Source organism: Poecilia mexicana, unplaced genomic scaffold (assembly GCF_051168715.1).
Source record: "Poecilia mexicana isolate PSO_F unplaced genomic scaffold, ASM5116871v1 scaffold_10, whole genome shotgun sequence".
Classification (NCBI taxonomy): Eukaryota; Metazoa; Chordata; class Actinopteri; order Cyprinodontiformes; family Poeciliidae; genus Poecilia; species Poecilia mexicana.
This window is the reverse complement of record NW_028263379.1, coordinates 22,030,661-22,174,137: the sequence shown is the minus strand read 5'-3', so window position 1 is coordinate 22,174,137 and position 143,477 is coordinate 22,030,661. Positions and strand designations below refer to the sequence as shown.

General features: G+C 39.2%; 8 protein-coding genes across 10 annotated transcripts; 6 read left to right on the top strand and 2 right to left on the bottom strand.

The window, feature by feature from the left end:
* The first annotated feature begins 22,912 nt into the window (after positions 1-22,912).
* Positions 22,913-41,448, top strand: nexmifb (neurite extension and migration factor b). Its single transcript, XM_088009657.1, has 2 exons — positions 22,913-23,598; positions 37,170-41,448. The coding sequence occupies exons 1-2, from the start codon at positions 23,517-23,519 to the stop codon at positions 41,351-41,353; spliced, it is 4,266 nt and encodes a 1,421-aa protein (XP_087865783.1). The 5' UTR covers positions 22,913-23,516; the 3' UTR covers positions 41,354-41,448.
* Positions 41,449-53,978: 12,530 nt separating this feature from the next.
* On the top strand, positions 53,979-63,063 carry rlim (ring finger protein, LIM domain interacting). The gene is made up of 4 exons (XM_015004596.2): positions 53,979-54,102; positions 56,776-57,004; positions 58,525-58,632; positions 58,721-63,063. The coding sequence occupies exons 2-4, from the start codon at positions 56,836-56,838 to the stop codon at positions 60,427-60,429; spliced, it is 1,986 nt and encodes a 661-aa protein (XP_014860082.2). The 5' UTR covers positions 53,979-54,102; positions 56,776-56,835; the 3' UTR covers positions 60,430-63,063.
* A 925-nt stretch (positions 63,064-63,988) lies between these two features.
* glod5 (glyoxalase domain containing 5) lies at positions 63,989-66,513 on the top strand. The gene is made up of 4 exons (XM_015004599.2): positions 63,989-64,142; positions 64,764-64,919; positions 65,366-65,521; positions 65,621-66,513. Exons 1-4 carry the CDS (start codon positions 64,086-64,088, stop codon positions 65,762-65,764), a joined length of 513 nt encoding a protein of 170 aa, XP_014860085.1. The 5' UTR covers positions 63,989-64,085; the 3' UTR covers positions 65,765-66,513.
* An 891-nt stretch (positions 66,514-67,404) lies between these two features.
* slu7 (SLU7 homolog, splicing factor) lies at positions 67,405-72,612 on the top strand. Its single transcript, XM_015004601.2, has 15 exons — positions 67,405-67,546; positions 67,745-67,907; positions 68,484-68,637; positions 68,731-68,811; positions 68,938-69,102; positions 69,710-69,775; positions 69,879-70,010; positions 70,162-70,259; positions 70,338-70,405; positions 70,699-70,838; positions 71,104-71,265; positions 71,378-71,479; positions 71,620-71,700; positions 71,806-71,925; positions 72,018-72,612. Exons 2-15 carry the CDS (start codon positions 67,759-67,761, stop codon positions 72,195-72,197), a joined length of 1,698 nt encoding a protein of 565 aa, XP_014860087.1. The 5' UTR covers positions 67,405-67,546; positions 67,745-67,758; the 3' UTR covers positions 72,198-72,612.
* Positions 72,613-72,753: 141 nt separating this feature from the next.
* Positions 72,754-77,597, top strand: c1qtnf2 (C1q and TNF related 2). 2 transcript variants are annotated; one of them, XM_088009656.1, is made up of 3 exons: positions 72,754-73,159; positions 75,215-75,472; positions 76,602-77,597. In XM_088009656.1, the coding sequence occupies exons 2-3, from the start codon at positions 75,223-75,225 to the stop codon at positions 77,240-77,242; spliced, it is 891 nt and encodes a 296-aa protein (XP_087865782.1). In that variant the 5' UTR covers positions 72,754-73,159; positions 75,215-75,222; the 3' UTR covers positions 77,243-77,597. The 2 variants fall into 2 exon arrangements, with proteins under 2 accessions (XP_087865782.1, XP_014860092.1); XM_015004606.2 differs by lacking the exon at positions 72,754-73,159 and adding an exon at positions 74,725-74,893.
* A 699-nt stretch (positions 77,598-78,296) lies between these two features.
* ccnjl (cyclin J-like) lies at positions 78,297-99,410 on the top strand. Of its 2 annotated transcripts, none has more exons than XM_015004605.2 (6): positions 78,297-78,587; positions 79,214-79,321; positions 84,099-84,309; positions 92,936-93,235; positions 93,344-93,503; positions 95,256-99,410. In XM_015004605.2, the coding sequence occupies exons 2-6, from the start codon at positions 79,244-79,246 to the stop codon at positions 95,779-95,781; spliced, it is 1,275 nt and encodes a 424-aa protein (XP_014860091.1). In that variant the 5' UTR covers positions 78,297-78,587; positions 79,214-79,243; the 3' UTR covers positions 95,782-99,410. The 2 variants fall into 2 exon arrangements, with proteins under 2 accessions (XP_014860091.1, XP_014860090.1); XM_015004604.2 differs by having other exon boundaries at positions 79,211-79,321.
* Positions 99,411-109,422: 10,012 nt separating this feature from the next.
* On the bottom strand, positions 109,423-110,742 carry LOC106928367 (gastrotropin). The gene is made up of 4 exons (XM_015004594.2): positions 110,588-110,742; positions 110,330-110,490; positions 110,161-110,250; positions 109,423-110,046 (listed from the first exon to the last, which is right to left on the bottom strand). The coding sequence occupies exons 1-4, from the start codon at positions 110,652-110,654 to the stop codon at positions 109,987-109,989; spliced, it is 378 nt and encodes a 125-aa protein (XP_014860080.2). The 5' UTR covers positions 110,655-110,742; the 3' UTR covers positions 109,423-109,986.
* Positions 110,743-119,288: 8,546 nt separating this feature from the next.
* LOC106928376 (alpha-1A adrenergic receptor) lies at positions 119,289-136,944 on the bottom strand. The gene is made up of 2 exons (XM_015004608.2): positions 135,433-136,944; positions 119,289-120,396 (listed from the first exon to the last, which is right to left on the bottom strand). Exons 1-2 carry the CDS (start codon positions 136,394-136,396, stop codon positions 119,831-119,833), a joined length of 1,530 nt encoding a protein of 509 aa, XP_014860094.2. The 5' UTR covers positions 136,397-136,944; the 3' UTR covers positions 119,289-119,830.
* Between the last annotated feature and the right edge of the window lie 6,533 nt (positions 136,945-143,477).

Sequence of the window (143,477 nt, the reverse complement as noted above, 5' to 3'; positions counted from 1 at the left end):
GAAGTGGCATGAGAAACACTAAGTGTGAAATTATTATTATTAGGGCAGTGTTTAGTATTCATGATAAGGGGCAGGAAGTGAAGTCAGTCTGGGTCGCTAATCTATTTTGTGAACTTAAATAGAAGTACGTTTCTCATATCTCATTGACCCAATATTTTCACTCTTTCACAGCTGCAATTCATTTATACCTGAGACCTATCCATGTCCACGAGATATGTGAAAAGACATTATTGTATCAACTGGCATAAATTGTGAAAATGATTTATTCAAAACTAATCAGATAAACTCCAAAAACAGTAACCCTTTCATCTAAGACAGGCTCGCATCGTGTCATTTAATGAAAAGGTGTCGGTTCTTGAGATATCTCCAAAACTGCTCGTTATTTGCCAATCGTGTTGCGTAAGTTCTCCAACCAGGTCTTCAGAAAAGTGGACAGATTTGTTTTTTTCTTTTTACTCCCGACGCCACCTGATCGCTGCAGACTGTGCCTCAGCCTGCCATCAGCTAATTAAAATTTGATATTTCTCTTAGCATAAACCTGATGAGTGACTCCCTAGAAGAGATTAGCGTGCCTAAAAATTCAAATGAATTGCACCGAGCACCTTCTCAAGCGTTTTGCCGTTTTGTGTTTAGATGAAGGAGCAGGCAGAAATGTTTCGCCAGTGGGGGAGGCAACTTTACGTGTTGCTTCATATTTCAAGCAGTCAGAGTTGTAGTTTTCTACATTGATTTGCAACGCTGTCATTCCAGATGCGACTGCTGCATTCAGCTGTTGCTTTCAGGCTCACTGTAATTAGGCTTTCCTTTATATCACATTTCATGTTGGATGGATATTTTTTCCTCCTTCCTCCACACAGAAAGCATAGACAAAAATCAGAGTTTCCTGGGCTTCATCTTTAATTGCACTGACATGCTGTAATGCTCAGAAGTATTGCGATTAAAATTTACTGCTACAGTCTCTACACTGAGGCAATTATTTGTTATTTTACAGAGAAACAGGTTGAAAGATCACTTTTACTCAGCAGTAAAACAAATGGCTCCAAGTGGGAAAATGCTAAATTTGGAAAACGTCAAACATTTAGATCAGGACAAAGATAAACTGATCTAATTTTAAACCTTTCTTCCTTCCTTTTTCTCTTCTTTCGTTCTTCCTTGCCTTGTTGCTGATTTTTCTCTATATGTAGAACGTTTTGTCAGGTTTTTCCTGCGCTGTCCTTCAGTTGATTGCCTTGATTGGGAACACCTGCCCTCCTCTGTTTGATGACTTCGTGATTACTTTAAGTTAAACTAATTGATTACATCAGAGTTTTGTTTTCTGGCTCCGAGCATCAATCTTTCACGAGGAGACGTCTTTTACTCGTCATTTTATGTCAGAATTTTCTTCTCGGGAAAACTAATTTTAACAAATATTCTCCTCTAGTTTTAATCTCCATAAGAAAAGCAATAACGTTTTTTATTATTTTGCTATTATTCCTGAATATCATGTTGTTAAAATGCACTTTTGCCTCCCTTTAAATGTCTCTAATTTTTATTTTATTTTATTTTTTTAGTCTACAGATGTTTCAGATCATTAAACAAATGATGATATCTAACGATTAAACCAGAGTAAATACAAAATGCAGTTTTCAAAAATGCCTCAAACCAATCTCGGTTCTCTTGTTAAATCATGAACTAACCACATCGTTTGGTTCAGTTTTACCACATCCATCCTTATTACTGCCACAAATATTCACTTAAATCAAACTCGACTACTTGAAGTGGGCTAAAGAAAACTCAAAAAGCAAAACACTATAGCCTGATACGGCTTTCCTTTTTCTTCTTGCGTCTTCTTTTCTTCTTTTAACTTTGAGCCTTCTTGGAAAACATCAGATTTTTTTTTTTGCTTTCTAACTGGCTGGTGATTTTGACCACAAGCACATCGTTATCAAAGTCTCCTGCTTTAAAATGAGAACATCAGCTTGTTGGATGGGTGTTCAGTGGCTACCCTTCAAAAGTAATATAAATAAGCATGACGTTGATAAAAAAAATATACATATAAACATCAAGGGAAAAGGTGGAATTGCTCTTAAAGGGGTTGCCTGGGAGTAAACATGAGTAATGTCCCAATGATAAAAAAAAAAAAAAGTGTGCCCTCTGGAGGTCCTCTTCTCCGGCTGTTTTTCTAAGGGCTTCATCAACAACAGTGCCTCTCTGTTAGGCGAACTCTGTTGTTTGGGATATAAGAGTCTGCACGGGGCGCGTCTCTGAATGGCTGCCCTGGGCATTGAGCAGAACGAGGCACAGAGTGAGCTGCAGCGGGCGGCTCTGCAGAAGCACCAACCCTCTGTCATTCAGCCGTTGGCCTGTGCGCCATAACATTGTGTATACATCTGTAATCTTACCTACCCCCTGGGCTCACAAAGACCCCCACTGCTGCCATCTTCCACTGTTTCTTTTTTTTTTTCTTTTATACATCCATCTCAGCCTTCCTCTCTCATCATACTCTCTCTTGATCGCGTCACTTGCTCCCCCCGCCCTTTCTTTCTTTATTTTTCACACAAAGATATAGTCAGGCAAGCACACCCACACACTTTCTCACGTCGACTCCCATACACAAACACATGAAGGGCCTTGAAGACAAACCATGTGTGAGATCATGCTGCCTTAATGTGTCAGGAACATTACAGCCTGCTCACTTTCTCTGCTTATTTGAATCATTAAAAGAAAACGCGCAAAAGGGGGAATCTTTCCCGTTGTAGGGGTCAGCTTACGATTCTTTCAGGGATATCTGCTTGCGCGAGGGTTGGAGAAGGTAAAGCCTCTCTTCGGCTGAAGCTGAACTGGAGCTGCGAGTGTTTAAATATACATGAAGCAGAGGGCTACATGAATGCGATCCTGTCCTGGACGGCGAGCAGTTATGAGCTGTGTCATGTGTCGGCGCTTTCAAGCCGACTCCGGCTTTCATCAGCCTTTGCCTCTGTGACGCCGTGACGTTTCGCCGCACCCTCCCCGCTCCCAGCTGCCCCCCGGCGCCGCTGCACACACATGCCGTAAAAGGGCCGTTCGTTTGCACGTTCTCCCGGCCGCCGCAGCAGCCGCGTCTCGGCGCGGCTGCCGCAGCAGCCGCGTCTCGGCGCGGCTGCTGCGTCAGGGACTGCGAGAGGTTCCTTCATGTGAATTGATGGTTTTATGTTAAATAAATAGAAAGATGCTTTTAAAGTGCATTTCGTTATTTTTTACTTCTCCCGGCTTTTATCTTGTCCCTGACAGGCTGATCTGCTCGCGGCTCCAAGATGATATTGTGCATTGACAGTCCAAGTGATGTATTGTCATCATCTCCTGGTTGATATGTACCGCTGCTCCCTTAAGGATAATATGCGGCTGTCATGCTCCGGCTTGAGGATTTCATAAGATCCCGCTGCTGCCCCGCACTTCAATAAATCCTTATTGCTTTCAATACGTTCTCAATCAGTTGCCATTTGCCGCAATCACTGTTGCATGTGTTACTGTACACTCTGCTTCCAGCTTCAAGGTTTCTGTGTATATTTCTAATGGGAGGCATTACAAAACACATCTTTTAAGCCCCCACTGGGTTCAAAACAACGGGAATGTATTTTTCCCTCTCTTTCTTTCTTCAGACGACAGCGGCTTTCACAATTGAATCTGAATGCCATGCTTTTAGCACCAGGGTTGTTTGATTATCCACAGACAGGGAGCTGTGCTGGATTCCATTCCTTTCATCATGCTTTAACCAGTGTGAGCCGGCTCCCCTGTCGTATTTTATGAGAGGTGATTTTTTATTTTTTATTTTTTTAGGGCCTCTCCTTTATGCAGATGATTTTGGCTGCCTCTTCCCGGTCTGGTCTTCAAGAGCTGCATATTGGTTTTGACAAGAGAGCTCACCCTGCTAGATTCGCTCTCACTGAGCTGTCTACCTGACTGGATATTCTTGGCCATATGCTAATGTGAATTACACTTAGCAACGGGGAGGGGAGGGGCGGATGCGTCTACAGGTGTTTTCAGAATGAGGCTCGGTGACAAGAATATTACACCGCACTGGAAACCTCATTGACCCTTCACACTCCCGCAGAGAGTGGCGCTCTGTGCTGTTCCCCAGTCGCGCATGTTCTTTTAATACTCGGCGCTAACGTCCACATCAGTTGACAGGTGTCTTCATGTGCAACGTGTTCATTCAAGGAGAATTTGTTCGCCTATAAGACCGGGAGCTGTCATCTATGGAAATTGTTTTCTTTTTCCACTAGGAAGTGTTGATGTGCGTATGCGCCTGCAGGCGTTTCTTCTGCTAGATAATGAGGAAAGCATTAAACAAAATGACTGTGCAACTTACAAAGAGAACGTGTCTTTATTTCACATTTCCTCAAATCGTACCAACTACTAATTAGTGCAGTTCAATTTCTGGCAAAATTATCTGCAAACTGTTTCTGCGGCCCATAAAATCTGAGTGTTTAATACAGACATAAACATGGTTTTATCATGTTCTTCTCAACACAGCCTAAAATATTCGAGACAATTTGTCCTATCAGGTTTCTGGTTGGGTATATAATATTAGGAAATTGTTGATAATGGATCGGTTATCAAACAGCGGAAAATTTGTTTTCTCACATTTTTAAAGTTTTGAGTTTCATCAAATAAATATTAATATCAAACCAAACCTGAGCAAGTACAAACAGGAGTTTACAAATTATAATTTCATTAATTTTTAAAAGGCAATCCAAATTAAACTGGGTCTTTGACTAAAACATTTTGTTTTTTTGTGTTTTACGTCACCGTGGAGGAATTTTGTAGTGCTGATCCACTTCTGGTCCGTGTCCTGCTTCGTAGCGCTTGCAGCTTGAGGGAATGAACTGATGACCAGACATCCTCCTTCAGGATTTTCTGCTAGAGCGCGCAATTTATAGTTTCATCAGTTACTGCAAGTCACCGAGTTCCTGAAGCGGCAAAGCAGCTCCAGACTAGACTCCAGATAAGCCACAACCAGCATGTTTGACTGTCACTTTTTCCCCCTGAATTGCTGTCTTGAGCGTCAACCAGATGTTTTTCTGAAAGATTTGCGTTCTTTTATGTCAGCAGTGGTTTTTCCCCTGTGATCTCTCCCCTGGATGCCGTTGCAGCCCGGTTTCTTATTGCTGAATAATAAACTCTGACTTCAGCTAAGGCAGCCGTGCTGGTGCTGCGGATGCTGTTCTTGGTTTCTTTTTTTTTTTTTTTTTTTTTATCCTCTGGATGAGTCACAATCTGCTTTTGGAGTAATTTTTGGTAGGCTAGTCACTCCTGGGATGGTTCACGATTCTGATTTCTCCATTTTTTGGGGGGATAATGGCTCTCAGTGTTGTTCACCGAAGTACCAAAACCTTAGAAATAGTTTTGTAAGCCGCATTCCTGACTGGTAGTTGTCAGTGATTATGTTTCTCATCTCTTCTTGAATTTCTTTAGGTCAGGCCACGATATTTTGCTTTTTGAGATGCTGTGCCAGACTTACCAGATGCATTGGTCCTACAGGCTTCCCAGGAACAATGTAAACATATAGTTAATCACAGTAAATCATGACTTTAACAAAGTTTTTTTATTTTACGTTGGACCAGGTTGGGTTAGACTCATTTTTTTCCCTATTAAATGAAATAATCATTTGAAAAGTTCTCATTATATTTATTTGTATATACTGTTTGTTATTTTCGAGTCCTGGTGAAATAATTTTCTTTGCAGCAAAATCATGTTATACGTTTGTGTTTTACACCTTCGTGGTAACACAAGGAAACAATGGTGGCTTTACTCAGGGTTATAGTTAAAGTCTGATCCTCACTGTCCTTGTTGGATGATACCTGCTGGCATCTTCACATCTCCATCATATTATTAGGCATTATTTGCCAACTGTAGGATGTAGACGCTTTACCGGACATAAAGCCAAACAAAAGTACAAGAACTGAGTTTAAATAAATTATATATATGTATCATATAAGTCCAGACTAAACAATTTTTAGAATGCTTCAAGTTTCAATAAATATTCTTGATCTCTTCTCGTGAAATGATTTTCTGTGACTAACTCTTGATGTCCATCAGCTCTTACCAACCTCCCTGACCTTTGATGAAAAGCATCCCCGCAGCATGATGCTTCCCCCACCATGCTTGTGTGTTCAGGGTACTTTTTGTGGGACTGTCTTCTGTAAAACTACATATGAAATAGACATTTTGGCATATTGCTTACAAGTTTGGACATCTGCTGGGAACATTTTCTAAATGTTGAAATTTCTTGTCTTAAAGTAGTTTTTTTGTGGAAATGTGACTGGAATCCCCCCCCCACTGGGTGCACAGGTGATATATTGTAGGTTACGTACTCCTGTGTCCATCACTGTGAGGTGAACGGTGATGTCACTCAGGACATTCCTGATCCAGGTTGAGTTTTCCTCCTGGTGTGCAGCATTAATATGTCGATTTTCCTTCGACTTGCTTCTGCATTCATACTCGTCTAATTGAGAGGGCATCAGTGAGCAACAAACAGCTGAAGCTTAAAACACAAAGTCAGTCATACAGCTTGCGATAATCGTGTCTCCTACCCTCTCTCTGCCCCTCCTGCCTACGTGGAGGGCTTTGCATGAACGCCTGGCGAGTGTTTCTCCTCAATGCCACCTTGCTATTGTCCACTTGTCCCTCCCTCTTCTGTGCAATCACATGCATGAAGTTGTGACTGTAAATCCCAGATGTTGGCAGGTCATCCTCCTCTGCAGCATTCTGGTAAACTGTTGGCTGACAGCTCTTGGTTTTCTCAAGCTGGCAGCCATAATGAAAGATAACACAAAGAGGAGCTAGGTAGGTCGTCTTTTTTTCTTTTTTTTTTTCTCTCCTCCTATCCCTCTCCAGTTGAATGGATTGTAAAACAGAAAAAAAAAGAAAATGTCCTCCTTCTTTGAGCGCAGAAAGAGATAGAGTAGCTGTGTGGAATAAAGGAGATGCCTCTTTCTCTATCGCACTCCATCAGCATTATTTACCAGACCTGCCAGTTGCTTTGTACAGCACCTCTCCCTGCCAAGTAGGCGACTGGCGTCCGACCAGGGGCTAGTGACAACAGGCTACAGTGGAAAGCAGGGAGAGCTGTGTGGATGAGCCAAGTCTGCTCATTCCAATAGGCTCCAGCGTGAAGCACAGACGTCTATCTGCGCTCAGAAAGCAGAACGTGCCACTATAAGGGCTTCTCGCAGATTAGAAACCGAACCCGCTTATTGAATTAGATGTAAAACAACAAGAGTGGTGTGGTAGTGTCCACAGGTCATTTGTTAGACCTCGGCTGCTGTTTTAATGGCTTACAGTGATTCCCGGGCTTTTGATTGTGTGGAGCGCTATTTGTACTGCGGTGTGGAGGTGAATCGTACTTGTCAGAGAAGCTGTAATGAATGTATTCCCCGTCAGCCGACCTTACAGAACCTATGGAAGACATCAGCATTTGGTCTTTGGGTACTGAAAAGTGAGGGTTTTTTTTTCTTATCCACGTCGTGTCACAGATGGTGGGAAAGCCTTTGTAATGCTAATATAATATCACACTGTGTCGGCCCAGCTCCGTGGTTCTCTCTGTGTACCAAGCAGCCTGGCTGTGGAGTGATTTACCAGTACGGAGAAAAAAAAGACCTCCCTCGGTTTGCACTGAAAAGGCTACGTGGTTGGCGGGTCCCGCCGTTCGGCCTGCTGCGACTTTGCCCGCCTTGACTTTATTGATTCGCTGGTCCATCCAGTGCTGTGTGCCATTAATTAACTCTGTCTCCGAATGTTTGTCACATTGTGCATGCTTATTAGGAAGGATATTACCAAGGGGTGCGAGGCGTTAAAAGCAGCTGGAAGGACGAAGTGGAGGAAAAGGACTTGCTCGCTACAGGCCATGCTGCAGATTAAAAAAAATGCACGTTTCAGTCTAAAAATGTGTTGGTTTTTTTTGTTTTTTTTTTCATTTAAAGCAGAAAATTGCACCTCCTGCTACTAATGGCCACCTCCCTGGATGCGACCCAATGGCGGGCCACTTCCTCCTGTTTTAACCAATGGCTTTGTTCCTTCTTCCACGGCAGCGACTCAGCCGCTCAAGAGGAGGAGATAAGAGCATTGATGTCTTTCTCTAGACGCGCCACGTCACGGTGTTGTGTATTCCTTTCCCAGCCCTCATCCCTGATATTTGAATCACAAGGGGGGAGCGTTTCATATCCGTGCTGAGAGAAGAAGGGGGATCTTGTCTGTCTGAAAGAGCATGCTGGATTAAGGGGGTTATTTCCCCAGAGGGGGGGATATGAGAGTGAGTGTCACTCAAGACGGCTCTCACGCTGCCGCTGCATGTTGCCAGGGAGCCCCCCGTCTTTGACTTCTACCACTCTCCTCTCCCTCTGCCACATCCTCATCATGGCTACCATCTCTCCTCCCTTTTTTTTTTTTTTCCCCCTGCTAGTCCTTTGGTGCCCTACAGGGAGAGGAGAATTGCGTGGTTCTGTGGGGTGGTTGTTATTCCAATCACACCTCCGATGCAGCGAGGGTCCAGTAAAGTACAGAATAATTGGCAGGTTCCAGACAGCCATTCTGTTCTCATATGTGTGTGCGTGTTCGCGTGTGTGTGGCTGTGAGGAGAAGTGGGGGCTGCTGTAGGTGCAGCATTCAGGGGTCATTTCATTAATTACTTGCTATTGTGTTTTACGCATGTTCTCACATTCTGTTTGTCAGCTCAGGTTGATTAGATGCACATGCTGACAAAAGATCCTGGTTCTGAATGTGGAGGGAAACATCAAATAGGGAGGAAATCACCCCACATTAAAAACAGAGCTCTTAATAAGCCAAACTGTGAGATGCAGCAATCCTGAATTTTGTGAACGACCTCCGATCTTTGTTGAATATCGCTTTTAGCCAACAACCATTATTTTGAGAAGCTAATATGAGAGAAGTGAATTTAAATAAATGTGCTTTTTTTTCTTTCCTCCCTTTCGCAACCGCTTATCAATTATTTAGATTAGGAAAAGTGGAAATGTTACAATGTGTGTTAGAGAGTAGCCCCTGTAAAACTGGGTTTCACAAATATTTTAAAACAATAACAAAAGGATTACAGAGCTGACATTTTAAACTATGTGTAGCATCTTATATTAGCACAAATGTAGTTAGCATTACCAAAACAACTATCTCTATTTTGAATGTTGACTCCTGAATTAACTTTGCCATATTCTAGAGGGTCATCAGTTTTTCTGAATGCAGCGCGTTTAAAATAAAAAAGAACATCTTTGCTACTCAGCTTAGCCTTCCTGTTATCTGCTGAAAGCCTCAATTTCTTACAGTCTTAATGAGCCACAATAATAGCATGTTGATGTCAGCTAAACTCAGTGATACTTAGTTTTCTACATTCATTATTAGAAAAAAAATCAGATTGTTTAGTGTTTGAGTTTGGGTATGATGGAGAGTACAAAGATACACAGATTGTGAAGAACTTTTTAAAGACAAGCTGCAAAACTTGGACATCTTTGGATTGGCACACGCTTAGCAGTCAAACAGTACAATCTTGCTGAGATATATCAATTTATTTTGTTCATTTTTCATTTCAGAAGCTGGTTTAGTAGAGCTAAAAGTCACTGGTTTTAATGACATGTTAGTTTCACAGTTGTAAAACGAACATTTATAAATGTAACATTTATCATGCGTCACAGCGTCGGTTGTAAAATGGGCAGAACGCAGTGAAGGTAAATCTGTCATTCTTGACACAAGTTGGCAAAATTGCCCAAGCTCATTCTTTCGCAAGTTTTCTTTCCTCTAACAAATTGTGAGATGATATTGTAAATGTAATTAATGTATTTGTCTAGTGTCTTATGTTGCCAATTAGCACGGTTAGCACCACTAGCCTTATACTTAAACACTGGTCTGAGTGAGGTTGCAAATTGTCTATTAAAACATGGAATCGTCCTATGTTTGGCACGTCTGTTTCATATTAAATCCATATAGAAGACCCTATATTTTGTATTTTTAACAGTCGGGGGGGAAATCTGGTTTTAGCTGAAGCTGCTTTCTGAAGGAGATTCTGGTTCTCCCTCAAACTGCATGTTACATTTCTCATCAATCTTCTTACATTGGGTTATATATGCTTGTCTTCTAAAAGTCATTAGGGTTTTTTGCATTTTCCTTTATGATGTTATGATGCTGTTCAGACAGAGGCTGGATGTTTGAAATGATAAAACAGAGCAACTTTGCTGTACTCCATCAAGCCTTTCTGCCATCTGCTGAACTCTCTACTTCCTGCAGCATGAATGTATTTTATCAAGTCATAGAAAATTCAGCTTCTTTTTAAATAGCTTCTTGCATGTCTTTAAGATTAAACACCTCTGTAATTCTGAATCTTACAACTACCATTGAAATTTCTGCACCCAGCAACAAGTTCCACACTGAAGAGTGTTGTCAGGAGGGTCTGGTTGCATTTTAAGTGGAGTTGCTAGGGTTCATGCAAAATCCGTTTTTATTTATTTATTTTTTCACCTTTCAAGCATTTAAGTCATTTTCCAAGTCTTTGTCTTCTTTTTTCAATACTGTGCTTCCCTTGATGAGATCGTTCTGGAGTGCAGAAAAGTTGAATTTAGTGTCTCCCGGTGCAGCATAGATATCTTTATGTTCTGTTTGCTTGGGTCATGTTTTTCAATACATTTTCTCTGTTCCCTATTCCTTTTTTTTAAACTATTATGTCACAGTATTTGCTGCAGAACTGCTAAAGAAGGTCATCAACCTTTGGCTAACCAGTTTCACAAATCCTTTTCATTTCTATTTTCCTCACAGTGGTTTTCTTTTTGAAGTTCAAGGATGTTGAAACTACAAGTGGATAACTCAAATGTTTTGTTGTTGGCTGTATTAACCCACACAATTCAGTCCAGGCTCTGGGTCAGTCCTTTTCTTTATCAATTAATAGCTCCATGTTACATTCATGTTTTGCCTTTTGTTTCCTCCCTCACATTTAACATTAGCCAACCATTTCATACCCATGTATCCAAAGTATAGGGTATTATTTTACTTTTTTTTTTTTTTTTCTTTTACATTAAGTTTTGCCATTGATTGTAGAGGTAAAACTATAAACTGCTTAAATCTAATCTACAACTCAAGGACACATTACTGTCTAAAAAACTTCTTTCTGTTCATTTTGAACAGATTTTCTTTGGGTCATTTGAAAGTGTTATGAAATATTACAGATTATAACCACTCAACTATGATCTCCTGATGGTAGGAGTTATTAAGGGACATAATTTCCTTACAGTAAACTATGAAGCTTACTTCATAGTTTACTGTATGAAGTATGGTCAATCAAGAACTGACCATACTTTATATGGTCAGTTCTTGGTTACCAAATTTCAGACAGATCTGTCTCTCAGAATTTGGTCTGAAATAACCAAAGCTGCAAATGTTCAAAATATCAAATGCGAGAAATATCTTGTATCTGATCACATCCTCCTTTGCAAGTATTTCTGATCAGTTTCATAAATTAATATTTTACATAATAAAGCATAATTATCTGAACTGATTTCAGTACTAATGCAACTTAACCTTTTCCGGTTTATGTCCATGTTCATTGGCAAAAAGAAAAAGCACTATTAGATATGAATCGTAATGCTTTGTTGTGACCGTGATGTCAGTAAAGCTAAACCAACAGGAGGTTGGAGCCCAGCCATTGTACATTAAGAGATTTGACTACATCCATCTGTGTCTCAGCTATATGGCCCCGTAGTTAACCTCACTGCATCACGGCCCACTCAAAGTATGCGTCAGTGATCATAAATTTCACTCAGGTAAACAACAGGCTGACTAAAGCAAATACTTGAGGAAACTTCCACCTTATTAACTCAGGCTCATCCTGAATCAGAGGGCAGGGGTCACAGGTTGAATGCGTTCCCTCTTCTGACTGATAGGACTCCGGGGTGATCACTGATAGTCATCATTGGAGCCGGGCCGTGCAGCCAATCAAGCTGGGGGGGCTGGTAATACGGATTGGTACAAACACCAGGGAAAATAACCCAGTTCTATCTGCTGGAAAAAACATTGACCCACAGACCTAATGGAACATGCATCCCATAGGTGCTCTGCTGTATTGATTAGCCATTCTCTGCAGTTGTAGCCAACACTGATATTGAGTGTGATTTTGCTTTTTTTTTTTTCCATCTGTGCTGTAGGCATGCCTGTTCTTGCAGAGGCTAAATTAAAATGGTTACAGTGTTGCTACATGTGCTGTTTTTTTTTCTTTTTCTCAAGTCTCTCTGCTGTGATTTCCTCTCATTGAGCTCAGCACCATAGCGACCATCATCACTTCTTCTGATGCCCTTTCCTTCTGATCCAGCTTCACCTTAAAGGGCTTCTCATTATGAAGGACACTTAGTTCTTACATGAACACATCCACACACACACACACACACACACACACCGGACTCAACACAAGCACACCTCTACCTTAGTAAAAAAAAAATATCTAGAATACCTGGAATCAAGGCGTTTTACCTGTTTATTTATAATAAGAAACACACTCATGCTGACTATTGTGAATAGAAGAAACTGTTCGAGCCTTGAAAACTGCGCAAATGTCCATTATTCAAGAGCTTTTATGTGATTGAGGTAGAACAAAGTGGCAGTAATAAAAAATATTGATCACTTCAACCCATAAAGTGTTTGACAGGAATTGTTGAGGCAGAATCAGGCATTGACTGAGTGCCTTTGCAGGCGTGTAAACCTGCAGGACATTATGTCACCGTATTAGCACCGATCACTGCGGTATAATGGCCCCCAGTCCTCCCAGCCTGATTTAGATTCAGCCCAGCAAATGAAGCGTAGCTCTAATAAATGCACCTGTTGGAAATATGATAATTGCCTCTCTGATGGCTGACCTTTTTTGCCGTAGCAGTAAAGATTATTTGAAGCATGCATGCATGCAAGTGCACGCCTTTGTGTGCCTCAGTCAGGAGTTCAAAGGGCCTTTGCTGCTGCTTTTCGACTCTGTGTTTCTGGGGGGCGGATGCAACTTTTGTATTTACCAGCAGTTAGTCATACATCGGCTTCTTTTTTAACTGTATCGAGTGGGAGCAGCGCGGACGCGGCGCGAGTGCGCACGGCCACGTGCACGTGCGCGCGCACTGCCTCATTAAACACTCGTTTCATAAGACTGACCCTTCAGGAGCAGTGGGCGGACCGAACACGATCCGCTCAAATGAGCAAATTCATGTGCAACGTGAAAGTTTTGGGTGTGCTTGGAAGCATGTTCAGATTCAGAGTCCATTTGCGATATCTGTGATCAAATAATTCCACAGTGCGGGGCCCCACGCAGCTCCCTCTGTACTGTCTGCCGCACTTGTTTCAACCTCCTTTGTACTGCATGCCAAGCTCGTTATAACAACCTTGGGCGAGTCGAGCTGCTTTTTGTTAATGTCATCACATTAACCGTGTGTGCTAGTGTGCGTTCTCGTGGGCCATAAAGAGATGGCTTTATATGGACGCAGGATATATCCATATGTGCGCGAGGATACCATTGCTTCTGTCTCATTAGCGCCTGAGCTGAGGCCCTGAGCCGCTTCTTGCGCTCCATTGGGACAGCTGATGAGGCCTGACTATGTGACCTTTAACAACCTAATCAACTTTTAACACCTCGCCTACCGCCTGCCTTATTGCCATTCTTCTCTCTGCCATTCACTGTCATACCCCCCCTTTTTTCTGTTCTGTTCTGTTATAAGCTGCAGACTCGTTTCCCCCATCATGTGTGCATGTATGGACAGAGCATCGTTGTACACACTTACAGCGGCTGTCTCTGGAGGAAAGTGGGGATGCATTGTAATAGTCTGTCTATCTGCTCACTCTTGACCTTCTCTTTGCTTATTTTTCTCCTTCCCTTATCTCTTGCTGTCCTTTTCTCCCATATTGAAGAGCTCAGACTATGGTAAAGATAAACAGGGAAAGGAGAAAAAATTTTAAACACAGACATCATGCGGTATCTGTCGTTCTGTCCCGGTTAACCTTTTTTTATTTAAAAGTCAAGCTGCCACAGAAAATGCTAATAAAACAGAAGGTTTACACATATGAAATATATTTTAATATACAATCAGACTGACTGAATTTACCAGTTTTTTGTTTTTTTTTTGTATCTCACGTGAGTCAAATTTCTTATTTCTACTCAGTTTTTCTGTCCAAAGACAAGTCATGGGCTCGTATGTAGTTCTCATTATATCATAAAATCTTAATAGAATTAATACAAAAATCTAAAAACTAAATATATTCCATGATCTAATTTAGGAGCAGTCTGACCTGCAACTTGTAGGTAAATTTCTCATGCAAGTTAAATGATTAAATTACCTTTTCTGTTCATCAACAATTTCTACAGAGGTGTTCTAATAAGTAGTTTCTTCGATTCAGGTGAGCTGGAACAGGGATGCATTTAAAAGCACAAGAGATTTGGAACTGAAAACCCCAAATCTAATTGCTTTTGTTTAAAACATGATGAAAACAATCAACCATATTGCTGCTTAGAGAAAAGACTTGGGTTTAGTCACTTTAAAGACTTTTCCAGCATGGTCCATGGTAGACGACTCTCTTACATTTTCACAACTTGAATGAAAATAGAAGTAAAAAATAGTTTTCTTTTGAGCTTGCTCTTACTTTTCTTACTACTGGAAATGGCTAACTTTGAGTTTTTTCCTCTCAGTAATTAACTCCCACCCCAAATAGTATTAATGTCTTAGGTAATGTGCTATATAGTTATTGTTATTTTGGCTTTGATACATAGGTGGTTGTTACTGTTTGATAATAAGATTACTGAATGTAATTTTTTATGGAGCACCCCAGATGGGCCGAATCGTTGGATAGTAGTTAAGAACTGAAACTGTGTCAGCAAATTATATTAATCAAGACAAAATAAAAACAAATATCTGGAAAAAACAAAACACTTTTCATGCTACAACAGTGCTGAAAGGCAAAGACCTACAAGAAATGCCGCAGCTTTTAGGCTCCAGGCAGAAAGGCTGGAATAAAGACGCAAACATAGACTGGAAATCCCTGCAGGGACACATCTAGAAATCATTTTCTGTCAGAAGTCTACGATAAATAAAAAACACGTAAAGCAAGAAGCAAGAATAACCTGCTATAAATTCTGTGTTCAAGATGCTCTGACGATCCATCAATACTGTGCAGCGGTATGAAGAATGACAATTTTAAATTGATTTGGACTTGACTCCCCTCAACCAAAGAGGAAAGAGACAATCTGGCTTGTCGCCAGAATACAAATGAAAAGCCAGCATTTGTGGTGGTTTGAGGGTTGCATGAGTGCATACAGCATGGGTACCTGGCACGTCTTTAAATGCACTATGAATGCAAATCATATTTTATTTATTTATTGTGCTTTGTCTTGTTTTCGGGCAACAAATGTCTGGCAGCGTGGCTCCACAGTAAGATGATACAGGTGCTAAACTGAGCTGCCTGCGGTTCATACCTCACACCCACTGCTGTTAACACATTAGGAGATTAAAAATATAACAGAAAGGGTCCTAGGCTACTTAGCAGCTCGATGTCTACAGTGAGAAGTAATAGAAAGTCTTTTAGTCAACTTTCAAAACTGCAGTTTTTCATTGTTTGATGCAGCACAGTGGTAAATAATCTCCACTTATTAAAGTCAAATATTAAATATATTTAGGCTTTTTTTATCACATTTATTGATACCCCAAGGTAAAGATGAGTAGGAAGCTTTACTATGCTTTTCTTTATTGCAGCCTCACAATCTTGCACTGAACAATTCATTCCAGTTTTCTAACAGTGAGTTTCCTAAAATGTTTAATTTGTGCTCAACTGCTTCCACACTAAATCAGTCATATTAAATTAAAGAATGCATTTTTCCCAATATTTTGCTGTGGGATTATGCTACTGCAATAAAATATGAATGTGTTTTGAAGTCGATCTTTAACTGAGTTGCTATTAAATGTGGAGGACGTTGTATTTGAGTTGTATACAGGAGTTAAATAATACGTTGCTAAAGATTAAAAGACAAAAAAAAAAAACAACTGAAAAAAAAACCAGTCGCTTATTTAGGTGGGTCTTCTCTCAGAAACCACTTCTCATAATCAGGGGTGTCCAAAGGGGCCATTTGTGTCCCTCACAAAAATGGAATAAATTCAGTTTGCCAGGTTCAGGCAACTGATGAAGATACACATTTAAAAAATACAAACATATGTCCGGGTGCAATTTTCACTAATATGAATAGATACAAATTAAAAGTTATATTGCTTTAAAAAAAAAAAGATTGTGCCCATCACAGTTTGAACTGTTCACCTCCAAGAACTACTGACTCGATAAATCACTCTCAGCTAAATGACTCCAGTGTTCATAAGCCACACATTCTTTGTGGACATCCAGCGTCAAATCAGTTTAAAGGCCTATCAGTAAAATTAACTTCATTTATATCTTTTCTTTGAGTTTTTTTACTAATTGCAGCAATAAAGAATTGTACACTTCTTTCAATATAAGAAATGTAAAGATCGTGGAGGAAAAATGACATCTGATATCAGCAATGTCTGAAGCAATGAAATCGGGACGCACATTGCAATGTAAAGGACAAATATTTATTTTCTCAGCTATTAATTGAGTTATTCAGAAATATTTAATTTAAATATAAAATATTTTTAAAAATAAATTTCATCTGATCAGAGATACTAAAAGTATTGGCAGTATGTTCGACTCTTGGATGTCTATTGTAGGATTTTGATGGTCTGATGCCGAGTTTCATGATTTGTTTTTCTAATATAAGTAATGAAGACTAAAACATAAAACACGCCGTAAAAAAGTGAGTCTAATATCACCAACACTTTTCTCACTTTCAAATTATTCTGAACATTTTGCAGTTCATAAAAGTGGTTTCACATTCAAATTTCAATGAGCAACAATTAGTCTTATTGAACCATAAATTAAACGTTAGAGGTGCCTAATTGAATGTTATCTGTTTTACTTAGTTGAAGATGGTTTTCGTAACAATGGTAAAAATTCAACAGCTTAAAAGGTCCAAAGCTCGTGTTCTGGTCTGAGATACAATTGATTATTTGCAGGAAGATGCCTTAGAAAATCATAACATCCCACACGCTATCTGAAGTGGGCAGGAAAGCAAAAGTCAAAGGTCCAAACCATTCAAAGGTTGGTTCCCACAAAAACAAGATCAAACCCTAATTTTCCTACTTCAAAACCAACAAAAAAAAACTATTGAATGGCATAAATTAGGAGTTTTTAACTTTTAAAAAAAAATTATTTCCTAATTTTTTTTCTGTTGTACAGAAAGACATCCACAATGTTTGCAGTTATCAAAATATTAGCCTGACTTCCACAACTTAATTAAGATTAAAGTAATGATGGTCTTCTGAGGAAAAGTCATGACTTCCTTTGGGAGTCCTGCTCTTTCTTTCCGCCAGCAGGCTGTAATCTGCGAGGCTGCAGTTGCTACAATTGTCCAGATCTGTTTCTGCAGATTCCGCGGCGCCGATAAACGTCCTAATCCCGATTCCAAGTCAATCTTTACTCATCGGATGCCTCCCTGGCTCTTCAGCAAGGCTGTGATTGACGATGATTATCTCAAGCGGATGCCGTATCTGTTCCATCGCTGTGGCTGCGTGAGGGATCGGAGGTGAGGAAGCCGGATCAAATGGAGCCTCCGAGCTGCTGACGGAGACGGTGCACAGGAGCAAGGACCCGTGTAGGAGACACCAATGAATTAAGATGTATAGATAAGAGAGATTCTCTTTCCTCTCATGTCTCAGAGACGTGTCTATGAGTTTTGTCATCAGCTGCTGCACCGAATTTACCTGACGTGCAATCTTTGCGGGTTAGCAAGCTTGAGCTTTCTATTAGGAGGCAGCAGAAGCACAAGCTGTTGCTGTTTTAGTTATTTTCTTTTTGGCTGTTTAGTTGTACTTTATTGCATATATCTTTTTTTATATATACTTTTACATCAACTCAGAATGAAACGCCTCGCAGGAGCAGTAGAGAGTAACTCCTCACCCTTCAGCTTGATGAAGACAGACATGACATATTCACAGAGGATCATTTAGCACCTAAACAGCCAGATGTTTCCCCCAGGAGCAGCTTGACAGAAAATCTGAACAAAGCGAAGCTGAATATTAATGTTGATCTTGTTCCATCAAATTCATAAAACATCATTTGTGCTCACAGCGCTGGCTTTTTGTAAGGCATGCAGATCTGTAGCTTGTTGTACAGCAGCAAAGAGGACAAATGTTAGTAGTAATAAAATTAATGTTTTCTTTCCTCCACTTTAGGGAATAAATTGCATAGAAAGGTGCTGTTCGAAGTACACAACCTTAACACGAAGAGAAGAAAGGAATCTTATTTAATGGGTAATTAACAACCAGCAAAACAAAAGAGCTGAGAAGGAATAATACAAATGTCATTTTAATGAACTCATAATCACTTTCAACTTTTAAATGCGCCCATTAGAACCTGCTATATTTATTGATGCACATTCACGGGAAACCCTGACAAACCTCCTAAATCGCAGAATTATTAGTTTACCTCTCCGTCTCGAATTTATGTGGGTTTTTGTCCGAGCTCCAGCTGAGGCAGTCTGCGACGCTGGCTTCGTTTATGAAAGCTCACATCTGCTCTGGACTTGGCCGACTCGATTGGTGATCAGTTTCTTTATTCAACGTCAGTGTTTATGATTAAACAATAAGACAGAGACTGGGCATAAATGGCAGCTATGGCAGAGTTCCAAGGTAAAAACCACTGCAAACCACAAAGACTCGTCTCATTTTCTTAAAAAAAAAAAAAAAAGGACATGACACTGAGAGATAAACATATTGGTGGTAAAGTGGTGATCTGCAGATGCTTTTCTGCTCCAGGATCTGGATATCATTGATTGTGATGTCTGACCGTCAGTTTGCACTGGATGATAAAGCAGGATAAGGGCTGAAAGCAGACCAGAAAGTGTTCTTCAATGAAGCAAAATGAATGGTTTCGAGTGGCCTAATCAAAGTCCAGACTTAAAACTGATTCAGATGATGTTGCTTAGCCCATGCCTTATCCTTCTTGATGCTTTTTCACACAGAAACACGTTGGGCAGCATCTTTTCCCCCTTAACAAATGAAATCATCATTTGAAAACTGCAGGTTGTATTTAGCTGCATTATATGTGTCCCTTAATAAATTGTGGTTGATCATCTGAAACATTTAGAACATTTAAAAAGCACAGACAGAAGAAATCTGTAAGAGGGAAAATCATTTTTATGGCACGGCTTGGCTTCTGGGACCAATGAAAGAAAAATCTAGTAATTTCTCTATTGAAAATAAAAAATAATGTCTGTTTTTTGAACTTTTTAAAGGTTCCTATTCGCAGACTTTAACTTTGCAAGTCAGTCATCTTGTTTTCGTCCAGCTCAAACGTCCTTCTGGAAACATGTAAATTCCTGTTTTGCAGTTCAAACAGAATGCACAAATGTTCGCCGACTGGAGGCAAAATTCCTTCTGCTCCTGATAGATTCAGTCCACGATGAGCAGAAATGAGCAACGTGAAGTAGCTGTTTGTCCACGTTCAGCCAAGTAACCCAGGCGGCGCCTCTGTGAGACGAAGAACATGGAAGACGTTCTGTTTTTCTGGCTCAGTGGTTATATCTTCAATTAATGCCTGGAACGAGCAAAACGTTAACAAAAAGTCTGTTTTATGATGTGATCATTCCAGATTTACTTCCAGATTGAAACTGTAAATGCAAGATGTGTGTGTTCTATATCTAAACTGTATGCTTGCATTGCATTGCATTGCATTGCTTTGCGGCTTTTCTGCAGTCTAACCTCTTGTGTCCAGCTCTGGATCATTGCTGTCCTGCATGTGAAATGGGTTACTCGGCAGTGAGCCTGCTCTGAAACTGTACACCTGTGCTGAAAAGAGGAGTCGCCATTTCAGCGCTGTCTGTTTGGATCAGCGTTCCCCGTGGCGCTGTGCCCTCTTTCAGAGCTCCTCTCTCGGTCACCTGTTCCTTGGCCCCTGACTCTCCCCCTGTTTTGACACAATGGGCCCTTTGTACCTGTGTGTACCACTGCTGTGAGACATTCCTTGCTTTTTTTTTTTTTTTTTTTTTTTGGACAGCAACACACAACCCAACTCCGACTGTCCCCGTCGATGCGGCCTCATTCAGGAGAAATTCAATCGTAAGGAGGAGAAGTGCAGCAAATTGTGGGACTGGGAAGAGGCTTGCAGGAATTAGATTGTGGCGCTGATAAGTTCTATATAGAGCGGGTAAACACGTTCTTATCTTGTTATCCAGCTTGCACATTAACACATGATCTGTGGAGGAGGGTTTAAAAGGATAAATCAAATTCTAATCATTGTGTTTGGCTTGCACCCACTCTCTGCTCTTTGTCTCTATTTCTGTTCCTCCCGATGCAAAAGGACCCCCGGGCCCAGGAGCGAAGAACAATGGAGGGGTCAGAAGTACCAGCAATTTTCCCTGCACCTGCTGAACGCTTCAGAAATGAGTGCTCCGGTGATTACGTGGCCTAATGTGCGATGTTTAAAGAGCAGTTTCCTGCAGCAGAGTTAAATGCTAGTGCCCTCTGAAGTATTAATGATGTGGATGGATGAATCAGGTCGGAGCAAACCTGTTGACGGCGGCCACGGCGCTCTCCCAAGCTGTGCCCAGACATCAGGCTTAACCGCTTGGCAAATTGGACATGCTTGTTGGCTGTAGCTCCAATTTATGTGCACTCTCTATTGCAGTTAGTCCATCTTCATTATTGAAATAGCCTCTCGTCAGGTCTTGACAGAGTGCTGGATATGCTAAAGGAGGGAGGGAGAGAGGAGAGAGCTTGCAGGGGGTGAAGAAAAATCATGAATAATGTGGAAAATAAACATTTGAGGCAGTGGAGCTGGAGCCGGCTGGCAAGAGGGGGTGTTGGGAGTGCTGGTAAATGCCCAGCTTTGATTTTTTTCCCCCCTTCTACCTTCCTCCTTGTGATTGTATGCGCAGGCTTGTGCCGGGGGATGTTGACACTGTGGATCCTCAGCCATGGGGCTTTATCTCACACACATGCAGTCAAACATACAAACCTTTGAGCAGCTCTCAGCGCCGAACTCCTAACAGCACCTCTGTGGCTTGAACAGCATCCCAGCTGCGAGCTGTGTCACACTTCTCACTGGATCCAGCCTGTTTTTTTTTTTTTTTTTTTTGCAAACTGCTGCCATGCTTGCTTCATTTTTTATTTTGATCAGGCTGATAAGGCCGAACTCGGCTCATCTCAGCCAGCCAGTTCCAGTTCTTGTCATTTTGAAGGAGATGTGTTTATCGCCAGAGGTAGAAGTTAAATACTTCAATGATTAATAGAACTTGACCTCAAAACCGTTTTGTAGCTCTGTAGCTGAGCACTTAATCTCAGGCTGGAGGTGCAGTAATGTGTCTCTTTGAAGAGAAGACCAAATACTGGATGGGTCTACACGGTTTTGGACTATAAATACATTATACGTCTTTACCACTCATGTTGATGGGAAATTTATGCTGAAACTTATGCCTTGGTATATACCTATAACGACATGTTGAGCTATTTCCTCTTCAGGAACTCAACTGATTACATGTGGGTTTCATTTAGGGTCCGAGCTTTAAAAGGTTTAGTTTATAAACGCATGTTCACATTCGAAAGCGCAGACACGATTGCGAAGAGATAGCAAAAAGAGGAGAATGTCATCAAATTTAGGATGGGTGCCTTCATAAATATGAAAAAAACATGCCGATCATCAGAGAAATACAAATATGCAAATATGATGACTTACTGTTCCACTCGCAATGAATGCATTTTTTAAACCAGAAACGATTTGTGGTGCTGTTTTTGCGTTTATTTTTAGAAAAATTGAAAAACAGGCTGAAATTGCCACAAGATCTTCATCAAACTGCTTAACTAATCAGGATAAATAAATTACTCATAATAAATGTGCTGCTTACGACTTAACAGACTCTAACCTGAAACATCCTGAATTATCAATTTAATTTGCCCTTTTGTTTAATCCAGCAAAAAAAACTAAATCCAAATCAAAACCAAGACCAAACCAATAATTTAAGATGATAGGTGGAGTATTATCGATCGTACTGTGTGCAATATGGTTGCTGTGGTTTACTACTATTGCAATTTTTTATGTTTTTATCTCCAATTGTTATTTTTTTGTCCAGTTTATCTAATCTAATCAGAGAAAGTGCTGTAAAATAATTATTAAAAACTACTTAAAGTGTGTGTGTGTGTGTGTGTGTGTGTGTGTGTGTGTGTGTGTGTGTGTGTGTGTGTGTGTGTGTGTGTGGCACTGTTTGGTTCTCTTTGCTGCAGTTTATATTAAAATGCCCCACCTTTTCTGTACCTGCTACAAAAGTAGATGTAATGCCTCATAAGGTAATTACCCCCCTGAGCTGGTGTGTTTGCAGCTGCAGGCTGCAGCAGGGCTTCCCTTCAGGTAGCTCTCCCACTCAGGTCAGTAAACACCTAATGACATTTAGAGGAAAGAGGATGAAAGAGGTGGCACTTGGTGGTAGTCAGCTGCGCACTACCTTTGTCTTATTGTGTACCGTCTGTCTTAATCTCCCAGCCACCCCTTTCACACCACAAGGAGATCATGTTATTAGATCCCCTCCCTCTGCTCATTTGTCATCCGGCAGCCCCGCTCCTCCAGAAAGGGATGGCAAGGGAAGGAAAAAAAAAAAAAAAAGAAAGAAAACGGTGCAAAAAGAGGAAGAAACCACAACATCAAATGTTCATCATTTGCTGGCTCGGAGTGTGCGTCTTCTTTTTTTTTTTCTTCCACGTTCACAAATTTAAGCTTCTCTACTGATTTTCTTTTTTGTTTGTTTCTTTCTTTTTTTGTCATGTCAACTATACCCTGCATGCACACCCAACACACATGTGCTGTACCTGCACACAATACCTCCCACCTACTCTTTCACTATCAGGAACTGCTACAAATAAAAAGTATTGCAGGTGTTCAAAGTGTACCGTCACCTCCTCAGCCACACTGCTTTAATCTTTCTGTGAGCCGACTTGTTCCCTTGCTGCTCAGGGAGGCAGTCAGCTAATTATAATAAACAAATATGCTCAGAGATGCCTATGTGAGACTCACATAGGTTAACAACTCAGCTATAAATGTTAAATGAAGCCTAAAATAGGATAGTATGGCTTACAGTTGCCATAGCGATCCCAGCAGTGACTCTTTGTGTACTTTGTAGGTTGGAAAAGTTTGAATTAATCTTAGATCCTGTCATGCACAAAAGAAACGAGTGACTGCTTTGTGTCTCAGAGGTCTTTTTGACGACTCGGTCCGGGAATTTTTTTTCCCCACTTCCAAGAGATCTGTGTTTGTCTGTGTTTACGGTCACCCTGCATGTTGAACTCTGCACTTCTGCATTAGTCACATGCGAGTTTTTCTGCCAAAAATACTCATCATACTCATGTTTCTTGCTGTCTTTGTGTCTTTTTTTTTTTTTTTCTAACAGGTGGGACCGTCAGAATGATGTGTAGGTGGAGCAGCGTTGAGCCGTATTGATGGATGTGCTAGCAGACGGCAGTCTCACATTGATTGTGAAGACTTCAGAACCGGAAAATGCAAATATTGTGGAAAATACAGGTAACTAAAGTTGAATGTTTTACTCAAAGTATGTTGTATGGATTTATGTGAAGGTGAATATTTTCTTCAGTGGAATTAAATATGTTTTTTTTTTTTTCATTTTTAATCTGAAAAAACTTTTCCAAAAAAAAAAAAAAAGATCTGAAAAGTGTAGGACCCAGCTTTTATTCATCACTCTTTACCCCATGAAATACAAACCAATACCTATTGTAGTCATGTGTCCATGTGTGATTTAATAAATCCAGCTGTTATGTGAAGACTTTAGACATTTATTTGAGAACATCAGAGGACAAATGGCATCACAAGGGCCAAGAAACACGGCAGACAGGCCAGGGAGAAAGCAGAGTTAGTTTATAAATTAGCCCGTGCTTTAGATATCTCACAGAGCACCGTTCATCCATCATCTGAAAATGGAAAGAGTTTGTCAAGACTGCAAACCTGTCCAGCCAAACTGACAGGCCAGGCCAGGAGAGTATTGTTAGAGAAGCATCCAGGAACCCTGTGGGAACTCGGCAGGATCTGCAGATATCCACGGTTCAGGTGGAAGAATCTGTCCGCAGCAGAATGATTATTCGTCTATTTCACAAGTCTTTACATAAGAGGGAAATTAAAAAAAAAAAAAAAGCAATTGTGGCAAGAAAGCTGTGAGAAGTCCCATTTGCAGTTTGCTACATAAGAGAAAGTGCTCTGACTTGATGAGACCAAAATGTTACTTTTTAGTTTGTGTGGGAAACGATATGAGCAGCACCGTAAACACGCCATCTTCACCAATAAGAATGGTGGCTGCTGTTTATGGCAGAAACTGGGAAGATGATTAGATTTGGTTGCAATAAAAACTGAGGTCAGGAATACTGTAAATCCCAAAGAAAAATCAAACAGTAAAAAGATAAAGTTAAAGATAGAACAATGTTGGGAGATGATTTGTTGGAAGCTGTGAAAGACTGACAATCATTTCCCCGTCATTTTTGCTGTAGACGCCACTCATTGTACAATCTTAACAACATACTTTAAGGGTTTGTGGTGGTAATTTTGCCAAAATGTGAAAAGTGAATGATGCATTAATTTTTCTCACACGCATGTTTTAGGAATATATTTTGGGTGAACCTGGATGTGAACCCAATGCCATCTTCCCTTGAGGCAACTGCGTGCTAACAACCAATCCAGTAATGTCTTATTTGTTTCCTTTGTTTCAGTTGTTGATCTTAAAATGGGAAATTTTCCTTTTCCTCAGAATAAGTGAGCTTGAATTAATGAAAGCTTTAAAGGGGGCAATTAGTCGTACCATGCTCAAGAAGTAGCTTTTTCTTAAATTAGTTTTTTTTCTTTAACCCTCAGTTTTAAGCTCTTTGACAAGAAATGGGGACGGAGCAACACCTGCTTTTTTCAAAGAAGAGAAGAAACATTAAATGAGGGTTTTTATGCTATTGTTAATCCTCTCTCCTCATGCGCCTTCAATTCAAAAATATCACATCGGCGTATTTTTTATAAAATGGTGCAAATGTGAAAGAAGGGATGACAACTTACGCTCCAATAAGTGGTTAATTTTGTTGCCATGGAAAAAAAAATATAGAACATCTAAATTATATAGATTATTTTGTTAATTATTCTAAAACCTCCTCTTAGGTTAAGACTTTTTTATTCCGTCATTCTCATTATGTTTCATGATTTCACAGTAGTGGTTTCTGGGGGGGGAACCCCTAAATATTTTATTCTTTTTAATCAGTTCTTAAGGTTGAAATATTCTGTTATGCTTTTTATATCCAAGATCATGTATGTCCCAGGTAATCCAACTAATTTTACTACAAAGAGGACCTGGGTAAATGCAAAAAGCTGTTTTGAAATTAGCATTTAATTTAAAAGCTTTCCAGACCAACCATGAGAAAATGTAATAACTGCCATTTGAGTTTGGCAAGAAATCACTTACATCAGTGTGGAGAAGCTTTTACCAACTATTTGCAAAAAAATGTTTTAACTCAAACACACTCTGGAGAATTTTAGCATGTTTAAGGTTATAAAACAAGACCGGATATCAATTACATCTACCTCCAAACTTTGAATTCGCTACTTAATAGCCTTGATTTTGTTTGCCATTCAGAGTTGATCTTGAACTAGATAATTGTCCTGCTTCACAATCCAAGTATACTTGAGTTTAAGCTCAGACTGATGGCTAAATATTCTCCTTCAGGTTTTGAGCAAAAGCCTCATAATTACATAATTACAACAAGTTTTCCAGGGTCAGACACAGTGCGGCAGTTTTAATAAAGACGTTGCAATGAAGTCCTGGGAAGAAGCTTCACTGCTCTTTTATATTTATTGATAATGGAAAACAAAATAAACCTTTTCAGGCTGTAACATGTAATTTTTGAATTGCTTAAATAAAGGCATCATGTGTTGCTTTTTAAGATGTTTAGCCTACTTCATGTTGTCAGGTAGGTTGTGTTTAAGTGATTTCTTGAGTCTACAGATCCAACAGTAATTAGACTTTGTGGTTGATTGTGATAGATTACAATTAATTAATGATTTTTTTTTTTAAATTTAAAAAACAGGTCAGTATTTGTCATGATATAGCCAGGTTGGTCTGGATAGCTCTCCACCCCCACCCTCCCCAATACAAGGAAATGATTTGAAAATTGCATTATGTATTTACACAAGTTATAAAATGTTTTTGATAATATAATAAAATCTGCAAGTGAACAAATATTTTTTCACGACACCTTACAATATAAAAATTAATTATCAGCATTAATTTCTGACAATGGATCCTATTAAACTGTCAGAAAGAACCAACAGATAGATGCTTTGGGATCTTGCTTGTACAGATTTCCTCATCATATCCCTGAAAATACAGTGAGATTTAAAAGCAGCAAGAACTTTGTCCATACAGAGATGAATGCTCCTTATATAATAACGTAATATTGGATTGTTTTTCCTTCAGTGTTTTTAATGTATGTAATAAAAAATAAGCAAAACAAGCAGAAACTGCATAGTGGAATCTGTCCTACAGTGTTTATTCACCTCATCAATGATGAAGGAGATGACTGCAGAGAGGGTCATTTATTTGTAGTTTAAATACTTTGAAGTAATAACTGTGTTTGTGGTGCATGCACAGAAGGTTCAGACAAGTTGAATATGCAAGTACAGCTTGAAAAAATTAGTTCTGTCTCTCCATCCAGAGTAACTTGTCATTTAGCACTTCCATAAGGGACACACTTTGGAGATCTTTTGCAGGATTAGAGGCTTGCCAGAGAATAATTGTGCATTCACTAATGGAAAATCTTTCTCCGTGCAATAAAGGATATAATCTGTTTGTGTGTTCAGATTTATTTTGTTATATTTAAAGGCACTGGACTTTCACAGCATTTTTATGGTAAAAAAAAAAAAGGTAATGAAAACGATAGAGGGGAAATAAATATTTTCATGCTCCAACAAACTTTATTGACGTAATTTTTTATCCTGATTGCTATTTTCACTGTGATATAAGCTCTTAATTTTAAAACTGTTTTGGAAATGAATTCGTGTTTGCCTGCAGCTCAGACCGTTCAGCTTACTGAACATTTGACCCACTAGAGTAGATAATTATTCTAAAATTTATTTAGCATCTTTTCTGAGACAGTTTAAGAAAACCAGATCAAACTTCATGACATTTTTGTCAGCAGTGACTGCAGTGGGTTAATTCTTCATGATATCAAACAGCATTTTTTTATTGCTATTGTTCGTGTTTCTGTAGAACTGTTAAAATCACCTTAGTTGGCTCAGAGCAGATTGAACCTGAGGGCTTTGCTCATACAAGGCGCAACAAGGTCTACCTCCAAATTCTTCAATCACTTTAAATGGGTGCTCCAAACACACATTTAGACTGATGTATAGCAAAAAATCAGATGTTCAAATATGATATAAAAAGACATTTTTTTTCCACTTTATTGCTTATATACCAGAATAAGGGAGAGATTTTCCACATGCATTTTGAGTAATAATTTCTTTAAATTCAGAGTTTAATTTAAACCAAACTCACTATGCCCAATAACAATTTAAGGAAATCTAGATGATGTCTTAATGGCTTTCTAAGCTTCAGACAGACTATTTGACAACAACTTAGTTAATTGGAAGCACACCTTTTAATTAATTTCAAGGCAACTTGCCTAAAAAATATTTAAGTCTTCTTGTGTGGCATCATGGAACATCTCAGGAAATCAGCCAAAACTTCAGGAGGAAGTCTGTTTAATTTTTAGTACAATTTACTTATTCTTGAAGGTTCCATAAAATAAAAAAAATCATATGCAAACAAAATGAGAATGTTCAGCAATTATACTGGTGAGCAATAGAGACAAATAGAACAGCTTAACCCCAGAAAAGAGCAAAAGGCTTCATAAAAATACTGTGAGAGAGAGAGAGGGAGAGAAACAAGTCCTTTACTGAAAGACGTCTTAGAGGGGAAGAAGCCATTACTCCAAAAGCAACATAAAAAGTGAGACTTTAGTAGTGGGAGATATCTTATGTGATTTGGATAAAGTTAAATTGAAGTGTTTGGGAATAATAGCTCTAGTTAGATTTGGAAGGAAAAGGAGAAAACTTGACAGCAGAGGAATACCACTCAAACTGTGACATGGGTAAAGGGTTGGCAATGTTATTACGTTTTTAACAAGAGGAAGAGCTAGCACGCTTTAGAAATAATTACTTGTTAGTAATATTGACATATCATCTTAAGACATCAGGCCTGGAAATTAAAGCTTGGGCTCAAATAGGTTTTCCAAATAATCGTCTATTCTTTGGAGTGACCATCCCAAATATTGATCTCAGTCCTGTAGAAAATGTATGTGTGAACAAGGATGCAAGGTTTTTTGTGTGCGTTCAAGCTTCATTGATTCACCAGTTTGGTCAGGAGGAACATGAAAAAAATCCCACAAACTATTATGTAAAGCTTGTGAAGGAATACCCAAATTGTTTGAAATAAGTCACACAATTTGAAACTCTATCAAATATCAAGAATCTGTCTGTAAAATGCTGAATTTGAAGAAGGTAACACAGAAATTTTCTCTAACTTATTCTGGGAAATAGAGATGATTTTGGAAATCTTAGGTAACGTAAACCAGGAAAACATTATTCTGATTGGATAGTCTCTTATCAAAGGAACATTAGTCTCTTTAATGTATAAAAATTATGCCTTTTTATACAGTATGTGTACAGTTTATGGAATGACTTGGAGGCAAACTTATATCACCTAAGAGCTTTAGAGGAAGTATACATTAAATGTAAGCTTGTGCACCCTGTTCTATTTAGGTTGCAAAATCATCCAACTTGGAAGAATAACAGCTGAAATTCATTTCAATGGCCCCAAATTAATATTTTGTTATTCATAGTGAAAGTATTTAAGCTTCTCATCAGCACAGCATTCAAGATTGGTGAACTCCCCAAATGTGTATTTCTTGTATTCCTTTATATCCAACTCCTCTCAGTGCTCCACTCTCCCAAACCTTCCCATTCAAAAAGAGTCGAGCAGTTCTGCATCAAAACCTGCAATATTTAGTTTCCAGCAGTCTATTCTGCTCTGTTGTTGTTTCCTGTCTATTTTAGAAACAGTAACTTTTTTTTCCTGCTTAAACAGCCAAGCACCTCTAGTTCTTAAATGAGATTTATCTTAGTTGTTTCACCTCTGGTCAGGCTCAGTGGGTAAAGTCCTACAAATTATCCTGAGCAACTCGCCTGCTCCTCGAGAGGCACCCAGAGGAAGAGAGAAGCAGTGAAGAAAGAGGGAGAAAAATGTGTAGTATGAGCCCAACAAAGGAGGAGAGAAAAGGTTGAAAACGGGTCTGCTGAGCAGGAATAGGCTACCTCTTTGGAAAAGGACAGCTATGAATCATGCTGCAGTTACTCACCACTTATTATGGACATTCTGTACTATCTGGGCTCATTCTCTCCACCGCCATTCACAAAATGTCATATGTAGTGGAAACATAGCACAAAAAAAAAAAAGGGTTTTCTTAGCTGACCAACCAAGCTGCATGAGTGAGCCTCCTCTCCTCTCCTCGGCTGCAGAGCTGGAGAGCAACTAGCTGTGCATTTTGTTATTGTAAAGCTTCGGTACACAAGTGATAGGAAACAGATAGAGATCTGAAAACAGTGAAATTATTGATACGCAAAGAATGGCAGTAATGGAAAAAATATTTTCCATTTGTTATTACTTTAAATGTTAGATTTAACTCACATCCCTACATTTAGACATTTAATTTTGTTTAAATGGGTTTTGCAAATAGACTTAATTAAAAAGGCATAGTTTTTTATGATTTTTTTTTTTACTTTTGCATTCAATCAGATATATTTATCTCCATGATCCAAAAGGAGAAATATGTAAAAGTCAGATGAAAGTTTCTTAATTATGATTCTGTTTGACATGCTGAGCTTAGGCATAATGTCCACTCAGTCTTCCTCTCAAATTTGAGTCCATGTGGTGATTAAGTCAATGAGGAGGAGGAAATCGAAAAAAACATCTTGTTTCCAATAAACCTAAAACACCAGCACCCAGCCCAGAGATTTAAAAGTGCTCTGTGTGGAGTCTGAAGATGTCTTGTCACAACTCCCAAAGGATGTCTTAAGTTTTCTATGCACTTTTTTTTAATTCTTTGACCCTACAAAGTCACTTCCAAGTAGATGGAAGGGAAGTCAAAATACTGATATAAAAACACAGCCACAGATGAATGATCTCTTATCAATTTGGTTCAGAAATAGATAGTAAGGCATTTGCACCTGAAGTTATGTAATTATTTTTGACTGAAGGATTATTTGATGGGACTGGTCTTTTGATTTACTCTGATCTATGGACATTAGCAGATGCTTTGTATTGACAGAGGATACCTAACTACTAAAAAAACACTGTAAAAGATAAGCTTTATGCTCACAAACAACATTTGTGGTCATTTCAGTGATCTGGCTCCTGACTTGCTGCTTTTTGAGTTTGTCCCTTTGCTTAGTTTTAAGACTGTAATTATTTCATAATCCTGGCGTAGGTGAAAGGGCTTTAGTTTCAAAGGGCTCCACATTTCCTGCACATATGATCTTTGATGAAAAAGTGCTCACTTCATCTGCTTTTTCCTGTCACAACAATGTAGCAATGCTTTCATTCAACATATTCCCAGTAAAAAGGTCAAGAAAATCCATGGTTAAATTGTTTTAAAAGATTTCTAGAAGCTATGCCATTGTCCACACATGCCAGTTCCTTCCAATTGATGAGTGTGTGGCAAAAAAGCTCTATTTGTTCTTGGAAAGAATGTTTTAAAATTACTCATTCACCTTGAAAATGACAGGAATGCTGATTCTGTTTATGTTCTATACTTTCATAATGTTTAATGTACGCGTGGCTCTAAAATAAAAATAAACGAATGAAATATGAGAGAAAAACAACCGTGGAAAAGTCTGTAAATGTGTGGCTTCTGCCACAGTAATAGATGAGGCAGGAGTTGCCAACCTGTCCCTTCTCTTGTGTCCATCACCGTGTCCCACAGCATGGCCTTGTTTGCTCATAGAGCTGGCTGGCACAGGGCAGCTCGATCGGGCTTTACCTCGGGTGGGAGAAGTCCCGAGTGTTGTACGCAGAGTGAGATAGATGCGATCCTAGGAGCCGAGGGTATGCTAACTGGTCTGGTCTGGTCTAGCCCGGGTTTGGCGGCAGTCAAACTGTCTAGCATGGCTGGGCTTGGCAGCAACAGGGATCAGAAGATCACCACCACCTGCCAGCAGTCAGGGTCCTTCCATATGCTCAGTGGTGTATGCCTCTGCCAGATTGCGTGAACTGTGTCAAATCCAGCGTCGCTTTCTATTCAAGGAGCTTCCCTCCTGATAAAACCATTGCAAAACTGCAACTGTGTCAGGATGATCTCAGAGTCTGTTAAAGCTTGTTTTATTGTCAGTGTACGCGCAGTTCACCCCGCTAGCTGGGTATTGAGTCCTGGCAGTGTTGAGCATTTTGGATGCTTATCTAGTGCGCGTTTGCCAGCTCAGATTTAGTAGTAACATTATGCTGTGTCGTATCAGCAAATACGAAGCTGCTGATCCCCTTTTGACCTCTAATGTCAAACTCGAATTTTCAGCCGCAATCATCACTGAAAGACCGTCTGTGTGTGAATATATGTGTGTGAATATATGAGTGTGTTTGTGTACCTGTCTGACTGACTGATCTGTGGCACATTCTGAACAGCTGAAGAGCTAATGGTCCAGCTGGAGACAGATGGCCTCTCGATAACACTATACCCCCAAGCCAATACTCACACTCTATCACTCTCCCGCTCCAACACACACGCACGCACACACACACACACGCTCTTGCATGAATCTATGCATGCACACACACATTGGATAGGGTACATTGTTAATCCATTACAAGCCCAGAGGAAACACATTTCTCAATATGAGTTTAATGTTTCCAAGCAATTTTCAACAATCTTTCGCAACATTAGATGGCAGCTTAGGTTTTGTGTACACAAGGTGATAAAGGAGGCTAATAATCTCTTTCCCTTTATTATTTTAGTGTAATTTCCTCTATTTTTGTGGCTAATTGAAGAGATTGTTGATAAACTTTCTGTTGCTGTTTTTGTAAAAATTCTTCCTATGTAATTTATTGCGAGAATATTTTCTAGCATTTTCATTCATTCTGTAGCTACTAAATTACTGCTACACAAAATACAAAGTGTTTACCGGATAACATTAAGTTGTCTCATGCTGTCCTGTGGAGGCCGATTGTCTGCACTGTTTCAAATTCTCTAACCTTAAATGTTAAGAAAAGAAAAAATCACTTTTAAAAATGTGAGAACATGAAGTCGGTTAAAAGATCTCAAAAAGCAGCATGTCTTGTCCTGATCTGGAGATATTCAAAAAAATTATGAAAAATAAAGTTATTAACACATACCAAACTGGAACTGGTTACAGACTAATACATAGCACTCTAGCAGGTTGAAAAACAAAAACAAACGGCAAGTGTTTGAAGGGCCTAGTCAAAGCCCAGACTTAAATCTTATTGAAATGCCGCAACGTGATCTTAAGCAAGTTGAAAACCATGTCAGTGAAGAAAAGGACCTCCACGGTGTTACCACAAACACCTGATGTCTGTCGGTGCCGCCAACCAGCTTCTCACATAGGACCAGGTGGGTTAGGATAGCTTTTTCTCTTAGTAGGATAAGTAATTTAATCATTTCAATTTGTATTTATTTATTTGAGCTATGCTGGATTAATATAAAATTAGTTTGATGATTTAAACATTGAACTACAGCAAAAAAAAGCAAAAAGAGAAGACATCTAAAACGGTCTGATATGAAGGTTCTTAGTGTGTCTCTATTGACTTTCTTACCATTTGTTTGGTCAAAGTGTGAATGTTGAATATATGTAGCACCAGCTGGTTGATCGCTGTACCTGCTGTCTGTCTTTTCTAGTCTGACATCATCATTGTGGAGCATCATTTTACCATTTCATCTCTTCCTTTGTCCCACGGAAGTAGAGCCTGAGCAGGTCACATTACACGTCAAAATGGTAGCCAGAGTGTTAGATTAAAAACTACCCAACCTCTGTCCCAACAGCATCAAACCAGCATTTGGGTTAGAGAAACAAAACAGTAGTGTTTTATGTGCTGCTGCCAGTATTAAATGTAGGAAATGATGCCTCTCCTGACTCTCCAAAGAGAACATGTGTCAGTCCCAGGCATTTTGCTCTGAGGTCATTCTGGCTCACAGATTGAAAGGAGCTGATGACAAACGCCTCGCTGTGATGCTTCTGCCACCTCTGAGAAGCTGCTGCTGTAACAGTTTTCTTACTCTGTGAGGAAAAGAGATGATGCATATTCCTCTGGAGGTTTTCCTTCATTAAAGATGACAGTAGAGCAGTCGTAAGCTCATAGCAGGAGTTTCATGTTGCACCAGTGTGTCTGCAGGCCGCAGACCCGCAGAGACCAGCTCTCCGAAATTTCATTACCTCATTAAATCACTCTCAAATCCTATCCATATTCAAAGATTTACTCATCACCAATACAGCCGTGCTGAATGCTGTTCACTAAGCAGCCTTCGCCTCGAGCATTTATCACTACCTCAATAGTGATTAGGCGCATCCAATTCTAAAATGGGGGTTGTTGCTAGTTAACCTCTGTCAGCACATTAATTGCTGTGCTGTGTTTTTCAATTTCGGAATTTCTTCCTGGCACTGTTTTAAAGAATATGTGCGAGACAGCAGCTTGGGATGGCGGTGAGGGAGGCAGGTGGAGATGATATTGGTTATACAGTCTCCAACATATGGGCCTGTCGTGTCCCATGTGTACATACCTGCCTCCGCTGCTGTCATCTAATTATGCAGAGCAAACAAAGCTATCTGCCTTCTGCTGCAAGCCTGCTTCTCTGAGTTTTGATTGTTACACGCCGATGGACGTCTCCAAATGATTTGCTTTTGTCATGAAATGCTTGTTGGAAATTCCCAAAAACAGTTTTTTGTTTTTTTTAAGATGTAGTTCTAACTTGTATTTGTGTTATTTTTAGCTGTCAATCTGTGTTATATATATATATATATATATATATATATATATATATATATATATATATATATATATATATATATATATATATATCCACTATGCTGCTGCATAAAAGCTAAGTTGACTTTGTGCCTGAATTAGAGCCGGATACCTGCATGGAGTGAATCTGGAACATGACATGAAATTGCGTAATATGTTGTTGAACTGAACTTTAATAAATTTGGTTTCAGTGTTTTCAGTTTGTGCTTCTTGGTAAAGAGACGACATGGGGTGGTGTTGTTGATGTTTGATTGTATTTTAAAAACTACCACTCATTTAATTTTGCTCTGCTTTAAAACTTGAACTATGGCACACTATTAGCTCATCATTTGGACTTCCACCGCTATTATTATGTGTTGGTAGTTCATAGGTCAATATTCAGTTCGGTGTCTTCCCAAATAAACATACAATAAATTGATATTTAAATAAATAATAAAAATATTGACAGGCAGAAAGAATTGACTGCAGCTTTAATTGAAACAGAGTTTAAATTGGTCTGTTTCATGACACAAATTTAATTGGCGAAATGACTGATGCCTTGAATGTGAAATAAAAAGTAATAGCGGTGCAACAGTACATTAATCTGACGGTATTTTGGAAATATAAAATCCATTCAACTTATTGTTTTACACTAAAATGAAAACGTTTCAGCTAATTCATTGACTCTCATTTAATTAAACAACTAATCAAAAATGACAATCTTCCTCCAAAAATCAAAAGCAATTATTTTGGTAAATAATTTTTTTATACAATAAACTTTGACTTTTTATTGTCCAACTGATTACCACAGAGTAATGTGAACAAAGATGCACAGAAAAAAGTACAACATTTAAATGTCCACCACCAGCATAACAAAATAAATCAAATAAGATTAAAAATGTTTCTTTACTTCTTTACTTAAAATAGAAAAAGCTTAAATATGCAACATGTAATGAATATTGAATAAGCTGCAACAGAAATGAAGTGAAAGGACAATGGCTCAGGTCAGTCATGAGTGCAACTCCAAATGAAAAAAAGTGTTTCTATGATCTCTTTTATCAATATTTGAGACGATACTTCCATGTAAAGTGAATTTAAATTATAGTCATAATATGTGTGTTTTATTTATGAGTTTTGTTTGATTTGTTCATTAACATTAACTACAAAATATATTTCCTCAAAAAGGGAAAAGTATAGTTTATATAGTAAGTCTCCATTTAACTAAAAAAAAAATTCTAAAAGTTTTCTCAAATAGTTACCGACTACAAAATGTTTTAGTCAGACATTTCTAACTTGACATTTAACAGCTTAAAAAAATCACAGACATTGTCTTTTTTATATATATAATTAACATATAACTTTTTCCCTTTTGAAATGCTAAATGCTAATCTACCAGTCAAGGATGCCTATGCACTAGCAGTAGTTTGGAGAAATCAGTTTTTACTTCTGTTGAATAGTATTAGAAATATGAAATGACAAATCACGGAAATGTACGCGTCAACTAAAACTACTGATGCAGCTGAATTATGGTTGATCGGTTATGATGGTATCACTATTTTTGAGAACTCAAACTGTGTTTTAAAGAGTCTGTGGTAAGTGTAGAATTATTCAGTCCTGGTTTTATGGTTTTGCAAGTCTGTGTGCTGCAGTTATTCCTGTCAATCTAAAGCAGTTCCAATCCCAAAAACTATTGAAAGGTTCTCTGATTATGTGTTTTCACATAAAGAAAGTAAGTATTCAGAAGAAGTGTTGTGATAATGAACTCTTTTCAGCTTGGAACAACACTTTCATTCAATTCAGTTCAGATCAATACAAGATTGGATGCTGTGCAGATATCAATGTCTGCTGTGCAGATATTAATGTCTGCAGCATTATAAGTCCGTGGTGTATGAATCTTTATTTTAATCATTAATGTTTATAAAATGCATACAGTGGTGTGAAAAAGAATTTGGCCCCTGACAGGTTTCTTTTGTTTTTTTCTTTTAGTCACAGTTAAATGCATCAGATCATTAAACAATTGTAATAACAGATACACAAAGAACAACTACTTAAGGTTGTCACAAAGTACATGCCCCCCTATAAAGAATTGCATACATACAAAGACGTACAAAAAAAATTAATGTAGTTAAAATTTTAATTGACACACACACAGGTCTGATTATCTTCAGACTTGTAGAAATCATATGAAAAACTCTACCTCAACATTAAGCAGAGAGATCTTAAAAAGCAAGACATCTTAGCCTTATTTAAAGAAATTTAAGGGTGAATAATAAATAACATTAGCATGTAGAAGAGAAAACCCTGAGCTGTGGAGAACCTCCCCTGAACTAGTCTTCCTTCCAAAATTAATATAAGTGCTTTGATGTTTCATCCAGGAGGTCACTAAAAAACCCAGAACAACATACAAAACACTGCAGGCCTCAAAATAACCAATTATTAGGGTTTTGAACTGATGTAGTAAAAGTCTGGACTTGAATCTTATTGATTTTTTTTTCATTTGCTAAGGTTACCTTTTTCTAATTTTAAACATTTATTTACTTGTGTGAAAATTTTGAATTTGACCCTACATGTCTTGTCTGCCACAGTTTATTAGTTTTACCACCAGGTACTCAAAATTCTGCTGAGTTTCTTCCTTCCTTTCTTTCTTTCTTTCTTTCTTGCTTGCTTGCTTTCTTTTTTGCTTTCTTGCTTTCCTTCTTTCTTTGTTTCTTTCTTTCTTCTTCTTTGTTTCTTGCTTTCTTTCTTACTGTTGTTAATGTTTCCTGTAACAGGTAACTTTTTCATATCTTGCCTATTTTTTTTCCCATTTTATTACATCAACATGCAAAGATGTCCAACTTGACATTGTTAATACCCCTTATTGAATGTGGTGCAAAAAGTTAATTAGCAATGTTTAAGAATGGCATCAAAAACTGACATTTAGAGCTCCGGGGGGTTAATTGACACTAATTACATTTGAGCAGCTGAGAAGATTTTGACTACTGCACAAAGACACTGTTCAGAATAACAGTTCAAGGGGCTGATATCCTTTTTTTTTACTTTCTCCCTACAGGGGTATGTGAGCAGAGCGGTGAACTGAGTCTGTGCAGACTCGTCGATGCTGCGCTCCCTCCTGCCTCTTCACCTCCTCCTGCTGCAGAGACACCACAGCAGGTCTTCTCAACCCACCAGAGGACCACTCCTGAATCACCACCACTTCCTCTGGCCCTTCGTGGTGACCTCTCTCTGACTCAAGCAGTGGCACATTGCCCTTCATCCAGTGATGCTCAGACTATAGGCCCCCACCTTCAACGTGCTCCCACATCACTTCCCCACCCAACTGCAGGCTCCTGGGCCCTAACAGGAGAACCACAGAAAACATCCCCTCCACTGACCATCACCCTCCCACTCCCTAATACCATGATGGAGCCCAGCGCTGTGTCTGCACTGACAGAGGAGTGTCTTCTCCAGCCTGCTCGAACCTGTCTTGGCTGCCTAATTGAAACCCGTGACGCTACAGATCGCAGTTCCATCCAGAACCCCCCAACAAACCCCAACCCCGATGTGGATCCGGGGCTCAGCGTACGGATAGGGGATGTGAGCCGAGAGGACTTCTCTGACATCAACAACATCAGCATTCAGTGTCTGAGCCACGCAGGAGAGCCAGCAAGTCACTTTGGGGAACAGCTCCTCTCTGACCAGCTGCTAAACTTTCCTCTTCCCAAAGCCCCAAGTGAAGTCAAGAGAGCGGAGGAGAATAAATCCACTGTGGACTGTGACGACCCTGAAGATGATACCACAGCTAAGAACTTGTACGAGGGCCTGCTGCTAGATAAAGTTAGTGGAGAAGAAGTCCTTCTGGCTAATGCTGGTCAGGACTGGGGCTACTTCGAGTCCTTCATCAGCGAGAGCAAGATGGAACTGCTGGATCTTTGCTCCAAGAACGAACTGTCCGTCAACCTGTTCTCTGAGGAGGATGTCGACAATTTATTTGACGACGAAGACGACGACTCAACCCTAAGCAGTGACGTCTGCTCACTTAAGATTCGCTATGAGTCTTTCCAGGACAACATGAGGGAAAAAACAAATGTGCTCCAGGAGGAGACTCAGTTCAACTTCTTCCCCAGTGTGCTGGCCAACTGTGCCAAGAAAGAGGAAGGAGCGCCAACATTGAAGAGGAGCACTGAGGAGATCCAGTCCAAAACTGATGAGCTCATACTGGAGGCGGCACAGGAAGGGAGAGGTGGGGACAGCAGTGGTCGGAGCCCACTCGATGGCTCTCAAGGCTCCCCCATGTCCGCCTCCAAAGTGAGCTACCTAATAGACTTCAATTCCACAGAGGAGTCCGGAGAGTTCAGCGATGACAGCTCCTGTACTGGCTCCTCCTCAGACACCCTGCAGGAGGGCAAGTTTAAAAAGGGTCACTCAAAGAGATTTCTCAGTCCCTCAAACCCTCTCAACTACGGCCTGCGCTCCAAAAGAAAGGTGCGATACAGTGAAGATTACTTGTACGACGTTGACTCGCTGGAGAGTGAAAAGAACGCAGAGAAAAAGGAGAAAGGTCCCACGGGTCAGAAAGAAGAGGAGGATGTGGATTGGTGCCCTAAGAAACGCCGAAAATCCTGTCGGAAAGAGCCGCCTGTGGTCATCAAGTACATCATCATCAACAGGTTCAAAGGAGAGAGACTCATGTCGGTGAAACTGGGCAAGCTGGACCCTGTGGACGGAACAGTAAGTCTAAATGCCGACACAGTAAGCAAATATGAAATACTGGCTCCTCTCAAAGATTTCTGGCAGGAGAAGCAAAGACAGAGACAGGAACAGCTTAAGCTGGCTGCCAGAGATAAACAGCAACGTGGTTTTCATCTAAACGGACGCCACCACCGGCCTTTCAGTTCCAGTCACCCCAAAAGGAAATACAAGATTGCCAACAGGCTTAAGGTTCACAGAATTCAAACTGTGGAGCAATCAGCAACAACACAGGGTTCCCCTCTCTCTGATCAGAGCCATGCAGGTGTCACTAAAGAGGACCCCACCCCCACGGCAGGAGGAATAATAACAGCCACAGGCCTCCCTGTCACATTAGACTCAAGCTCCATAACGCACACAATCACAACCAAGAGCCGCTCTCAGGAGAGGGAGGAGAGGGAAGCGAGGAGACTGGGAGGAAAAGTCAGGATAAGGAAATTCAAAAGTGAAGCCAGGCTAAGGAGCACGAAAATGAAAAAGGCAGAGGGAGAGAAGGGGAGGAGTGTGACAAATGAAACGGATGCCTGTGTCAGTGCTGCACAGATTGAGGAGCCTGCTGCTGGGTTAGAACAGGCAGCCGTTAGTTCAACTACAATCAAACCCCATTTCTCTGACAATGCCACCAACGCTCATGCATCCGAGGAGAAATTTCCCTTTGTCTCCCCCACCTGCTCTCCTGACAAAGCACCTTCCTCAGAAGAGGTGGAGACAAGTGTCCCTGTCATCCCTGGGGGCTACCTGCAGACCCTGTTAGATGCTACGGATTCTTCTGGTGGAGCAGCTATCTCTTATTTCCCCCAGCAGACCTCCAGGCAGCAGTATCCTCTGGGGCTGTCCCTGGAGGAGAAGCAGTTTTCCTCTCTGCAGCTTGCCCAGAGTTGTGTGCTCTCGCCCCCCTCTGAGTCGGAGCTCCAGCAGTCTCCTCAGAACTGCCCCAGCTTCCCCCAGATGTGGCACCCACAGCTCTGTACAAATCACAGCCAGAGCTTTGGGCCTGAGACCCCCGAGACTCCGATCTTACCCAACAACTTCCCAGCTGCTGCTGTGCCCCTGAATGACAGCTTGCGAGTGTCTGACTACAGCCAGCTGAGCCCCGAGGCTGACAGGCTGCTTTATGAGAAGAGCTACCTGACTGAGGCGGGGCTTCAGCCTGGGGCAAATCTGCAAGCATGTCAGTCTGCCTGCGCGGAGGGCCAGGTGCAATACCAAAGAGGGTCCCTGTGCACAGACAATGGTAGGCTCATCAGCTATGACTCAGTGGGCTCCCTGTCAGCCTCCTCCAGCAATTACAGCTCTCTCAGCCTCAAGTCTTGTGAACGAGAGGGTGAGGAGGAGGGCCGAGACAGCTTCTTAGCTCATTGCAGCCCTAAAGTGGTGATTCAGCAAAGTGTGGATGCCCTTACCCCTCTCAGGGAGTCCTCAGACCTGCTGGATATCTCCAACTTCACTCCTGACAAGTTCAGACACTCATCACTGTCAGAGCTTTCTCCTCCCGAGACCCCCAACCTGTCCCCCCAGGTGGTGGGGCGTGAAATGAAAATGGCAGGGAATGTTGGAGAGTACCAGGATGTTTCCGATATGACTATAGACTGCAATAGGGAGGTGAAGTGGAACTGTGAACCTATACAGCAACAGGAGCACACAACAAATGCATACACAGTGGAGGATGGCCAGTTTCCCCTGCACAACTTCAACAGTCAGGATGTCGGAAGCTTGGATAAAAAGGAGCTGGGAGAGTTTGAGGAACAGACAGGTGCAAAAAGCATAAAGTCCAAGAGGAAAGGCAGCTGCAAGCAGACAGCCACAGGGCAAAGCCCAAAGAAAAGCCGGGCTCCTAGAGCTCCCAAGTCAGAAAAGGTCAAGACTCCCAAACAGAATTCTCGGTCGACCAAAAAGATAAAGGCCATGTTGGAGGGCAAGGCAGCAAAGAATCAGGCAGGTGGCACAGGCCTAAGTGACAGTAACAGCACTGGGGACTGGCCTGGCACTGGCTGGTCAGAGAGTAACAGCCTAGTAGGGGATGACCAGAGAGAATTTGAGGAACCCTCCAATATTCTGTCCAACATTGTTTCTGGCATGGCCGAAGTCCAACGGTTCATGATGGCTTCCATCGAGCCTTTGTGGAATCCCATGTCTGAGGCCTGCATGCCCTCTGAGGCCAACAGCCTCAACCTAAAGACTCTCAAAATTTTGGCAGGAACGGAGGCTGACCTGAAAAAGAAAGGAGCCGTACTAACGGGGGCCGGCAGAGGCAGGAAGGCGGGTGGGAAGGGAGGAAAGAACCAGGCCAAATTCAACCCAGCCCACCCTCTGTTCCCTCAGCTCGCGCTGGGCTGCAACATGTTTGACAAACCCAGCTTTATCAACCCCGGGCCAGCACACAAAAAGCTCTACCGCCACAAGACCAGTGCAAAGTTCCCTCGGATTGAGACACTGAAAGGAAAGCGAGCTGAGAGAGACCCAAATAAGGACATAGCACTGATGACTTCTTTTGAAAAACTGAGGTAATATTTTGTTATCAGCTGCTGTTGTTCCCCTCCTTCTCACTCCTCCCCCCACTACCTGCTCAACCCTCCCTCCCAAACATACCTACACTGATGCTATGCCAGAGCTGCATGAGTACTTCGTTTCCCCTGACTACTCCCACTTCCTTTTAACACCCCTGAAGAGGAAATGATTATCTGCATGAAAAAACTTCTTGTACTTTGCAAACTACCTATTGAGTGATTGTGTCAAGCTTGATTGAGATTTGAAACGACCATGGCTGCAATTTTTTTCTTGCTTTTGTTGTTTCTTGCTTTGTTTGTTCTTATAGTTGTTTTTGTTTTACTTTTGTCTGAAAAAAAAAGAAAATAAGCCTTGAAAACAGTTCTGTCGCCTTTTTGAGGAACTTCGTTTTTGTATTTTCTAAGCAGAACTATCTCCCTTGAATTATAGATTTATTTTGCTTTTCCCCTAAAGATGTAGCTATATACACAAATGCATTGAGTGACATCTACGCACCCCACCCCCCTCCTCATCTGTTTTTGTATGCAGAATATGGATGTCCTGTTGTTGCTGTCCTTCATACACTGCCTGGCTCATTTCAAGAGGGGAACCTACTGTTTATGAGCCCTATTTAAGAGCGAGACATCTTGAACACAAAAGATGGGACCATTTTGTATTGATGACATATCAGACGTCTTTTTGTTTTTTCTTTCTCTCCTCAAAGTTGGAATGACTCCCCATTTCCTGTTATTGAGTGTTTCGTTTACTTCTGGAGTTGAGAAGAACTGGTTATCTAAATTTACATTTTTACGCCTTGCAAATTCATTAAAGCTCCACCCTCAGAGTATTTTTGTCAATGTTGTTGTACAGGAACATGCAATATTTGCAAAAAAAGATGATTATAATCTTAAAATCGATGTGCCAAAAGTAACAATGCTGTGTAAATGACCTCTTATATATGTGTGAATATTGGCTGTTCCTCTTTTCTATCCATTGGAATATTGGCTGCTTGGGTTGGAGACTCCTTACAGAGACTTGCAACTACAGGAATTCTTTATTTGAGACTTTTTCTCTCTTCTCTGATGAAAGGCACCAACAGCTGGCAGTGGTACACCGCCACTCACGAAACCAAATCAGAAAGACTCTGAATTCTCCTCGTTTCCCCCCCCAACTTTGTTTGCCAAATTCAATTTACCTCAACATCGCCTGGCATGGAGAAGCAACAAAAGTGAGGCAAAGGGGAGATCCGCTCTGAAGGCTACAGTAGAGGAAGGACTGGGTGAAAAGAGAGGTTCAACTGACCTCTCTCTGGACCAAGAGGCATGTAGTGGAAATGTTTTGAGGGTAAGCAGGTAAACGACTTGTCGTTTGGGGTTGCGCCTTGCTGAATAGCTGTTTGTACTGGAAATTCAAGTCAGATTATCATTCGTAGAGATTCTGATGCATGCATCAGCCGTGAATGGACATTTTTGCAGTTCGGTTTATTGTGAATGCAGTTTTCAGTACAAATGGTATCAGTAGTCTTGTAAATGAAGGAAAGCATGTCTTTGCATTCACTCCTCATGGAAACGTTTATTTCTTTTTTGCTTGGGAAGGTAATTTAAACAGAAGCTTTTCTTAACATTCCCATACGGTTTATTTCTTAACATTGCCTTACTTTATAAGTTGCACTTCTGGTGTTGCATATCATCTGGTTTATTTTGTCATGTCAAAACTTTTACTTCTTTCTTTGTTTACAGTGACATGTTTTGTTTTTCAAAAAGCTTACCTGTAACTGCAGTCCATGAAAAAAAAATTATTGTGACCAGTAGACATGGGCCGGTATGAGATTCTCAGAGAATGATAATCCTATTTAAAAATACTGCAGCTATACTGTATCACGGGGTATACACAAAAACTTAAAAAGAAAACGTATAACATAATTTCATTTATTTAAAACAAAAGAAAAACGGTCATCATTGCTGCTAAATTTCAGTAGTGTAATATAATATAAAAAGCTATTTTAATTTTGGTTTTGATACTCAGAGGAAATATAAATACTCAATAAATGTATTTGTAGTTTCTATATGGTTATTAGAACAATATTAAACTCTTTTGTCATTTTTACTCTTTATAGAGTAACACAATTATAACAAGCTGATAATAGTTGGTAAAATAAACAGACTATCCACTCATGTAGCTAGCTACAGAGAGGCTGATTGGAGCTTGCCAAATCGAGTTTTTAAGCAGGGTTACCTTAAATGTATAATTAGATTTTTATAAGCTTATAACTCAGTGAAGTTGTTATTAGCAATAATTATCTGTATCAGACAGATGCCACATCACAAAGAGTTTGTAACAAATTGAAGAAATCTACAGAATGATGAAGGGGTAACGGCTAGTAGGAGGAACTCCCACTTTTACTGGACTTTAGAATTAAGAATTTTAATATATTTGGGAAAACCACTGAGTTATTAAGTATTACATGTTAAGTTTATCTCTGTTTCCCACTTGAACAACTTCTTTTCAAAAATAACAATGGTTTAGTCTGATTATTTTGTCGATTAGCCTTGATTGGCTGTAATTGTGCTTTAAGTTCACAGAGAGTGGACTAAACTTCTGGGTTTTGCCAACAGAGTTGTAGATATTACCATATTGTGCTTTTCCAGGTGTTTAGAAAGTACTGCTGTGATGTCAGAAGATCAGGCATACCCAACAGACTCCACAAAATAACTTGGTTGTACTGTTGCCTCGTATGGCATTGCGTCCCACAAATTTCAAACATTTTCAGATTTAGTTGTTTGAAATTGCTAATGACAGAGTCAGGGTCCCCCCTGACTAGCTCTTATTCGACCTCTGGTCTGAGGATTTCTTCACATTTTCTTTCTAACTCTGATACAAACACTGGTAAGGGCGCCATTACTGATAATAACTTTGCAGACCCTCACTTTAAAAAATAATGAATTATTCAGTTCACAACAGTGACAGGTGGCACTCTTTTAGTTTCACACTGTGTTTTGCACAAGACTATTTACTAACTGCCAAATCTGTCTGTCTTGTAAGCTGAGAAAAGGTGTTGTAGCCTTTCTGCGAGCTAACACCAATGTGCAGCAATGGGTGGGGAAGGGGCAGCAGCTCTGTATTACTACATTTGAAAAACACTTCTTTTTCTCTGGCACTTTCTGTGTCACCTCATTAATAAGACTTTTCCTTGTAGTATTAGCATGACAGAAAATGTTTCAGCAGTTTTTAATATCGAAACATTTAAATACCTTACTATCCCACCATATCAGCAGCCGGCCCATGCCTACTTTACTAACCAGTAATGCATGACCATCAATGGGAAGAAATAATTTAATTAACTTATTTCACAGCAGACATTTTGACCTAGATGTGCAGAAAAAATAAAAGTCCGTTAAGAAAGCTGCATTCTATTTAGATAAAGTTCTAGTTTTGCACACATTCTGCCTAAACATCACGCACAGATGCAGAAGAGGAATGCTGCCCTCCGTAACACATCTCTGTGTTCAGCACATACGAAAGTCACAATTTCTGCTGTGTACGCACACCTCATTGCTGTCATCTACTTTGGGCTCATTCACTACCTCGGAGCACCAAAAAAAGTATAGAAATCAACCTTAAAATAGACCTAACAATCATATTTAATAAGTAATAAAATCTCTGGATTTTATTCAATAAATCACCTTCAGGATGAGTTCAGAGCCAATCAAACTGTAGTAGACTATCTTTTACACAGATCTACTGAAGCCTATACGTTTTCTCTGTTTTGAACAATGTTATTTTGAACACAGCAGTAATTACATGAGACTGCATGGAAATGTACGGGCAAACCGATTGATTGATTGATTGATTGATTGATTGATTGATTGATTGATTGATTGATTGATTTGAAAACAGGCTTTGTCACATTGAATATGGCAATTCTGACACAGGTTATAGAAATTGATTGCTTGCATATGGCAAGGATCATAATCAATCTTTTTGTGTCTCTTTTTTTTTTCCTCCTTCCTCCGTCATGATATTTTGTTTATTTTCTATAGTGTATCAGGGTTAGGACCAAGACAAGCTGCTGATGGGAAGCTCCACATGGGTCAAAGGCCCATTTAGTCTGCCTTCTCTCATTTCTGCCTATTGTCAAATTGAATGTACTTCTCTGAGTTCATCTAAATTTTTATTTTAAAAAAATAACTTCTTTTCTTTTAATTTTTTTTAAATTATTATTATTATTTCTAAAATGTGCCACTGTTGAGCTGCCTCATGTTAATGGTGCTAAGAAAGCAGAAAATTAATTTCTTTAATGTTTGGGTTTGACTTTTTTTTTTCCCAGAGTTATCAAAAAAAAAAAAAAAAGAATGCAAAACAGATTAGGTACCTAACCCTGTTTATGAATGTATATTACAATGTTATGTTATGTTTGATGTATTCACTTCATGATTCTTTGACACTGATTGGAATTACTTTTGCTCTTTTCATTAAAAGATTACCGAGCTTTATATATACTGTCTAGAGTTGTTACCAGAAGGAATCTTAATGAACTCTTGACACTACAAAATCTTGTATATTTTTTGTGTGCCAATTTGTAACATATTTTGTAAGTGTATATTTTTCTTAGAAAGTGCTGTGAAGTATTTGTGTGTGTGAGTAACCTTTTATGCGCCTCTGTGGGCAGTGGAAAGGATATACAGCGACACGTTTCTGGTTTTGAAAACCAAAATATGAAAGTATCAACAGAAAAACTAGAAATATCTACATTTTGTTGGGAGTTTTGTAATAAGACCATGATCTTGTTGTGAGAGTGTTGTGTTACTGTGCAAAACACAAATAAGCAAAGAAAAAAAAAACATGAAAACTTGGGGAAAAAAAATATAATTTGTGAACAATTTGCTGTTTTATAGATTTTCATGTAAATTATTTGAGTATTATTTTTGTTTTTTTGTTTTGTTGTAACTGTTGCAAAGGTTTTAAATATTTGTGATCAAGCCTGTATGGTGATAATGTAATATTGGTAACTTGCTGAGTTTTGTAATAATGTTTATGGAGTAAATATACAAATTAAAATAAGATTTTGAATGCTGCTTTCTGAAGAGAGTTGGATTGTGTTTATTCCTGCCCACACTTTGACTACATCTCATGGTTTTACAATTGAGGCAAATACTTTGATAAGTATCAAAAGGTTTATGAAAATATGTAGACTGTGATATATATGTATATTTTTAAAAATTATAACTAGATATATTGACTAAAAATGGAAGAAATAAGGCATTTGTCTGTCTTCCTGCTACATCCCATGTAATCAAAATGCAGGAAGTCATCTGAGATTCTGGGGCGTGATTAAAATGCAGTGCCATTCTGCACAAAGCAAGTAACCGGACATTGACAGGACTTATGTCAGTCATTGACAGGACTGACATAAAACAATAGAACATCTGTTCAGGACACAACTGATGTCATATATTTATATATATTATATATGTTATATATATATATATGTTTATCTGATTCTTCTGTCCTCCCTTCTCCTTCCTGATGCCACCCTGGGCAATTGCCTATTTGACCCAAGTCAAAAACCATCCCTAAGTTGTATTTTTGACACGCATTTATTCCTGCATGTTTTCTGTTACTAAAACAATGATGGTGGCATGGATAAATGTAATCTCCTCTGCTGAGTGTTTATTTGTGCCATCAAGTGTGTACGTGCAAAGCCTGCCTACCTTCATATCTCCAATTAGTCTCTCCGTGTTTGTTATACTGGCGGATTCTCAGACAAAAGCCATTTTAATTTCTTTACAAGTCTTTCGCTCGCTCCCGCTATTTTATGTCACATCTAATTAGCACTCCGGGTCAGGCATTGCCGGAGTGACTGCTCATCCATAACTTTGAGCCGGGGCCGCTGTGGTCCGTGCTGCAACTCATTTTGGCATGCTTAATTGGAGCCTGAGACACAACCTCGCACCATAAACAGATCCTGTGATATATGCCTCCAAAAATTGTCAGTCGGTATTAGCATTGTTTTTGTTCTTTACTCACCCGTAGCAGATAAGGGGGCGAGCAAATTGTAAGATGGAATGTCTAATGCAATACATCAGGTGCACCTGTAGTTATTAAATGAGATCCTGCTTGTTTTTGTCAGTGCGTGCTTACACTGCTTGGACAGAAATAGGCAGTGCTCTTACTGAGACAACTGTTTGTCTCTTGTTTTTTTTTTCATTATTATTATTATTACTTAGAGGACATCAGTGTGCCATTTTCAAAGAATTAGCACGGTTAATTGTGTATTGGAAGGAGTGAGGTGAAATCAAGTAGCTAAAGACAACAAAGTTTTGAAAATGCCGGTTTTGCTCAAGAGACTTGCTTCAAAGGAATTATTTTATAATTACAAAGCTTTACCCACAAATCTGATGTGTTAAGTTGATTGAGATGCCAGTGCAATCCTAAAAGATAATCTAATTTATATTTGCCTGAGACTAACCTAATACAAAAGATGTCAAATATCCAAATGTAGGTGTATCTGAATACGTTATAAATATTATTGACAAGCTAATTTATTTCAGTGGTTCAATTTAAATAATGAAATACAGAGTGATCCATTTGAAGTGTTTCTTTATCTTAACTTGGAAATAATGAAAATCTAAAATACTGTTTCTCACAAAGGTATAACGCACCAAAAAATATTTTCAATACAGACATTTTATATTGTGGCCTATAGAAAATAACATTGAAGACAGCTGACTTGACAGATGACCAGAAGACAATGAAGGCAAGCAACAGAAGGCCACTGGAAAACTATCTGATTGTTCATCAATTACTGCATCCAAGCATTTATATGGAAAGTTGAGTGGAAGGAAAAGACTAGTGGAAACAGTTTTTAAGGAACATGGATAACTTCAACCTTAAGTGGGTTGTAAGGGAATATAGGTCAGATAAAATGAGCTTTATTGTCTTTGCATGCATGACTATTGTATTTATAAAAGTGTATTTCAATGTAATAATCTACCTTTAAATGGGATCCAGCCTGTAACAGAGATTGCAATCAATGACAAGTGGGAATCTGCTCCAAATAAAGTTCAACTCCTTTTGTCTCCCATACCGAGCTTTCCATGGTTTTCTACAAAGAAGAATTTCACATAATGAATACTGTTAAGCCATTAAGATAGTTTTTAATGTCATTTTATCACAAATATCTGCATATTTGTTAGAGTAGGGAACAAAGAGAGAGAAATAAAAAAAAACCTGTAAAGAGTTGATTTCCCATCATTTATCCACCTGAAAGGTGAAAAAAATCCTCTTCCCAGTTTTTTATCTTTTAAGATACAATAGATGTAGCCTTTACCATTTCCCAGATCATCATTACTGGGTTTATTTTCTCTCCTACTCAGACATCTTTGATAAATAAAATACATGTTTAAACCATCTCTGGGAAAACCACACAGCAGTTCACAATTTGTTCATGAAGCGTTCTTAGAGTAATCCTTACTAAAACTATTATGAAGAAATACATAAACATTGTTTAGACATTACAAATCAGGTTAAATTATAGAAAATAAAAACTAACCAAACAGTAACTAACAAACAAAGTGAATTACAACTGAAAACAAAAGTAAGTAAGTTTGGAAAGTACTGGACTGGGAAAGACAATCAGCTTGGATTTCCGGATTGACAGCACTGTCAGCATAGCTCCACTAACAAACCTCTTCAGCCCATAAATATGTTTTTCTTCTGCCTGTTGAAGTTGAAAAGTCATTCCTTTTGTGACAGTTTCAAGACATGCCATGGGAATGATTCCATATGCAGTGATAGATAGATAGATAGATAGATAGATAGATAGATGGATGGATGGATGGATGGATGGATAGATAGATAGATAGATAGCAGCACTTAGGCACACGTAGGATGCAAACACTTGTGAAAGAATGGGTTGCTTTGAGGAGTTCTCATGTGCAATAACAGATGTGCAATAAATCCAGTTATGTCATTTCCTTACTGCTAAGTATTCCACACTGAACTGTTAGTGCCATTATGACAAAGTTGATAGCGACTGGTAATGACTAGGTTTTGCATACATCAGGGAAATGGGACTTGTTCACTTCACTGGGTCGAGGATAAAGATTGATGCAGTGGGGATTATGATGTGGGACTCCATTTCATGTGCTGGACTCTGCACCTTAGTTTTTAGTCAAAGGAACTCTTAATACTTCATCACACAAAGACATTTTGGACAATTTTGGGGCAAACCATTCCCGTTCCAGAACAACCGCGCCTGTGCACAAAACAAGGTTCAAAAATACATAAAAGTCGGAGTTTAATGTGGAAAATTGTGACTAGCCTGTACAGAGTCATGATGTCAAATTGATACAACACATTTGGGAATAATTAAAGTAGAGACTGGGACATTGGGCCTTCTCGTCCAACAGCAGTGCCTGACCTCACAAATGAGCATCCATGAGGACGGTCAAACATTCCCATGAACACACTCTTAAACTATTATGGAAGAAGAATGGGATGTCATTCATAACATGCAAAACTATGTAGCAGCCAGTGTAGGTAAAGCAATATTTTGTAGGGAAAACTTTCTAATAGGAAATACATATAGTTATTGTGTAATCAGACTATGAGGGTTACTGTCTAAAGCAGTGTTTCTCAACCTTTTTTGGGCCAGCGCCCCCCTAGCCTTTATCCAGGTCCCTCACCGCCCCCCACCAAAGAATTTGCAGGCTACTTTGCACTGACCATTATTTCATCATTAATATTACTATCATTATTGTTGATGTTTTGATTTTTATGCTTGTTTCTGTATTTATCATCAAAAATAATTTCCCAGAGAACAAAAAACTCATGGGAATAGAAATTTTCACAGGCGTCTACGAAAAATGCAATGAACATTCAAGTTAAAATCTGTAGGCCTGACAGCAGCCAATCAGAGTGGACAAAATATTCTTGTTCTTTGCCATTTTCTTTTTGTTAAGTATTCCACAAAATGACCAGATAAAAGATGAACAACATGCCAGTTTAAACTTTGAACTATTTGCAAACCGACTGAGCTCTGCAGCATTAAAACATGGATAGAACTGTAACTACATTAATCATAACTCTTCTTCTCTTCAGTGTTTCTGTCGGTTTCTGGTGGTGCAGCTCTGTGCTGCCATCAGGAGAATGAGACATCAGAGCATCATCCATAAAATTTCACCCACATGGCATTTAGTGTGCAATCCAGAGCTTTCAGTGGAAAAACAAAAGTTCCAGGTCCTTTTAATGCCATAGAAATATGAGACAGAAACATGGATTTTATCTTTATATAGACCTGTCTATTGATTTATAGATTACTAGTTTTAATGGACAGACATTACAAAGAACAAATATGGTTCTTAATCAAATCCTAATGAGTCAAACTTAAAGTGTCATGGAGTCGTCAGCCTCATGACAATAACACTGACATGAAAAATAATATAGAAGAAATGATAACACTTTATTTGAAGGGGGTGAATAAGACTGTCATGACACTGTCATAAACATGACATAACGTCTGTCATGAACATGAATAAGCCTTCATGAATATTTATGACTGTTGTCATAAAGCATCATTTGGTAAATTATGACACTTTTAATACAAAGTTGACATTATTCAAAATGTCTTTGTTATGACAACTTGACATTAACTAAGAAACCATTACTGTTTAAACTTTACCTTTAATAACATAAAGATACCTAATTCAGCAAACCCATGGCACTTCAACAATATTATTTTACCTTTTATCTGGAAATAGTGTCTGTTTATTCTTGCCATACACTCCTCTGTATTAATTATTGCTGGAAAGGTTTTGCCATACAGGTTTATTCCTCTGTATTTACTTTAGTTTCTTAGTTTATTCTTGCATTTTGTTCTTCATTCATTTCCATTTAGTTTCCTTTGATTAGTATTATCCTCTCTTGGTTTATTGCTATGTCCACTTTAGTTCCTTTCCTGTTGCTAGATTTATTTTATCGTTTATTGACCACCAGTAATCTTCACTCATCACCTGCTGCGCTGCCTAATCGTCATGTGTTTCACATCATGTGTTAATTTTTTCACTGTCCAGCGTCGGATTCTCTGTTTTTATGCCATAATTCGTCGCTCCCTTTTATGTCCCGCTTCTCCTGTTTCAGAGTTTTGCGCAATGTGCGCGTCGTTTTTTTTGTTTTTTTTTACCACCTAAGGTGCAGGGCGGTCGGGAAACGTATCGATGGGGAAAACGCAGACGGACATAAACCTTTTAAAACAACGGAAACAATTTCTGCAGTCTGATTATTGAAATTTAAAAGTGCTGTGTTGTTCTATCACCCCCGTTTAATACCGGACCACTTACAGCACCGATGTTAACGCTATAAAATGAACGCTCACTATCGTGGTGTCACCATGGAGGGATTTCTTTATTTAAATGGGTTCATTTTTCAGAGGGATACACAGTGAGGGTATCTGATTTTAGCTACCAGTAGCAGGAGAACGGAGCTGCGCCAAGAAGCTAACAAACACTGAATAGAAGAAGAGCTGCCATTGATACAGTTGCAGCCAAGCGTGGTTTAATGTTAAACAATGCAGTTTTACCAAGTTGCTGAAAGTCTAAACTGGCATTGTTGTGCATTTAAGGTGTAAAGTTTACCTTCGACCAAACGCCCCCCAAAGGCATCCCAGCGCCCCCCCACCTTTTTGTAAAAATGTCCGCCAGCGCCCCCTGCCGTCCTCTGAACGCCCCCCGGGGGGCGGTACCGCTCACGTTGAGAACCGCTAGTCTAAAGTGTGTCTTTTGAGTGTGTTCAAGACCCTTAACAGGATGCTGATAACTCTAAATCTGGTAAAGTTTCTCTTTTTCTGAATGGAGCAGGTCCAGAAGGGAGACATAGGAAGCTATCTTCAAAGGCACTCTCTGACTCATCCTGGAGGGGGACCTCAAGTCCTTCACAGGCTAGGAGGAATATACAAGTTCTTGGTCTGGTGCTCTGTTCCAAAAATCTCCAAAGGGTGGTGCCCATAAGGCATCCTCATCAGATGCCTGTGCTCCCACATCTGGCTGCAATTCCTGTAAAAGTCCTAATAAAGGATAAGTATTTCTTTTATTCATCATAAAGTTTGAAGCTCCTCCAAAGCAGACTACCTAATAAAACCCAGACATTTCTGTTCTGGGTTTGGTTTGGCTGTGGAGCTCCAATATTGTTAGAGGATCCCATTAGAACAGCAATAATGATACTTACCCCCTTAGCAAAGCAATACAAAATTTTACGTTTAATGTGAAATATAATTTGTATTATTCAACTGATAAAAAAAGGAAATCTGTTACATTTAAAAGGCAAAAGAAGTTGCAGTAATCTGGTTGCAAGAGAGTGCACACTCCTAGATAAATGTTCCATTTACTTCCAATTTAACATGTGGTCTAATGACACATCTAACATCAGATAAAAATTAAGTAAGTTTGTTCTTTTAATGATTTTTCTATTTCCTTATTTGCACCTTTAGGTAAAATCACTTAGAAGAGTCACAAAAAATTCTACGGATTTTATTGTTGCCAAAAAATGTCACTGCAACAATATCAAGGTATAAAAAGACAGTTATCAATAGATGAGACTGAAACTAATCAGGGAGACCCCTAATAGGCCAAACGTAACAAGCAGCTCAAAGGGATTTCTGGTTCTGCATGTGACACAACTTTCTGTATTCTCCACAGGTCTAGATTAAGAAATGAGTTGAAAACACAATCTGTTCATTCCAAAGAAAATGTCCATGCCTGGCTAAACTCAAATAAAATTTAGTTCTGGACTACTGACACCAAGTTTAAACTTCTGGGCCACAAATTCAAAAGTTTTGGCAAAAAAAAAAGAAAAAAAAAAGAAAAACGAAAATGTCACAATCGTGCTTTCTTCAGATGACATTATTCGTGCCCCCCACTCTCCAAAGTGAATTACAGACAGTTCAAGACATTAGTTTAGGTAAATGTTAGAAAGGCGATCCAAATCAACAAAATAATTTATTTACAATTGCCAGAGCAGTCTAAAACAATATTCAACGGGATAAAACTGAGTTGGGTGTGGACAAGGGACCTCCTCACGAAATTATTAAAAAAAAGAAGCTTTTTTTGTTTGAAATCAAAACTGTGGTTTTATTATTATTACTTTTATTATTATTATTATTATTATTATTATTATTATTATTATTATTTTAAAAGTTCGTTTAGCTCGCCAGTCGCATATAGGTAAATGTGTTTTTTTTTCATTTGTACGTAACAAAGGCCAGATTTTGACCGAGGTATGTAAACCTCTAAGATTTTTTGTATGTTGTTCTGTCAATCTCGCGTTGTCCTCCACTCTTACCACACCGTGACACTACAGCTTCTACCCATGTTCTAAATAAACATATTTTCACTCTTTCTAACCTATGGCGCATGGGAAAATTTTTACCCCTATTAAAATCTGACAGGTAGCGCTTGTCGAAATATTGCCATTAACCAAGCATTATAAAGAGGTTTAACTGACTAAATATGTAATATAAATAACACAAGACACCTATGGTCGTGGGTATTACGGCAAATGTCTGATTTGTCGGGAACAATTTAGTTTTTGCCTTCAGGCCGTACTCCGGGAAAAACTTCCTTTAAATCTATTTCCGGAAAATCATTATAGCCTTCCTACAAGAAAGAAAATGGAATCCTGAGCTCGTACTCTACTAAACCAGTCTTTTTTCTCAGTCTATTCTTTAAATAGGAATCTTGTCGTCCATCTGTATTGATCACAACATCACTAACAAGGTAGAGTGACATTAATTTGTTACTAAAGCAACGCCTTCCGCCTGGTTAACTTGGTTCTTTCGTACTTAGCATTTTTTTAGCTTGTTTGCTTGATGTATGAACGTCACTGGTTGACGTCGTTTGCTAAGTTAGCTCGTGTTGATGCTACAACGGGCTTAATATATTTTTAATGACAACATAAGGAGTCTCCAGCAAAAGGAAATAGAAATTATACATGTAAATATTCTTACGTCTTCTATAATATAACTATTAATAAATAAGTTGTCAAAATGGAAAAGTTAACTACCGTTAACTATGCCGTTTGTAGCGTCCGTAGTTAGCCACTTGGCTACCCCGAGCGCTAACTAGCTTAAATGCTACATAACCGGGTCGTTTGATCGTTTTATTGTCATATTTTAAACCGATATTACTAATAGTATCTGGTTCAGACTTTGAATATTTTATTATTTGGGCAACTTTGAAAACCGTTGTCTCTGCATTTCGTTAAGAAAGTACATTAGCTATCTTACACAAAGCTAATCGGTAGCTAGGAAACGCAAGTCATAAGATGCCATTTTGTTTTTATCTCGACTTTGACCAACATACTGGATGTCGTCTTTGACTTTAAGGCATAGTCTAAAGATTATTTAATGTATTTGTAAATACTAAGTAGATTTAAGTTGCCGTGATTTCTAGATTAAAGAGTACATTGTTTGCGATTAAAAACCAAGAGGCTTCTTAGCCTTGTGGCTGGTCTGTTGTTAGGGTGGCTTGCCAGTATGCTTTGTGAACTACGCTAACACAAGTTACAACTACGTATTCAGAAGAGATGTTTTGTAATTTCACAATTTGAGTTTTGCAGAGCTTTGTCCGTTCTCTTGTGAGACTGAATGTATAAAATAAGGTGTTTTCGTTTAAGTCTGGCTTATATTGGTAAAATCTACAGAAGCCTTTTATGTCAAAACCATTTTTTAAAAGAGTATCAAAAGACTTTTCAAATATTAACTGTCCAAATACAAACTGTCCTGAAAGCCATTTTGTAAGTCTTTCAGGACAGTGAACAGATTTTTAAAATCCATATCTTAGTGGTAATGTCTGTCCCTCAATTTGTAGCATAAATGAAATATTGTAAATTGTAACTGTCATCACAAAATTAACTTTATTTCTTGTGGACCTGTACAAAATATTGAATTGCAATTAACACAAATTCAATATCTGCAGTACTGCAATCTCAAAGAAGTGGCTAGTCATGATATTTAGTTCACAAATAATATATTTGGCTAGTTGGATAAACTCTTAAGTTCCCTTGACAGCTGACAGATTTTTCTGGCCAAGCTGCTTAAGGTCATGGAAAATTTTAGGACAGTCATAATGATGGAAACCAAATTGAGGTGGCAGAAAAGTCATACCTTCTTTCGTCATTGTTATATTAAATAACAAGATTTCAGTTGTATATTTTCCTACTTTAACGTAGACCAAATTTTTAAAGCAAAAACCTCAAGACATTGTTAAAAAATATTCCTAAATTAGTAGTTCAATAAATATCAATCACTAAGTTTAGTTCTAACAGGTATTTTATTAATCAGAAATGTCATGTCTATTACAACTAATTACTTACTATTACCAATAGAAGTACTAGAAGTATTTTGTTGCATAAAGTAAAATACATTCTTTTTCAGGGCGTACCATGTAGTTGGATTCTGGCATTCCAAGTGTTTCATTTTGTTAAACTGAATCTTTTGTTTTGAGAACAACTCGACTCACTACCATTCATAGCTGTTTTGAAATGGACAATGTTCATATTTTCTTTATTTGTTTTTGTATAGAAAATCATGTGTTTGTGTATTAAATCAGTTCCTTTAATTATCCTTTGCTGATTTGGATTTTAACTAATCTTATAATTTCACTAGCATGTTTCTTCTGAATAGAAATAATATTGATATGTTGGAGTTGCTGAACCAGAGTACTGACTTGAATCTGTGTAGGAAGCTAAAGATTAGGGTTATGGCAAGGATATGTTCCAACCTTAAACACCTGAAGCTCATTACAAATGATGAATCATTGAAAATGCTGCTGTAGACACGCCAAAAGCTCGTCAGCAATTATTAGAAAGGGTTTGGTTGCAATTCTGTTAATAAGTAATGCTAATAAAAATATTTTTGTAAATGACTGAGCAGTATGTAAATCATTTTCAACATGTAGCTTTTATTCAAGCCTAAACAAAACATGTTTTGTTTTGTTTTGTTTTTGTTCAACCCGTCTGATGCATTGCCTTAACTTTTGAGAGATGCCTGTGTAGTTACTAACCAGTAATAAAGTTTGTGGTTGAATAAAAATCTCAAATCTGCCGAGGGTATGATTAGTTTTGGCCTTCATTGCAGCTACTCAGAAACATTAACAAATCTTTTTCTCTTTCTTTTTATTCCGGTCATCTTTATCATAGAGTTTTGTTATACTAACATTTGGACATGATGTCCAGGCTATTTTATTTATAAAGGTAAATAATTGAGATTGCAAATCAAATTCTAGGTTTGTTTACTTTGCTACGGTTACCTAAACACTTTATCATAAAATAATAACTTTTTGAGGAGACAAGACGGTCAATTCTTTGAATGGAATACAAATGACTGCTTCATACTCACTGACATTAATTACCTCAAATTTCTAAGAATGTAATGTTCTCATTTCTTGCAGTTACTGGATCTTGCTCAAAGTTGCAGAGTATCCCGTTCATTTTTCTGCCCTTCAGAGTCAATGGAAGGGTCTGACAGCGTAGAGCAAGGTGGCGGTGACCAGCCAGAGTCGCAGCGCCGAAGGCAGTTGGATCGTCTAGACCGGGAAGAGGCCTTTTATCAATTTGTCAACAATCTCAGTGATGAGGACTATCGTCTTATGCGAGACAACAACCTCTTGGGCAATCCAGGTGATGAAATATAAATTAGAATTATTTTCTCCTGCATAAGGATGGTAAAAGAAATTTCGGCTGGATACAACTAATTCAAAAAAGGCTGTTTCGCCCAGGATTATGTTTTTGCCTCTGAGTCAGCTCAAGTCAGAACTTTAAACTAAGCTTGTGGTTATCAAACTATCTAAGATGATATTTTCTTAACACAATCAAAACAGTGACACTCTAATCTTTGTGATTTTTACAAAACTTTAGAATGAAGACCACGGAATTCAAACTGTATTAAAACAAAAAACAAAACACACACTTACTACATGAAAATCCAGTCCAGAAGCCCAAAAAAGTGATGAGTATAATAATAATGAGCACAATGCTGAAGTTGGATTCTTATTCAGCATTGTGCTTATTTATGATTTGTGGACATAAAGATGGTAAAATGACTATCTGTATTCAAAAATGCAGAATGTTACAAAAACAGCTAAAAAACAAATTGATTTCTGGAAAAGTTTGAAATTAGAAACACTTGTAGGATTCCTTTTGATGTCATGTGTCTGTCTCCAATTTTATATGTAGATGTGGAAGTATTTAGAAGAGATATCTATCCATGTTGACAATTTAGACATAAGGGATCTGTTTGAATATTCAGGATCTTTTGCAATGATATTAACATAAATCAGTGTTTATTTAGGATATCAGCAAATAGTAGGATCAGTAATTGCCTGCAAACTGCTAGCCTGGTTTAAGTATAGTTATATTGAGCCGTTTTTTCTTTTATTTTTTACTTAACTGTAATACATACTGTAAAAAGCTGGCGTTCAGTTTGAACTCACCATACCAACTGTGTTCCTGTGGATTGTTGTCACATCAACATCTTTAAGCAAACTTTGGTGTCTGGAACTCGAGCATCACCAAATCCTAAATGTCATGAAGACACAGTTTACAAAACCAAAGTAGTATTATTGAGACATTCTAAAGGACAAATAGTGGACAATGTAGTACCATGTTGATATATATATTTTTAGTATAGTTTGTCAACCTGTTTTTCATATCATGTATTAATTTTTTTCCAACTTTGGCTAGTTTCCGCTTTTTTCACTATACTTGTGTTTGCTCAAAATGCAACCGCCTGTGGACAGTCGAGGATGTGCAGTCCATTTCTGTCCCTGGACAGTGGGTGGGGAAATATAAGTTTGCAGCGTCCTTTAGTGGAGGAGCAAGGAGGGGGAATTAAATGGACAGTGGCATACCTGGTAAGTCTGGAGGTTTTGTAGTATTGTCCTGTTGCTGCGTCCGACCAAATTGCATTCAACTTGAGTTCAAAGTAACAGGTTTTTAGGTTGTTTATGCTTTGACTTACTAAGAAGATTTTCTCTATGTATCTGTATTTTAGCGTATCTCAGTCTTAGTCTTTCTTTGCTGCAATTCCACATTTTGTTTTTATTATAAGAACTTTTTTCCCCAGCAATTTGTTGAGAAGAGAAAGTGGATAATGCCTTGAAAGTAGTACTTAATAAACTATTTGCTGATATCTTTTCCAGGGGAGGTAACTGAGGATGAGCTGTTCAATAGACTTCAGCAAATCAAAGATGGTCCAGAGCAGCCGCAGAATAACAACCCAAGCACAGAAAATACCGAGGATCCCGTCGGTATGTTTACAGGATCTTTCAGATTTTGAATGCATGATGTGCATCTGAATTTAGATGTAATTTGCCTTTGGCTTTTGTCCCCAAATAGAAACTCCAGAGAACTCTGAGGATTCCCAAGGTGGGGATAGCTTGCTTGACTGGCTCAACACAGTGAGACGAACCGGCAACACAACTAGAACTGGACACCGCGGAAACCAGTCGTGGCGAGCTGTGAGCCAGACCAACCCAAACAGTGGTGACTTTCGCTTTAGCTTGGAGATCAGTGTGAACCGCAACCTGGCCGAACAGCAGGCCGCTGCTGAAGGAGAACAGGGGCCTTCAGAGCAGCCCCCAACGGGCCAAGAGGAAGAAGAGGTTGCAGATCCTGAACCACAGGTTCCTATGGAAACAGAGGTTGTGGAAGAACCAGTTGTTGAAGAGTTAGCTGTCATTGTTGAGCCAGAACCTGAAGAAACACCTGAAGAAGAGGTTGCCTCACAAGAAGCTGTTGAGGAACCTCCCAGTCCGCCCCCAGCTCCACCTCCAGCTCCAGTCGTAGAAGAAGCTTCACCTGAGCAACCCCCACCTTGTTCTTCTCCACGAAGGGGACAAAGGAGACCCCGCAGCCGTAGCCCAGAACCACGTAGGACCAGAGCCCGCCTAGCCAGAAGCCGCTCACCTCTCCGTTTGGATCAGCTAGATGACCTACCCGGTCCGCGACACACCTATGGCTCTCAGAGCCCCAGTTCTTCCACTGACACACCTCCAGTGCCTCAAGTGGAGGGCAGTTCTCGGACTCGACAACATATTCTCTCCAGGCAAAGCCCAGCAGACGACAATGTTCAGCCACCCAGTGTTGAAGCAGAATCAGTCCCGGAGGCCCAGAATGTTAGACCTCAGGAAGGAGAACCCAACGGGAATGAAGGAGGTTCGGCGGAACGCCGTCCCCCAACTATAATGCTCGACCTTCAGGTGCGTCGTGTGCGTCCAGGCGAATATCGGCAAAGAGACAGTATCGCCAGCCGTACCCGGTCACGCTCGCAGAACTCCAACAACACTTTTCTCTATGAGAGTGAGCGAGGGGGTTTTCGCAGGACCTTCTCGCGCTCCGAGCGTGCCGGAGTGAGGACCTACGTCAGCACCATTCGAATCCCAATTCGCAGGATCTCCGACGCAGGGTTAGGAGAGGCGACGTCGATGGCTCTCCAGTCTATGATAAGGCAGATCATGACGGGCTTCGGCGAGCTAGGCTACCTCATGGACTCCGACTCAGATTCTTCAGATTCAAACCGCGGTACCGGGACACCCGCCGATACGGAGTCCCTTAATAATCCAGATGCTAGTAACGCTGACGCGTCTGCTGCTGATGAGCAACCATCGGTTGCTGCTGCTGCTGCTGCTGGAGTTAGAGAGAGGACAGTTGAGACAGAAGCGGATGAGGGTCTTACTACTGGCCCACAGGCTTCTGGTGGAAGGGCTCGACCTAGACCCCCCATCAGCCTAGAGGAGCCCAGCTCGCTGCCCTTTCTACGACTTGCTCATTTCTTCCTCCTGAACGACGACGACGATGACCAGCCTCAGGGGCTGACCAAAGAACAGATTGATAACCTCTCCATGCGCAACTTCGGTGAGAGCGACGCCTTGAAAACCTGTAGCGTCTGTATAACGGAGTACGCTGAGGGGAACAAGTTACGCAAGCTTCCCTGCTCTCATGAGTACCATGTGCACTGCATAGACCGCTGGCTCTCTGAGAACTCCACCTGCCCCATCTGTCGCAGGGCTGTCCTGGTATCAGCCAACCGAGAGAGCGTGATCTAACTCTTAACAGACTCCAACCTTTTCAATATTTCAAACTAATTACACATCCAAGTCATGTAAGATGCTTTGAAGAAATGTCTCCACTATTGAAAATTATTTTTTTTCTCATAATTTGTGAGTTTGATCATTATGTTACAGGTTTCATTTGAGGTGCTCAGTCTCTTGACATGCATTCAGACTCCAAGTTGACATTTGCTATTGTTCAGAGCTGAGCAGAAGCAGTGCATGCTGTTGATCAACCTGTTGTGTCCATTCAGTGATGCACCAAGTTATGTACACAAGCAGACCTATAATCTTATATTAAACCCTTTGATTATAAATGCTGCTGCACACCTGCAGGTAGTTCAAGCACTTCAGATATCTTCTTTTGGTATGAATCTTAATTAGCACCTCAAGCACAATTCTTAGTTGCAGCAGTTTGAAAGTATTAGCTGTAAATAGGCTTGTAAAAAATAATTTTGACTCTTTGTATCAGTGAATTGGTTTAGGACTGTAAATTAGAGGATCGGAGTCATTTCGGTTACACTTAAAGTAGTTTCAGGATGGGGAGAGAATGAGCTTGCATAGCAGACATATGTTCACATGAGTTGGTCTGCAGGTAATGGTGAAACCTGTGCTCCTTTTTGATCACATGGCCAAATCAAGACCCTCCTCTGGAGTTCCATTTGCCAATACTCTGCTAGGCTAGGTTGTTTAAAACAAAAAAAACAAAAAAAAAATGTTGCTCTAGCATAGAGGAAAATATTTGGCATCCTGCAGTGTTTTTTTAAACAGAAGAAATATCAGAAATGGGGTTCTGCCTGCATTGGCTTCAGGTAAATTTGGCCCCTTTTGACAATTTGTACCCACATTTTCCACCTACATGTTGCCATTTTGTCCTTTACCATTTACATTTCATACCTGTAAGCAATTCATTTCCCACACTTGTTCTTAGCATTGCATATCATTTCTTTGGTAGATCAAATAAATTATGCAAATTATGGAAATTTCATATTTTTCCATATTTTATGAAAACTTTATTATACCCAGTTTACAATGGTATAGGTTATCAGCCCAGTTTTAGCCAGTTAAACCTCATGAAATATGATGAATTATAAAACTTGATCAGAGTAAAGCAACTCTTAAGCAACAACCTGCTGGTAGATATCAATTATTGGAGTCATAAAACTACATTTCCTTCCAACAGAGGAAGTAGATTATGAAAAATTACTTTTAATTGGAAGTTGGGGACAGAATTTCTAAAAAAAAAAAAAAAAAAAAGAAGAAAAATGTCCACAAGGCTGCTGAAACACCTGGATGCAAATGGGCAAAATGATCATGAAATGTCATTATGGTGAGGAAATTTAATTTTGTAGGCGAGTTCTTATTTCATAATAGGCTTAAAATTGAAGTTTAAAGTTGTCCCTCTTCCACTATTCATTTCTCATGTACAGCGATTCATTCCTCTTCTCTCACCAGCAGCTACGGTCTGATAACGAGCTCATCATATTTCTCTCATACTAAGTTAGTCATATAACCAGAAACTGGCTTTATATGGAAATAACCTTTAACCTTATCTCAAGCCAGAGTTTGTCTCTAAAAGGTAGGTCCATCATATTCTACAAGTTGCTCAATATTTATTAAACAATGACTTAGACTGTCAAACATTGACAGAAAATTCAAATTTCAATAGAAAATCAAGAAGTTACCCAACTGCTTTATGAGCAAATCTTCCCAAGTGGTGTGCAATATTTGCAAAATGTACAAGTATAGTAAAACAAACCATGATTTAAATGTGTACTATTGTTAAAAACTGTTTAAATCCTAAATGAAGACTTATAACCCTTTACAGTATGTGTTGAAGTTGATTTATTTAGAAGCTATGTAGGTTTTAATAATTAAACAGGAACATTGACCAGTAAAGGAGCTGAAGGGCATCACTTATTGCCATCCTGTTTCTTGTTTCACTGTTTGATGTCTTAGCCACGATTATTACCTCCCCTCTGTGGGACACAAATATTTGAATGCAAGATGTTGAATAGCATTAACATGTTAAAAAAAAAAAAAAAGAAAAAAAAAAGAACTGTCTGTTTCCTTTAAAGGGGCCGAGCTTCGGTTTGGCCTTGTTCTGTGACCTACCCAGTGCAGGATGTTAACTGGGTGTTTTAATGAAACTAACCGCTGAATTAAACGAGTTGATATGCTATAAAACAATACATCAGAGGTATGAGTTCTGTGCTCTGCTTGCGGTGACGTTTTTTTTATGATGGTGCATGTATGTGCTCAAGTCATTCATTTGTAATGCTTTAGTAAGACACTGCTGCAATGTTTCCATTTTATTTTTAAAATGAGAACATTTTAAAAATAAAATGTAGAGCTTTGGTGCAAAAGCTCTACCAGTAATATGCCAAAGGGATGCAGCCGTGTTTTATAAAACATCTTCTCTGTCACGCTTTTTAAGGCCATTATGATTTAGATTTCTCACCCAAGTTAAAGTATGTTTGATTTACCTGACAGAGTTCTTACTTCTCCATAGTATTGCGTTGTCTTTAAGCATTTTTCAGGCATGGGTAAGTATGAAAACTTGTTTGTACTTCTTATTCTGTTATATTAATAATTATTCTAAATTTCTAAGCAATAAAATTAACACTACAATGATTTGCACTTAATTTAAATCCTTAATCTTTGACTTGCCACACCTCAAATAGATTTTTTGGAGAAACCTACTAGACTTACAAAGGATAAGTCCTGACTTTACTCACTTTTTAAAATTTCACTTCTCTTTGGCATCTAGACCAGATCACTCTGTGGTTTAAAAACTTAGTCTGGTTCACATGTCAAACCACTGAAACTCTTATTTTGGTTTTAGGAACCAATACAGAATAAAAATATAAAAGGCGTACCAACAGTGTTGTAATGAACCTGTTTAGTGTATAATAAATCAAGATTTTATTATTGTTTGCCCCACATTTTCCCCTTTAGCAGATTTTTTTACTGACCAGCAAGTTCCACTAGTTTTAAGCTCCACGTCTTGTATTAAGGTCCAGACTCTGACTTGGTCATTCCAAGGTTTAATATTATGTCCAGCAAAAAAAAGCTGGCAAAAGATTAAACCACAATTTTAACAGTGACTTTTATGTTTTGAAGAAGAGCTGATTTAACTAGAAAATAGAACAGCTGCAATGTCTTGGATTTTCATTATACTTTTTATTCCCCCAACCATATATTTTTTTCTTTCACTAAACTTTCCATCAATACACATGGATACAGCACTCTGTTAATTAGCTTCCAATTACCTTTTTGTTCCTTATCTTCATAGTGGGACGGTGTCAATGACATTTTCTGGACAAGTCAGCAGGCTTCGTCATGATTGTGTGGGTCTTCTATATCCTGAGAACCCGAGTTTACGGTTTAATTTAGTCGTAAGCATTCAAATGAATACAAACACTGAAATCGATACTGTTTTTGAAGTGGGATATACCAATAATGCGAAAAAATAACGTGGACTACAATTAAATACATAGTTTCTAGAATACTTAATTGTTTCTGTGAAGCGGTCTGGTGTGGCCAGTTTAGTGGGATTGGTCCACATGACTGTTGGACAAGGAAGTGTTTCGGTCGTCAGGTGAACGTTTCTCGGCACACCAGTCGGACCTGTGAACAACACGCCAGTAAGGATGGCACTCCGGGCAGCTAGTAACCGCTTACTGTACTTCCAGAGGACATGTTTTAAGGTAAACTATTATTATCGCTTTGTTTGCAAGCATTCGCTGTTATTCATAGCCAGCTCTGCTGTAAAATGGACCAAGCATTTGATCTGTGCGTATACTTCCGTGTAGAGCTGTACTCTCCACGAAGTTGTTGTTGCTTTTTCGGAAAATGTACTCATGGTAGTAAAATAAAGGACTTCTGTTAATAATCTTGGAGCAGGAGTAGCCGCAAAATCGCTGCTAAAGTACACCAAGATGGTTTCTCATTTACCCCCCAAGAAAATACACTCACTTTAAGTCAAATGCGTGTAGCAAAGAGTCACCACTGAGTGGTGCTGTTGAGTCAAATGTAAGCTGTAAGGCAGGGGTCACCAACTCCAGTCCTCGAGGGCTACCATCCTGTAACTTTTAGATGCGTCTCTGCTCAAACACACCTGGATCAAATAAACTGCTCGTTTCCAGCCTATTGCAGAGAGGAATGAATGCTGGTGAAGGAATTCAGACATTTTGGAGCAGAGGTGAATCTAAAAGTTGCAGGATGGTAGCCCTTGAGAACTGGAGTTGGTGACCCCCTTTTGTTTGACATTCAAGATCCAATGTGCTGCTGTTGATTACCGAAAAATTATTTCTCTCACCCCCTTGTAGGTCAACGCCCTTGAAGCTCACCTGGGTGTCAGATCCAAGGCAACCTGTCCTGTTGAAGTGAGCCACCTAGATCATTTGGTGTTGACGGTAAAAAGTGTGCCGGACACAATCAACTTTTATACATCAGTTCTTGGAATGGAGGTTGTCACTTTTAAGGTATGTGCTAATTCATTAAAACTTATTACATAACTGTCAAAAATAATAATTCTTGCAGAACTGTTCATGTCTCTTGAAGCTTTTGGTATTTTTTCTGCAACCACAAACTTTGATTTTATTCAGAAAAAAATCTGAAAAGTTAGGAAAGTGACAGCCTTGTAGGAGAGGCTCTAACATATTAATATCTTTGGCATATGTAAAAACAAATAAATAAACATTGTGTCAAAAATTGACACTGTACTGGTACCATCCTTATCAAAAAGAAGTATACCTCAAGTACATGTCATTGTCTTTGAAACAAAATTTTTTACAGTAGGATAAATAGTTACGTTTTTTTTAATATAAAAAAATAGCCACTGCATGGAAGTCTTTGATTCTGGATCAGCTGATACCGTCTTTCTCTCCCTAGTCATGTTTTTCTGTATCTCCTATCTTAATTTTTGCAGGGGAACCGTAAAGCTCTGGGTTTTGGGAAACAAAAATTTAACCTTCACCAGTTGGGCAAAGAGTTTGAACCAAAAGCTAAACATCCAACTTCAGGCTCTGCAGACCTGTGTCTCATCACCAAAACCCCTCTGACTGAAGTAGCTGCTCATCTGAAGGTGCTCTCAACACACAGAGAGCTTTTAATATTGGCTTTTGCTACTGATAAGAGAACAAATCAGGTGTTAATGCTCAGTGCCATTTTCTGTCTTTGGCAGGTTTGTGGTGTTGAAATTGAAGAGGGACCAGTGCAGAGGAGTGGAGCTGTGGGACCCATCACCTCTCTTTACTTCAGAGATCCAGACCACAATCTCATTGAAGTGTCAAACTACAGCCAGTCAGCACCAGACGGCTCCTCTTGAACCTCCTAGTGAGCATGTAAAAATGCACTGTCAGCACACGACGGGGTCTATAGCCATTAAAGGTTTAAACCAAAATGACTGGTAATGAAATAGCTGGTTTATTAATGAGAGAGGGTGGACTACACCATCTAGAGAAACTCATCCATGCGTTTATCTTTAGTAGCAATGATTACTGCAACAGTGTCTTCACAGGTCTGCCAAAAAAAAAAAAAAATCAACTAGACCGCTGCAGCTGATCCAGAACGCTGCTGCTTGTGTTTTCACTAAAACTAGGAACATAGAGCACATCACCTCACACTGGCTCAGGGTAGCTCAGAGAATAGACTTTAAAATACTGTTGTTAGTTTAGAAATCAATGAACGGCTTAGCATCACAACACATTAAAGATCTCCTGTTGTTGTATCAACCTTCCAGACCTCTCCAGGTCTTATGGTTCTGGTCTGCGTAGAAGCTTCTCCAGAACCAAACGTGGAGAGGCTTCTATGCACCAACAATGTGGAGCAAACCTGTAAAACAGCCAAAACACTAAGTTCCTTTAAATCTAGACTCAAAACCCACCTGTTCTAGAGTTGCTTTTGAAACATTATAAATTAAACAACATGTTGATATGTAACAACGGCACTTGACAAAATGTAATGCTTCAATTGTTGACTGTGTGTTCTATGACTTTGTATTTTTATGATGTAAAGCATTTTGAACTGCCTTGTTGCTGAAATGTGCTATACAAATAAACTTAATTGATTGATTGATTAGAGTTCTCCTTACTTTTCTAATTTTATTGTTAGTTTCAGTGAACAGTGTTTATAGGAAAATTATGCAAAAAATCACATTTACCAATTTGTGTTCCCTTTCATAAAATGTTTTAAAAAATTCATAAGTAGGAATATAAAATAAAAGATAAGATGGATGGAAAAATATAGAGTGTAATTACACCTACTTTAATATGTCAAGTTCTTTAGATTTGTATTTTCTAGCAAGTTGTTGACTAGGTTTTAGATTTATTTTTCAGCTGGAGAATAATCTAAAACAGGCAACAAAAAAAATCTATCAAAGCATCCCTCAGGGTTAAGGACAAAAAGTGTTTTGAATCAACAGATGATGTGATTCTTAAGTGTTTTAGTGCTATGGATTCAATGCAGCAAGAGACTGCAGAGGCCTCGGTGCTTAAAACTTAAAAATATTAGCTTTTTTTTATAAGGGAAGTCATCCTGTTTGACCTGAATGGGTCTTATATTCATCCAAATTAAAACTGGAAATATGAACCAGTAATGTCATTTGATTACAAAAGGGGCTGAGAAGAACAACATATTGGATAACTTGAAGGAAAAGTTAAAGGAAAAACAGTATAGTAAATATACAAAAAATAACCCAAGAAAAAAATGAGATGATGCTTTTAATTATATTTAATACAAGACACAAATATCAATTTGTCAGATTACATCCTGTAATATTTTCCCAAAACTCTCCTCAGTCACATCAGTTAATATCAGAGCAACAATTACTCATCAAATTCAGAATAAACTGTTTTCAAGAAGCATGTTTTGCATTTTCTGGAAGCAAGTTTGTGAAGTAGCGAGGGCCAACCGCCAGTAAAACCGACAAGAAGAAGAAGAAGTAGCGAGTCCACGCCAGGTGGTGGCGATAATGAGCCAATTATTGCCACACGAAGAAAAGAACAACATGGCGGCGATGGCGTTTTGACCAAAACATAGTAACAAGCTTTTAAAAGAGGTGAAATACGAGATAAACATCATCTGTTACAATATTTTTATTCTGAACAAGGTACGTAACAACTTCGTCTCATCATAAGACTTTCAGTGAATATTTATGTCGCATTAAGTCGTAAGCATCTCGTCGAGCTACGTGCTCTGCTTTTGGCTGCGCCACTTTAAACAAGTGAAATTCACAGTCTGTTCCAACAAGAGTTATGGATCAAACGGGACACATTCTGGAGGACTAATTTGTCTGTTTGGTGTGTAGGAAGAGATCCAATCATGACCGAGCAAACCAGTGCCAGTTCGGAGGGGATCGTGGGTCTGGATGAGCCCAAGAAGATGACCAGAGAGGACTGGAGGAAGAAGAAGGAGTTGGAGGAGCAGAGGAAGCTGGGAAATGCTCCAGCTGAGGTGGACGAAGAGGGAAAGTAAGTACACCTGGATGTACACTGATGGGTGACGTGATTAACAGTGATTGTTTCTGTATTATGGAAGTTGTTACTGACTAGGACATATTAAATAGCAAGTAAACTCAAGAGTTAAAAGCAGGGAAATGAGCAAGTTTAAGGGTTTGAGTGATTTTAAAGGACAAATTGAGAATCCAGGACAAATGGGTCAGAATTAGTCCCTTGTTTAACAATAATTGCTAAATATTCCAGTCTTGTTTCCAACCCTTTTACAGCAATAGTTAAACTTTAAACTGATTTCCTTACAGCTACTGATTCTGGACCTGTTAGCGCTCCTCCTAGAATTAACATTGATAAAACTCAAATATCCACAACATTAACTCTCTTATTGACCTGTTACAGGCTTTGAAAACAAATCAGTTTTAAATTGTAAAGGAAGTTTGGTTTTTGGCTCTGATTCCTCTACTGTTGTTTTTTATGCTTTCTGACTTATTTAGATTTTCTGTCTTTCTTTGGAAAGGGACCTCAGTTGTTTTTAAAGATGTTTTTGGATGAATTCTGTTGTTATTAACTGTGGGTACTTCTTCTCTCCACCAGGGACATAAACCCTCACATCCCTCAGTACATTTCATCAGTGCCATGGTACATCGACCCGTCCAAGAGACCCACACTAAAGCATCAGCGACCACAGGATGAAAACCAGAAGCAGTTCTCAGCCATTGGAGAGTGGTACAAAAGAGGAGTGCAGGAGGTCAGCATGAATCGGATACTGTTGTTGATTCGATTTTAACAAATCTTAACAAGTTAGATTTAATGTATTTATCCATCTTTTGGCTTAACACAGAATGCTATTACCACTAAATACCGCAAAGGCGCTTGCGAAAACTGTGGGGCTTTAACACACAAGAAGAAGGACTGTATGGAGGTAAAAAATATCAACAAATAAAGGCTTCTTTTGGATTGTTTCTCCCTAAAGTAAAAAAAATAAAAAATAAAAAATGTCCCCCTCTGTTTTTAAACCAAGGTCTAAATGTCATTTGTGTTCCCTCAGCGGCCCAGAAAGGTTGGAGCCAAGTACACAGGAACCGGGATAGCTCCAGATGAGCACTCTCAGGTCCAGCTCGACATGGACTACGACGGAAAGCGGGATCGCTGGAATGGGTATGACCCAGAGGAGCATCAGCGCATTGTGGAGGAGTATGCTAAAGTAGATTTGGTAAGGAGTGCATGAGTAAAAAAAGCTTTTATTTTTTTTTTTTTAAATGCAAGCTTACTTCTGCTTTTGAGAGAAAGGAGATACTTTGTTTGCCTTTTAAAGATTGCGTTGGAAGGAATATTAACTTTAAATATTTATATACCTTCATACACCTAAGTAATAATTAGTAATGTGATTCGCATTTTTTTTTTGTTGTTGTTGTTGTTACCATCATGTTTCACAGCAGATATTTTGTGCCGAGTATGATGTTCTGTGTTAGTTTATATATAGACCAAAATGTTTAATTTTGGTCCCGTTTGACCTGAGGTCCTTCTTTCACATGTCTGTTGTGGTGAACTTTGTTTCTTTCAACAGCAACAAGGCACCAGAATCTGTCAAATCTGACAGATGTGGTCAGATTGGACCACATCTGTCAAATCTAGTTTATGCTGGATTTGTTTGAAGACATATGTCTTCTTTTAACAGAAGACATATCGTCATTTGTCACATTATAAGTTTGCTGTTTTATCCAACAGCAAATCAGTATTTTCCCCCTTCTGTGGTATTCACAATTGTTTGTTTTATTTTTATTTATTTATTTATTTATTTAATTTTTTTGTGTTGTTAGGCTAAGCGGACGTTGAAGGCTCAGAAACTTCAGGATGAGTTGGCTTCTGGGAAATTGGACCAAAACGTAAGTGATCTGTCAGTTCACAGACAACTTTTTTTGTTGTTGTTGTTTTTCTTCTTTTGTTAATCATGAAGCTTTTCAAACGGGCATCATGTTCCCTGCACAGGAGCGAGAATATGACAGCGAAGACGAGGATGAGGACAAATATGCAGACGACATCGACATGCCGGGTCAGAACTTTGACTCGAAGAGACGCATCACCGTGAGGAACCTGCGCATCCGAGAGGACACGGCTAAAGTAAGAGCCAGAGGAGCTAATAGTGATGAGATGAGAAACCTGTTTGCTTCTAATGCCCACCGTTGAAGAAATGGGACAATAAAGCTACAGGCTCAGGTCTGTGACAAACTCAGGATTTCGATCAGCTGACCTTTGCGTTTCTGTCTTGCAGTACTTGAGAAATCTGGATCCAAATTCAGCGTATTACGATCCGAAGACTCGAGCGATGAGAGAGAATCCGTACTCCAACACCGGCATGAATCCTGATGAGTAAGTTGTTGGTTTCTATTTCCTGAATACCTTTCACAAGCTTATGCTAAAACAGTTTCAAACTGCTCCGTCCTACAGGGTGGGCTACGCTGGAGACAACTTTGCTCGCTACTCTGGAGACACAATCTCCATGGCTCAAACGCAGCGTAAGTTTTCACTCTGAGCACCTTTTAAACTAGCTGGCTGTAAAACGGCGCCTAGTACTTTAAATATTACTAATCACCTCAGTGGGAATTTGGCAGAAGAAGTTAATAACTTATAAAGAAGAGAGTCGGCTCACATTTAGTACACGTTTGATGACCAATCTATTCCTCAATCTATGAGGCCGGCTTCAGAGGAAGGCTGGTTGTGATTCACAGCTGGATAGTTTCCAGTCACTTTGAGGAAACATGCTTCATGTTTTCTGATTCCTGTAAGGATTGTTGCTCTGTTGCGACAGTGTTTGCTTGGGAGGCATACGAGAGAGGCTCCGAGGTCCATCTTCAGGCTGACCCCACCAAGCTGGAGCTGCTCCATCGCTCCTTCAAGGTCAAAAAGGAGGACTTTAAAGAGAAACAGAGAGAGGGCATCCTGGAGAAGGTACGCTTCGTTATCAGAATGTTTTTAAACTTCAGCTTTTCTGTACAAATGAAGCTGAAGTTCACTTTAAAGGCCTGTGTGGTTTAGCAGGCACACCATACTCACTAAAAAATACCACTAGTGCCACAACTTTTCAAAGCAAATGAAATAAAAAAAAAAAAACAACAATCTTGAAATGGTATTTAATTTATTCATAGATTTATTTTAAAACGTGTAAACTGAAATGAAAATTTTGTCACTCCTGCTTTTTCCATTGCCTCGTTAGTACGGAGGTCAGGAGCACTTGGACGCACCGCCGCGGGAGCTGCTCTTGGCGCAGACTGAGGACTACGTGGAGTACTCCCGCCACGGCGCCGTGCTGAAGGGACTAGAGAAGGCCGTCGCCCGCTCCAAATACGAGGAGGACGTCCTCATCAACAACCACACCGTGAGGACGATTGGACAAATGGCTGCTTTTAAAGCTGTGCTGCTTTTTTGTTTGTTTGTTTGTTTTTATTACATTGTTTTTCAACATTTGCATAATTTTTTTTTTTGTATAGTGTATATGGGGCTCCTACTGGAAGGATGGCTGCTGGGGATACAAGTGTTGCCACTCACTGGTCAAACAGAGTTACTGCACGGGACAAGCAGGAATTCAAACGGTAACTAAATGGTGCAAAACACTTGTTTCATTTCAGTAGTTCACCAATACATGTACTATTCTTTTGTGTAAATATATATTGTGTGTAAAGCCTGTTACTGATAAGTCTTATACAGTGTTTTTTTTTCTGTTTTTAAACAGCAAGGTACTTCTGACTGCGTTCCATTTGAAGACGGACTGCAGGAGCCCCAAGAAGAAGAAGAGCCAAAGTCTTTACTGGAAGTAAGGATTTAAGATTTAGCATTGGTGATGGCATACATATAGTCACTCATTCTGCGTCGTGCTGGACTTTTCCTTCTAACGCCAAAGTTATTTATTTATTGCCAGATTCATCAAGAGAAGTTGAAGGAGAAGAAGAAGAAAAAGAAGAACAAAAAGAACAAGAAGCACAGCTCAGACAGCAGCGACTCAGAGGATGAAGAAAAGAAGAAGGAGAAACTGAAGAAGGTTTGTTGTTGGTGAAAGGTTTTTGGTGTTCATGATTTGGCCTTTTTTTTTTTTTATCTGTGACTAAGCTCAGCTTCTCAAATGTCCCTCAGGCCCTGGAAGCGGAGGACAAGCGAGTGAAGCACATTGACGCGTTGATGCAGATGGATGAGAGGAAGAGGCCCTACTACAGCCTGCAGGAAGTGAAGGCGCCGACTGAGGAGGAGATGGAGGCGTTCCGCATGAAACGCAGCCGGCCAGATGACCCCATGGCTTCCTTCCTGGGACAGTGACCTTATCCTAATCCCTGTTGATTTTTCCAACTGTTCTGGAAGGACTTCAGCACGGTTGGATCCTAAACGCTCAAGAAGCCCTGTACAGTATTTGACAGCTTTTATCCCTATACTTTTCTTACAAACATCAATTTTATTTTTCGCCCGATGGTTGATATTTGTTTTCAAGCCCTCTTGTTTTTTTTTTTTTCTCTCACTTCCCAATTGAGTCACTTTTCTGGACTTTACAACAAATTGGAGAATTTCGTTTCACAACAGTAATCTCTGCATTTCACTATAAAGAGTTTTTTTCTGAATCTGTGTTGTCTGGAAACATTGCATTCTGCTTATGTTCAACTTCTAAAAAAAAATTATCTAAAAGGTAAAATTTTGATTTTAAAAAGAAATTAAACAAACTGGATTGTGTGGATTTGTCTATTGCGCTTCAAGTGTTTTCATTTTGATTTTGATGGTTTTAGAAAAAGCAGTTTGTCAAAGTCATCTAGAGGTGCATCGCTACATGCACAGTATAAGAATATTACACGTGTACTCATACGTCAGATCTTCCCTCCCGGGGTTTTGTTACAACAATTTTGTAAGTTAAAGTAAAACAACTAACGTTTAGCAGTTCAGGATGTAATAAAATATTGTCTTTTGACGCTTCTGAAATAATCTAAATCTAACTTGAAATGTTTAAAAATGCTGAACAGCTTCCACGTTGTCTTTATTAAGCTAAAATTAAGCCCAGATGCGCTCCTTGGTTCAGCAGGCTCTAAAGCAGGTGTGGGCAGTTCCAGCCCATCTGTGCTGGTTTCAGATGTTTCCCTGCTTGGAGGCACCTGAATTCAATAAATTGGTCATTAACAGAAAACGGTGATGGGATGGATAAGATCACTGATGTAGATGGGATTATTGTCCTGTTTCATAATCCAGTTTTTTCAAATCTTTTATCTGTTGGCAAGATTTGACTTTATGCTATACAGGTGAGTTCAAGGTAATCTCGATTAATGGAGCTTCCCTGGGAGAGGGTGTACTTCAAATTTCACTGTAAGCTCTTCTGGTTTTGTTTTGTTGAATGAATGAAATTTGTCGTTGAGGTTTTAGTGTCTTTGGAAACTTAACATCAGAACATTTTTTTTTATAATGACCCAATCTATAAAACACAGGAATAAAAAAGGTGCATCATTGGTTTCTGAAAATTAAACCAAAAAAAAAAAAAACTACAGATGTTTCTAAAATTATTCAACTCCCACTGTAAATGTGATTTGCTAAAATATTCAATTTCAGCTATTTACAATAAGAAAATAGCAACCAGTGTTGGAACTGCTTTTTTACAATTAATCAAAATAATCCGACATACGTCTTTACTAATTATCTCACAACTCTTTGGATTTATAATGTGCTGCAGATATGATATGTAAGCCAGACACTGCCTGGCAGCATTCCTTTAATTTAGCCCTTCAATAGAGTTAATCAACTGATTATCACTTTACTATATTCCAGTATGTGTTTAAAACCAATCCTTGGTAGACTTTCAGATAGTCCTGGGATTCAGTGATATCTGGGGTTGAGTTCCCTACAGACTATGTTCCCGTTTTTCCCAGGATTTCCATGAATTCATCTTTCCAACTACACACAACACACTTTGTCGTCCCTGACACCAGGTGTTCTTTTCAGTGTATGCTTCAGTCTTCTTCCTGCAGACATGCTGCTAATTTGAAGGTCTGACACATTCCAGTTTTGAATGTGTCAGAATCCCAAAACCTCTTTGTGTTATTTATACTGTTTTTAGCATAGAGGACCTGATGGCTCCTGGACTTTTGGGACAGTAGTGACGTACGCCTTTGAGTTCAAACGTACAACCCTTCAGCATTTAGTATGTACCTTGCTGTACAAACCGAAGGTCATTTCCAGTCAATTGAGGGTTTCTGGCAACTTCAAGAATCAAGCAGCAGGCATCTTTAGCCTGTTTGGTTTCATCTGTTAAAGCCATTGGTCGATTTGATCAGCAGTACCTGCAACCACACCTGATTTGCAAATGTTTGTTTTTATGACGGCTGAATAATCTTGAGGCTGCTGTTGTCATTGAAAATGGCAACTGCACATAATTTCCATGTGACATTAGTTTTAGCCAATGAAACTGTTTTGTGTGTTTATTAAGCAAACAATTTTTTTAAAATTTTGCAATTAAACTTTATCTTCAGTGGAGGTTGAATAATTTTAGGATCACCAAGATGAAGGACCGCTGTCCTCAAGACAAATCTCAATGGAAGACATCTAAATGTAAATGTAATATTATTAAATTATAGAGCTCACAGCCCTGCGGAACTCCAGACTCGTAAAAGTTTTATTCATTTCTTGTTCTTTCATGAGATAAACCCCTGTTCTGCGGACTCTCTTGTTCAGTTAGCATTGCATAGATAATTTTCTCACAGTGAGAGCGGGTGAGCCAGAGTTGTCATTGCTGTTGCCGTCTAATTCTTGTGAGCTGTCTTGAATTGAATGACATCATGCCGGAAATATTTTCTGGGCCCAGCTGTTGCATAAACAGGGTGGATGTTTTGGACTCTGGTTCTCTGGGTTGAACTGCTCTCTGCAGAGCTTCTCTTGAAGAATATTAAATCTCTAGTTCACTGAACATTCATGAAGGATCACTGCTGAACCTTAAAAGGAGAGGCAGAGCTGAATAATGACCCGAGGACATGATTTCTCAAGTGGTAAGTCGTTTCTTTGTCTTTATAGAACTTCTTACATGCTCCATTTGTTGAACATGTTGGAAACAAGAGCTGACTTCTACTTAGCCTTTAAATAATAGACTCGTATTTTTCCACAAAAGGACTGGGTAAAGCCTTAAAAGCAACCACACCTTTTAAGTGAAAGTTTTATTGCTTTGAATAGGTGTGCATGCATAGGCTCTGTTATTGCTTTCCTCTCCAGGAACATCTTGTTATTTCCATGTTTTTTCCTCACCCTCAAAACCCAAATCAAATTTAATGGCTTTAATGGTTCCTGTCCCTCATCTTGTTGTGCCTCTGCAGTGCCCATTATGCTCCAGATGTGCGTGATCATCTGTTTGCTCTCAGCCGTCGTCTCTCAGTCAACAAATTCCTCATCAAAGAGAGGTCGTAATTTCCCCATCCATTCCTCTCAGCTGGTTTGCAGTCTGCCTGGCCCAACAGGGCCCCCGGGATTCCCGGGAGCTCCTGGACCCCCAGGGTCCATGGGCCCTATGGGTCCGCCAGGGTTGGATGGTCCAGATGGAAAAGATGGAGAAAAGGGAGAAAAGGGAAACGGAGGTACTTTTTGTATAACTGTGCTAATCTTTTACAGTTAATCAACTCAATAATGTAAGAATAATTCAGTGAAGTGTTTACTACATCTTGATCCAGCAACTCTCAGAGATTTGATATGTATATGCACCCTAACTAATATTTGGTTTAATATCTCTTAGCAAGTCTCGCTTCAACCACACTTTTTGGGGTCATCAACAAGCTTCGCTTGGTTTTTTATTCAAAGAAAATGCACTTTCAACAGCGTTTCAGTCACAGTAATTTCAGATGTTTAATGTCATATTGCTTTATTCATTCCAGAACCAGTTCTGATGTTTATTTAGGGCAGAGGTGTTCAAATTCAGTCATGAAGGAAATGGTGTTCGCCATTTCTTAGTTCCTTCCTAGGTTCAACACATCTGAATCAAACGATGATTTGTTAGCAAGCTTCCGAACTTTAACATGCTGAGGAGTTAGTTGGACCAATTGAATCAGCTGTATTAGAATAGAAACTTATCTAATACTGGCAGGACACTGGGCCTTGAGGACTGGAGCTGGACACTTATGATTTAAGGCCATAACCTACAAACCATTTTCAGAAAGATGACAACAACCAGTGGTAGGGTTAAAATTACAACATGTTCATGAATGGCTCAGCCCAAGTTCAGATCTAAATGACTGAGCTTGGGCTAAAGTGGGGAAAAGTGGGCAAAATATCAGTTTCCAAATGTGCAAAGCTGACATGGACATACTCAAAGACCCAAGGCTCCTCAAAGGTTTGACTCTGGTGCTGAATACAGTAGAAAAATGTCCATGTATTGTTTTTCTTTCTCTTCTACAGAAGGTACTAATTAGTGATGGTGTATCTCATAAAATCCCAATAAATCATGTTGAAGTGTTTGAAGTGTGCGGTTGTACTGTCACAGTGTGAAATGATTATAGGGGACTGGAGCATTTCTATAAGGTTCTGTAATTAAGAGTAAATGTTAGTTGAGAATTGAAAGGGGGAAACTCAAACTTTGAGGGTTTTGGAAATCCAATCAGATCAGAAACAAAACTCAGATTTGCATAAATTTGTCCCTTTGTATCCTTTCCAGTCCTAGTGGACGTTGCATCGTTACATCACTATGTTTTGTTTTTTTGTGTCTGTCGTCAGGTGATCCAGGTAGACCTGGGAACCCTGGGAAGCCCGGGGTGAAAGGCCGTGAAGGTGTTATTGGTAAAGCAGGACCTCGGGGAGCAAAGGGGCTGCGTGGATCACCAGGTGTGGCTGGAAAACAAGGGAAGAAAGGGGAGCTGGGTGACAGGGGCCAGGAAGGACCTCCCGGTGGTTGTAACTGTGGCACTGCGGCTCGATCAGCCTTTTCTGTGGCCGTAACAAAGAGTTATCCAAAAGAACGAATGCCGATCAATTTCAGCCGGATCTTGCTTAATGAAGGGAATCACTACAATGCCAGCAGCGGGAAGTTTGTCTGTCAGATCCCTGGAGTCTATTATTTCACCTATGATATAACACTGGCCAATAAGCACTTGGCTATAGGACTGGTGCATAACGGTCAATACAAGATCAAGACCTTTGATGCCAACACGGGGAACCATGATGTGGCATCTGGCTCCACTGTTCTCAACCTGAAGCAGTCAGATCAGGTGTGGCTGCAGATCTTCTACTCAGAGCAGAATGGACTCTTCTTCGACCCCTTCTGGACAGACAGTACCTTCACTGGGTTTCTCATTTACGCTGATCAGGAGTTTCTCAATGAGGCGGATAAAAAGGCAAATAGTGAGGATGACAGTTGACATTATAATCCCGAATGAATCCAATTATCTGATTTATTACAGATCAAATCCGAACAATGCAGCCTGGACTTGCTGAAAACGTGTTGACACAAGGGGGCGCAAAAGTAAAGAAAATAAATCATGAAAAAGACTCGAACTAAAAAGGTTTTGTGACTGCGGTAGTAATGTGTCCAACTTGCTGTAAATATTTACCAGCGGTGTCTGGGCGGATTGATCACTTTTGTTTTGCTCTTATGGAAGAAGCCCCTGTAATTAGTCAATTTCCATTTTTACAGAACTGTGCATTCTTGATGGTTAGTGTAAATAGTTTTATTTCAATAATAATAATAAAAAAAGATCAACGCTTGAAATATAAGGAAGCTGAAGTTTAGTTTATGAATAAAATCCAAAATATTTATGATAAAGTTTCATGTTGTATAAGTTTAATACTTAATACTTTCTGAAATATATAATTAATTAAGTATTCATTGACACATTTTTAGTATATATTGTAGATCAAAAGCATAAAATAAATATATAAGAAGGGAGTATAATTTTTCATAATTTATAGATCTAGTAAAAATAATAATTAAATCATTATTATTTTAATGTAATACACATTTTGTACTTGTTTGTTTTTTTATTTTTTTATTTTATTTTATTTTAAGGAGTCATTAGATATTAATATTTTTAATTTTTATTTTTGCTATTTATTTCTTGAGCTAGTGCACTTTAGGACCTCTTTCTTGTAGCGCATTGATCATGATATAAATAATCTACGATTTTACCTTACAATTAATTTCAACTAAAGTGATTATTTCGAGATTTCATTATGCATTTAGTATGTTTTCATATTTGCATAATTGTGGATAATTTTGTGTTTTTGGATACTTCTTAGAGTTTTACTAAAATCGTCACACATTTATATTTGTATACAAGTAGCTATCATTTTCATTGGATTGTAGCAAATTTTGCTAGTTGTAGTTTTTATAGTGACCTGGTAAAAACTACAACTCCCATGCTTATGTGTAGGAGGGACCAAGCGTGAGGCGCACGAGCCCAGCAGCAGCAGCTGGCGCAGCCGAAGAGGCTACTTTGTTAGAGCCGAGGCACCGGAGAGAAAACGGCGGAGCTGATTGTGGCTGGAAAAAGTGTGAACTGTTGGGGGGGAAAAGTGGTTAAACCGAAGGGCCTTCGGTGGGATTTTTCTCGGTGGCGGCTGTTTGATGAGCTCTCCAGCGCATTTGAAGTTTTTGTTTTCGGCGTCAGAGAGAGGTCTGTTTAAAAGTTGAGCCTCGGAGGAGTTCTCTCATTCAGGATGTCGGACTGAGACAAAGAGGGTCTGGGGGGCATTCCCAACGGAGCGGTGAGTGGCACATGTAATAACCACTGCTATGAAAAGTTAGCTATATTATTGTTTTATAGGAAAAGCGACGTTAGTTTGAGAAGAAGCGTCAGTTTTTAGTGTTCATGCTCTGTTTTTGTTTCACACTAGTGGAGAATATCAGAGCTCGGTAGGCATGTTAGTCCCTCGTCGTGGTGATGTTTTAGTGACTAATTTGTTGAATTTCTTACTTATTTTCTGACTTGTATAAGAACTTGCCAAAAGACGGATATCCGAAATATTTTGTGAAAAATGTGACCTGCAGCGTGGCTGAGCGGGCATTTAAATGAGCCATTTAAATTCCCGAGCAGAGAAGATGGCCTGTGTTAGCAAACGGATTACTGTTGTTTAATTAGCTACAACGTTGTCCAAGCTGAGGTATTTTTCCAAACACATACAATTAACACATTTAATCACAAGTCTGGGCAAATTAACCATTGATTGTTCTGTAATTAAAACATTTACAGAGGAACTTCAACTTGTCCTTCTGTCAAGTATAATTCATGTAAAGCTCCATTAAATCTGTAAATGTTAAAGCCATAATCACATAAATGTGCTCTTTGAGGTATCTTAAATATGTCCCGTTTTGGAAACATCCGTCTCAGCAGGTAAAACTTGACTGTGGACGCCTCCTCTGAATGGGAAGGATGGAGAGGGAGCTGCAGTGGTGGAAAGGACAGCTAGCTTCAGACATCCATCAGTCCTTACGCATTAAGGTGAGTTAGCCTCTAAAATGTATTTGTTGGCCAAATTTTCTAAAAGGTTTCATCAGGAAGAACATGCAACGACATTTCAAATGATTTAAAATCATGTATGTAGGTTTAAACTTTTAGAGGGTTAAGCATTTTATCATCTAAAATTCTATTGTAATTCAAGTCTCTCAATTCAAATCGAAATCTGTGAAAAGTTGATTGGAATGAACATATTTATCAAAAAATTAGCTTAACCTTTACAGTATTTAAGATATTGCCATGAAACATTCAGAGAATATTTGATTAATTGGCTGGAATATATTTTTAACAATAAAAACAGCAGTGGAGAACATTGTGGATTGAAAGACCTTGTGGTAAAAATTTGAAATAAACCTAAAGGCTCTATAAATATTTTGAAAATTAAGGATCTTGACATTTATTAATGTGTTTGGAAAAAGGGTCAAAAATTCACTTCTCATTTGACGTGGATACCGGCCTGTTAATTTTTGGCATAAAAGTAGCTGAGATTATTCAGACCAACCATATCCTATAAGTAAAGGGAAGGAACTGAAAAAAGCAATAAGAAACTGAATTCTGGTTATGTGCATTATCAAAAAAGGAATTTTCGAAACTACGACCCACAATTGTGAATGACTAGTGTTTAATGGGATGGTGCAGCCAGTAGCAAACTCAAAAAATCCAGCAACCGGAACAAAAATGTCGGCAGCAGACTCATTGATGGTGACGTATCTATAATTACTCCCTTTTAGCTTGAAGTAAGGACGTTTTTCTTGTTACATGTGTGGACAGCCTTGATTTTATAGAATGTTTTTGAAAAGTTCTCGTAAAAATATTTCAAAATGTGGTTTTCTCTCATCCGCAACAAAGATGAAGGGAAGCTGTGCTGTGTTATGAATGTAGAAACATTTTCAAAAGAATTGTATGGGGAAAAAAATAATCATGTGAAAAACCAGTAAAATTGCTTTTCAACTAACACCAAGATTTAGTTTTTTTAGTGTCCAAGGACATTTCCAAAATCACTAAAACAACTTATTTAAAAAAAAAAAAATAAAAAAAAAAATATATATATCTGAAGTCTTTGATAAATAATTTCCGCTTTATAGGGATTAGAATAAATGAAGTAATATAACCTCATATAAATTAACATTTTCTCACTTAAATAGTACTGCAGAAGACTTTTATTTTGCTTTTTTTTAAAGTAAACTATATGATGGACTCTGGACCTTATGCAGTCTAATTAAACATGTGTTCACATATCAAATCTGACTGTTTTTATCATACAACTGCTTCAAAAGATTATCTAAGTATTTGCCTCATAAAAATAGACTCCTTGTCTTCAGGTAAATAAGCCTTGGGTTTGTCAGAGCAGAAGTCCTTGCTATGTTGCTAACCGAAATCCGAGGAAAATTAATAATAAAATATATTCTAAGTATATTTACATTACCATCAGCAATTCTTGAAATGTTGCTTACAGTGACAACTAAGAAGGTGTTTTTGAGAGAATGGTGCAGTCATTAGTTTAATCACCTAGCAATTACATACCTGATGTTGGTAAAGATTTTAGTTTGATGTTGCTGCTTGGGCAACTATAAACTTTCTGAAAAATAATTGTTGCTGTTGGCATATTATTATATTAGCAGCTTTTTAAAAACTAAATATTACATGTTTTATCAGAGAGTCTCATAAGAACTGAAGAAGTTGTTGATATTCTTCAAAGTATACATAGAATACAAAAACTATTTATAGCTCTGTTGCCTTTTTAATCTTGAGTTAAATTTAACTGCATTCACAAATTAAGGTTCACTAATTAAGAATGTGTTAATTATCCTCGAGGCACCATCATGCCTCTCCTTCTGTGTGTCACTTTAATTGAGACATTTGTGACTTGACTGGTATTTTTCAGCTCAGGACCCCTGTGGTGGTGAAGATACAATGGGATCAGGTGTCTTCATCTGCCTTTAACTGCATTCATGAGTCGAGTGAACTCTGTGGCATTTTGGATTCCTAACCAGATGTTTCTGAGTCACTTTTAGGTAATGTTTGACTCACCTTTCTCAAGCTGGACATTATCTGACTCAGAAAAACCCAGCATGAGAGCGAGAATCTGCACCGATGTGGAAACAGGCTGAACACCCACATTTTTTCCATTTACTATAATGAGAGAGCGTTACTGTCAGCCTTCGGCTCGGTCTTGGTTGCCCTAAGTCTATATTTCCGATTGCATCTTAAACAATCGTCTCAGAACGTTGTGGTGTACCTTGTAGTATAATACCTTTGTTGTAAACTGAGGATCAAGCAAAGCGTGACGCATAACCTGTGAATACATCATTACAGAGCAGTTTGCGTTTCACTCAGCAGTAAGGATTCTCCGTACAGGGATTTTCCCGAGGTACAAATACCTTTTGATTTAGCAGTGTACGATGCCTTGAAGCACTGAAGGAGTTGGAGTATTTTCTGAAAGGTTTATCCGTTGATCTCTTTTAGTTTTGGCATTTGAGTTGACGTGTTTTGCTGTTCCACCACATGAGAGAAATCAGATAAAGTAGCATTCATAACCTGTTGGACGTTCTTAGGCAGTGACGGAGCACAAATGGGATGACATTGAAACATTTTCAGCCAGAAGTAGCATGTGTAAAATGTTTTAAGATTTTAGAGGATTTACTGCAAAACAAGTTTGCTTATTACTGAAATGATACTGAAGCTACAGTCAATAGAAAACGCTAATGTTATTCATTTTAAACATTTCCACCTATCAGTTTCATTAAAGGAGTTTTATTTAAGCAACAAATGCAATTTTTTTTAGAATTAATTGTATTTTAACCCTAATAAATGTTAAGGCTTTAAAAAAAAAAAAACACCTCGCGATGAGTAGAAATTGTTGTGTAGTGGGAGAGACTGGTGGAATCATTATCAGAGCCTCATACGGCGCTCAGATCTCCTGCACGGCGCCCGCACCCCCACCGTCTCATCCAGCCTTAACGACTTCTGCTGCAGTGATAATGCCCTGATGTGGGAGATAGCAGTGCTGTGTAGCATGTGGCAAATTATCAGACATGCAAATCAGCAGGCAGCTGTGGAATCCTTAATTACGGTGCGATTCCCCCCACAAAGGCACTTCTCTGCTCCATGCAGACCCCGCCACCACCTCCCCAGCCCTCCAGACTGCAGCAGCCTCCTCCCTCCAACCACTCCATTCCCCTCTGCCCCCCCTCCCTCCCCTCCTCCTGCTGCCCTTGCACCCCTAGACAGACAGATGGACCAGAGGCAGTGGGAGGGGAGGAGAATTTTGGGAGGATCGGTTGATATGGGAGTTTGAAGGTCTGGGGGCGGTGCTGCTGCTGCTATACATTGATGTGGGGTGGAGGGGGGGACTGTTTATTTTTGGATTCCATTGAAGTGTCAGTCTGAGCATCACAGGTTTTTTTTTTTAGTTGTGCTCAAAATAAGTACTTGACAGTTTGTGTAACTCTGACCATGTTGGCAGTTTTGCCCTCGCAGCAAATTCTATTGACTGTAAACATGTTTTCCTGAGAGCTTATCCGAAAACTTGGATCGGCTCCAACAAGCAGATATTTTCTATATAGAAAAATCTACCAGCTGTTTCCTGAGCTTTTGTATTTCCAACCCGCAGCATTCATTGGAGTAATTATAGGAAGAAAAGCCACCTTTTAGAGTCTAATGGCCCCACATTTTACTGGCCTCTGCCTTCAATGACCCAGATACAGACGAACCGACCAGGCTGGTTCATGCTGATTTTGCTTGAGGTGTGATAATTACTGTTTTAAAACTCAACAAAAGGTTGATGCATTCATACGCAAAGTCTTGTGTTTTTAGTTTTTATGTATTTAGTAATAAAAAAACATTGATATGCAAATTGCTGGTCAAGGGAAAAAAAACTGTCTGGATTTTAGATGAATCATTAAGATTAGTCATTGCTGATAATCTGCAGACAGATTTTGAAAGTTTTACATCACCGGCTTGCTGAGAAATTGCAACTCGATAACGATAAAAGGAATATTTTTGTCTTTCACTTTTAGCTTTGGTGCTTTTTACGGACTGTGTAGACTCTAATTTACCTGTTGGCATTTTCTAATCCAACCCATTATATCTTGTGCTAGCTTCTATTTCCAGAGCGTGCAACACTTTTAGAAATATTCCAACATGTTTGTTTTAAAACCAGAAAATCGCTGCTGTGTACATGCTGTTCTAAATGTTTTTGGCTTCTGAAGCAAAAACCAGAGCCTTTTTTTTTTCTCGTTCTAGTTTTTTGAAGCCGATTCAGAAAGATACCCTCGGCCGATTCCATTCTAATACCCCAGAGTGTCTTCTTTCCACTTTGAAACACATGCAGCTAATTGAACATGAATAGGAGATGTGTTAGGGGTGAAACCTAATCCTATCTGCTGCTGAACTCTGCTGGAGGAAGACCCTCCCCTCCTCAAACTGCACACTTACAAACCCTCGGCTCATTGTTCATAGCCCCCTGCAATGATCCAAATTAGCTTCAGTTTTCTGCAACAACGGTGAATTCAGTAAAACTGAGCTAAAGGCTGAATCATGCTGAAGAATTTGCTCTCTTAAGTGGAAACTTTCTCTATATATCAGTCTTTTCAGGTCACTTGTGAGCAGTTAAACCCCATCAACTGGAGATGTGAAGGATCACTATTATCATGCATACCATCCTCATCCCCCACATTTCTCCAACGCCGCTTCCTGCCCACCCTGCTCTTATCACCCCCTGTCGTTTTCAACTCTGCTCATCTTTCTTTTCCCTCTCCAGGAGCTGAAGTTGCCCGTCTACCGGGCCAACTCTCCGCAGATCGGCATGCGACGCTACTTTGCAGACTTGTTGGCCATTCTGAGCAATCGGTACCAGCTGTGTCCCACGGCACGGCACCTGGCCGTCTACTTGCTCGACTTGTTCATGGACCACTACGATGTCGCTGTGAAACAGCTCTACATCATCGCCCTCTCTTGTCTGCTGCTAGCTAGTAAGTTCAGAAAGGAGAATTAATCTTGCGTTTAAAAAAATGTTTGGTTTATTTTGGTTTGCGTTTTTTCTTTTTTTTCTTTATGAAATAATCTTGTTTGTTGTCGATGGTTTTGAATATAGGTAAACTTATCTTGGAAAGAATCCTTTCTTTAAACAAACAACAGCTTCAGGTAGATCTCTTTGTCTTAAAGCTTCTGTGGTTTCTGCAGCATGGCACAAGATAAAGCACTTCCTGAAAAATGGTTAATTTAAGCAACACCCTAGAGATTGTATTCTTTCACCCCACCTTCACTTTCTAGTCCGAAGTGCGAGTTAAAGAGAAGAGTATCCATTTTGACTGAAGTTTGCGTGACAACTTTTAAATCTAAATGTGGATTTGGATTGGTAGATGTTTCCAGGGTGGTTCTAGAGGTGAACCTGCGAGAGGTTTTTGTGGCAAAATATGATTTATTACTGTATTAAAAAAACAATTGAATGAGCTGAAAATCAAACTCTTCTTGAAGTAGCATTGTTTCAGATGAATGTATTTTTTTTTTTTGCCGAAAGTTTGAGTTATCTCTCGTCGTTGAATGTTTACACACAGTAAATGCTCCATACTATGAGACACAAGTATCTACACATAGACCAAGATTATAATTTAATATTGAAGTTAGGTTATGCCATGAATTGATTTATGTATTTAGACTGAGTCTAAACATTTTTCTATTATTTACACTACAGACCAAAAGTTTGGAAGCAAGTTGCATTTAAATTCTTTGAACCAAAACAAAGTCTTGATTACTAAATTAAGTGTCACTTATCTATCTATACATATATTATCAACACTAATTATTAGATAGCTCAGTATAGATTTTGGTTTCTTCAAAGTAACTTTCACTGGTTTAAAAACCAACTTTGAAACTATGATTTTCTTTTTTAATTTCTGCACTAAATTTGTGACTCTTGCAAATCTTCTCAACTCTTAGCACTTCCTGTCTTCTGTTAACACCTCTGTTGTGATGATCTGTTAATATTAATGTACATCTAATAGCAAATACAGGAAATATTTAGCTTGTATTGATGTGGCTTGTAAAACAATTAGCCTGTTGTGTATTTGTATAGAAACTAGAGGGTGACCTCATTTACTATGTGGGTCAGATGAGTCTGTTACACAGCTCTGCAGCAAACAGCTATAATTAGAGTTGATAGTACTTTAGTTTGTTTGTCTTAGTTTATTTCTTGCAGAGTTAAATCAACTCCAACATTCATTAAGGGATTTCCATTATTTCCTAATCCAATATGTTCCACAACATATTTAATGGTATTCGTCAAAATTGTAAAACAGAGAAGATGAAGGTGTTGCTGTAACACCTTTATCATCCTGGTATGTGTTAATGTCCCCCTTGTGGCAGCTTATAGAAAAGGCATCACCCGTCTATGGAAAGGATGAAAAAATAAAGCACTTTTAAATGAAATTTTTGTCTCAAAACTCAAAATAAAAACTGAAAAATCCTTCGTTTGAGAGAGCAAACTCGTAGCTTACATCAGTTGTCACCAAGTTAGATTTTTTTTTTACAATTGTTTTTCTGGCCAAATCTCTTTTAGAGCTAAGATTATTTCTGAACACGAGTTGTTGCCAGTTTGCCTCTTCTGCTGTGAAATCTTGGTGTTTCTTTTTGTTTTGTGCTGAAGCAGGTGTGTTAATCATTCTTCCCCCACTGCTGCACGGTGCAGGTTGCTTGGTGGTTATTACTGTCTCAATGTCTGTCTGGTGATTAGCAGACTGTGAGCTTTTTCATGCATTAATGCAGCCCTTGGCATCATGGATAATTAGACTAATGATGCTGTCAGAATGGGAGTCTGGAAAAGAGCTTGTTCACTTGGGAGGGCTTGGTGTGTGCGAGTGGATTTGAAACAGACCATCTTCAATCAGGCTCAAGTATCTGTGGTGAGATGTGAGACTTGAGTTTTTTTTTTATTTATTTAAAAACAATCAGATGAGAGGCTAATAATAGATTTTAGAGTTTGTTCACTTAGTCAGGTAAAGGAAGTGACATCCAGACCCGAGTGGAGTTTTGTTTTATGAATCTCTAATAGATTAATCTGATTTCGTATTGAGTCTTCTGATCATAGCTTTAATTTGCCGTGGCTCTCTGTTCTCCTGTGCTCCTCCAGCACTCGGGGGAGTCTCTGTCATGATTGATGAAGGCTTGAAAGGCTGTTTGATTCACAGTTGACTTAGGTTTTTATCTGTCTTGAGGTGCTTTGGAATCTGGCCTAGTTATTGAACAACCTGCCGGGGTCTCACTGCTTCCCTTTGCATGCACAATTGTCTTTCTTTTAACTTTCCTGCCTTCTGCACTTGGTTAATTAATCTATACCTCTTTTGTGCCTCTCAGCAGTCACTGCCTAATCCTGTTACTCTATTGTATGTGTTTTTTTGTAGGCCCGTGTGTGTGTGTGTGTGTATGTGTGTGTGTGTTTGCCCAAAGATGAGCTTCTCTTCCTTTTGCAAGAGGTAGACTATGGTCCATTTTTAAAAACCCTTTTAGTACTGAGTGTTATTGACTGTCAGCCACTTATTTAGAGATGCCGCTTAGCTTTGAGAGCCCAATTAATCAGAAAAACCGCAGTCCTGGGCCGATCCCGTCATCCCAGAACCACAAAGTTTCCTTTGTGCTACATTCCCTGAAGTCCTGGAGGGATCACATCAGTCTTGCTGGCAGGTTTGAGTCCACGGAGTAACAGCTTTGCATACTGCAGCTGTTTGTTTCACATTGATGACATCATTAATGTGTGTTTGTCAGCCAGAACAAGAATGTTGTATTTTCTGTTTTGAGCTTATAACATGTCATTATCTGTTTATGCCAGATAAATAATCTTGTCTGGATTTATTGTATTTTTAATGCGTTTCATTGAATAAATGCGATTAAGTCACTTGTATTTTGGGGGTGGGGGGGTAAAAACAACAAGAACAATAAAGAACATCCTGCTGAAATGACTGAGCACATGAGGCTCACTCATGTTGACCACAGAGAGCGAGAGCACGGGCCTCGGAGCCCGGGGGTGGGGACGGGCTGTGTGCTGAGGGGACCTGCCATATGCTCTCCGAGTCAGGCCTCAAACAAAAGCCAGTCAATGCGAGTCGGCCGGCCCGCCAGAGCCTTCCCACAGAGGGGGGAAGGGGAGCACACTCTGAGGCGTGGAGGCTGTTGTGTGTATGTGCATGGAGCAGGGTTCACCATGAGCCAAGCAACTATAAGAGGATGTGGGTCGTCATGACGACTACATGATAAACCTACAGAGAATATTTGAGTTTCCCCAACACAAAGAGCCAAATGGCTATTTTAAAGCAGTGTTGTTTTACCTTTCTGCTCCCGGCTCTGCTTCCTACTCGCTCCTCTCACCTTGTCAGGGTCCGGCATTGAGAGTCAGTCCTGGGACAGGGCGCCAAGTAAAAGTAACCCCACAGCCCCTGGGGTGTGGGAGGTGAACGGAGCGGCACTTCAAAGGTAGGATGGCTGCTGATGTTAAGCAGGGTATATGGAGGCAGCGCGGGTGGGAGAGGAGGTGGAACATGTTAGAACTGAACCACCCAACAGGGCGCCCTGAAATGTAGAATAACAGAGAGATCACTTCTCAAAGCTAAGCTGTTCACATGCAGGGCTCTTGCATTAAAAAAAACCTGTATAATACGCAGACTGATTAGAAGATAAATACTATGAGGTGTAATCTCTTGATTTAGAGTACATTCACACCAGTCCTGTTTAGTTAGTTTGCCTAGAAAGTCCGGTTCGTGTGGGAAGGTGTGAATGCGCAATTGAACTCTGATGCGAATCAAAAGCAAACTCTGGTCCGCCTACAAACCTAGGTCTCGGTTCAGTTGAAGTGAACTCTAGTGTGGTTCGAATTCACACATGAATGCCTAGCAGACCGGAGACTGAAAGTGGGAAGTAGTCTGTAGCGCAGGGCACTCTGGGTAAATACAGCAAAAACAAACGCGAGTGTCTAATAGCAGCAGGGCAAATGACTCACAGTCTTTTGCCAAAGACAAAAGAGAAATTCTGCCACTACTAGACTATAGAAAAAACTAAATTTTTGTTTATATTTTGTGAAGAAGGACGTTTCTTTCATTAGTTCTTGGTTCAGGTGATGGGGTATGCAGGGTTCTCAAAGGGTTTGGATCGTTTCACACACTGCAGTGTGAAAGCAAACCTCACCAACTAAAAATGTAACAAATGTTACAAGTTTAGTCCCACATCGAACCGAGTCTACTGGTCTATCTGGGGTGAAAACGCCCTAAGAGCTGTCTTGCAATCCTGATTTATAAAGTAGAATAGTAAATGCCGCTGCCAAGTTGGATTCAGGGTGTTCCCGGCTCATTGAATCCCACCCAACACTGTGACACACATATGCATAGAACAGAGGTTTCCGCAATTCTCTATGGTCACCCAAGCATTCAGCTTTTTCGGTCAGAGGTCAGCTTGGGTCTACATTGTCGGAGCCCCCAGGACCAGGGGTGGCAACAAGGAGATTATGTGACGGAGCTGTGACAGACTCACAGTGAAAGATAAAGCAACCAATGAAAATGGTTAAGGAGGAGAAGAAGAAGTGATCCAAGTCCGGTAAAATTGGAAGAAAATCTAAAGAAACAGTTTGTCGGATATTTTGGTATGTCAGAGATATTTATCTTTACCTTCTTCTACATTAACAAGAAAATATAAAATAACATATCTCTACATCGTGTTCTATTTATTTCTATTTGTTTTTTAGTTTTGGTACATTGCTAGATATTTGTTCATTTTTTGGGGGGCAAATTAACACTGATGCTGTGTCTAAAGTGTTGCCCATTAGTTTTTAATCTGTGAAAAATGAGAAAGCAAATTGAGATTTCTCCAACTATTTTCTTTTAAAGCTGCTAGTTCAAATACAACAACATTTACTGATGCTTTTATCCTAAAAAAGGCTGATGTTTGTTTGCATTCGTCTTTTTTAAGCCTAGACACTGTCACACAGGAGCTGTTTGGTTTCCTTTAAATGAAGCAGAGTTTGTTTCCTTGGATAGAGTGCTTTGTTTGGTGAGAGCTTGGTTCCAAATCAACTCTGCTGCAATTCACAAACTGCTGAAATGCAAACGGACTAACCAGCAAACTAAAGAGAGGAAGTGAACCAGCTGCAAATATCACATGCACAGGCTAACAAGCTGGCTAACCTCACTTATGAGGCAGCAGCTTGTGGAAAAAGCAAGTAGATTAGATGATGAAAGTAAAGACATAAACCTTTGGTTTGCTTTAATCTGCTGTTGCTCTATTGTTTGTTTTTGTTGCAAACAAGCTGACTGAACAGAGTGGTTGTCGTCTTCTTCTTCTTCATGCCCCTACCTCAAATGTCTGCTTTCTGTTGGTGATGCCGTCCCAAACAAGTAGCTGCTGCAGCTGGGCAATCTCTTTTTCCTGGTGCTTTGGTTTGCTGTGTGAAAGTAAATGAAGGTGTGATTTTTTTTTTTTTTTTTTTTTGTAATTTTCTGGTCTGTTGAGCAGAGTCCAACAGACTATCTTGGTATTAAAACACTTTAATTAGCTATTTTGGGATCATTGGGCGGTATAAAGTCTAGCCTGTCTGAGAACGCATCTCTCAGGTTTCCCATTAAACTCTTATCAGTTGCAGCCCATTTCCACCTTGACCTTTCCCCCAAGCAGCCCTCCTGGGACAAGCCTCTGCATCCCGGTCTTACCTTTTCCTAACCCTTAACCTCTGAGCTCTCTCTGTTGACTCACCGTCCCCATCACCTGTAGGTGATGTGACAAGTGATGGATTACTTGTGTTGGCTGCTTATGGCAAAGTAGCTTCTAGAGATGAAAAGGACTTGGTTTTTTGCTGATCGCCTGTCTTTTTCTGCTTGCTGGGATGAGATAGGATCAGTTTGCTGCCTGCATTCCAGGTGAGTTGAACTCACAAGAGAAGAATGCACCGTCTCTTCCAGGATTGAGACTGACAACAGAGAACTAATGGGGGCTCTGCTGGGCTAGGTTTAGTGCTAAAGGGTGATGGAAATAAAACGCACATCACAAAGTCATGTTTGATATATTGTTAAATGGCATAATACTGGTAGTGTTTACTGTTATGTGCACCAAAAACAGAAATTTGTCTGTGCTGTATGTATAATTAGAAATACATTTCTCAGTGATGGTTAAGCTTAATTTGACTCTGGATCAAGGTTATTCAGTTTGATATATGCTTATTAGGGATGCACTGATAAATCGGCCAGACAATTTCCTTAATTTTGGGAAATCAGTGGTCAGCCGATACTTAAATGTCAAGCTGTTATTATTCACTGATCCTGTCTACCTCAGCAAAGATCTAAAAGTCAGAGACGGTCCTCTATTGCTCTGTTAGGGAGGCTTGACCCACCAGGTCATGTCTGCATGTTCGCAAACAAAATAATCATTCTACTGACATCAACTCTACCAACTCGCAACATTTCAGATAAAAAAAAATTGGTATCGGCCAAAAACAGAATCGGCAGGTCATAATTGGCGACTGGCCAGAAAACTGTAATCTGTTTTAGATCTGTAATCTATGCTAATAGTTTTTAAAAAGAGGATCAACTGTTAAATATTTTCAAATAAAAATAAGAATTGTAAGGTGTTAGGATGGTGTAGTGATCCACACTGGCTCCTCACAGCTGGACCATCTCCGGTTCCAATTTCAGATGTGCAATATATCAAATTAATCTTTGAATTTAAATTGCATGTTGTTCTATAAACCAGTCATAACTGTGAGCACAATGAAGGAGACCGGTTGCATTATGTCCCTCGACTTCAAAGAGGCTCGATAGACGGAGGTCCCGACGGCTTTTTACGGCTGGTTTTTGTGGACATTGCCATCCAGCGGCAGACGGTGACCTGATTTGAAGGACATGAGGGTGAGAGAATGTGGCAAGTGTGCACTGAGACATGGAACCAGTCCTGGTGGCTGTAAACAGCTCTGTTTCTGGTGCTTCCTGTTCTGCTGGAGAAACGCCATTACTGCCTCTCTGCTAATTACACACTACTCCCACCTCCCTCCATGTTGGGCTGCGGATCCCCTCCTTCACGCGTCCTCCCTCCTGCCCTGTTTAATGATGGGTCGCAACTTTGGTGATAAAACTTACACTGTGTAGGAAGATGCTCCTCTAGACATGGGGATAAAGGGATCATTGAGGTCTACAGCATGTCGGACAACTGTGGCTCAGTAATGTCAGTAAACACCCCTATTTTCAGTGTTTGGTTGCCATGGTTTTAGATCTGTAGATTAACTCCACAGAGGGTTTTGTTGTTCCCAGCATGAAACGCAACTTTTTAATCCTTACAGGCGCATATAAAACCTACTACCTCTTAATACATCCGTGGAGTGGCGCTTGAGCAGCTTGCTTCAACATAAGTGTGTTTATTTTTGTCGGTATAAGTAGCGAGGGTATAGTTTGGCCATTTCCGTGTACTCTTAAGAACGGTAATTGGCTTTTGCAAATCTTTACACCTCTAAGCATTTGACTGTATTATAGTAATCAGCAGCAACCAGAACGTTTATAGTGTTTGTCAGACATTGTGAATCTCTTTATAAGAAACTCTCTGGAGTAGTTATTGTCGGTAGTAATGTGTTTATAAGAGTGTTTTTGTGTCTTCGTCACATTTTTAATAAAAATGAGAAAATCTTTACATTTCCCACGTTCATTTGAGAGAAAGTTTTACTTTGATTTTTGAGGATCTACTCAGATTCGTGTAAAGTCTTGACTGCATTTACTGTGTGCGGTTTGAATACTGAGCTGTATCACAGTAACCTGACACCCTCCTCGCCCTCATTCCTAATTTTTGGAGTGGAGGCCTCTCAGAGCTTTGGATTAAAGGCAGGAACAACCCTCTTCATTGGCCACATGGACCCCTGAGGCCTCGGGGCTGTTGCTATGGAAAAGAGTACGTCTTCAAATTGGGAGGGGGCCGACTAAAGTGACATTGCTCTTATGACTGTGAGGATCTGCAGAAAATGTTAGATCTTCTCACTGGATAGAAACTAATTCTTTGTCATTCTTTTTTTTTTTTTTAACCTAAAGGCTGAGGTTTTCCATGATTATTTTTGGCAAATATTTTCTCCAGGCTTCTGGATGGAGTTGTGCTGCTGTTTATACCCAGACTAGATGTAGCTGCTGATTCTCAGAAAGCTAAAGGTCAAAGACAGAGTTGTTAGGGTTGTAATAATATTTTCATCACATTATGTAAGCATAATATTGCCACCTCATAATTTTCTAATGTTGTACTGATCTAATAGTAATACTAAATTACTAAGTCTTTTCTTTATTTCTTGAATTAAGAAAAATAAGACAAAATGTGCGCTCATCTGAAATTTTAATAATTTTCTTTTGAAACCTGCATTTACTATTGTTTTATTCTGCTTTATCATTTTGTGTTTATTCATTTCATTGTTATAATTTTGAGTGATTTTCTTTCCACTGATGCTCAAGAGATTAAAAACCACCATCTAAAAAACTTTAGAATTTCTGCTCTATTCTTAATGCTTAAAAGAAGTGCAGCTAATATCCATAAATGCCTTTTTTAGAAGTTGAATAGTATGTGGTTGAATGGACAGTTTTTATTTTTTCGTTTTTCCAGGTAAATTTGAAGAGAAGGAGGACCGGGTCCCTAAGCTGGAGCAGCTGAACTCTCTGGGGTTTATGTGCAGCCTAAACCTCGTTCTTGACAAGAGGGATCTGATCAAAATGGAGCTGCTGCTGCTGGAGACCTTCGGCTGGAACCTGTGCATGCCCACGCCCGCACACTTTATCGACTACTACCTCCACGCCGCGGTGCAGGAGGGCGACCTCTACAACGGCTGGCCGCTGTCCTCCATGTCCAAGACTAAAGCTTTTATGGACAAATACACTCACTACTTCCTGGAGGTTTCACTGCAGGGTGAGTTCAAGAGGAAAAGGGGTTAAATCTCAAAGTTAAATTTCTGATTCTTGAAGCTTGATTTAAAAGTTTGATGTTTTTTTTTTTTTTTTTTTTTTCCCCTTGTAGATCACGCCTTCCTGAATTTTCGACCCTCTCAGGTCGCTGCTGCCTGCGTTGCAGCGTCTCGCGTTTGCCTTCAGATTTCCCCGAGCTGGACAACTTCTCTCCATCTGCTAACCGGGTACTCCTGGGAACACCTCACCCCGTGCATTGAGCTAATGCTGCTGTAAGAGACACACAGGCACACACATCAGTAAAATAAAATCAAATACAAGGTATTTGATTTTCAGACGTGTGACAGCATGTTGAGAGAGATTGTTTATTTTCTTTTGTCATAGGTGTTGATTTAAAATTTGTCTTTGTGTAGCCAGGAGAACATGTCCAGTTGTAGCACAGTCTCAGATTTGTTTTAAAGTTTGATAAAATAAGTTGCACAACTAATTCTCAGCAAGTTGAATAGATTTGTGTAAATACAGAGCACTGCAGAAATGCTCCTACCCTTTGAACTATGTCACATTTTGTCACTGATATTTGAAGGAGATGGAAATTCCTGTCTGTCTCTCTTTGTAAAATAACTCGAGCTCAGTCAGACTGGAAGGAGAATGTTTTTGAACAGCAGCAGAACACAATGGAGCTTAGATCTGGACTTTGACTGGACCATTGCAACACATTAAAATACTTTATTCCTAAACTTTCCCATGTAGCTCAGACTACGTGTCTAGGATTTTTGTCCTGCTGGAAGATAAACTCTGCCCTGTATTGAGGATCCATCAACTCTTTGCTGACAGTGCTGAAGAAAAGCCTCCACATAGCATAATGCTCACTGTATGTTTTACTATGGGAATGGTGTGTTTAGGGTGGTGTGCTTGTTAGCAAAAAGTTCAGTTTGGTCTCATCACACCAGAGGTCCTGCGTCCACATCCTGGTTATTTCCGCCACCTGACTTGTGGAAAACGTCAAACAAAACTTCTAGTTTTCTTACAATGATATTCTTCCTCTTACTGCTCCTTGATAAAGGTTAGATTATCATAGATATTAGTTCTCCTGTTTACAGATTGTCCCACCTTAGCTGTGGATCTCTGCAGCTCCTCCAGAGTCACCCTGGGCCTCTTGGCTGCTCCTCTGAATAATGCTGCTGTTCCTGCTTGGCCTGTCAGTTTGGGTGGATGGTCAAATATTTTTACTTTTACAGTTCTGCCACTCTTTCCATATTTAAATATTGAACTAAAATGTGCTTAGTGAAATGTTGTGTTGTAACCAAGCTAAACTTCTCCACAACATCCCTAACCCGTGTGCTGGTATTTATGATGCTTTTTGTTAGCATTATGCTATGTGGAGGCTTTTCCTTTTTCTTTTTTTTTTGTTTTCTATAAACTGAAGTCTTCAGAGAACCTGTTGGATTTATACTGAGATTAAATCACATACTGTTTGCACTAATTGGATGTCATTTGGTGTATTAGATTTTATTTATTGTACCAGAGTAAAAGGGGTTGAAATCAAATACACACCACAGTTGAACTCATTCATTCAACCAAGCTATTATACTAAGTTACTGGTTAACAGAGGATTTTAAAATCTATTTTGACATTGAATGTCAAAATAGATTTTGATGTTCTTATAGGCTACTTAGCATAAATTATTCAAACATCGAATGGATCCATGGATGGGTTTTTTGTGTCGATGTTTTATGGGCTACTGGATGTATAACATTTCTTGTATCTTTCTAGTTTTCAGATTTTTATTTGGGTGGGAAAAAGTGTATATCCTGTGTACCATTTTGCATCTAATTCACTTTCATGCACCACTTTGTGTTGCTCTTTTATATTTATTTATATATATATATATATATATATGAATAATTGTTAATGTGCTTTTGATAGGTTAAACAGACTTTTATGAATTTGAATTTCCTTGCATTTAATCGTTGACAGACTCTCTAAGCTGAAACTTATTTTCCTGTTTGTTGTGCTAATGACAGGGCTCATGACAACGATGTGAAGGAGGCCAATAAAACCAAATCCACCCCTCCCCACCGGCCCTCCTCTCTGCAGTCACAGCCGCAGACTTCCCACCTCTCACCGGTATCTGCCATCCAGAGACCGGCCTCCTCCTCCTCTTCCTCCACCTCCTCCACACCACAGTTGCTTTTCCAGCCCGACAGCTTCACACACCTCTCTCAGCATTCCCCCTCTCTGTCCCAGCTCCAAGCACTTGCTGACTCTCAGGCTTTGGGCCCCGTGGTGAACATGTCTCAGGATTTCCTTCAGAGCCACAGGATGGGCTTGCTAACGGGGGCGCCCTCCATAACTGCAGGAGGAGCGTTCCCCTCCTACCCAGGCCTGACCTCGGGTCTCCAGCCCGGGGCCCGTGCACTGCCTCTTCAGAGCCCCATCTCTGTGCAGATGGCCCTCACTGGAGAACCACGACACTGCCTGAGCATGGCCTACAGCGGGGGCTACCTGGGCACGCACCACACCTTCACAGCCGGCTGCTTCGACAGGTGACGCCAGGAGACGGAGAGGGAGTCCACCGCAATGCTTCCGTCCCACCTCCCCACCCCAAAATATCCATTCACAGACCTCCTCTCCCTCTCCGTTGGCACGGCAACACCTCTAGCCACCCCAGCTTCCCCGCCGCTCTCGCATAGACGGCTCAAGCGCAAGCAGAGGGCCAAAGGCAAGACAGACCCGGTGGAAGTCATCACGCTGACGTGACGAAAGCCCCTCTGCCTCGAGTTAAACCCCGAGGCGCTGCAGAAATCTCTCTGCCATAATCTGAACTGGCTTTATAAATGTATGTTATTATGAGACTGTCATCACTGTGAATGAGATGAAAGCAGCAGTGTGATCAAACACCCACCTCATTCAGTGCCTGCTCTCGGTCGTGTGTGTGATAGCTGAGCCAATTTTAGAAGTGCACAGAACACAACATATCTGTGGTAAATGCGTCTTGCTGCTCAACATTTTTTTTCTTTTTACTTCTAATCCCAAAAATGTAACACATTTCATAGGAAATCTGGCTGATTATATATTTATGTAAGCCAACGTTAGACTAAAGATAGAATGAAGTAAATGGAGGCCTATTGCTTTACTGGAAGAACATAAAAAGGTTATGAATGCCTTTCAGGTTGTTTTTTCCCTCCTAAATCAGCTAGCATTTGATGTAAAGAGCTGAAAGGCTTTTCTCTGAGAATTCCCCAGAGGAGACCATGAACTCATTGTTTTGTGCACAGCAGGTGACGTCGATTGGCTCAAACAGGCCAGCAGTATTCGGTTTTCTTCTTCCCCCTCCTCCTCCTCCCAAAATTGAGCCCTCACCCATGCAGGTGTGAATGTGGCTCTCCTACAAGCTTTCTCATACTGACGTTTTCATTTCTGAAACACAAACTGATGTGACTGGACCAGCCTGGTGAAGATGACGTGCAGGTTTGTTGTGTTGTACATATGAAATGCTGCTGCCTTCTCAAGAACTGCTGGTTCTGTCTGTGTTAATGACTCCAATGTTTACATGAACCACTATCAGGGACTTTATCAAGATTACTTGAATATGATGCCATTGAAACATGTTATAGCTTTTATTTATAACTTTTTATTCTTTATTTTTAATGCTCTCATTTTGTTTGATGTAGTGTAGCTTCTTATACCAACTTAGAAATCCACCATGTAGTGTAGTTTTCTTTTTGTCTGTATGTTCAGGCTCAGGTTTTAAGGCTGAAGCTGCCTTCTTTTCTGTCTCTGCTTTTTGTGCTTTAAAGTTGATGCTAATGTAGCATCTGTGTCCCCCCCACCCCCTTATCACTGGATCATACTCTGTGTGTCTCACTAGCTGAATGCATTTTGCTGCATAAAGGACCCCGTTTCATAGTTGCTAGTTTCACTTTTGAACATCTGCAGCCAGTCATCTGTAATTGCTTCCCAAATTTGTAAAGCTGCAATCCTCCATCTTCCACTTCCTGTTAAAGTGTAAACACATTCCCAGTTTCCCAGAGCTGATCACAAGGGTTGACCACAGGTCACCATGCTGGTATTTCACATGTTTAAAAGTTCTGTTTGATCTAAATTAGGATCCCGATTATGGATTGATTGAAGTGTCCAGAAACCTATAATATACTGAAAATTCAACCCAAAGAAACATTAAATCATGTGCATATATCATCAGTAATTACCTACCTGTAGTAGAAAGATGTCATGTCGCTGAGGTTATAGAAAAGTGAGCAACTCCAGAACGCGATGGAAGGCTGACAGCTTTTTAGCAAATATTTAACAATTTTTACTTTTGCTTTGCAAAGTTGCATTGCGCATCAATTTATCTCATTAGCAGTAAGTTCACTCTGAGTCTCCCTGGATAAAATCCAAAAGACTACAAGATTTACAAAAGGGCATCGATTCAGTTTTTCATTCTGTTGCACTGACGGCAGCCTATTCAGACTTATAAAAACTTATCAGTGGTCTCTTTTCATAGTGTTGCTGTTTAATATTTAATAGTAAATTGTTGCAATCCATAGACATCTCTAATTGTTTGTGTTTTAAAATTACACAAATCACTCAAAACTAGGGTCAGCAGCTGTTGCCTTTCCATTACTGTCTTGTTTTAGAAGCTCACTGTAATACAAGATCATCTTCAACAGGAAAAGTAATTAATACTGATAAACACTAAACCTCAGTCGAGAAAACCTGGATTATTCCTTTAAGTTGAACTGTCAATGTTTTTGGTACTTTGAGAAACCATTAATCAGCAACCAATAACCTAATTTAGATTAATCATAGCTTAAGAAATGTATTCCCACAGCATGATCCTGCCACTGCCGTATTTCACAGCAGGGATGGCGTATTGAGGGTAATGTGTCGCGTGGATGATCTACACAAACATGAATAAAACAGGATGAAGTGACATTGATTTAGTCGGCTGCACATCAACACACGGGCACAAAGTGAACCAGTCAGTTGTGTGTTTGTTTCCATCAACACGTATTTAGGGAGAAATGAGGCAGATACACCACATAGGATGACCAAATAATACAAATAAATGAGAGTGCATTCTTTCTTCAAGAGATAAGGGAATGGCTACTGATAACTTTGTAGAATTTCACTTAAAATAAAACAAAAACTCCAGTATCTCTTAAAGTTAATTTTCTATGTTGTCTGCTATTCTAGGCAGAGAAGTAAAAATCACAGTTACTGGCACCAAACCTGGATATTTAGTTCCACTGTGTGTGTTTTATTTTGGACGATTGCTGTGTGCTTGCTTTACAGGCACTAAAAAGTTAAACTACTAAAATGTTCAAAATGAGGGTTTGATGTTTTGGCTTTAAAGTTAACCATAATCTTGTTTGTTGTGGACACTGGGCATCATGGCCGTGCTTTTACATCAAGTCCCTGAACGTGTGCAAACAGTTCTCCCTATGTGAGGCGTTCAGTCGCTGCAGCGCTCACTGGTCGGTCTGTTACAGCCTGGTGGACTTCTTCCATTCACTGAAAACTACTTTTAATGTCTTTGTCTGAAATGACTTATACTCTGTTCTCTATTTTTCTTCCTCTATGTACAATTTTGTTATATTTTATACATTCCATTTATTTGAATTTTGTTTTAATTTTATTGTTTCTGCTGTTGGTGTGAATTAGGTTCGTTTTTTTGTTGGGGTTTTTTGTTAGTTTTCTGTTTGCAACTTCTTGTTAAGGTGTCAAAAGGTGCAATAAGTTGTCTTTGGGATTTTGCTGACCACAGCCATCACTGACTCATGTAAACCACTGGTTCAACGTTATTAACTTATTTCTTTTTTTTTTCTAATTAAATGTGTAATTTGACTTGATCTCCACTAGAGGGCATTAGGCTCTGAACACAGTGAATATGTTGCATATTGCAGCTATATGCTACAAGTGAAAAGTATTCCAGAATACTTGGAGCTTTGAGTTTTAAATGTTTTTGTTTTCCATGTCCTAACCATGAACGGTGCTGATGCCACTCACCTCACCAGACAACACCTGTTCTTTGAAAATAGTGATGAAATGACACCATAGGCATTTATTTTTTTAATTTCTTATAGCAACTTGTAGTCTTGGTTTATTTGACACTGAATGATAAAAAAAATGTTTTATCATTGTGCCACGACAAAATAAACCCACATTTGAGTTGATTTCTGGGACATGTTTTCTGTCCTGTGAAGAGGTCTATAAAAAATTCACGGAAACGAGAACGTTCACTTTAAATTAATTTAGTCACGTCTAGCTTAGGCATTTAGTGTGTCAAAACATTTGTTGGCATGGATGCTGTAGATGTGTATAAATCTTTACAATTGAACGTTTTTAACCATAATTTCCAGAAGTATATTCTCACACTGTAACATAAAAAACAGCCTCTAATGATAATCCATGTGATTAAAAAATATTTAAACAACTTATTTGGTACTTTAGGTACTATTATTATTATATTGTACTCCTTCCTTTTGTGAACAGGTCAGTACTTATTATTCTTTGATAGTCTGGTGTACTGTTCTAGCAATCCAGTCTTCTTTCTTGTGTCTTTGTATCTGGTTGTCCAAGTAAGTGAACCCTGACAACAGACTGCAAGATGCTGAAAGAAGTCTTCAAAGATAAACTATCAGCATGGCATTTAGAAACGCATCTGGTTATGTCAAAGTTCACATTAGTCAAACCAGAAAGATCCTGCACGTGCTTAACTTAAATGCGAGGTGAGGAAACATGCTTTCTATGAGAAAGCAAAGAGGTCACTTTGAAGCTTGCCAGAAAAAACAAACAAAAAAAAAAAAACATGACAAAAGAAGATCATTTCTGTAGCCTATTATAAAATGCACAGCAGAACAGGTGACATGTTTGGTGCAAAAAAAAATATGACATCCCAGACAAAGAAGCTCACACAAACTTTGATGCTCTCTGAGACTCTTTGAGATCTGTATACTTCCTTTATCAGCCATGCTCATGTTGCATGGCTGATAAAGGATTACATGGTGTAATTCTGTACCATTTCTGTAGGTTCTTATTTTGAAAGGCTAAATCTCTGATCAAATATCAGGATAAAAGCTACTCTACTCAGCAGCATGGTTTTATGTAAGACTGGAAAGCAACTTCTGACATTTGACGCATTTATAACACTCTAATGGTGTGATGCCAATATACATCTCCCCTCGCCCCCCAAAACCTGAACCAAATCTTTTGAACCTATTCGTTTTACTCTGCAGGGTGAAATGTTAAGACTCACCAGATGTCTAACAGAGCTATCATTTAGCCTCTGATCTGCTTGGTCTGGACCTCGCCTCCACAGTCCAGTCAGAGCTTTCTGTGTTGCAAAGTGTTTGGCCCACTCAGTGATGGGAGACTCTGTTACACATGAGACATTATGCTTTGATACAATGCTGGCCTCACTGCCTTCATCTCGACACCGGACACAGAATGAAATCACACAGTCCAGTGTGAGTATGTGGGGGTGGGGTTCTCATGATAAGTATTTGTTTACAACCAAGTACAAATGACTCAATTTACCACCTATATACTGAAAATGATTACAGATATATATATTTTTTTCAAATCAGAGATAAAAGACTGGTTTAGTTATGCTGCAGGATCAGTGGCTGCATCCCTTTCTGCAGATATCACAAAACTGTCAACAGTTTTGCTGCAGCTAAGATTTTCGTTCACTTTTTATGGATTTTCCCCCAATTTATTTCTGCCAAAGGTTTATTGTCCACTGTAGGCCTTTGTCTTTTCAAACCACACTCCTTGAAGTCTCTTGAAGAGTGATGTCGGTAACGTGTTACTTTGTCCACCTGTCTGAGCTCGGGGAAGTGGGAGGGGCTCATGTCACGGCAGCGCGGGAATTCTGGCTCTCTTTAGAGCACATGTGTCAAACTCAAGGCCCGCGGGCCACATGTGGCCCGCCACGTCATTTTATGTGGCCCCCGCAGCGTTTTATAGGCACATGATTGATTTAAAATAGGTTTTGAACACGAATTGACTACAAACTACATCTCCCATAATGCATTCCGATTGTTACCAGCGAACATTGCGGCTTCTCGCCACTAGAGAGCAGCAGAGTCACCTCAAGCTGCTTATTGATTTTCCCAGCGAATAAAACTGAGACGTCGACAAGCTAACATCAAAACGTCCAAGAAAAGAAACATCGATTTACAAGTAAGACTGTGAATGAAGGTGTGTGCGAGTTGGTGTCAGGGCGGGCTACTTTTTTGTTATCCGTTATCTTGACCGACAACAACAACAAAATCGGTCATGTACTATTTTTATCCGTGAAATTACAATCATATTAACATCAGCTATTTACTCGCATTTTATGCATTTTGTATAAAAGTGTAGATAAATGTATCTACATTTTTCTCCGTAGTGACAAAAACCACTGACTGAGGCCCCAATAACTTTTAATAAATTAAATTAAACGACTTCACTTAAATTAGCATCACTTCACCCGCTGGGGTCTGAACGCACTTCCTCCTGGTTCCCATCTGCAGAAAAATCTGCGCTAATTCATCAGTCAGTTGGATCTGTCTGATCCAAACAGATCAACTGATTGATTGAACTCTTTGAGTGTTTTACCCTGCGCGCGGTCCGGTGTGCGCTTTTACCAGGATTTATTTTTTGCGTGGTTTTGCTTCTCCGAAACGGACAGATGTTTCGTCTGCAGCTCCTCCAGAACTCCGCTCTCCTGGGTAACGTGCAACAAGGCTCCATTTGTTAAATCCGCTGGATGAGTTACTTCCGCAGTGGTTGAGCAGCGGACTGCGCATGTTACAATCTAATTAACTTTTGCATCGTCATTTATTTCCTCAAGATAAACTGCCGGCTCCTCAAATGGATTAACACAACGTTGCATTCTCTTTAGTTTTCTCTGGTCTGTAATGGAGACTTGAATTTAACGCGCCATTTCAACCAAAGATTTTGAATGGGCTTCCTAACCAGACGCTCCAAAGCGTTATTAACAATATGAGGTGTTGTTTAATTTATTTTAAACATCGTATTTTCATACATTTATGCTAGCGCTGCCCAGGCCTAGTTTTCCAGAGCTACCATCTGAAATTTTAGATGCGTTTCTTCTCTAACACACCTGGATCATTGACTCAATATAAGCCTCTACAGAACTGAATAAGGGAAGTCAACCTTTTGTCTGGGATGTGTTTTAGCAGGGATGTATCTAAAAGTTGCAGTCTGGAGGACTGGACCTGGGAACTCCTGATTTGTACCGTCAATGTGGCCCGTTGAGGGGGGTCAATATGCTGAAGTGGCCCTTGGTGAAATTGAGTTTGACATCCCTGCTTTAGAGAACCGACTCTATTTCCTCGGATCACTTAAAAGAGTCTGCTCCAAAGCAGCTCTTCAGATTATTATTTTTTTGTTCCTTAATTTATTAATTACACAACAGAAAAATGTTGCAAAAATGAATGAGAGCTCATAGTCGGAAATTACTATATTCAAGAGCTCTTCTGGGTCAGCGTAAAGTGAAACTTGCGTTTTGAGTTTTAAAAATACCATATGCGTTTATTTGGCTTTTGGTGGTTACATTTACAGATTTAACTGCAGAAAATTGATTGAACGGGAGCTTTTAATTCAGAAATCTTCCCATTTTGTCTGAAACTTGCTTGTATTAAACCAGCAATCAGAAAACATGCTTCTGCTGATTGCTGGTAGCAGTAAATTGTTACATGATAGTTTACTGTTCTAAAGTAATGGGGTTTTAATTTTTTTCTTCTCTGAAAAACACACCAGCAATAAATCTCAGGCTCTGAAAGGAGTGAATGGATTATTTAAATCCACAAGGGGGCGTCCTGAACTGTCTACTCTAGACTGAGCATGAAAGAGAATTAAACTGAACCATACTCATTGTTTTAGTCTAATGTAGAAAATATGTGACATTAGTTACACACAGAAAATGTACATTTTAACACTATTTGTGGCTTATCATAGTATAAAAATATAAGAAATAAGCTCTTTGCTTACTTATATTCTGTATTGTTCAATGGACTGAGAGACGGCTGATTTCAAACCAACCAACCAAAAAAAAAAGTTTGCTTATTTGCTTATTAATATCATCCAAAATAATACTAATGGCCATTTAAAGAACAAATCATACAAATATACATCAATATTTCCTACTTTAAAAGGTATGTTAATGCTTTCTGTATGCTTTATTTTGAAATGCTGATATATTTTGACTAAAATACATGAAATGAAATGAAATGAAATGAAACATGAAATGAAATTTTATTCGAACATGATACAAATATAAAAATAAAATAGTGCACAGTAACAAGAAGTGCATAAGAAAGAAGAGAAAATACAGATTTTTTTGTTTCAGTTAACATATCATGCTCAAAATGGGGTAGGAAGAAGTGAGAACTTATAAACTCCTACCCCCTAAACACTTGAAACTTTAGAGTCCTACTGTCATTAAAAAAATCAAAATCAAAGTGGCAGTCAGAAGTAACAGTTACTAATATTTACCTATACATTTTCCCATTTTATGCTGGTTTGTCTTTCTAAACCCTTACACCAAGTTATCTGCAATACACACCTTATTGCTTTCTGTCACCCATATGTGTATCTATTGAAAATTACCTCTTTGTACTTTCTTTTGAATTGTGTTAAACTATTGCTTTGTTTTAAATCTTCATGTAACTTGTTCCATAACTTTACACCTTTAATTGAAATGCAGAAGCTTTTTCTTGTTGTTCTAAAATTGCGGATCTTGAAGTTTGAGTGACCCCTTAAGTTATACCCCCCTTCTCTTTCAGAAAACGTGCTCTGTATGTGCTCAGGTAACAACTTTTTAGATACTTTGAACATAAACTGAGCCATTTTAAATTCTACAAGCTCGTCAAATTTGAGAATTCTGGATTTTATGAAGAGTGGGTTTGTATGCTCATAATAACCGACATTATGGATGATTCTAATGGCTCGTTTCTGTAGGACGGTTACCGGATGTAAAGAGCTCTTGTAATTAACTCCCCACACTTCACAGCAATATGATAGATATGGTAAAATCAGAGAGTTATATAGAATATGAAGTGATTTAGCATTCAATACATGTCTAGCTCTAGCCAATATGGATATACTTCTACTGAGTTTACTCTGTAAATGTTTAATATGAGGTTTCCAACTGATTTTGTCATCTATTATTAAACCGAGGAACTTATTAGCAAAAACCCTTTGTAGAGTTACGTCCTCTATTTGAACTTGGATTTCAGTATTTTTATAACAGTTCCCAAAGACCATGATTTTCGTCTTGTCCAAATTTAGGGATAATTTGTTATGGTCAAACCATATCTTTAACTTACTAATCTCTGAAGTGACTGTTGAGAGAAGATGCTCTAAATTGTCGCCAGAGGCTAGAATATTTGTGTCATCAGCGAATAAGATAAATTTTAATACATTGGACACTTTACTGATATCATTTATATAAAGATTAAATAAAATTGGTCCCAATACTGATCCTTGTGGTACTCCACAGACAGTCTCCTGCCAATCAGATTCCACATCTCCCAATTTCACAAATTGTTTCCGGCTCTTTAAATAACTCCTCATCCAGTCAGAAACTACTCCCCTAATTCCATAGCGTTCTAATTTTTTAAGTAAGATTTCATGATTTATTGTATCAAAAGCTTTCTTTAGATCTATAAATATCCCTACTGCCAGTTTCTTACTATCTGTTGCGTTGGTTATTTCTTCTATTAAGTCAGTTACAGCCAGCGATGTTGACCGGTTTGCTCTGAATCCATATTGACTGCTAATAAGTAGCGAATGTTTTTCTATGAATTGTTCCAGTCTTTTCTTAAAGAGTTTTTCCAGGATTTTAGAAAATTGTGGGAGAAGAGAGACAGGCCTGTAGTTAGTGAAGAGGTGTTTGTTGCCAGTTTTATACATTGGTTTGACCTTAGCTATTTTCATTTTGTTGGGAAATGATCCTGTTTGAAATGATAAATTGCAAATATAAGTTAGTGGTTTAGAGATTCCTTTAATTACTATTTTAATAGTTTTCATGTCCAGATCATCACAGTCAGTGGAAGTCTTATTTTTACAGTTATTCACAATGTTTATGATTTCTTCTTCTAGTACAGGGTTGAGATATAAGGAGCTGGGATTATTCTCAATTAGATATTGCTGAGTTGCAGTTTTTGTAGTCGGTATTTTTTCTGCTAATTGAGGTCCTATATTAACAAAAAATCTATTGAAATTATTGACGACACTTTTCAAATCAGTAATATTCTGTTCATTATCTATAAAATAGTCTGGATAGTTGTTATTGTTAGATTTTCTAATAACTATTTAAAATATTCCATGTTTCCTTAATGTTGTTTTTATTCCTATCCAGTAATTTATGATAATAGTCCTTTTTACATGTTTTTATAATATTAGTTAACTTATTTTTATATTTCTTATATTTGTTTTCTGATTCAGACGTTCTATGTTTTAGAAATTCTCTATAAAGTTTGTTTTTCTTTTTACATGCCTTTTGTATTCCTTTTGTGATCCACTGTTCATTTTTTTGATTGCTTTTCCTGTTATATTGTTTGATTGGGCAGTGCTTGTTATATAATATTTTAAATGTTTTTAAAAATTCTTCATATACTAAATTCACATCATTCATTTTATATATTAATCTCCAATCGTAGGCCAACAACTCAGCTTCTAGAGCTTTTAGTGTCTCTTCAGACGTAACCCGTCTGTAATGCGTCTCTATTTTTTGATCGTCTGTTTTGCACTTATAGTCGTAGACTATGAACACTGGTAAGTGATCAGTTATGTCATTCATTAATATTCCACTAGTTAAATTATTTTCCAGCACATTTGTAAAAATATTATCAATTAAGGTAGCGCAGTGCGATGTAATGCGACTGGGCCTGGTGATTTTAGGATACAGGCTTAAACTGAACATGGTGTTAATAAATTCTTCAGTCATTCTATGTTTATTTGGATTGAGAAGGTCAATATTGAAATCCCCACAGAAAAATGTTATTTTTTGATTAATTGTTATAAATTTTTCTTCTATCCAGTTGTTGAGTACTTCAATGTTTGATCCAGGGGCTCTATAAATGCAACTCACTAAGACATTTTTCCTTTTTTCCACGAGTATTTCTATAGTCACACATTCAAACATGTTGTCCATCACAGTTGACATTGTTTCGATCAACTTATAATTAATCTTCTTGTCAACATATAAAGCTACTCCCCCTCCATTTTTGTTTTCTCTGTTCTTACAAACCATTTCATAACCATTTATTTCAAAATCTATGCCCTTATCACTATTGAGCCAAGTTTCTGATAAGGCAATAACATTGAAGGTCTGTGAAAGTTGTTGGAGGTATTGTTTGATGCTGTCAAAATTTGCATAAAGGCTTCTGCTATTAAAGTGAATTATTGACAGCTTTTGTTCTGTTTTAATGCTGTTGTTGAACTGATCATCGCTGTAATAGTGACAACTATCATTGCTGACATTATAGAAGTTATCAGGATCAATGTCAGTTTCAATATCTTGCTGATGATAGTTTCTGTGTTGGAATACTGGTAGCTCTATATCCTCATAGGCCGTGATCTGTTTCATGTTTCTCTTTCAGAAGTGAACGTCAGCTATGTCTGGCTGTCTGTCATACATTGTTGGATAATTTAGGGGTACTAGTACGTGGATGGGTGATCAACTTATCATAACGTAGGTAAGCGATGTCCCCTCTTTGACGTGCTGCTTTTAAGTCCGGCATTAGTTCCGCCCTCCTTTTCCTTACTGCATCCGTGAAGTCTTCGTTAATGAAAATCTTAGATCCCTTAAGTGCCTTGGTGCTCTGCAGAATAGTTGATCTGTCCTTGTATCGTAAAAATTTGACAACAATGGGCCTGGGTCTGTCTCCTCTATGTTTACCGGTGCGGTGAGCTCTCTCAATATCAACCTTATGTTGAAAGTTTAGCTTTTCATTTAAAATAGTTTTCACTTTCTCCTCAGTCTCAGCCCAAGTCTCATTTGGTGATTCAGTAATTCCATCAAAAACCAGATTGTTTCTCCTTGATTGCCCCTCAAGGTACTCCATTTTATCAGTGATAGTCATCATACCCTCACATACTTTAAATATGTCTGACTGCACCGTGTCACTTCGGTTCTTGTGCTTAGCACTTTCTACTTTAATGTCGTCAATATCTTTCTGTGTAAATTGCAGGCTGGTTTTAATGTCCTGTAGTTCTCGTGTCATTGCGTCCATTCTGGTGTTAGTAGTGTCCACAATGATTTTAACAAAACCCTTAAAATTGTCCTGTTGTTGTTGGAGTAACTCCATATACATTTGCTTTTGCTGGCTCAGCAACTCTTTGACTTGCGTGAGTGATACATAGTCCTCATCTTGTCTCCCGTCGGTCTTGGATCCTTTTGGAGGCATTATTTCGCTTCTTTTTGCCTGTCGCTTCCTTAAGGCTCCTACTCAGCAGTTGGAGGCCACTGCGCTGTCTCTCTCGGCTTGCTGTCAATCCAACGTATCGTTTTCCACTGGTTTTGTCCTCTGTTAGGTCGGTTAACTGCCGGACGTTGGCCTCGTCCCGGTTAGCAGCCGCGATGTTAGCAAGCTAGCCGCAGCAAGCTAGCCGCACTGTCGCTCTGTGAACACAGACACCCTGGGCCAGACGCGTTGTCCAAGAACAGCCGATCTCTCGCTGTTCAGCTGACTGTGGTGGATAGCGGTACTTACGGACAAGGCAGAGTTTTACCTCTGCCTGCTGTCAATCCAACGCGTCGTTTTCCACTGGTTGTTTTCTCGGTTAGGTCGGTTAGCTGCCGGGCGTTGGCCTCGTCCCGGTTAGCAGCCACGATGTTAGCAAGCTAGCCGCAGCAAGCTAGCCGCACTGTCGCTCTGTGAACACAGACACCCTGGGCCAGACGCGTTGTCCAAGAACAGCCGATCTCTCGCTGTTCAGCTGACTGTGGTGGATAGCGGTACTTACGGACAAGGCAGAGTTTTACCTCTGCCTGCTGTCAATCCAACGCGTCGTTTTCCACTCCAACGCGTCGTTTTCCACTGTTACCAGAATGTTTTACATAACCTTTATACTTTTGGCTGTCTGAGGACACATTTTGAATATTAAACCAGGTGTTATGATCAGTAACTCAGTACTTGAGTAGTTTACCAAATACTTTTTACACTTGGTTAATTAAACGTGTTTAAGGTATGCTACTCTGATTGGAGTACAGTTTTGGGGCACTCTAACCGACTTCTATGCGTGAACGATTGCTCTATGGATCACTTTTTAAAAACAAAAAACACCACCATAAAATAATGTCTATCACTGCAGCGGACGTCCCACCCCATGAGAGTAGGGCGACGCGCCGTGGGGAGCATCCCTTATTTTTATTTCTGAAAGGTGGCAACCCTAGTTTCACCTCATCTGCCCTCATAAAAGCTTTTGATTTTTCACTCTTCAGCGTGAATCAGCGTCGGATTCCTTGCTTTAATATCTTGATTCACGTCTAGTTCGTTGCTCTTCTAGGGTATGTTTAGGTTTAGAACTTCCTGTTGTTTTATTTGAAAAGCAAAAGTTTTTGTAAAAGAGAGAAGGGCGCCTCTCAGTGGCAACCAAGATGAAGTACATCTATTGTGCCTCATTTATTTAAGTTTGACTTGACTTTTTCTAAAAAAGAAAATGAGTTATTAGTTACATTAAGCTCATTGGACCATTATCTACCCCCACAGCAGATGAACAGAAAACACTTTTTATTGCCATTATTATTATTTATACCCCAATATCCAGTCATTAGCATGAAGGAGTCAGAATGTTTTCTCTTCGCCGTTATTATTAGCTGTGCTTCATTTCTAATGTCTTCAAATTTTGCCTTCCTAAACTGGCATCTTCTATTTGGTAATTTTCCCAAAACATATTTTAAGTTCTGTTTTATAAGTTGTTTTATATTTAAATACTTTCAAAGTTTTTTAGAAAGACATTTTAACACTTTTAAATGTTAGGAATAGCACTTGAAGAAATGGCAACGCATGAATCAGACAGTCTTTTCTTAGCTGAAACCCGCAGTGTACAGCAATATTTTCTTTCAGTGCTTACAGCATGCACCCAACAGGAGGTGTTAATTCCGTTGCCGAACATAAACAAAGTAAGTCAATTTGCTTGGGTGCTTTTGGATGAATGAATAAATGAGAGTTTTTTTTTCCTTTGATAATTCTTTAATTTCCTTTAATTTTAATGAAGTAACATATCACAATCAATATAAACTTTGGACAATAGTATTTCAAATCTCAGTGTCAAACTGTTCAATTATTGGATGTATAATTGGTGCTGTGATCCGATTCTGCTACATCCTTCTGACAAAGGAAAGAGTGTTTTTCTCCGGAAGAACTCTCTTTGCAGTTGGTCAGGCATGTATAGGTAGGTGTACAATAGAAATATTAGCATCATGCTAAAACATTAAAATGATGTTAGAAGTCAGGATTAATTTGGGAAAAATCAGTAATTAACATGTTAGAGATATTCCTTAGTTTCTATACATGTCCTGTTAAAGCTGAGAAATTCACACGGTACACTCTGTAATTTCATCAGTTCTGCAAATTCAAACCTCAAAACTCATGACCGACTCATTTGAGTGACGCTGACCGTCTGCTTGTGGCTTGGTTTAATGTCGTAACTTTATTTCTCTTGCTTTGAGAAGCTGGAGCAACCGTTGTCTGTCATTCGTCTTCCCAAGGAGACATGTTGGATCCCGCATAGCTAGATCCTCCCACTCACCCTCTTAAAAGTCACACTGTTTTCTCCAGGAGTTACACAAGTCTGAACCGTGCAGAAAAAAAAAAAGAGTCTGGGGTTATTTTATGACAATCTATAACTCATGTTCATCTGATTGAGGGCTTAAATCACTTTTAGAGTTTCAAAACCTCCTCTCACCATTTCTAGTTTATCATTAACAATCTCTGCGGTGAAGAAATATTCTGGAAACTGCAGAGACAACTTCCCATCATTAATTTTTGCAGTGCCCTGCAGGTCACAAAGATCAGTGTCTCAAATTAAATCAATCAATTCTTTCCAATTTTTCAGCCTAGCGAAAGTGACTTACCTTAAATTTTTCACCTTTCATCGACTCCATCTCACACTCCTTATTCAATGTGAAACTGGTGGTCCAGCTCCAGCCAGGGATGCTTTGTGTCCAGGCGAAGTTGTCGCCATCCTGAACCACCTCAGTCACCACTTTGTGTTCTGTCTTAGCCGTCTGAAGCCCTGTGGTGGAGAAATCCATTGTCCAATGAAAAATAATTCAGCGTTTGAATAAATCATTGCTCACTGAATCAATGTCCAAATGAAGACATCTTTTTACCAATTGCTTCCAAAAACTCGTCATAGTTCATCTGAGTCTCAAGCTGGTATTTCCCTGCAAACGCCATGCTGCTGACTGTGAACAGAGGAGCCGCGGAAAGAGTTTATGAGTCAACGAAGGAGGGGCAGGCCTTTTTTAAACCTGCCTCTTCCTCTCCTGTGACGCTCTGGGAGTTGCATGAAAAATGTTAGTTATTTTCGCAAGAGATGAGTGTCTTGTTGTGTTAAGAGAAGGGACGTCATTGCTCCGGTTAGAATCCGGTTATTCAACCATTTTATGATGGAGATCTGGGGAGCAAGTTAAAGCCTGCTTGGAGTTGTGAAAGAGGCTGAGAGGAACTGCTGTGGTCATTTGGCATGTGAGAAAGAATGGCAGAAACCCCTATGACTGAGACTTTAAGGCCACTTTCAAGCACATTGGTTATCAGAGTATGTTTGTTTGATGAAGGTTTTCTTATTAGATCCCAGATTAGCAAGCAATTGGTAGTTCAACACTGAATTCTGGTCAAAAAGGTTGATTTATGGTTGAGGTAGACGATGAACGGTGGATTAACCATCAATCAATCATCCAATTCTAGCCAAGTTTTCAATGCTGATGAGATGTAATTGGATCAATGTTGTTTTCTGGTTGAATTCTAATTATTGAAATGCCAACTTCTGATCAATGTTCAATCAATGTCTGCTGTTTGTCGCACCCCTTCTCTGCCTCTCCTCCACTTTGAGCGCTTGGTGACAGCATTTTATTATTGAGAGGGGGTTTATCACGTTTTAAATCAAGCACCATATTGAGAACAGTGGGTTATGATTCCTTTCTGTTTGCATGTTTGTGTTGACTTGACACAAAAACATCTGCAAGTCAATACAAGGAGTGGACTGGAATATTACTACTTGTGTGGGATCCTTATCAGCATGTGGACATTTTTGAATGAATTTAATCAACTTATTTGGAAATGTTTGTGATTAATGGAAAATTGAACCAGTTATTTAATGGAAGTTTATCCTGTATATTGTAAATCATTTTTACAGCTACAATACAAATCACCTTTTGCACCATTTTTCTGTCTCTGGTGTGTTAAATACAACCATGTTCCTCCCTGAGTTTCAGCTTTAGCTGGTTGGTTCAGAGTTCTGCATCCCGACCTCTGATGGAAACTTCAAAAAGAGAAACAGCATTGTTAACAACTCTCCAGTGACTTCCTGTTTGCAGTGCAGAATGCATTTAAAATAATGTTTGTGAGGCTGATGAGGTCTAAGTGGAAATAAAGGGATCTGTATTTTAAAAAAGGTTTATAAATGAATTATTTGAAGAGCCATTTTCCGTTGCAGTACAGCTTCAAGTCTCTTAGTGTATCGTTTGACCTTCTTTTGCACAAATCAACAAAAATGTCTGCCCATTTTTCTTTACCAAGTTCCTCCAGCTCTGTCAGATTGGACGGATGAATATACTATGAAACTATACTAATTACTCCTGTTCAGGGTGATATGAACAATTGATATAATTCAGGTCAAAAAGGTGCAACTTTGTCCATCTGACTAGAGCACAGGTGTCAAACTCCAAGCCTGGAGGGCCACTGCCCTGCAACTTTTAGATGTGCCTCTGCTGCACCACACCTGAATAGAATAATTAGGTCATTAGCAAGGTTCTGGAGAACTTGTCTACACAAGAAGGAGGTAATTAAGCCATTTCATTCCAGTGCTTTGTACCTGTGGCACATAAAAAAAACTGCAGCACACCACCCCTTAAGGACTGGAGTTTGAGCATGTTTTCCAATACCTGGCTTTCTGATGTTCCTGGTTTTAGCCACTGCTCCAGTTTGGGGGTGACTGCCCCGAGGGCCCCGATGACCACAGGCACCACTGTGGTCTTCACCTTCCAGGCCTTCTCCATTTCCTCTCTGAGGCCCTGGTATTTCTCAAGTTTCTCACGCTCCTTTTTCCTGATGTTGTGGTCACTTGGTATTGCTACATCCACCACAACAGCTTTCCTCTGTTCTTTATCCACCACCACAATGTCCGGTTGGTTCGCCATTACCATCTTGTCTGTCTGGATCTGGAAGTCCCACAGGATCTTAGCTCGGTCATTCTCCACCACCTTTGGGGGTGTTCCCCACTTTGATCTCAGGGCTTCCAGTCCATTTTCTGCACAGATGTTTCTGTATACTATGCTATATATACACTATTATAGTATATATTCTGTACACTAGCTATCTCTCTCTCTCTCTCCCTCTCTCTCTATATATATATTTTACTTTTCTTAAATAGTTACTTTTGTTTTGTTACTCTTGAAAAGACAATATTTGTATCACTTCCTGACAACATTCACCCACAAGAGCTACAGATCTACATTCCCCCTGTGTTAAAGTGGGGGAGCGGTATCTGATGGGTGATTTTTGGCCATCACGATGCATTTCCCCACTTTAACTCAGGGAGAATGGTATTTGATGGGTGACTGAGCATTAAGAGGCATTCTCCCAGTTTCAGGTTGCATAATTCCCAACTGTATAAGTGTGTGTGTGTGTGTGTGTGTGTGTGTGTGTGTGTGTGTGTGTGTGTGTGTGTGTGTCTGATGAGAGCTGTTGGAGATGATCCTTTCTCCAGCTAGTTTCATAATATTTGCGGTTCAAGAAGAGTCAGTGAGCTGAATTCATGAATTCCATTTATTAAGACCAAAATGCAGCGCTGGTTCATCATCATCATCATCATCATCATCATCATCACGTTTTCCTTATGGGAAAACACAGCAAAATGGCACATAACAGTTTCTGATTTCTTTTATGGATCTCTATGTAAGTTACGCCATGCATGTACGAGCATGTAAGTAGCTAAAAGAGAGAGAGGAAAACATAATTATTTATTCCCAACACATCTTTTTGTAATTGTGTACAAGCACACTTATCAAATGACTTGGCTCATATAGCCAAACTGTGACTAGAAGAGAGTTATAGTGGGATGGTTTAAATCAATGCATGTCATGTGTAAGTGAAAGTACAGACACAAATCCTTTTGAAAATCTATATGAATGCGTGAAAAATGCCAGTTACAATTGCTCTCCATTCAACCTGACTGAGCTTAAGCTATTTTACAAAAAAATGATTAAAATTTCAGAAGATCTGAACAGCTTGTAGAGACATATCAGAATAGAAATGGAGCCAAACCTGGTATTGATTCAAGGCGACTGAAAACAAATGAATGCAAGACTTTGAAAAGAAAAAAAAAATCCCACTTTAGTTATTCACAAATTTTTGTTGGCGTATCACTAATAAGGCAATGAAACGATTGCTTGGTTGTCTTATCTGGAAAATGTGAAGCAGTGCGATGATGGGAGATCATCCACCAAATTACTTTTGATGTACAGTTCCTTATGAGAAAACTGTTTAACTCGGTTAAACAATGTTCTTTCAGGGTTTGTTTAGGGTTCGAACTTCCTGTTTTATGTGACAAGGAAATATTTCGGTAGGAGGGAGAAGGGCGCCTCTCAGTGGCAACCAAGAAGAAGCACATCTATTGTGCTTTGTTTATTCATTAAACTTTGACTTGACTTTAAAAATGAGTTATGAATTACATTAAGGTAATTAAACCTTAATGGCAGTTATCTTACTTGTTTTGAGCACACTGATTAAATGAGGACCTTCTCTGCAGAGTTTGCCCGACAAAATTAAGTGATCAAATATTTTTAGAACTGTCATAGAACACTAGAATATTTTATTTTGTCTTCTGTCCATGCGTTTTTTTTTTTAGTCAAAATGAAGCATTACAGTGCTTTTGTAAAATAGTACAAATGTGTTAACTCATACTTTAATCTAACTAGTTTTTAAAGTGACATTAATCCCCAAAACAACTTTGTTTTTGCTGATAAACTGTTTATCAGCAAAAACGATAACCCCAATAGGTTACTTGGGGTTCTATCTTTAGGTTTCTGTGCAAATTTGGAAATTTTCATGCAATTTGTTTAGTTTGGCAATCCTTAGCCTAAAACCGTCTCAGTTTATTGACCTCATTCGGTGCAACACTGCTTAGGCAGTTTAATTTTCCTATTGTTTGCAGCGATTTAGCTTCGTACAACTTCGTCACAGCCCTGTGTTTGGTTATAAATCACAGCCTCCCACTGACTCCAACTGCATGTGGAAAGGCTTGAAACGATGTTGGTAAGAGGTACTATGAACGATTTCTGCTTCTGCGTCACCATATTGGAATACCGACTTCTACAGCTATGTTAACTGGAATGCCATTAACTTGGACGTGACAGTACTCCCAGCTCCAAGTCCCTCTTTTCAAGGTAGCTTGATATAATAATCATTCCTGCTTTTGTTAATAACATTTGTCTACCAGCATCTCCCTCAGCCTCAACTATCACAATTTTCAGCTTATTCAAAACACTAGTGTTGTAAGAATGCTTTTGGGTATAACAGGAAAAACATTATTTCAGTCCTAGAATCTCTTCACTGGCTCCTTTATTAGTTCTGAATTCACTTTTAGATTCAGTTAACTGAATCTAAGATCCTAAATGAACAAGCCCAATCCTATTTGTACTAAATAGTTAAATTATTTTATCTACCCCAACAGAAGATTAACAGAAAAAAGCTTTTTTTTAATCACTATTATATCCCAAGATCCAGTCCTTTTCACTTCACTTCCCACATCGATGGAACCAAAACACCGTTAATATCAGCTGTGCTTCTTCTATGCTTATCTTGAAATCTTACCTTCCTAAACTGGCATCTTCTACTTGTCAATTTTCCCAAAAACATATTTTAAATCCTGTTTTATAAGTTGCTTTATATTTAAATTCTTTCAAAGTTATTATTATTATTTTTTTTTAGAAAGATATTTTAACACTTTTAAATGTAAAACGTAGCATCTTGTTGAATCAGCAACATTGTATTTCAGTGCTTGCAGCACGCACACAGCAGGAGGTGCTATTTCCAATGCAGAAAATAAACAAAGTAAGCCAAGCAGTTACTTTGTACTTTGGGATGATTAAGTGAGTGAATGAATAAATGAGTTTTTGTCCTTTGAGAATTTCTTTAATTTCCTTCATTTTAATAAGTGACACACCACCATCAACAAACTTTGCACAATAGTATTTCAAATATGAGTGTCAAACTATTCAATTATTGGATATATAATTGCTTGTGGCTTGGTTTAAAGTCGTAACTTTCTTTCTCTTGCTTTGAGAGGCCAGAGTAACCGTTGTCTGCCATTCGTCTTCCCAGAGAGACGCTTTGGATCCCGCGTCGCTAGATCCTCCTACTCACTCTCTTATAAGTCACATTGTTTTCTCCAGGAGTTACACAGGTCTGAACTGTGCACATGATGGAAAACAGAAAAAAGAGGGGTTATTTTATGACAAGCTATAACTCATATTCAACTGACTGAATTAGAGTTTCAAAGCCTCCTCTCACCATTTCTAGTTTATCATTAACAATCTCTGCGGTGAAGAAAGATTCTGGAAACTGCAGAGACAACTTCCCATCATTAATTTTTGCAGTGCCCTGTAGGTCAAATTCAGCGTTTGAATAAATCATTGCTCAGCCAAATCAATGTCCAAATGAAAACATCTTTATGCCAGTTTCTTTCGAAAACTCTTCATGGTTCTCGTGAGTCTCAAGCTCGTGTTTCCCTGCAAACGCCATGCTGCTGACTGAGAACAGAGGAACCGTGGAAAGAGTTTATGAGTCAACGAAGGAGGGGCAGGCCTTTTTCAACCTGCCTCTTTTTCTCCTGTGATGCTCTGGGAGCTGCATAATAAATGTTAGGTATTTTAGCAAGTGTCCTGTAGTAAGTGAATTTGCGTCATCAATTTGGTTAGAATCCAGTTGTTCAACCATTTTATGATGGAGATCTGGTGAGCAAGTTGAAGCCTGCTTGGAGTTGTGAAAGAGGCTGAGAGGAACTGCTGTGGTTATTTGACATGTGAGAAATGATGGCAGAAACCCCGATCTGAGACCTTCATAGGACAACTTGAGCTTACATTATACACATGTGGCCTTCTTAGAGTTCTTAAGTGATCTCTGAAGATTACTACTTGCACCTGATTTAAAGTAGCGTAAAATAACGTAAACCCACAGTTTTGAGGTACTTTTAGATGATTAAGCACACATTCTCAACAAATTTTAACTGGGAATTTTTTAAAGTGCTTTTTCTCTACCTGAATCCTGCTGATGCAGGCCCCATTTCAGACCGCTGATATGGCAACATTCATCAGGTTTCTCCACATTTATGTATTCAGAGTACACTCAACTCACTGTTTTTTGCAAGTACTGTAAACAATGTAACGCATACGTTTATCAAATCTGATATTGGCATGTGAGCACAGAACCCTGGTAGTTTTTTTCCCCCCCAAGGTTTTTCTTTCTTTCTGGTGCAAGTAGCATTTTACATTCTCACTATTTTGTGGCTAGAAACCTTTATTGTTTATGAGCCATTAAAACGGACACAGCTTTTGAAAAGTTAAGTTTAAGCTTTTTGTTGAATCATGTGGATTCCAATGTTGTTCAGTTTTGGAGGGCTTTATACAGAAACAATCAACATCCTAGATATGTTGGGAAAAAGGATAAATATCTCACTTATAAAGGAGAGTTTACACTACTTTTGTAATAGAAGAACAACACACAAAATATTTGGTCAGACAAGGAGAGCAATAGTCAAAGTAGCTGGAAGGTCCATGATGTTTCGGGAAAAACTCACGGCTCAGAAGAATGTGTTGCCATGACTTCTGGCCTTCAAGGAAGAGATTCAAGAAAATATGTTTTCTTGAAAGAAAGCCAACTGTCAAATACCAAACATCATTTCTTATCCTTTAAACTGGTGTGTACACTCACAGAGCCTGGTGAGAAATATTTCAGTAAATACCCTGCAGAGTGACTAGGGATACATGATCTCCCCCGTTAATCGTGGTTAATGCATCATCATACTGTGGGAAAGTTGTTCTTCAGAATCAAAGCTGTTCAGAGTTGTTGCAGCAATGAACAGCTGCAGGTACACAGCTGTACTCAGAATACAAAGATAAATGGAACCTTTTCCTTAGATACGTATTTGTTATAAAAGAGAAGAAAAGTTTTACTGGTTAGTTTTGTGTTGGTTTATCATGTAAAATCTCACTAAAAACACACCAACATTTATAAAGTGACAAACTATTAAAACATCTCAGGACTGTAAATACTCGTACAAGGCACTGTATCCTGACCTGATCGAAGAAAAATGTAGCAATGAACTTTGGCATTGCGAATTTCTTCCAGTATTCAGGAATTTTCCCACTGAAACTAAAGGATTACTCTGTGGCTCAAGTCTCTGGAAATTATTTTACCATGCATTAGGGAAATTGCTAGATAGTGGTGCGTAAATGTTTGAGGTTTCTAATCATTTGAACTTTCTGTTTACCCAAAAGGGGAAGGCTTGTGAATGTTCAGTTTAAATCTCTGCTGGGTCTCGGTTTTAATCTTTAGGGTCACTCTTTGTGGGGTTTGGCGTTGGATTCTTTGCTTTGGTTACCTCCCCGCTGTCTATATAAGTTAGGCTTTAGGATGGTTTTAAGCACACTGTGATACTCTAGTTCCATGTGTGTCAGATGTGTGGTGGACAAGTGACCCTGCGTCTTTCTGAATACCTCCAGATCTCAAGGCAGATTAAGTTTATATTAGAGCAATGAAATAAAAGTCTATATTAATATTAACGGTGTCTTTGTTGTCCACAAACCAACACCACTTACTGCATACAGTTTGCCAGCATGTTTTTTTTTTTTTCTCCTTGACAAGTTGAAAATGGCAATAGTTGGTATGTAATAATGGTTTGGTTGTGTGAATGTTGTACATATTTATTTTTCTGAGGACAGTTGGCTATTTTGGTTTCTTTGTAACAGACATTTGTTTGTTTTTGAAATGGAGCCATGTGCCAAGGCAGGTTTTGTCAGATTGTTTGTACCAACCAGACATGTTGCTTTGGACCATACTCTACCTTAAGGATGCAGCTGGCCTCATCCGTAGCCGTACCACAGGTCACTCTCACGCACATTAATTTACGATTTGAACATTTAAGCTTTTTTATTAGGCCGAACACAATGACACGCTTTTATTGAGTGAGTTAAATACATTTATTCTGTTTGTGAGCACACACGTTTAGTTCACTTTGTGATTTAAATATTCTTCTGAACAAAGTTTCTTCTTTGTTCAGAAGATTGATTTTTTTTTAAAGCAAGAGTCATTAGATGTGGATTTGGTGTGAAACAAAGAATCATTATGTGGAGAAACAACTCCTCCTGCGTTATCGTGTTTGATCTGTCCGCCTTCTTTTAATGAGTTTCCCAGAGAATAATCATCTGACTCGTATCTTCCTTAATTAAAACAAAAGTGCAAAGTTTTTAGGTTCAATTTTTGTACATTTAGAAGGCATTTGTGATGACATAAGTTTATGCTCATAATTTAAAAAAATTTAACAGGCCGCCAAAAATTGTGTAGGTCGATATTACCTTTAAGTAAGAGCGTCTGCTACATCATCTTCTGTCTTTGAATGACAAAACAAGTTCTCCAAACATGATAAAAGTAAAAAAATTGCATTAGTCACCTCACAGGTCCAATGCTTTATAAATTTCGTCCAAGCCAATCCCCCCTCCCCCCAATCCTTGAGGTTCAGGTTAACATCCATATTAGAGCAAACATTGTAGCATTTTCTCCAACAGAGAAATTAATAAGTTGTTACACATCAAATTGGAATTTTATGTTTTATTTTTTCCATCACATTTCTACAAACACACACAATATATTTGAAGATTGTGCGCACAGCAGAAAAATACATACAATATTTTATTTTCACAAAATACCACAATATCAGACAACTGCAAGAGAAAGGTCGTCAAATGCCTGGTCGCTCTTTGTTTTACAAGAGGTTGCTTTGATTTTACAAATCAGGTTCAGTCTCTTTTTTTTTTTACAGGAAACATGATGAGTCGAAGCTAAAAATGTTTGAAATGATTTAGCTTGGGTTTCTCCAAATAACATCTAAAACAACATGCAGTTCTCTTTTTGATCCAAACAGGGCAGAAAAAAAACGGGTATATTTGAACCTCTTAGTGGTCACTGCTCACTGAGAGAAACCTTTCACCAATTACAAACACAGAAATGAAAAGTAAATGAGCAGATCAGCTCCCCACACTAATCACTGAAGACATGCCACTAACGGATGAAGCAACACAAACCATGTACAGCAAAGCCTGTACTCGGCAAACCTGTAAATCAGAAGCTGCCTGCAGTCACACCTTTTCATCAGGCATGATGATGTCCCTGCTGAGCCCTCGCTTGTCTTTAATGTTCCCAAAGGAGAAAGAAAACACCCCCCCGGCGGTCCCCTCTGCCCGTTTCCCCTCTCTGCCGTCCCCTCTCACGCCTCCCTGCTCGCAGTCCGCGGGGCTGCCGGGCAGCAGGTTGGGCGTGGAGGGCGCTGAGGTGGTGGCTCCCCAAATGTACAACGTTTCCCCCTCCGGGCACGGAGGGAGGTCCTTGCTCAGGAAGCTGGGGCTGGGGCTGGCAGAGGACGGCAGGGTGCGCTGACTCCCGTTCAGCCAGCCGGAGGTGTGATCCGTCGAGCTCTTCCGTGAGTTTCCGGAGGAGCGGAAGGTGGAGGAGCGGTAGTTGTAGGTTCTCCAGCCGGGGCGTTTCTGCTGATGGCAGTGGCACCTCAGGATCCGGATGAAGGCCAGCTTGAACTCGCGGCTGTAGCAGGGGTAGATAATGGGATTCAGGCAGCTGTTGAAGTAGCCCAGCCAGAAGATGACTTTGAAGAGGGTCTCAGGTGGCCGCAGATGCACATTAAAGGACCCTGAGGACAACAGATAAAAAAGGAGATGGATAAGTGGAAAACGGCAGACTGTTTTGTTTTATTCTCTACAGGCCAATCTTTTCTTCAAAAAGAACCTCAAAATAAATAATGACTCAGTGTTTTGGTTATTCAACATAAACATGCTGTTTTTATTGGTCTTAAATGAGTCAGGCCAGTCCCAAGCTTCTGTACACTTGGTGATAAAATCAGAGATACAACACGGTTTTGTGCTCATGTTGACAATTCGGTGAACTATGGTCAAACTGCACTCCTCCAGTTCACATAAACCACTCCAACAAGGCTTTAGTTTTACAGCATGATCATATTTATTTTTTTTAATAAAACAATCCCTAAGAATATTGTCGCTTTTAGAAAACGAAGTAAACCAAAAACATCACACATTTTTTGTTGAAATGCTTACAAAGGAAGAGTCCAGAGATTCATTTTATGCATTTTTTGTGCTAAAACTGACACTTAAATGAGGGAAGAACTTTTATTCTAGCCCTCTTTGACTGAACATGCTGAGCCTAGATTATTTCAAATGACAAAATGCAATTATAGAAATATGTTGTTGTTCTCCTTTTTATTTTATGATGCCAGACATCCACCAGACATTCTCATTTCCTCTTTCTTTTGATCATATTTTCCCAGCTCAACTAAACCGGTCACCTCCTAGATTCTTTTAGTTGAGACAGGCTGAGCTCAGTTTTCTTTGCACTTGTGTCGCTTTAGCAGACAAATCAAAATGAGGTAGACGATTTATTTTAAAATGTTCAAATAAGCTTGATTTTTATTATACACCAACAGAGCACCATGCTGATCTGCACCATGCCGTGGCGCATTGATGCAGCAAGTGATAGAAAAAGCAGCCTTTATCAATTATTAGTGAATAAACTATACAGCAGATTTCCGTACATTTTTGTATGGCAATTTTTCTGCATTAAATTCTTTTTTTTGGTTTCATGTATAATTATTTTTTTCTAAAAAACAACAAAAAAACAACAACTCAATTTTGTGTTTTTATCAACTGTAAACCATTTTTCTCAAAATAAACTAAAACAAATCAATCCATGTAACTAATCTACGTATAATAATACGTGTTTCACATATTTTATAGTCAGTTTTCTGTGATTCGTTTTATTACTACAATCTTAACGCGAGTCTGTGATGACACAAAGCAATTTATGTATCAGAGAGTGAAAAGTAAGAATTGTTAAAGAGTGTGAATAAATAAATTTGACTGAAGAATAACACAAACTGTTAATATGAGAAGACATAACTTATTAAATAGGATAAAAACATAACTGGACTGAGTGTAACTAACTCTTGGTTTCATGTTGAGGATTGAATGTCATATTTATCCAACAGGTGGCAGCATTGATTGAAACATTTTGCTCAGAGTGAATCAAAACATCACCACTACCAAACATTAACCATCAAAAGACCGATTCTGTGTTTAGAAATACCTTTTATAAACGGGTTATGTGCTTATCTAAATGAAAGATTGATGCAGTCTTGGATTCCTCTTTAATTCTGTGGGAGAGTTTTATTTCCTTGAGATGCAATCATTAAATGAAATGGTAGGCTTTAGGGAGAGGTTACGAAGCTTAAAGGGCAGCAACACACTTCTGCCTTCCACACACAAACCAACACAGGTTAATGTGGCGTGTAACGCTCAGGAAGACGGTCCTGAGCGCAACGTATCGAAGCAGGGTTATAATGTTTCAAAATTAATGACTTCTGCACTTGCATCAATCTACACTTGATGATACTCGTCGCCCAGATGCGGCTGAGATTTAATAGGCGAGAAAAACAGGCAAAAGTGCGGAGGAGATAAGAGGAAGTAGATGAAACAAAGTCCATTAATACGCACAGCAAGAGCAGGATTAGTGTGAAACAAAGAGAGACATTATGTGTTCGCATGCAGGCAGATGTGAAGAGTTCTTAAATTAAAGCGACCCACGTTCTTACATTAATATCTTGCTCCCGGAGAGGCTGAAGATGCATCGTAATTTCAGGATTTCAAGTGTGAAATTAGTTCTGGTAATGTATGACAGACGGGTGGAGGCGCCTCGGTTTGACTTTTATAGGAGCGCCGGAAAGATGGCTTGAATGATTCCTTGCAGTTCTGCATGTTTTATATTTCACTGACACGTGTTGAATGATGAAGGCGAGGGGTCCGCACACACATGCTTGGATGACAATCCCATAAACAAAATAAAATCTCTACCTTGAGTGTTTCTGAGGCTTAGACGAACCAGATAGAGTTGTCTTGGCCTCCTGAGCTGCCAGCGTCTTTTCTAAGCAGCTGGTATTTTCACATGATTTTTTTTTTTTCTTCCCATTTCTGGAAACCCACTTAAATGTGACTGCATGACTGTGTGAGTGACGAGGATGACTGGGATACAGGGTATGCCTCTGCAGAGAGAGCATGTGTTTATCCATCTCGGTTTAGGCAGCAGATCCTGATGGATTCTGACGGTGATGAGTGCTTTCATCGCAAGCCCTAAAGGATCGAGTGTTGAAGGAAACTCTTTTCATTGCTTCTTAAGAGCATTTGATGTCTGATTTCAGAGATCAATTTTTCCAGACTGGTGTGTTGGCTACAACCATTTAGCTTCTCGTTTACTCAACAAGGCAGGAAATTAACCCAAATTCGCCTGTAGTGGTTCTAATGAGGTGTGCAGTGGAGCCAAATGACCCAAACAACTACAGAGCAAATGGTTTTTCAACACTTAAACGTGGAACCTCCTACCAGCCCAAAGGAGCTTAAATCAGATTGAAAAAGTCCCAGTGTTAGTTTATGAAAGCACAAACAAAAAACTGTAAAATATTCTGCAGAGGGCGTGGCAGTGGAGCAGGACTAAAACTTGTCACCCATATTCTGAGGCCTTGGTCCTCGACACGGCTGTCACAGGTTTGAGTCCCGGCCTGTTGGCCCGTCTTCCCTCTGACTCACAACCCGCTGTCCAGTCTGACCGCTGTCAAATAAGTCACTAAAGCTGAAAATAAAACATTAAAAAAAAAAAGTTTATTCTATTTTATTTTGCTAAAGTTAATGTATTAAAATAAAAGACATAACAAAGCTATTTACTAGGATAACTACTTCGGCACGACACCGGCCAGAATAGAGTTGGATGTTAAATCGTGCTCCTGCGAAAGCAAAACCGCGCCCCTGATGAGTTTTGAAAGTCTCCAACTAAGTGGACGGAGCCAAGAGACGCTGAGAGCCACGGCCAAGCGTGGGGATGAGTGGAGGGGTGGGCCGGGCTGTGGTCAGGACGGAAGAAGCTCTGTTGCCAACTTGGCACTTTGTTGCAATAATTAGCAACTGTTCAGACAGCTCTCGCAACCCAAACACCATTATGAATGAAAAAGTAAAGTAAATGGATAAAAAAAATTAACTGTGACTGACAAAATAAGCTCCCCATTAAAAAACAATACATATATATTTTTAATGGAAACAACTGAGTATTAATTATTAACAGCATTTATTTATTTAGTTTTAAATTGGGGATGCACTGATATTAAAATATTCTATCTCATGTCTGACATTAAAATTTAATCTGATGTCAATATCTAATAATATTATTGCTGCTATTTGCGATATGTTATACATATTTTACTATCCTTTCAACATCTTGGGGGAAAAAAAAAATGACCACACTGCTGACTTCACCACTGCTTTTCTGCTTCAGTTCCCCAAAATCCTGTCCTGATCTGTAGCATGACTAAACAAACACCAATCTCTTCTCTCACTCTCCAGACAGAACAAGAAGACCGAAATAAATATTGTTTAATATTGGCCCAGTTTTATTTTGCTGTCATTATTTTTGCAAGTTTTGCTGTCATTTTTTTATATACTGACATGATAAAAAAATGACAGCAGTTTTAGTTGCGATATATCACGCATCCCTAATTTGAATGAAATGGTTCTCCTTAAGTAGAAACAGTTGGTGGATATAATAACTACGGTTTCAGCTTATTTTAGCAGTGGTAAAAAGGATTGTTTTTTGTTTGTTTAAATAAAAACAGATAAATTGTGTTAAATATTTCAGTTTGACACGTTTGTGGAACATAGTGAAGCTGCGCTAGATTTATTCAGGACTATTTTGCATGAGTTATTTTTTTATTTCTATCTCATGTCTGAATAAGAGGTAGAGCATTTTGACTTAAAGTTGATTGAAAGACTGAGATTTATTGTAAAATCCCTCTTCTTAGTTTATTCAAAACAAAGTGCAAAATAAATTTTCTCACAATTCAGACCAATCAATCAGTCATAACTATTTCTACTAGGACACACACACACACACACACACACACACACACACACACAAAAATAGACGTTTGGTGCATTGCATATCTGTGCCTGATCAAATTCGTTAGACGTTATTTAGAAGGCAGACGCTTGTTTACATCAGTTGTCACGGTTTGTGATGCATTTCAAACTAAACACCAGCACTGCATCAACAAGGCAAGGAGATCAAGAGGGATTTGTTCTGCCAGACAGGATTGCATGAAGGTGCAGATTTTTTGGGGAGGGATGAAAGATTTCTGGAACGCAGCTGCATCTGTCTTCCTAAATCTGGCCTTCAAGCCAAAAGTGCAATCAGGGAAGCAAATAGTTTGACTATCAGGAGGGTAACTCACGACATTATGGTCATAAAAACCAACATTCAGAAACAATCAGTGTTTGTAGAGATGTGGCAACGCTCAGGAAGGGAATGTGTGCAGCTACAACTGGAGTTCACTAAATAGGCCTCGATTGCATTTTGGTACGACGTCGATACTATGAGAAACGTTCTCATTTAACATTGTGAAATTGATGAATGAGCTTAACTTTTGTGTCCTAAGCTATGCAACAGAGCACCGTCACATCGGCATTCTTTCTACAGCTAAACAAGGAGATGGCATCGTGTTGAGGGTTTTTGTTTTCTTTCCAAAAATAATCAGCAAAAGACCAGTCAGAACTAGGAGAAGTGCAGCGATAAAATCCTCCATTTAATGCCGTTCACAGCGGACAGCCATCAAACACACGTACTCCTAAGAGCAATTTACCGCTACCTTCGAGAAAACACCACGACAATACGGGAACAGCTAAGCCAAAGTTAAGATCTTAATTTATTACAGACAGAGTAAAACATCCATCTGGCATTTCTTATGAGAGACTAATGAATTTTTAAAAGAAAAGTTGTACCCGAAGTGATAATTGAAGAAGGTCCGTTTCTTATTAACGTAAAATGTTTTAACTTTTATTCTTCTGCCAAGTAAATCCATTAAACGTCCAAAGCATCAACTAACAGCATGTACTTTGATGCAGATTGTCTTGAGCTTAACAAAACAAAAGTCCGATGGTCGTTAAGAGCTTATGTTTTGATTCAAAAGTGGAGACAGCCTCTTAATTCCCTCATTTGCTGTTCAATTACAAACTACAAATTGACTAAAATGAATCCCACCCTATTTTCCAAGTAATAGTTCATGTTTGAAGCCTTAAATGTACGTACTTGAAAGCATAAAGTTTACTTAAAACACTTTTATAAAAATGTGCCTGCTTCATAATCTTAATAAGGACTGTCAGTTTTGACAGATCAGACTGAAAGAAAACTGGAAATATTACTGGAAACATTATTGAAACATTTTACAACATATCCAGGCTTCTATAGCTAAAAGAAAATCCAAAGGATGAATGGATGGACATAAAATTGGTATTAATGTCACATGTGTTTTTCTTTGCTTATCCAGATCCGGAAAAAGCTTAATACCAGAACCCATACTTCTGTACTTCCTGCAGTTTTCTGGGCCTCTAGATAAGAATATGTGTTATCCTGCTGCTTAAGACAACAAATAATTAAAATATTTTTCAGTTACAGCTTGCATTATAGAGCAGAAGTATTTGTACTCAAAACCAGGGAACCAACGCATTAGATGAGGCACTCTCAATCCTCACTTCATTTAAAAGCCTCTCAGATGGCCTGAGTCAAACATGGTCGTGCTACCTTCCTCCCGGGAGGAGCTAATAAAAATCTTGGTCTCTATAAAGAATAAAGAGGTGGGCCAAGGCTGTCACGTTCATGGATCTCCATTACACAAGCATGGGGGGGATAAAGGGTAGTAAACACAGGATAACGGCAGAGTGGCCTGTAGCCACATTGGGAACATATTTGTTTGTTTAGGTTCCATGTGAACTCGCTCCATTTTTGTCCTTTCAGGAGTGTTTATGTTCAGAGCCTATAGTATAGGAGGATGCGATGGGCTTGTGCTGCGAGACAATGGTATAAATATACAGCAGATAACGGCGGGGGGTTTGATGTGGGTGGTGGTCTCGGGCTTTTCTGTTAAGAGGACCGCTCGCACCTCCTTCCTGAGGACAGGCGCACACACATCTCACTCCGAAACACAGGAACATCTTAACAAAACTCTGCATCCTGTTATTCTCACTAATTGGAAGGAGCGATGCCTATTCTCTGCCATGTGAAGCACACACACACACACACACACACACACACACGCACACACGCACACACGCACACACACGCACACACACGCACACACACACACAAACAGAGTATGTCTTTCTATCCTCGCAAAAGCTCTGCAATAACTTCCTTTCATTTTCATTAATTTCTATACCCTAAATGCAACCTAAACTCAAGTCACACCTTAACCTTAAACCTAAGCTCTAGTCTAAAAATAGAACATCTTCTTATTGGGCCCCTGGCTTTGGGCCCATACGGAGCTGTGGGTCCTAACACGTAGTACACGTGGAAAAATGGGCCTTACAAGGTGAGAAATGCTAAAAAACACATACACACAAACTCACACACTTCTCCCTCTGAAACTCACAAATCCTGTTTCATAACACCTATAAACATGATTAATGTGGCTCAGATTGAAAGCACAGAGCTTTCAGTCAAACCGCAGTGTTGGGATAATTTTAGGAAGTCACACTGACAACCCAGAGACCCCTTGCCTTCACCTTCCTCCTGCCCCACAGACCCTACTGCTCTTCTCTGCCACCTTTGTCTTACATCGCTTTGACACGCTGACCTCTCATTATTTTCCCTCTTCTAAAAAAAAAAAAATCCCATCGGTACCCCTGGTGCACAGCTGATCATCAGCTCAATGAAAAACACATAAATTTCACGTTTCTCATAAAGGAAGATACGCGAGTGCTGGTTTCTGCCACATCTCGCGTTTGGACGGCACAGTTTACGGAGCCTTCGCGGGATATTTGTGCTCGCTCTGGGTGTTAACGAGCCGCATGAAAATATGTGTTAGGATGTAACACATGCAGCCCACAGATCATTCCTCTTTGTCTGAGCTGCGAGGATGAGAGAGAGGGGGAAAAAAACCAACATTGAGATGCATGACAAATGTCTCCACTGATGGGTGTCTATTCTGCAAATTAAGTATAATCTATAAAACTCTTAACGACTGCTGTTAAATCAGTGAGGGTAGAGTTTAACGGGGTGCATTAATGAGGATGAAATGGACATCATGAAGCTTTAGAGTTCCAAGTCATAGTAAATTGTTCCATGTTTATAAACTGAGCTGTTCTCTCGACAAAAATCTTCTGTTTATGAAGTTATTGAAACCACAGATGTCATGAGTCTTGCTGCTCTTGTCATTTGGACTGATTCACTGAAGGTGGGTTGCAAGAAAGAGGAGAGAACATGAATGCACTCGTCCATCACTCTAAGCAGCTACTTCTTGACTGAATGGTTATTCAGCTATCATGATGACGAAACGTTCTTGGAGAAATCAAAGCTCAAAAATGTGAACATGCATGAAGGAGATGAATTTTTCTTTCATGCTTCCCACTTTTAGTCTACTGACACAGCTGCACCCTTCCATGCGTTTTGTTGACTGTCGTAGGTAACGGACCAACACAAAGTGGTGCACGACTGCTGTCCAAATGTTTCGCGAACAAAAGCGGAACACGGTGGTGCGCGTCTGTTGTCGGCTCAACTGAGCCAGTCGTTGTTGCAACCACATTTTGCTGCAAACACCTTAAGATGTTTCGATCTTGTAGGAACTTCTACAAAAAATCTTCTTGGCGAAATAGCTGGAGCTCAGACAGTTTGGATGGAGAGCATTAGGTCTGGGATCGACTTCATCGAAATCATCCCATTGTAGATCTGGTTGGATGTATTAGGTTCTTATCCTGTTGGATAGGAAGTTTCCAGTCTGCTTCAGCCACTAGCAGGATTTTTTCGAGCATGTCCTTGTGTTCAGCTCCATCCATCTTCCCATCAGTCCCATCTGGAGGAAATCCATCCTGCTGTCTGATGCATGAGGTCAAGATGCTCTGGAGCAAGTTTTCATCCAGGTTGTCTATGTACATCGCTGCATTCGTCTTCCCCTCTATCCTGACTAGTCTGCCTCCTTAAATTGTGTAACTCTTGTATTTTAATATAACATGATATTTTTTTATTTAAAGCATTAAAGTAATTTATGCAATTTAAGAAATTTGTAGAATTTGTGAAGCATTTTTTTTTATCTGGTAATTTACTTACAAAGAATGCTCATCATCGTATATAATCCTTACTGAAACAAACGTAAAAAAAGAGCTATAAATATTTACCATGATGACATGAATGTATGTTTTTCAGAAAACATCCCCAACTGTTTCACATGAGGCTAGTCCTGAGATGATCTGTGGAAAAAATAGGGGTTTAAAACAAAGTAAGACAAGTAAATAGAATTTATCTACAATATATTTTATTTTTTATCTGTGGTTAAAAAAAATCTTGGTTTCATTTTTATTTAAACTAGAACTGAATAGAGCTGTATTTATAAATAACAGCATAATTAAACAATGGAAGCTCAGATGGAAATCTGTGTTTTTATGCTTACAAGGCCACCTAACTCAGCTTCTGATAGCTCGATAAAAAAACTATTTTTTGTTCCTTTGAGAAACACTTGTTGGCTGAATGTCAGAAGTGATATGGCCACATACAAAAAATAAAAAAAAATGAATAGAGGAAAGTTAGGAGGAAGTCGCTGGTAAAAAATTGGCAGACTGAACTTGTGCTTTAAAAAAAAAAAAAAGATGAAAAACTGCTTAGATGCTGGTTGGAAAATAAAAATCTCGCATGAAAGAGCATAAAATCTCTTGGCCAGCAGGAGGTGGAGAATAAGTGCTGGGGTTAAGTTTTTAAAAATCCAAAATGCATTTTGTGTTTGGACAACACCTTTTACAATTTTCACTCTAAATTTTGGGATCAATTGCCTTCAGAAAACACAAAATTGGAGTCCATTGTGTGCAACATTATCTGTGTATAAATCAACTTAAACTACAAAGGCCTCTCTCTGATGGACGTCAGAAAACATTAGTGAAGAAAAGGCTTCATGAACACCAAAGAACCCCGTGGAAAGGTCAGGGGAGAGAGGTTCAAAACAGAGTTAGATTATAAAACATTATCCAAAGCTTTGAGCATCTCACTGAGCACAGTTCAATGCAGCATCAAAAAATGGAAAGAGATTTTATGACACCACAAACCTAAAAAAAACAGGGCAGTTCATCTAAACCGACAGATCACATAAAAGGAGAGCATTAATCAGAGAAACAGCCAAGGGATCTGTGGCAGAGAGCCAAATGTCAGGTTGGTGAATCTGATGACAGGGCAAGTGTAAGTCATGCACTTCACAAATCTATCCTTCATCAAAAAGAGGATGAAGTCATCATTACGCCTCAAAAAACAGTGGCGGCAACATCATGATGTCAGAAGCATTTTCTTCTACAAGTAGATGAAGATGGATTGAACTAAATAGAGGGAGATACGTTAAAAAAGCCTGTTAGAGACGGCAAAAGACCTGAGACTGGTTTCTGCTTCAACTGGTCAACGACCCCAAACATAAAGCCAGAGACACAATGGAAATGTTAGATCAAAACCTTTTAATGGCTTAGAATAACTTAAAGTCCAGACCTGAATCCAACAACAACAACAAAAAAAATGGTCCAAATACTTGAAACTTATTGTTCACAGAATCTCTCCAGAGAGTTTGATTTGTTTTTGCACCGAAGAATTGGGGGGAAAAAAAACAACAACAAAAAAAACAACAACTTCTGTCTCTATATGTGCAAAGCTGGCATAAATATTTATAGACTGAGGGGGTTCTCAAGATTATTGACTCAGGGTACCTGAATACAAATATACCCAACATCTGCATGATTTGTATTTGCTAAAAAATAATATTTAAATTTGATACTTTTTTTTTTGGGCGTAATATAAAATGTCGGAAAGTTTTGCTAGGATATAAACATTCGTAGAAATGGTAACTGCACCAAAGCAGACACAACATTTATTGCTAAGAAACGTAAAACTATTTTCTTTTAAAGCTTTTAAAGCTGCATCCTCAAGAGTTTATAAGGTTAATCTAAAAGACTAAAACTTCTTGTCCATACTTTAGAGAACATATGTATAAAAGTAGATCAGAGCAGTTTGGAAAAGTTTCCTTTGCTTGTTGATAGACACATTTTGTGTATAAAACTGCTTCTGACCTACAGAGCATTTGCTTCCAAAGCTTTTATTTACCTTGAACCACTGTCTCTGAAGCTCCTCTTCATTAAAAGCAAATGGTACTGACAGGTTGTTTATTTTGAGGCATTTTCTTGTTCAATTTGTAATGTTTATTTCATGTTTTGAAATAATTTCTTAATGCTGGTGATCTAATATCAAGGAGCACATGAACATGTTAAAGGCTCTTGAGGATAATCTGACATGCCAAGCCAAACAGCGGAGTAAAACCTGGTGGACTGTATGGCAAAGAAAATGTTAAGTGACTGCAGTTTCAAACAAGTAAATTTAGTTTTACTCCCATATAATTCCTCTCCATGGCTGTAATATAATTAGGTTTTTTGATATACAGTATTTTCTTTTGCATACTAAGACACAGGAATGTGACGTAACCCAACGTTAAATCCGCGTTTGTTCTGAGACTGATTGGGTTTTTTCGGGGGGGGGGCGGGGGGGGGGTTGCTTTTGATCAGTAGTTGAAGGCTTGGAATACCACTAACATTATAAGAAAACTTTGATCTATTTTCTTACCATCCTGACATAATTTGATTCAAGTTGAAAGCGTAAAAGGCAGCACAGAAGTTTTAAAACTCATAACAAATGAGTCAACCCTAGTTGTCTGCTTGCCATTTATGTACAATAACCATGGTATTTACAAAATCTGAGCCAGAAAGGGTAGATCAGTAATGACGGGGGAGGAAGAGAGGGGGAGGGGGATCACATAGTTTGTCAAGCGGCACTCAGGGGTTGTGACCTTTCAGACCTAAGGTCACTGTAGCTCTGTCTGGAAGCACGCAGCTTTTACTTTCATCTGTGCAGTCTAAAAATCTACAGAGATGGACAAGAGGGAACCATGTCCAGCCTCAGACAAAATCCCGAGAGAAATACGTGAACCAACCTGCACACAAACACACATTCAACCAAAGCATTTTATGCATGGCAATCACCCTGCCCCCCTCACACACACACACACGCACACACACACACACACACACACACACACACACACACACACACACACACACACACACACACACACACACATGCACGCATGCACACACACACTCTGCGAGCTGGAGCCCCCCGTCAGCTCACGTCGCCTATCTGTGACAGCATGCAGTTGAAGAAAGCTGGGTTAATAACATGTGTGAAAACGGAAATCCCACACTGTGGGTGGAAGCTAACAAACGCTCAGGGAGCAACAGGAGAAGAGTGTCTGCCTGCGATCCTATCGGACTTGGAGAATTTTAATTCAGACCAAAGTCTCACCAAGAGACCTGAGGTGCACAGTCAAAGAGAAAAATAGTGACTAAAAAAAAAAAAAAAAAAGAAATGTAAAGAAAGTGTGCACCTACTAAAAGATCCAGCTATGGCAGAGATGAAGATGAATTGCAAAGAGTTTCCTGTCAGGAAAGTTTTGAACTTGTCTGCTTTAAATGTGCATTAAGTAAAGAGGCACAGTGCTTTGTCTCAGTGTATCAGTATGCTACACATGGAGAAGACCGCAGCATTGGGTGAGGAGAGGGGCTCCTTGGCAGTTTGTCCCATGGTGTTACATAAATGGGGCCTTCCGGCTGACCCCTCTCCCTGGAAATCTACACTTTCAAGGCTCCTAAATCTGCAGCATCTCACCAAGAATACCTTCGAGCTACAATCTCTGCATCTTTGAGGATATGAGGCTTAAAGCCTGAGGCATGCACTCGCTCTCGTCTGACCACGGTAGACAAACACACACAGAGGCAAATCTTCACAGAAGCAGTAATGCAGAGCCTTGAAAAAGAAACAAGCGCGCAACACATTTTGTGACATTACGACTAATTTTTTTATATGTTTCTTTGGAATTTCACGTGGTAGATCAACACAAGTCAGTGCCAAATTATAAAGTGGAAGGAAAACGAAACATGGTGTCGGGGATCCAACAGAGCCACATGGAGAACGATTACTAAACTGCACACAGAGAACAAACCGGAATATAAAAATAATGAATCCCAGAACGTAGAGTATCAAGCTATTTTTGTGACAACTTCCAGGAAGGCGCAATCACAGCAGGAATCCCAATGATCTTATGGAGATTGCAAAACTTAGCGTGCAGCGGTTTCCGCTCTCTTTTGCCTTTCCTCCCAAAAGCTGATTGCGGCGGACACGCATGGACGTCTTGCTGGCCGAGTTAAAAAAAAAAACTGGATCTTCGAAGATACCTTTGATCCAGAGTACGGCCTGCTATCTGTGTAACCAGAGACGGTATCTCAAAATAAGATTAGCTGCCCAAAAGTGTCCATCGGATTTTCTGCAGTAAGAATTTGATTCAAAGATGCTCCAAGAAGAACACTTAGGATAAAAACTATTTTTGTTTTAGTTTATTGTGGTTTACTTTTTTATGTTTGGCTGCCAGCACACAAAGGCACATGTGGGACTAATAGGGGTTGCTAAGTTTTGCAGTAGCTAATTTTCTTACCACACCTGCCATCCATATGCCAAATTGCGAGGTGATATCTATGGTTTGCCACTAGAGTCAGTAACGCTATTGGATCACCGTGAACGTGTTGTTCTTTGTTAGGTTTGAAAGCTAACTTGCTAATACTCCACGTATTATTATATAATACCAAACCTCACCAGGCAGGTCAGAAAGCAATAACTGGCAGAAACTGTGAGATTTTGGATATGAATTCCTGATCATGTCTGGCTTACTCATTGTGATTGCAATTAACAATTTTCCTTGGCACTTATTGATAATTATTTATAACCAAACTCAGCCTAATGTTGCACAGTGGCATTTAGTAAAACTGTGCACTTTTATTCAGCTCCCCAAATAAGCTCCCATGAGGTTTTGTCCCTGGATTTTCCTCTATCCATCCCCCAGTGAACTCTGATGGCTTCCCCGCCCCTGCTGAATAAAAGAAATCCAACAGTATAATGCTGCCACCACCATGTTTCGCCGTGGCGGTGGTGTGTTCTGGGTGAAGCTGTTTTTCCTCCACATACAGTTATTTGCAAGCCTAGGCCAAAAGGTTTTAGGGAACCTTCTTCAACATGTTTGCTGTGTCCCCTACATGACTTGTGGCAAGCTTTAAATGGGACTTCAAGTGGCTTTCTTTTAACTTTCCTGCATTTACAAACTCGTGCCACATCCTATATGCAAAAAATAGAGGAAAAGTGGGACCTTTTCTACCAATTCATAAATATGTAGAAAGACTTGGTGGTTTTCTGACCTGCTCACCACATTTTTCCTTTCTTACATTGCTTAATTCCATCTGCAGTTTCTGAAACAGACCCGCTAGTGTCTGTCACATCATGGATTCTCGGCGAGATCGACGAAAACTGAGCAGATCGGAGGCCACAACCGGATTAACTAAGGAAATACAGCAAAAGATAACAGGAACTGTTTGGATAAGTTCAGTAGGAATTCCTCCTCAAATTCCTAAGTGTTTCATTACTTATTACGGTCCCTAAATTAAACGAGAAGAATCTCATAAAGTCTTTGAGTTTGTAGATCGTGTCCCACAGTTTGTAGAAATATTAAGTCTCAACATAGATGCTGTCCTCTCTGTCTGCAGCTTCTCCTACAATGTATCTATAGACAGAGATGCACTAATAAGGCTGTTTCTCCTGCTTAAACTGATTAGTCATTGTTATTGTTATAATATTATCCATGTTTATGCACTACAGCATCAAATGACCCCCAACTTGATTTTATGGTGCTGAGAGAAAAAAATGCATGTAAGTACATGCTGCTGGTTTATATATGGACTGCAAATAGTGAGAAATCTAAGTCCTGATGCTTGGAACATGGAGGGGGGGATCAGATTTTTTCAGTCCTGGTGATCTGAAAGCAGTGGGTTTATGGGAAAACATTTGTAATAAATTAGAATATTGCTGAAGTACATTTAAAAAAAATGAATACAGAGATATTGGTTTAAGTACAGCTCATGTATTTAATACTTGTTTGGACTCTTTTAGCATGAATCACTGCCTCAGTGCGGAGTTTCCTGCATGTAAAGACTTTTTTCTTTCTCTTAATTTTCCAATAATATATTTGGACACCTCATTTTGTGAACAGCTTCCACTAGTGGTTTGAACTGATAATTATATAATGTATGAATGTATATGTAACCTCTGAGTTTTACTAATTGAATCCAGTTACTAAAATGCACTTTTGATGATATTCTGGTTTCTTAGGATACACTTGCATGTGCTTAATTTGGACATTTGTATATTTGTTTCTCTGATCTGTGTAGAGTTTCGTCGGGGCCCCCACAGCACTAAGCTGTTTTCAGAAACCTCAGGCTGGCCATGTTTTCATATATATATATATATATATATATATATATATATATATATATATATATATATATATATATATATATATATATATATATATATATATATATATATATAAACTTTTTAAATTATAGGGTGTTCGGGATTGTGGGTGTACTTTTGCAAATGACTATAACATACCTGTCATCATAACAGAGTATAATAGAGCGCTTTGTTAGACGTGACCTGCTGAACCTACCTATAGGCAGGGCCAGAAAGAAAGGCAGCCAACATAGGACGAACATTCCGACCACAACTCCCAAAGTTTTAGCTGCCTTCTTCTCCCGGGAAAATTTCAGGAGCTTCACAGTGAGGGAGCTCCTGGCCTGGTGCGCACGGCCTTTTCCGGTGCCCGGTGCGCCGGGGTCCTCGTGCACCTGAGAGCCCTTGTGGATCCTGAGGGTCAGCTCGCTGGTGTTCATCCTTTCCCGCATCACGCCCGCCTCCAGGTTCTTCGTGGTCCTCTTGGCCACGATGTAAACGCGGCAGTACATGGCCAGGATGACGGCGAGCGGGATGTAGAAGGAGCCGAGAGAGGAGAAGAGCGCGTAAAACGGCTCCTCTGTGATGAGGCACACCGTGTCGTCCGGCGCCGGCGGCTGCTTCCAGCCGAACAGAGGTCCGATGGAGATGACCACCGAGAGCACCCAGACCCCGAGCATGGCCAGCAGAGCCCGCTTCTCCGTCACAATACCCGGGTACTGCAGCGGGTGGCTCACTCCGATGTATCGGTCGATGGATATTACGCACAGGCTCATGATGGACGCCGTACAGCACAGCACGTCCAGCGCAGCCCAGATGTCACAGAAGATCCGGCCGAACACCCAGTAGTCCAGGATCTCCAGGGTGGCAGAAACCGGCAGCACCGTGGTGCCCAGCAGCAGGTCGGCCATGGCCAGGTTAAGGATGAAGTAGTTGGTGGGGGTCCGCAGGTGCCTGTTGCACACCACCGACAGAATGACGAGGATGTTGCCCGCGATGGCAAACACGATGAAAGCCCCCAGCACCAAGCCGAGCAGGGCGGCGCGGGTGAGGTCCAGCTCGCCGAACCCGGTGTGGTTCGTCCTGGAGCTGTTGGTGGAGTTGACCTGCATAGAGTCCCACTCGAGGTCCGAGGAACCATTTTTACACAAGTTTCTTACATCGTCAGTGCTCAAACTCATTTTGAGTCGCGACGTGCTCCATAGCAGGCTTTCTATCACTATAACTAAAGAGTCCGTGCTGCGCGCAAGTGCTCAAACTTCCCTACGTCCGCATGGTTCTTTCAAAAAGCGCCGAAGCATAAGTCCACATCAGTCCATTGCGCAGCCGATCTGTTCGCAGGCCGTCCCTCTCCCTCCACATTCATGAGGTTTCAGCGGAGAAGTGAGGGCTGTGGCAGTCATCTCCAACCTCCTCTCCTCCTCTCCCACACACAGCGCTGCCACAAACTGACCAAACATACCCAAAGCGAGCCGACAGAGTGCGCATGACGCACAGCACAAAGACAGTGACTCTTCATAATTGTAACCATGCAATCCAGTTAAAAAAAGTTTGTATGTTGCGGTGCGAATTATTTTTTTTTGCGTTTTCAGGACAAAATTATTATTTGTCGCAATAGCGTCGCGATTTTATAGCTAGACCTGAACAACTTGGCTGCCTTTATGCTGGTAGTGACATGTACGGGAACACCCCTTTTCCCACCAGAAGAGGTTGCCTAATTGAACAAATAAAGTGTTGCGCAAAAGGCGCATTTCCTCCCCCTTGCCCTCCCCATGGTCAATGGTTGCCTTGATTTAGAGGGCCTGGGTTGGATTCTTTAACACAGCAAATTTACAACAGACAAAGGCGAGCTGAAGTAACCTATTAGGAATAGAGCTGTGCTTTCAACTATTTTGTTTATTTACCTTCCTCCAAAAAGGAAAAACTGTCTCGGAAAATTAATAAGACACAGTAACAGTAAATGGGAAAAAAAGAGAAAACAATAATAATAATAATAATAATAATAATAATAATAATAATAATAGAGATATTAATAATGAAGCATAGCTCCTTGCAGAAGTATTCACGCTGGTTTCACATTTCATTAGATTAAAAGCAATTGACTGCAAACTTTTCGGCAAACTTCTCTACTACTTTTTTCATCTAGAGACTAACATTTTGACCCTTTTGTTCCAAAATAACAAAAGCTTAGCCAAACTGGCTAACCTGTAAATATGTATTTACTACATTGGAAACAATTCTCTAAAGTTTTAAAATCTCCTTCAGTCATTGGTACTGAATTTTAGATAAACACTCTCATTATTACTGTAATTTTAACTTATTCTAACTCCAACTTGTGGTTACAGCACAAACCTGCAGCGGCTTAAAGGATTCTGTGTTACAGTATTTCTGTTCAGAGTTGCAATACTTTTGATGAATAGAAAGAGAGTACATTTCAAAAATCCTCATTCAGGTTCAGCTCTGGACTTCATGGTGGTCAGCTTATGTGTGAAACTGCTTCCTGAACCCAGTTTTATCCCAAATGAATCCTAGCATTGTCCTCCAGAGTGAGAAGGTGCAACAAACAACCCTCTGACATTGTTGCAAAAAGGAATTCGTAGCCTCCGACTGCATCATTTGGGGTGAAATAACGCATTGTCGACTAAAACATTTTATTCTCCGCAGTGCTTTTCCAATAACAGACTCTTAACAGTATTCCCAGTTAAAGCCAAATGGTAGCTTATGTCATGCAGGCACTATAACTAACAGCTTGTGAATTTATGATTGTTTTATTGACAGTAAACGCAACATGAGCGGTTTAAAATGTGAAATTGATTTTTGCATGCTTGCTTGTGTAGTCCTACGCAGCTGTTTGTTCCAGTTTGACTTCTCATTAGTCAGCAGGAATGATCAGCGTCTCTGCTATTGATTAGCTGTGGGATGTGTAAGCAATGAAGGGTCACCAGGAGGATGTGTGTGTGTGTGTGTGTGTGTGTGTGTGTGTGTGTGTGTGTGTGTGTGTGTGTGTGTGTGTGTGTGTGTGTGTGTGTGTGTGTGTGTGTGTGTGAGTGTGTGAGAGAGAGAAAGGGAGAGAAAGAGGGAGAAAACAGGATTGTAAAAGCGGGTTTGGGGACTTTTAGTGTGATGATGATAAGAAGGTCCAACAGTAAAATTGGAGTGGAATCGTCCTCTGTGTTTATACCCCTTCCTCTTTTCAGTCATTTGCTTCTCTCTCCTCGTTTTGTTCCTTTGCGTTACCCTTATTATTTTGTAAGTTAGTTTTCTTCTGCTAATTAAACTCCACTAAGATACAATCTTTCCATTTCCTGTCTCCCACATTTGGGTACAGCACACCCACCACTCATGACACATGCAGTCAGATCACTGGGGGATTGTGAGGCCAGTGTGTAGCAGCGCATGCAGAAAATGCAATGAAACAGACAGAAAAGTAAGGACAACGCAAAGATATCAATAAAAATGTGTGTTAAGAGAAAAGTTATAATACCCTACTCCATAATCACTAAATCCTAGTCTTACACCATTTATCTGAAATATCTCTAGTAAGATGCTTCTTCCTTATCTACAATGACATCAAGATCTGGGCTAGTCCAGGATTTTTCTGTTTCTTACTCCTTGGCCTGTTCTTGGTGGATTTACTGGTGTGTTTTGGGTCATTGTCATGTTGGTGGATCCATCCCCAAACAATGACTCTTCCACCCCCATGCTTCAGAGTTGATATGAGGTTCTTTTTCTGGAATGCAGTATTTGGATCTATGTCAAACATGTCCGCCCTCCTGTATGTCCTGTGAGGACATTTTAGGTTCTTAGGACACTTCTTTTAGTATATTGTAATCTGTTTTTAAAGAGAACTTGCTCCCATGGCAAGACCTGGACTTTTTGGCTGCTGCTTTGAAGTTTCCTCCCTTTTTTTCCCCTTACCAGCCTCAAAAACCATTACAATATTCTGGAACACTAAACTAAACTTGTTAAGTTTAAACAAAATATCTTTGTGGGGTTTTAACCATCTTACCATTTAAAAAAAAAAAAAACTTCTGGGTGTCCTACCTTATTTATAGCCAGAAATTAATATACTTCACAGAACATTTTTAAAGGTCTTTTCTTTTGTTTGTGTTAGTTTATGATATTACTTGGATTTTTCAGTATTGATAATATTAAATATCTCCTGTGTATCCAAAAATATTAGAAAAACATACAAACAGTTGTCGGGTGTCCTATTTTTTTATTTTTTGTAGGACAATTGATGGTAAAAAACAATGAGCACTGAGAACCCTTTGTTTGCTGATTGACTTTTGCACTAAAATTTGCCCCATATTTGAATAGTGGAAGAAGACGCATCCCGTCCTGAACCAAGTGCTTCCTCGTTGCTCTGTGTCAGAGGACACTAGGTTTTATAACTTGTGTGTTTCTTCTTGTAAACACAGACATTATTCCGTGACGTTCTGTCGGCATTGTTTAAGATAATTTAATAAATCGCTCATGGCTATTTCTTTTAAAGAAGATATAAAGTTTTGTGTTGTTGTTCTAGCCAAATTTCCTCTTCTACAGAGTAGATATGGATCTTGCACATACCCAAAAAGTAATTAGTGTGCTTCCTGACAATATTCAATAATATAATACAAATTAAAAAATAATTTGAAAGAATAAAATTAATTTCCTTTTGATTGCGTCTGAGAGCTGGGTGGTGTTCCTGTTGTTGTAGTGCACTTGAGCTTTGTGTGACATTGTCTTAATCAGTGGGCACACATTGATTCATGACTTTGCACCGCTAACAACTCCCTACCAACATTCCTCTTTTCTTAATTGCAGTGATGTTTTTCTTATTTTTGTATTTGGTTCACTACATACTTTAGAAAGGCGTTTGGCTGGATGTATGGCGGATTATGATGTCAGGATTCTGGGTTGTTTAGAGTTGCTTTGGTGTTTCGATTATTTCATTCTAGTTTCATTATCATTCTGTTCCTTGGTTTCTTATTTTGATTCGGTCAGCCTTGTTTCTATTTTACTTTAGTTCAGTCCTTCCTCAGTTAGATTCATTTTCCCAGTTACCCAGTTTGTGTTACTCACCCTGGGTTGCAGAACATCGGAACAGATTGTCTGTGAAAACAATTTGATTCGTTAAATTAACAAAATAATCTTCAGAGCATACACTACAAAAACAGTCATTTAAAAATGCTTTTAAAGGTGAACATATGTAATGAAACTTATTACACTAAAGGGAATTCATTGATCAGTAGTACACCTCAACGTTTATCTGTGTTTCATTGCTGGAAGTTAGTATTTGATTACTTGAGCTGTGATTATGGATGTATGATTTTGTGTCCTTGCTGCATGCATAAGCAGAAACTTCCTAAAGATATTAAAGATTATCATATATTTATTCAAAGTTTGGTCTCTTTTGCTAACAACTTTTCAATTTAGTGTGTAGAACTGTTTAAAAATACATTTTGCAGGGAGAAAAAAAATATGTACTGCTCTATAACTTGCACTTTGCAGAAAGATAATGTGCCAGATAAAAGTTGAATTTGCATAAAACCAAACTAATTAATGGCTCTTCACTGCTTTTAAATGACATCTTCCACATTCTGAATATTTAAAAGACTCAACAAGGTCTGTGCCGTGATAAAGACAAAAAAAAAAGTACAAAGTGTTGCTTTTAAGAAGAAGAGATAAGATTTTTATGATGTCACCTTAAATAAGTTCAAAGTTCTGGTAAAGACAGATAGCTGCTTGTTGTCAGACTGTAAAGCTTCCCGTGATGACTGGATTATTTCTGAATATCAGTCGTTTTATGGAAGATGGGATTAACTCTCTTGATGTTCATGTTCAGAACTCTGCAGTGCGAGTCCTGCACCGTTTCTGCCAATCAATTACTCTAATCGTTGTTTAAAGGTCAGCAAAGGATTAATTCAAAACCCTGACAGAGCTCATTAACAGAGCCAGCCTAAATGAGAGAGGCACTTTTTGATCTCAGGAATCCCGACTGCAGTTCATGTAATCTCTTATCCCTAATTTGAACTTCTTGGAGGGGAATCAGACATCCACTCTATCTCTTAGATCCACTTAGATATGATCATACTTCTTCATACATAAATCACTGGGAATTATCCTTTTCTATAACTGTGACAAGATTTTAGGACAAGGATGAAATGCGTTTTTTTTTTGCCCATTGCACCTGTCTTAATGCACTGATTTTCTTTTTTGTAATTAGAAACGTTTAACCTTCTTTGGGTTGTGTCTAGTAAAAGAAGGATGTCAAGAGAGAAGGAAAAACAAGGTTCAAAATACCAGACTGCTTCAAATTCAACTTGCAATGGCCAGAGAAAAATATGTGGACACTTCAAAATCTGAGTGCTGCTCTTTGGTAGGTTTCACTAAAGAGCAGCAGGAGTTTTTTTTAAGCTCCTTTAGGGAACATTAAGTAGATTTTTAACAAAGAAATTCATTAGAGATGTTGGTAAATCATTTGCACAGAATTAATACATAAAAAAATTAATTAGCAGTTTGATCTAGATTTGGATTGGAATCCAGATTTTTAGAATCACTTTCTTTATTCCTTGCTGTACATTTAACTTCAGACATTTCTGCTTGCTTATGTTTTTGTTATGTTCAGGAGGAACATAATTTCTAAATTACAGGAGGCAGTGGACTATTTGAGTTCTTTCCCCAAACATGATTCGGTCTGCTGTGCGGTTATTTGCCATTCATTTAATCAATTTATAAAAAAATCTGATTAAAGATTCTAAAATTTCATCCATGGAAAGTTTCTGTAAGTTATATTTTAAGGATCAGTTCTGCATAAGGACATTTCATCTTAGTCTTCTAATTTACTTTCAATATAATTTTCAGAATCTCAAAATGCTCTCCTACAATGACAGTAGGATTTTATCACAGAAAAATCAAGATTTGACAGGTTTTCTTAATCTTGCATTGCCTTTGCTCAGGACACGACCGCAGACTGATGTTATCAGTTCTACTTACTGAAAACACATGTTTGGTATTATGTTTTTAAGTAAGTAAACAAATGCTGACTTGATCACATTGAACAGACTGGACTGATTTAGGAGCAGAGCAGCGTAACATGTGAGAAAGTCACACACACACACACACACGCACACACACCCACACACCCCTACACACACACACACACACACACACACACACACCCACACACACACCCCCACACACACACACGCACGCACACCTACACGCATGCATACACACAGTCTCCAGTGTATGTTGTACCTGTACAATTTGTCCTGTGCTTATGTAACATAGAGCAACATGTCTCTCACACTCACTGTGGATGTTTTTAGCCTTGGATTTGGCAGATAAATGAAAGTGAAACCCACATGTAATCTATATAGATACCAGCCCACTTGGTGAGTGGGCCGTTGTCGGGTGGTGTAGTCGACCCCTACGCTAAATATGGATGACGTTGTGTAATTTTCAGGGACCCACTCTACGTTGCATTGCAGACAGAAACTCAGAAATGCATTTAATAGTTTTGGTTTAAAAGGAATGCTTGGAAAAAGCAACATGTCCGAGTCACATATGCAATGATGAGTTGTGTTTGGTGTTGGTAGAGAACCCCTGAATGTTGGCAAGGCTGGAAGGAGGCACATCATGTGAAAATAAATAAATAAAAAATAAATTTAGAAAAAAAAAAAAGGCAAGGAGTGTTGTAACGTAATCTGTAAATACCACAAACAAAGTTTGGTGAAAGCTTGAACTGGCAAAGTAAAACACAACACAAACTGAGATGAGCTCTGATGAAAACCTCTGACTACATATACAATGAAAAGAGCTGACAAACCAGAGACGGGTGTTGTAATTGGTAAATTGAAACATGGTGAGCGGACAGCAACACTAACAAAGAACAACTGCTGCAGAGACTTAAAAACAACAGCGAGAGCCTGTAAAAACATGAAAGGTAAAAAATAAAACACATATGATTAAAAAAAATCATTGTGAAGACAAAATCAGTGACGCAACATAAACCTCTTTGAATCCCGCTGTGGGAGAGCAAGCGTTCACCTACGAGCTCGACGTTGCGTATCGATTTAAAATGTTATCTGCCCAGTGGATCGGGTAATTACCACTGTTGCCTCGCACAGCGATGTTTCGTGCATGAATGGTGCTCTGGCCAAACTCCTCCCTCTGCTCCCCACACACAGCCAAACACAAATCAACTCCCCTGGTTCACCAAAAACTTGCTTAACTTTGATGTTTGACCTGTCTGTATAAAGAGTTTTTCCAAACTTG

Coding starts and splice junctions, on each gene's coding strand:
- slu7 (XM_015004601.2), top strand. CDS start 67,759: ATGACCGAGCAAACCAGTGCCAGTTCGGAGGGGATCGTGGGTCTGGAT. Junction 67,908..68,483: donor GAGGTGGACGAAGAGGGAAA/GTAAGTACACCT, acceptor TCTCTCCACCAG/GGACATAAACCCTCACATCC. Junction 70,011..70,161: donor TCCGAGAGGACACGGCTAAA/GTAAGAGCCAGA, acceptor TCTGTCTTGCAG/TACTTGAGAAATCTGGATCC.
- nexmifb (XM_088009657.1), top strand. CDS start 23,517: ATGGATGTGCTAGCAGACGGCAGTCTCACATTGATTGTGAAGACTTCA. Junction 23,599..37,169: donor AAATATTGTGGAAAATACAG/GTAACTAAAGTT, acceptor TTCTCCCTACAG/GGGTATGTGAGCAGAGCGGT.
- LOC106928376 (XM_015004608.2), bottom strand. CDS start 136,396: ATGAGTTTGAGCACTGACGATGTAAGAAACTTGTGTAAAAATGGTTCC. Junction 120,397..135,432: donor CTTTCTGGCCCTGCCTATAG/GTAGGTTCAGCA, acceptor TGTTGTCCTCAG/GGTCCTTTAATGTGCATCTG.
- c1qtnf2 (XM_015004606.2), top strand. CDS start 74,866: ATGACCCGAGGACATGATTTCTCAAGTG. Junction 74,894..75,214: donor AGGACATGATTTCTCAAGTG/GTAAGTCGTTTC, acceptor GTGCCTCTGCAG/TGCCCATTATGCTCCAGATG. Junction 75,473..76,601: donor GGGAGAAAAGGGAAACGGAG/GTACTTTTTGTA, acceptor GTCTGTCGTCAG/GTGATCCAGGTAGACCTGGG.
- rlim (XM_015004596.2), top strand. CDS start 56,836: ATGGAAGGGTCTGACAGCGTAGAGCAAGGTGGCGGTGACCAGCCAGAG. Junction 57,005..58,524: donor CAACCTCTTGGGCAATCCAG/GTGATGAAATAT, acceptor TATCTTTTCCAG/GGGAGGTAACTGAGGATGAG. Junction 58,633..58,720: donor AAATACCGAGGATCCCGTCG/GTATGTTTACAG, acceptor GTCCCCAAATAG/AAACTCCAGAGAACTCTGAG.
- LOC106928367 (XM_015004594.2), bottom strand. CDS start 110,654: ATGGCGTTTGCAGGGAAATACCAGCTTGAGACTCAGATGAACTATGAC. Junction 110,491..110,587: donor CGAGTTTTTGGAAGCAATTG/GTAAAAAGATGT, acceptor TCTCCACCACAG/GGCTTCAGACGGCTAAGACA. Junction 110,047..110,160: donor TTAATGATAAACTAGAAATG/GTGAGAGGAGGT, acceptor TGCACGGTTCAG/ACTTGTGTAACTCCTGGAGA.
- ccnjl (XM_015004605.2), top strand. CDS start 79,244: ATGGGAAGGATGGAGAGGGAGCTGCAGTGGTGGAAAGGACAGCTAGCT. Junction 84,310..92,935: donor CTCTTGTCTGCTGCTAGCTA/GTAAGTTCAGAA, acceptor TCGTTTTTCCAG/GTAAATTTGAAGAGAAGGAG. Junction 93,236..93,343: donor CCTGGAGGTTTCACTGCAGG/GTGAGTTCAAGA, acceptor TTCCCCTTGTAG/ATCACGCCTTCCTGAATTTT.
- glod5 (XM_015004599.2), top strand. CDS start 64,086: ATGGCACTCCGGGCAGCTAGTAACCGCTTACTGTACTTCCAGAGGACA. Junction 64,143..64,763: donor TCCAGAGGACATGTTTTAAG/GTAAACTATTAT, acceptor ACCCCCTTGTAG/GTCAACGCCCTTGAAGCTCA. Junction 65,522..65,620: donor AAGTAGCTGCTCATCTGAAG/GTGCTCTCAACA, acceptor TGTCTTTGGCAG/GTTTGTGGTGTTGAAATTGA.